The sequence below is a fragment of the Gouania willdenowi genome, chromosome 21, assembly GCF_900634775.1.
Source record: "Gouania willdenowi chromosome 21, fGouWil2.1, whole genome shotgun sequence".
Classification (NCBI taxonomy): domain Eukaryota; kingdom Metazoa; phylum Chordata; class Actinopteri; order Blenniiformes; family Gobiesocidae; genus Gouania; species Gouania willdenowi.
Genome location: NC_041064.1, coordinates 1,911,582 through 2,026,566, shown reverse-complemented (window position 1 = coordinate 2,026,566; position 114,985 = coordinate 1,911,582). Strand labels below are relative to the sequence as shown.

General features: G+C 38.0%; 5 protein-coding genes and 1 non-coding gene across 9 annotated transcripts; all 6 read left to right on the top strand.

Annotated features, from left to right (window-relative positions):
- Positions 1-6,560: 6,560 nt before the first annotated feature.
- Positions 6,561-31,552, top strand: LOC114455732 (caveolae-associated protein 2-like). The gene is made up of 2 exons (XM_028437115.1): positions 6,561-7,178; positions 30,284-31,552. Exons 1-2 carry the CDS (start codon positions 6,630-6,632, stop codon positions 31,184-31,186), a joined length of 1,452 nt encoding a protein of 483 aa, XP_028292916.1. The 5' UTR covers positions 6,561-6,629; the 3' UTR covers positions 31,187-31,552.
- Positions 31,553-39,109: 7,557 nt separating this feature from the next.
- Positions 39,110-39,191, top strand: trnas-cga (transfer RNA serine (anticodon CGA)). The gene has a single exon. It is a non-coding gene; the product is annotated as a tRNA-Ser (tRNA).
- A 348-nt stretch (positions 39,192-39,539) lies between these two features.
- On the top strand, positions 39,540-44,017 carry nabp1a (nucleic acid binding protein 1a). 2 transcript variants are annotated; one of them, XM_028436324.1, is made up of 6 exons: positions 39,540-40,481; positions 40,644-40,782; positions 41,352-41,423; positions 41,493-41,574; positions 42,277-42,328; positions 42,771-44,017. In XM_028436324.1, exons 1-6 carry the CDS (start codon positions 40,388-40,390, stop codon positions 42,968-42,970), a joined length of 639 nt encoding a protein of 212 aa, XP_028292125.1. In that variant the 5' UTR covers positions 39,540-40,387; the 3' UTR covers positions 42,971-44,017. The 2 variants fall into 2 exon arrangements, with proteins under 2 accessions (XP_028292125.1, XP_028292124.1); XM_028436323.1 differs by having other exon boundaries at positions 42,277-42,346.
- A 3,480-nt stretch (positions 44,018-47,497) lies between these two features.
- Positions 47,498-49,522, top strand: LOC114454715 (C-X-C chemokine receptor type 2-like). Of its 2 annotated transcripts, none has more exons than XM_028435372.1 (2): positions 47,498-47,615; positions 48,394-49,522. In XM_028435372.1, exon 2 carries the CDS (start codon positions 48,402-48,404, stop codon positions 49,467-49,469), a length of 1,068 nt encoding a protein of 355 aa, XP_028291173.1. In that variant the 5' UTR covers positions 47,498-47,615; positions 48,394-48,401; the 3' UTR covers positions 49,470-49,522. The 2 variants fall into 2 exon arrangements, with proteins under 2 accessions (XP_028291173.1, XP_028291172.1); XM_028435371.1 differs by having other exon boundaries at positions 47,566-47,615; positions 48,428-49,522.
- Positions 49,523-51,074: 1,552 nt separating this feature from the next.
- spegb (striated muscle enriched protein kinase b) lies at positions 51,075-94,391 on the top strand. Of its 2 annotated transcripts, none has more exons than XM_028435370.1 (41): positions 51,075-52,284; positions 63,013-63,096; positions 64,474-64,528; positions 64,604-66,117; positions 66,196-66,339; positions 67,487-67,669; positions 68,525-68,685; positions 68,750-68,838; positions 70,740-70,915; positions 71,745-72,005; positions 72,079-72,237; positions 72,363-72,552; positions 72,612-72,841; positions 72,968-73,087; positions 73,899-74,003; positions 74,074-74,280; positions 76,693-76,816; positions 76,953-77,125; positions 77,679-77,791; positions 79,080-79,248; positions 79,325-79,421; positions 79,987-80,187; positions 81,284-81,341; positions 81,428-81,505; positions 81,584-81,756; positions 81,840-81,866; positions 81,938-82,090; positions 83,667-83,709; positions 83,855-83,923; positions 84,021-86,709; positions 86,780-86,929; positions 87,295-87,411; positions 87,518-87,685; positions 87,766-87,888; positions 88,381-88,545; positions 89,716-90,466; positions 90,666-90,905; positions 90,970-91,193; positions 92,044-92,119; positions 93,605-93,754; positions 93,833-94,391. In XM_028435370.1, exons 1-41 carry the CDS (start codon positions 51,885-51,887, stop codon positions 94,086-94,088), a joined length of 10,665 nt encoding a protein of 3,554 aa, XP_028291171.1. In that variant the 5' UTR covers positions 51,075-51,884; the 3' UTR covers positions 94,089-94,391. The 2 variants fall into 2 exon arrangements, with proteins under 2 accessions (XP_028291171.1, XP_028291170.1); XM_028435369.1 differs by having other exon boundaries at positions 64,598-66,117.
- Positions 94,392-107,465: 13,074 nt separating this feature from the next.
- LOC114455310 (protein Ycf2-like) lies at positions 107,466-113,185 on the top strand. Its single transcript, XM_028436471.1, has 3 exons — positions 107,466-109,905; positions 110,796-110,897; positions 113,068-113,185. Exon 1 carries the CDS (start codon positions 107,724-107,726, stop codon positions 109,560-109,562), a length of 1,839 nt encoding a protein of 612 aa, XP_028292272.1. The 5' UTR covers positions 107,466-107,723; the 3' UTR covers positions 109,563-109,905; positions 110,796-110,897; positions 113,068-113,185.
- The last annotated feature ends 1,800 nt before the right edge of the window (positions 113,186-114,985 follow it).

Sequence of the window (114,985 nt, the reverse complement as noted above, 5' to 3'; positions counted from 1 at the left end):
AAACACACAAAATATGGAAAACAAGCACAAACGTACACACTGCCTTTGTTGTTTCCTGTGTTAATACTGAATCTGATTGGTCAGTGTCGATCATGTGACCCTCAGATCAGATACAATCACATGTTTGTGACCCTGAGGTGATGTAGCGTGTGTTGCGTTGCCAAACGTGCAAATAAATGAAGTATTTGTTTAAATTAAAGTAGAGCTGTAGCTACTGACACACGACGAGCGTTTCCTGTTCAACGGGATCAGAACGTTTATTAGAGCAGAACTGTGTGTGTGTGTGTGTGTGTGTGTGTGTGTGTGTGTGTGTGTGTGTGGTGTGTGTGTGTGTGTGTGTGTGTGTGTGTGTGTGTGTGTGTGTGTGTGTGTGTGTGTGTGTGTGTGTGTGTGTGTGTGTGTTGTGTGTGTGTGTGAGACCATCATTAAAGTCCCCATTGTGTCTCCACCACATTCCTGTATCCACATCAAACACACATTTAGATAAACAGGAGGTGTGTGTGTGTTAGTGAAGAACCCCCTCACACACACAAACACACACACACACACAGACTAGAACAAAGCTCAGTGTGTTTCATTTTTATATTCAGATCATCACTGCACTGTATCTGTTTGATTGGTCACATGATCAATATTTATGTCATCATAGAACAAAGACTAATCTGAGCATTAATACAGAAAACAACAGTTTGTGTAATTTTATGGTAATTCTGTGTATTTTTGGTGTCATTTCACATACTTTTTTATTGTTCATTTATGTGTTAGAAATTTTGTTTATGTATTTTTGCTGTGATTTTGTATATTTCTCAATTTGTGTGTTTTTGCTTTAGTTTTGTTGGTTTTTTATTGTAATTTTTTCATATTTTTCTCAAATTTTGTGTTTTTATTGTAGCGTTGGTGTGTTTTTTGGAAATATTCTGTTATTGTGTTGTTATATGTGTTAGACGTCATTTTTTGCTGCTATTTTTCAATTTAGTGTGTTTGTAGTGTAGTTTAGTGTTTTTTTTGGTATCATTTTTTATTTTGTCAATTTTGTGTTTTTCTTTTTGTTGTAGTTTTGAATGTTTTTCTCTTTTCTAAATTTTCTAATTTTGTGCATTTTTGCCATTTTCTGAATGTATTGTTATTTTGTGTTGTTAAATTTTTGCTGCAATTTGTTTTTATGTTATGTGTTATGTTATGTTTTTATTGTAGTGTGTGTTTTTGATGCTATTGTGTAATTTTGTTGTTTTGTGTGTTAGTTGTCATTTTTTGCTGCTATTTTGTATATTATTTTTCAATTTTTGTATGTTTTTCTATTAGTTTTGTGATGTTTTTGTATTATTGTGTATTTTTGTTCTTTGGTGTGTTAGAAGTCATTTTTTGCTGCTATTTTGTATATTTTTTTCAATAGTGTTTTTTTTTGTGTAGTTTTGAGTGTTTTTTTTTTTTTTTTTGTCATTTAAATTTTCTCATTTCGTGCATTTTTGTCATTTTCTGAATTTTTTTTGTCATTTTCTGAATTTCAATTTGTCATTTTGTTTTGCCTGTTCCTGGATTGTTTTATGTCTTTAGTTACTAGTTTTGTGTTTTCTTTTCTGCTTGTAGGTTAAATTGTGCGTTTGCTCTTTGCTTTGTAATGAGGGAATTTCCCCTTTGTGGGATTAACTAGATCTAATCTAATCTAATCTAATCTAATAAATGCTAGTTATAGTTCTCAGTAGTTTTAAGTACAAGATGCGTCAACTTTTCTTCTATTTCTGATATTTATTTATCATTAATAATAATATAAATCATGCAGAGAATAAACAAAGGTGGTGATCAACAAATTTCAAACAGCGTGGAACAACAAGCTCAGTGTGTGTGTTAGACCCCGCCCCCTTTATGGGCGTGGCTGATTTTAAAAAATGCATTCACTCACATGAATGGAGTTGTTTCACAAAAGAAGTAAAAAAGCAACATTTGAATAGTAGAAATAATGCACACGTCCCTTCATGTCATAGTAATCTAATAAACTGGTTCTACGAGGAACACACACACACACACACACACACACAGTGTAACCTGCTGCAGCATGTTTTAGTGAAATCACTTTCTCCACAGAGAGTTTCTACACATTCATGACACATGAAGTCCTGACCTCTGACCTTCTCCAGAACTGCTGAGTGGACAGTTCTTCAGTAAAAGTATTACAGTAGTTTATTAAACTACTCCAGGTTTGATATAAATGATATAATTACCTCCTCGTCAGTGATTATATCTAATCTGACGGTCACATGATCAACATTCAAGTCAGAATTAGAATAACGACCAATCAGAGCATTAACACAGGAAATAATTCAGAGTTTTAATGTATTTTTGTTGTCTATAAGTATTTTTGTAGTCATCTTGTGTATCTTTCAAGTCACTGTAAATTTTTGTTGTAACTTTTTGTGCTTTGTTTACTTTTAAAGTCAACTTTGGAGTTTTTTTGAGTAATTTTTGTAGTGATCTTGTGTGTCTTTGGAGTCACTGTGTGTAGTTTTCTTTTTGTTTTGTGTAGTTTTCTTCCAATCATTTTGTGTATATTTGTAGTCGTTTCAATCTCACAGCGAGACCAGGTAATATTAATTTCCCGGTAGTGGGCGTGCTCATAATCGATCTCAGTACGAGGTAAACTCAGACCGTGACACGAGGGAATGAAGAGGAAGAAGGAAAAACAGCAAAGGAAGAACGACAGGATGGGAGTGGGATTTTCTCTGGAAAGTCGAGAGTTCCGGAACGTGAAATGGAAAGTTGTCCTTTTATGTCAACAGAAAAAAAAAAAAGAAGTCGTGACTCTGTGAAGACACAAAGGTTGTTGGTTTGAATCTGTCTTCAAAACTCTAATCTTAATGGTTATAAATAATAATGCAAGAATATTAAAATAATAATCACAAACAAAGCCAATTTTTATCTGACACCTAAACTTATATTATTGAAGTTGTTTTGTAAACTTTTATGTCATTTTTGTCCATTACAGTGATTGTTTTCTGTAATTCTGTCTGTTTTATTGGAATTTTGTGTATTTTTTTCACTTATTTTGTAAATATTTTTTGTTTCTTAAAGGCATTTTTTTTTGTAGTTTTGTGCATTTTAGTCTATTTTCTGTCATTTTGTTTTTTTGTGTATTTTTGGAGTTGCTTTGTATATTTCTGTGTTTTCTGTAATTTTGCATGTTTCCTAATGACATTTTGCGTATTTTTATACTTGTTTTGTATATATTTTGTGTTTTCTGTAATTTGGTATATCTTTTAAAGGCATTTTGCTTATTCTTGTAGTTGTTTTGTGCATTTTTGTGTGTTTTCTGTCATTTTGTATGTTTTATAATTGCATTTTGTGTATTTTATTGTAGCTTTATATATATATTAGAGTATATTTTGTCTATGTCAGTTATAGTGTTGATATTGTTATGTCATTTTTGAGTAGTTTTGTGTGTTCTGTGAGTACTTTTGTATATTTGTGCTGTGTTTTTGTGTATTTTAGTACATTTATGTTGCGTTTTTACCCCTGGGTCGTTAGTTGCCCAACATGGGCCAGATACCACAGCACATGTTCAAAGGTCTGCTGGGGTGTTGATGGGACTTTTAGGATCATTAATGTAATGGATGTGGCACATCCCTGATAAACAGGCATAATTAGTGAACATCAGAAGGATAGACTGAGCTGTGATTGTGTGGAATAGAATAAAAGATTTACAGTAACGACCACAAAGAAGCAGATTGATGAGAATGAGGCAGAACGCCAGGGAACGCATGACATCACTGTTCAAACTGGGATTTCCACTTTTCCATCTGCTGTGACATGACAGGTCAAAAACAAGAGGAGGGGGGGGCACATCCAGGACACACACACACACACACACACACAATCAGTAGAAAACAGAGGCTGTGCTAAACTTTTTTGTCATCTCTCATTTTGATTGACAGGCTCATAAAAATACCATCGTAATCTATTTTTACTCTCACTTTATTTTTAAAAATTGTTATATTTGACATATTCAATGCAATTTGTTTTTCATATTGAACAGGGATCCCCAAATTATTTTCAATGAAGGGCCAAAAAGTATTCACGGTGGGGGGGCCACAGGCCAAAACATGTATAAATAAATATGTATGCTATTGCTAACGCTAGGCTAATGTTAATGCTAATGCTAGGCTAATGCTAATGATAAGTTAATGCTAACATTAGGCTAATGCTAACGCGAAGCTAATGTGATTGATAGGTTAATGCTAATGTTAGGTTAATGCTAGGCTAATGCTAAGCTAATGCTATTGCTAGGTTAATGCTAGGCTAATGTTGATGCTAAACGAATGTGAATACTAGGCTAATGCTAACACTAGGCTAATGCTAAGTAAATGTGATTGATAGGTTAATGCTAATGCTAGGCTAATGTTATTGCTAGGTTAATGTTAATGCTAGGCTAATGTTGACGTTAAGCTAATGCTGATGCTAGGCTGATGCTAGGCTAATGCTAATACTAGGTTAATGTTAATGCTAGGTTCATGTTAATGCTAAGCTAATATGATTGCTAGGCTAATGCTAATGTTTGCGCTAGGCTAATGGTAATGTTAGGCTATTGCTAATACTAGGCCAACGTTAATGTTAATGCTTGGGTAATGTTAGCGCTAGGCCATTGCTAACGTTAGGCTAATGCTAACGAAACATAAATATGCATGAAATTAAGTATGCCAATAACTAAACTGTGCAATATAAACACTTTGACATTCAAGGCATAAAATTATGAAACATCTAAATATCTTCAAAGACATTTAGTGCGATATAAATTTAACAAAATGGAACATAACGCTAAGAAATGTCTGGGTCTCCTCTTCTGTCCACACGTACCACGTCATGTTTTCTCAGAGAGAAATGGTCATGTGACCAGGTATGTATTTGTTATGAAAGTGTTTCCATTGTGCTTTTGTGACATATTTCAATGTCGAAACGTCTTAAATTTGTCCTTATGAAAGCGTAAAAACTTTTTTGTGATATTTGAGTTTTTTCTAAATGTGGGCGTTTCCATTACCAGTTTTATTGCGCTGTTTAGATTTTGCACAATTCCGAGGATAATGTAAACGTGACGACTGTCGTAAATTGTTTTTTATGACCAATTCTGTGGGTGAAATACGATATGCCTTGAGAGTTTTATTTTGAAAATAAACCAGATGTTTTATTCTGTGTCTGTGCACCACTTCCTGTGGCACATAAGCTTGTCTTTGCTGAAATTATACGTCGTTGCTTTGACGTCCATCAAAACAGAAGCTCTGTGTATGTGTTGGAGGCTGTGGACTGATGGAGTGGTTACTCAGCAGTGATGGAGCACATACACAGGAGGAGGAAATGAAACACTGACTTTAACGGAAACGTATCAGTTTTGTTGCTTTAAAAAAGTGTAAAAAAGTAAACTCCATTGGCGTAGCTGGTGTAATAATAAAAATAATGTTATCAAACTCGGTAGGTGTCGTCAATGTGACATTTCAACGCCGCAATAAAGCAGGTCATTATACGAAAAGCAGACAGTCAACGCAACATTAAAATGCTAAGTTTAACGTTAAGATGAACTTATTGTAAAATATTTTGTGGATTTTTATGTTTCTTTTTGTTTGGTGTATTTTTCTGTAATGTATTTTTATCTTTCTGTTGTCTTTTTGTATAATTAATGTTTTTGTTGCCATTGTAGTGTGATTCTGGAGCCATTTTGTGTACTTTGAGTCATTGTCATGTTTTTGTTGTTGTTTGGTGTATTTTCCTGTAATGTATGTATTTATGAAATATTAAATAACCATGAAATAAGTAACTTTTAGCAGTACAAAATCATTTTTAATATTAACCTTTTTTAAACCCAAAGTGTGACACAGTGACGTCATGACCCGGAACAGGAAGTAGCGTGCTCAAATACCGCGCTCATTACCGGGAGGGAGCTGTAATCTTAAAATTAAAATGAACGTTTTGCAACACCAAATTACTCCAAAATAAAGGACGCACGCGCTCGCTGTATTTGGAAGCCCTTGACAAAGTTTCAGGTCGAACAGATATCGCATCGGGGAGATATTTGCTCCACAAACAAACACACACACACAGAACATTCTTGCTTTTAAATATAGATTTATAGATAGAAGATTGTGCTTCTGGTTTGGTTTTTGTTCGCACCATCCACCATGTTAAATTTCTTTTACTATTTTTAAACTGTACTTGACGAAAAAAAACATTTTCTGATTCTGTAGAAATGACAGAATCAGGTTTTTAGTCAAAAACGGTCAACGAAGGAAAATATTAGGTTAAGGAAACCCTGAGTATTCAGATTGTACTTGTTTTTGTCTCACACACACACACACACACACACAGCTGTGGTCGTAGTAAACAACTGTACCCTCCACTCATATTCAGTCATGCTCACAGTGGAATGAATGACCCGCGTACACACGAACCATAGACTGTAAAACGAACACGCGCACTATCTGTGAACTGTCAGTAGGGCGAAGCCAGGTAACCATAGTAACCCGGCCCCTCCCTTTCGCTTCCAGGGGAGGTGTTTTTGAAGTGTGTGTTGGGGCGTGGAGGCTGTAGAAACACTAGGAACCAGTAGAACTTTTCCAGTCAGTCCAGTGTCAGCAGCAGCTCGTGCAGACATGGAGGAAGACCCGACCCACACCGAACCTGGACCCGGACCTGAGTCCGAGGGCAGCACGCACACCCTCCCGCAGGGCACGGAGGTGCAGTTCATCCCCAGCTTCAGCCCGTCTTCCGCCCCGGCCTCCCCCACCCCCACCGGTACCCTGTCCCGCCTGGGGCTCAAGCTGCCCGGCAGCCCGACCGCCGCGGCCCCGGGCAGCCCCGCGGACCGCGGCCAGGTGAGCGCCATCACGGTGGTGGCCCTGCTGGACCAGCTCGTGCACATGCTGGAGTCGGTGCAGGACAACCAGCAGCGCATGGAGCACAGACAGGCCGAGCTCGAGGGCGCCGTACGGCTCGTGCAGGGCGACGTCAGCCGCCTGTCCAAGGCGCATGCGTGCACCTCCAACAACGTGGGGAAGCTGCTCGAGCGTTCCCGCAAGGTGAGCGGGAACCTGAAGGAGGTGCGTGAGCGTCTGGACAAGCAGGGCGTGCAGGTGAAGAGGCTGGAGAACAACCACAGTCACCTGTTGAAGAGGAACCACTTCAAAGTGATCATCTTCCAGGTGAGAACACACCTGTAGGGCGGTGACGTCACACCTGTAGGGCGGTGACGTCAAACTTACATGTTCACTGTCATCATCTCCAACTTAACCAAGTGGCCCCTCTATCTCACCTGTACAGCTTTGCATCCTGGGAAATGTAGGAGGAAGTGGTTTATTGATAAGGGTGTACAGAGGTGAGACCCTGTTCAAACACAGCTCAGAGGGTCGTTAGGAAATATTCTACAAAGCTGCTTCAGGAATATACAAAAAATACATTAACAAACATAAACAAATACAGTAAACGTGCAAAAGATTTACAAAACAATTACAAAAATACACAAAATGCCATTATAAAACCTAGATAAACAACAGAAAACACAAAAAACCAAGAAAACGACTGGAAACACACAAAAAATACAAAACTATTACAAAAAGACACAAAACACACACATTTACAGAAAACTGACTTGTGAAAGTTTACAAAAATACACCAATGAGTACATGTTCAAACACAACTCAGACACGTTTAGCGTTTTTAGCAACTTTCTGCAAAGACTCTTCAGGAATGTTGGACACATTGTAAACCTGGTGGACCACAGACCCCCCCCCAGGACCACGATTGGACACCACCTTGCCTTCCATATACACCCATTAGGAGGCTGTTGTAGCACACACACACACACACACACACACACACGCACACACACACACACACACACACTCTCTACTGTGCACGCAAAGATTGGGCGTGACATCAAACCTGTACCTTTCTTTCTTTCTTTCTTTCTTTCTTTCTTTCTCACAAAAACTTTAAGCTTTATTCAGGTTTTTATTTTTTCACTACACCTGCCCTTTCAAAATAAAGTTCTGTGACGATGCACAGCTTCGGGTTTTCGATCACTTAAAGTTAATTTTAAGCAAACGTGGCATTGGTATTTGCATTTGTGTTTGACTAAAGCAGGGTGTGTGTGTGTGTGTGTGTGTGTGTGTGTGTGTGTGTGTGTGTGTGTGTGTGTGTGTGTGTGTGTGTGTGTGTGTGTGTGTGTGTGTGTGTGTGTGTGTGTGTGTGTGTGTGTGTGTGTTTGCACACTTATGCACTAGCTCAGTTGGCTTTGACACGTGATGTGAGCGAGCGGCGCCTTGTTTTTCACCTTAAACTAGTTCAACAGGGACTGATTCAAAGACATGAGGCCACAATACTGAACGCAGCCCTGCTATTTAGGAGCCCAGGTGATAGAAATGGTCACACACACACATCTGTAGGACTCGTGTGTGTGTGAGTGTGAGAGGAGAAAATCAGGGTGTGTCTGGGAATGAATCAGTAGTAGATAATACAGGAGACGCTGACCTCAGATCTGTTTACACCCCACAGTCATTACAACAAATGAGGGCCTGCCTACCTAACTATGGGATGTTCAACTAGGAATGACACACACACGCACACATTGGGGCGTATCTTCTTCACTCTGACACAGAAAGAGTCCATGTTTCATGATACCAGGCTGAATTTGACTTGAAAATTTGCGGGAAAACAAACCCAAACAGGAAGTTTGAGTGGAGAGGAAAGAGGAGAGTCATGGAGCAATTTGTGGTGTTATTTTGGTGTCATTTTGTATGTTTCTTTTGTGTGTTTTTGTAATTGTTTTGTAAGTATATTTTTTGTGTTTTGTGTCATTTTATATTTTTTTTTGTGTGTATTTTTGTAGTTGTTTTGTGTGTTTTTTGTATTTTTGGACATTTCCTATTGTTTTTTTATTTTTAGGTGTTTTGTATATTTAGGGCCCGAGCAACAACGTTCCGTAGGACCGTATTGTAATGCGCCTCATTTTTATTATTCTTCTTCTTGCAGAAAAGTGATGTCATGTTTGAGGGCCTAAACACATTCAAAAACACATGAAAATTTGAAAGCATATTAATTTAGGACTGGAGAAAATTTTGATATTTTGGGGGAAATGCACATGTGAATGTCAAAATGACTCAATAGGGGGCTAATACAATTAGTGTCACGTACAGCTACAAAATTATGTAGAATTCTGACATCAATGTAGAGGTAGAACTGATGACATCATCACTGTAGAGCTATGACTCTAACAGAATTTGTAAAGCATTTATTATTACCTCCGCCAACATATACAGTGATGATGTCATCAGTTAGAACATTAGAACATTGGAACTTTGGTTCTACCTGGCTAATCACTGCACTCCGGAGCCACCTGCGTGCCAGAGCCAGTCACTGGAGAGCCCACCTCCACGCCCCGCCCATTTTGGAACATACGGTGATGATGTCATCAGTTAGAAATAATTTAATGGTATCATTGCAGTCCAAACCTAATCTACAGGCTTGTTTGTTTTGGAGAATCGTTAGGCCACGCCTTAAAATGTTCAAAAATTCATGTTTTTTCTCTGGTCCTCCTGGGCACCTTTAGCTCTAGAAACATGATATTTAACTCATTTGTAGCCTCAAGCCTTGTGATTCTCTAATAAAAACAATATAATCTAATATTCCAAAATGGGTGGGGCGTGGGGTTGTGCTCTCCAGTGATTGGATTAGAACATTGGAACATAGAGATGACATCACTGCAGAGGTAGGACTGATGACATCATCACTGTATGTTCTAAAATGGGTGGGGCGTGTAGGTGGGCTCTCCAGGGATTGGCTCTGGTGCGCACGTGGCTAAGGAGTGCAGTGATTAGCCACCTATTGGTAAAAGGAAATCATAGACATTATATTTGCACAGAACATTGCACGAAAGTTTGTGATATAATCCTTAAAAATGGTCAGCTACGTCTCAACACTAACATTTCTGCCACACCCCGACATGCTACACACCTCAACGTGCTCCACGTCCCAACATGTGTCTGGTTGTGAGGGCCCGTTAATCACTGCTTGCAGCTTTAATTACTTTGTGTTTTCTGTCATTTTGTATGTTTCTTTATTGTATTTTGTGTATTTTTGTAGTTGTTTTGTATACTTTTAGTGTTGTTTTCTGTAATTTTTTGGTATGTATTTGTAAATGTGTGGTGAAAAAAACCCAAAACAGTAAGTTTGAGTGGCTGGGATTAAGGCAAGAGTCGTGGATGACTTTGTGGTGTGTGAGTCCGACTGAGTGTGTGTGTGTGTATCCAGGTGGGGAGGAGAAGGGGGGGTTATTGTTGACACAGTGGGAGCCACTGAGAGCTCTTAACTGCTGCTCTTATCTGGTTTCCAGGTACTGAGTCTCTGTTGTTCAGGTGAAACAGGTGTTGAGTTCCTTCCTCTACGTGCCAAACGAACCCTGCCTGGGATCTGTTTGATTAAGCCCCGCCCCTCCCTCCTGCAGCTTTAAGTATCAGACAGGAGTGTCTTCTGTTTTTTCTTCTTCTTCTTGTTTTGAAGATAATAAAGTCTTTGGTGCTTTTCTTTCTGTTCGTACAGAAGCGTGCATCTTATTTCTCTCAGGTGTAACTGAAGCTAAGGGCGTAGCGTTAGCTAACGGGTGTAACAATGCTAGGTATGGCCTCGAGGGCGTGAGTGTGTAACGTGTGCGTGCATGCAGTGTGCACGCTCCTGCTGTGCAGGGGTTGAGTTAGTGCACGGTGAGGGTGCCCGTGGGGGATTGGGTAATAAAAGATGGAAGCACAGCTATTAGCTTGAGTTAGCTCTCCTGCTTTAGCTTTACTGTGTAAGCTAAGCTCTACAGTGTTGATAATAAAAATATACATTTTTCTTCTTATAACAGACTGGTTAGCATGCATTAGCTCTCCTGTGTGGGCCTGCGTTAGCTCTCTTGTTGTAAGCCCGCATTATTTTTATTTATTTTTTATTCATTCATTTATTCTTTATTGTCACATGCATAATAAAAATATACACTTTTGTCATTCGACTGATTAGCATGCGTTAGCTCTCCTGTTTTAGCATGCGTTAGCTCTCCTGTTTTAGCATGCGTTAGCTCTCCTGTTTTAGCATGCGTTAGCTCTCCTGTTTTAGCATGCGTTAGCCCTCCTGTTTTAGCATGCGTTAGCTCTCCTGTTTTAGCATGCGTTAGCTCTCCTGTGTGGCACTCACTCACTTTTTGTTTTCACTTTCTTTCATATTGTTGTGTAACCTGTTTTTTCCCACACCTCTTTCTCTCTATTGTTTTCATTAACTCCACTCCACATTGGGCTACAGTAGCTCCGCCCTCTTTGTGGTTTGCTATGCCATGCTAACACAAACTGGTGTCCCTGTGTGTGTGTGTGTGCTGAGGTGAAGCTAGTGTGTGCTGGAGTGAGGGCTGATGGGTAATCGTCCGTATTTGCACGATGACAGGATTTTGTCCAAAAAAGACAGGATTGTCCTTCCTGTTCCTAACGACGACTAATGAGGGCTTAATTGTGGCGGCTACGGGACTTTGTTTGTTTTTGCGCACCAATGGTTTTCCTGTATCTGCCCCCCCCCCACACACACACACACACACACACACACACGTGAGAGTCCATCAAGTGTACGGTCACTGCTCACAGCCACAGGCTGTTGGAACGTCAATAATCACGTTTGCATTGTCACATAAGGAGCAGTTTATTTAAGGATGTAATTTCCTGTCGCTGTAGACATCATTTCCTCTCACAGCGAATACAAACAATCTAATTGGTTGAATTTCAGGAGGTTTAAAAGCCACTAAAGTCATTTAAACTGGGAAAAGATGATGAAAAGGAAACAAAATGTATAAAGTGACCCTGAAACATAAGGCAAAGCTAGCTTAATTAATCAGATCCTCCTGTTTTTACAAGTTTGGCCCAAATTCTTTGAAATGTACTTATTAATAGCTCTACGTCTAATAAAACGCAATATTATGCATCATATTCATTCAATTGCCCTAAAAATTGGACTACTTTACAGTTTTAGAGTCTGTGTTCCTCCATCTTGAAATCACGTGATTGATGACGTCACACGGCTCCACTGCCTGTAAACATCCCATTGTTTTCTATTGGAGTGAAACATTCAGCCTGATTTGTGCTGAATGTTTGTGCAACTTGTGCTACTTATGGTTGCTCTAATAAACCAGAAAAAGGATATAAACCTTTGTTTACAGAAAGATGATTAAAAACAGTTGTGACCCAAAAGTTTCAACTCATAGACGATGAACCGGAGAAGAAGAGTTCTCCTAAGGGACCTTTACGCTCCTTTAAACAGTGGGGCGTCAAACTCATTTTTGTTCAGGGGCCAAATATTGACCAGTTTGAACCTCAAGCTGGTCGCACATTTTAGGTTAGGGAAAAATGAAAGTCTTTAACATCATTGTTCCCTAGTTTTCAATGTCAGTTCAATTCACTTCAAAATTTCTTGAATTTGTTACCAATTATTGTGTAACATAGGAATTATTTGTGAGAAATTGCAAGAATTGAGTTCTTTCCACAATTTGCAATAAAACATTACTGCGTTAATGTGATATAAACTGAAAACCCCTAAAAATAATGTGGAGTTGGTGAATTTGAGATATTTACAACTGGATTATTTAGTAATTTACACAATAATTCATGTTTTCCCTGTCATTTTTATTTTCTCCTGCGGGCTGAATTAGATGCTCTAAAGGTCCGGATTTCCCCTAGTCTTGAGTTTGACACGTGTTCTATAGTGGATGAAGTTAGTGAGTAATCAAGGACATTCTTTGGGTGGGAGCTACTAAATGATCTAAAAAATCTACTAAATGATCTAAAAAAACTACTAAATGATCTAAAAAATCTACTAAATGATCTAAAATCTATTAAATGATCTAAAAAAACTACTAAATGATCTAAAAAATTTACTAAATGATCTAAAAATCTGCTAAATGATCTAAAAAAACTACTAAATGATCTAAAAAATCTACTAAATGATCTAAAAAAACTACTAAATGATCTAAAAAATTTACTAAATGATCTAAAAATCTGCTAAATGATCTAAAAAAAAAACTACTAAATGATCTAAAAAAAAAAACTACTAAATGATCTAAAAAAAACTACTAAATGATCTAAAAAATCTACTAAATGATCTAAAAATCTACTAAATGATCTAAAATCTACTAAATGATCTAAAAATCTACTAAATGATCTAAAAAATCTGCTAAATGATCTAAAAAAAAACTACTAAATGATCTAAAAAAAACTACTAAATGAACTAAAAAATCTACTAAATGATCTAAAAAAACTACTAAATGATATAAAAATCTACTAAATGATCTAAAATCTATTAAATGATCTAAAAAAACTACTAAATGATCTAAAAATCTACTAAATGATCTAAAAAATCTACTAAATGATCTAAAAAAACTACTAAATGATCTAAAAAAACTACTAAATGATCTAAAAAATCTACTAAATGATCTAAAAAAACTACTAAATGATCTAAAAAAACTACTAAATGATCTAAAAAAAAAACTACTAAATGATCTAAAAAAAACTACTAAATGATCTTAAAAAACTACTAAATGATCTAAAAAATCTACTAAGTGATCTAAAAAAAAAAACTACTAAATGATCTAAAAAACTGCTAAATGATCTAAAAAAACTGCTAAATGATCTAAAAAAAACTGCTAAATGATCTAAAAAAAACTGCTAAATGATCTAAAAAAAAACTACTAAATGATCTAAAAAAAAACTACTAAATGATCTAAAAAAAAACTACTAAATGATCTAAAAAAAAACTACTAAATGATCTAAAAAGAACTACTAAATGATCTAAAAAAAACTGCTAAATGATCTAAAAAACTACTAAATGATCTAAAAAAAAACTACTAAATGATCTAAAAAAAACTACTAAATGATCTAAAAAAAACTGCTAAATGATCTAAAAAAAAACTACTAAATGATCTAAAAAAAAACAACTACTAAATGATCTAAAAAAAAAACTACTAAATGATCTAAAAAAAAAAACTACTAAATGATCTAAAAAAAACTGCTAAATGATCTAAAAAAAACTACTAAATGATCTAAATGATCAATAAATCAGGCTGAATGTTTCACGCCAATAGAAAACAATGGGATGTTTACAGGCAGTGGGGCCGTGTGACATCATCAATCACATGATTTCAAGATGGAGGAACACAGGCTATAACACTGTAAAGTAGACCTATTTTTGAAAGGTAATTACATGAATATGGTGCATAATAATGTGTTTTCTTAGACATAGATCTACTAATAAGGACATTTAAAAAAATTTAGACTAAATTTGTAAATCTAGTGGAGGATCCATTTAAGTCCTTGTTGTTGTTTTTGTTTTCCTGCCAAACCTTTTGAATAAAAACACACAAATGAAGGTTGTGGGACTGGATCAGTGCAGCAGGAAGTAGAAGTGGATGAGAAACGTAAGCTAAGCCATGTCAGGCCCCGCCCAACGCTCCTCAACCACTGAGACTAATCTGAACCAAGGAAATCATAGTTATTTCTGCCCGATCGGATTAATCTAACTCGCCTTGTGCACGCACACGTCTTAAGCTCGACTCAAACATAACTCGTTGCTGGTTGAACGTTCACATGCTTTCTGACAGGTCGTAGCAGGCTGGTTAGCTTCAGGCTAATGCTGAGCTCTACTTTCATTTGGAAGCAGATACGTTACATAATGTAGCATAGAGACACGCTCATTTTACCATCGCTACATTTCAGAAAGAGTTGTTTAAACTAACCCAGAACACAGTTAAATATTTTACAACTTTGTGTTCTATTGTTTAGCTACTGTTTGTTTAGTTTAGTTACTTTTTATTTCAAGGCATTAATGAATAATCCATTATAAGTTGTGTTAAAACAGTTACATCTTTTACTTATGGTAATAAAGGTGTGTACACACACTCACTGAAGGTACACATTCAGCTTTTTAAATACATTATGAAACCAAAGTTGATTTAGACACCAATAATGTGTCATTTATGTCTAAAATATCCACTGGTATGAAATGAATATATAGTTACAGATCAATATAAAAGGCTGAGTATATGACTACATTTCAAACTGCCCCATAAATAATGTGATTATTTAACTTCTCCCTCATTAAGTTTGTCAAAAGCATTTCTCAAAAAGTTAAAGTTACCTTGTTTATATTACATTCAATTTAGGGATCGTGAACAGAATGACATTTCGTACCCGAGTTCCCGGTTGAATCCTTGAAAAAATATAAGAAAAATGAAATTACTAAATTAAATGGAGAGAAACACATACGTGCAGAATAAGTGCAGGAAGTTTAGTTACAAAGATACTAAAATGGAAAATCCCATCATACAAAAAATTAAAAAAAAACAACCACAACAAAGCATAATAATAATAATAATGTTTTTGAACAACAGCCAAACTGATGCCGATTCAAACCAAGTTTGAAAAATACAGAATAGTTTTATTTATTCGTTTTAATTCTACAAAACAAAGTGACTTTTAGCTCCATCTACGGCAGAGGAGACATATTACTATTCTCTATGTTGTGTGTCAAACTTCAGGCCCCGGGGACCAAATCCGGCCCTTCAAAGCGTCCGATTTGGCCCTTAGAAGGAAGTAAAAATGCCAGAGAAAACATGAATCATTGTGTTTATTAATTACCAAATATTTCAGTTGTAAATTCTCCAAGTTTTTCCAAAATCCTGCAATTTTTCTCGAATTATCCCACAAAATTTCCCCAAATTAAATAAAAACTGGTCAAAAAAATAAATTGAAAGACATTTAGGTATGTGTCACTTATTGATTGGATATTGTTGAGTACTCATTTAGAAGTAGAAGTGCAAACTTGGGCACATTAATGTTTTCCAGCCTAAAAACCTGTGGCCCACTTGTGATCAAACTGCTTCGTATTTGGCCCCCCTTCAACTAAAATGAGTTTGACACCCCTGCTGTCTACGGGAAAGCAAATTTTGATCAGGAATGATAAATGTTTTGTTTTTTTAATTAATTTCCCTTATGTATGTTCATTCCTTTGATACTCCAACCTTAAAAAAGCAAACCTTAAAGACGTGAGAATGTTCTTCTCCTGTTTAAACATAGCTATTAGCTTAGTGCTAGTTGTGCTGTTTTCTCGAATGCTACATTCAGGTTAGACCAGTCTGATCAACTGTTTCAGTCCCTGAGGCTAAAGGCAGGTCACAACCACTGCCTCTTTTTACTGAAATACCAGTTTAAACTGCTTTGATCATTACATATTACACAGGGATATGGGAGAGTTTTATAAATCATTGCCACCACTGGACTCCCCCTCTACTATTACACCTGATAGATGACTCCGCCCACAGTGATTTACAGTGTAGTTGTTTGTGTAACATCATCCTTTACCAGAACTAACCAGGAATATTTATGGGTTTTAACTTATCCATCATGGACTCTATTCTCCCATGTGCGTAGATCCAAAAAGCCGCACAGCGGTGATATTTCTGGCTGTATGCTATTCTCACCCTGTACTTCAGTCAGTCTCTGAGCGCCTTCATCCCAGTTATGCAATGTGGGTGGAGCAGCCCTGAAATGTGGGTGTTCCCATTCAAATCTGGCTTTACACGCATTCTCTGGTGTGCGTAAGTCCTTTTCCTCTCACGTTCTTCTAACCCTGGAATAAGTGCAGCGTCCCCATAAGGTGAAACATTATATTAAACTAGAAATATGGACTTAGTTACATTTGAAGCCACATGGACTCGTGCAGCAGCAGCTGTGATAACTCAGCTGCTGCTGTGTGATTAATTAAAACTGTGACAGACACAGACTTCTGTCCACGTTGGTCACAGTGATTCAACTATTTTCATACTATGTCCAACATAAAGTCACAGTTTGATCCACTACAGAGTGAAACATGCTGTCATATGCAGATGAGGATGGAACACAAACTGTTCCCACACATATTTTAATGAGGCTCAGCTCAGGTCACTTTAAACTATTTATATGTAAAACTGTGATTATGGAAGTTAATAATTCTGTTTCACTGTAAACATTCCTCTGTATTAAAGCAGGACGCTCTGTGGACGCGTTATTACATCACATCTCCATCATTTAACTCAGTTACGCTTTACAGTGATGATGATGATGATGATTATGATCAAGGAAAGAGATTTTAACTGTGACTCAGTCACACTGCAATAATCTGATCAATGATCTGATCAAATCAACCCGTTATATTGTTTATCAATCAAGGCGTTTCAAATTAAAAGTGAACTTTATCATTTTCACGATATTCAATGACATTTACAAGCGTTGGTAAAACTCCATGTTCCGTGATTTCTAGACGGCCCAAAAATGACTTCACCGCCTCTTTTCCTTGAGCCCACCTTCATTTACAGACTACGTGGTTTTGCTCCACTTATGCACGGTGGGCGTGTCAACACTGGACTAGAGAATACGAGTAGGAGAGATGTGCGTGACTGCAGGCGCGCAAAAAAGTTCTTAAGTCCAGACGGGAGAATAGAGCCCTTAATGACTCTGGTGTTCATTATTATCCTCCACCACAAAGTGGAAGAGATATAGGTTTGGGCTCCGTCCATCCGTCTGAGTTAAAGGGTACAGCTTTTCTCAGAAAATGTTTACAATAGGATAACCACATTTGGTGTGTGTCTTCAGCGTATCAATCCCTTGATGGAGTTTGAAAATGAGAAGTGGGCAATTATTGCCCTTGCTCCGTTTTTCATTGCTCTGGGTGAGTTTGTGTGTTTTGCCGTAGTTGTTGGAAGTCGCCATCTTGAAAGCTCATGGCCTACTGGTCTCTACGAACTAAGTTCTTATATTTTCCCCGGAACAGTGTTTGAAGTTAGACAGAATAGAAGTAATCAGTAAAAAGAATTACATGTACTGTAGAGAAAACATGTTTTACTAACATGTATGCTTAATGTAAACAAATCCCACTCCTCACAAACTGTATAGTGCACATTTTAAAGGTGAACAAATGGTCAAATACCAGCCACTCACGACCCGATATCCATTCAGTAATAAAACTCCTCAATTTCTTCTTTTCAGATCCTTTTCCATCTTCATTTTCCCCTGAGTCAGCAGCAGCCTTCCTTTTTTGTAGTTTTGTAGTTTTTCAACACCCGATAATTATCTCCATCTCCACATATTTGTTTGTTTTTCCCAGCTAATTTTACAACTTCATTTCAGCTCCTATTGTTTGTTTTGCGCGGTTCTGTTTGTCTTCTGATACCAAACCATAACAATTACGCCAACGTTAGCACGTAGTCAATTGTTGTATGACACTTCATGACATAGTGTTCATGGGAAATGTAGGATTAGTACAACAAGCAGTGTTGCCAGATACACATTATATTTTAAAGTCTAAACACAAACAAAAACCCTCAAATTTATTGGTGGAAAAACAGCCCAATCTGGCAACAATGACCTTCTGCAGCCTGTCGATACAAACAGACACAGCAGTGGTGTTTCATTCTTCATGTTTGTTTGGGTTTTTTTCAACGGCGGATGTTGATGACTGTCTTCTTGTTCTCCTTTAGTTTGTGTTAGGGGTGGACGATACACAGACTTCACTATATGAGATGTTGAAAAGGAAAAAATATACATTATTCATCTATTTATTTATTCTTATTAGTTAATTATCAACTGGATATGAAAATAAACAGGATTATTGCCACTGACATGAGACCCTACCTGTGTGAAACTAAACACACAATGTTTAAAAATCATTCACTCAGTACTATACACCAGGGGTTCTCAACCTGGGGGTCACGAGACACTAGGTGGGGGTCGCCAGCTGTCTTCTTTTTTTTTTTGAATGACTGACTAAATGACTTTATTCACATACGTTGTAGCACAATAAAAAAAAAAAAAAAACACTCACATCCCTTTGAAACAGTGTGCTGGATCAAAAAAAACCAACAGATGCAATAAAAAAAAAATTCTGCACAACTGCGTAGTTAGCTCCCAATTTGAATTTGAATTTAATTTACACCAACATGTAAGTTAAATTAAAATTGGGAGCTAACTACGCAGTTGTGCAGACTTTTTTTCATTGCATTTATTCACATATATATATATCTCCAAAGAAGCTACCAAAAGCTTCTGCTAGGGTGCCATGACAAACAGAGAGATCCTGCTCTCTGAGCTGCTTGTCTGCTCTCTTCTAAGAAACCAGCAGTTCATTTTCTCATGACGTCACTAGCATTCTGAACCGTCCCCTCCAGGAAGTGCCTGTTGCTGGTGCCGCACCTCCACAGTGAATATAAACGCCCATTCTCTGTGGTGCTAGACTAGAGTAATGTGAGCGGCCAAAGAACATCTGTTTGGATGGTCATTGTCCTTTCTTATTCAGTCAGCACAGGGAAAAGAAACGGTCTTTGTTTTTGTACCAAACAATAATTTCTGGTAACCGAAAATGCATTTTCGACTGTGAAAGTCCTCGGAATGTGTTCAAACTTCCTAAAGAAGAGTCTACTCGCCAGAAGTGGTTGGAATGTGTCTCTGGGAGCACGTGACACACCATCTAGCATCTGTTAGTCTGTGACCGTCACTTTACAGGTGACTGCTTGGTGAACCATGGCCAGTTCCAAAGTGGATTCTCCAGTAAATCATATCTTTAAACCGGAGCGATTCCCACAATAAACCCCACTGATGGAGAGACCACCGCCTTAAGTAAAACAAACCTCTAGCCAAATGTTAGCCATACTCACTTCTTTGTCTTTATATTTGAAATACATTATCTGGAACTCTTAACAAAGTGTGGTGGTGGGCGTGGCTATTGCCCATGCTGGGGTCATGAAATGGGAGGCACTCACACGGGGAGAGGCGGTGCTCTGAGAAACCGTGCGTCTCAACTTCCGGGTTGAAAGCAAATAAGTCATATTTCTTAATAAATTAGTATTTTATTTTGCAAAATGTAAAATATTACCCATATGTGGCTGTAGTTGATTTTGGAAGGTCTTAGTACAGCATGATATACAGTAGGACCTTTAAGGAGAGAAGAAGAGCTCCGTGTACACGTAAATAAAAGCAACCAGGATCCACAGGATTCTGATGATCAGCTGTGGATCCTTTATTTACGTGCACACGGAGCTCTTCTTCTCTTATTAGTGACGTCAACAAAAGAGGAGGCTTTAACTCCGTTTGAGGATAATTATTTATTTCCAGTCTATGATGAGTCTTGAATCTTGACTGGTTTGCTGATGTTGTTGCTACAGAAAGTTTCATATTTAACATGTTTGACATATTTAACATGTTTGACATGGAGGCTCAGCTGGTAATGAGGTCGTGACCCTGAAGTTCTTCTCGTTCAGGGTCAAACTTTCTCTGTTCTCTGTCACACCCTCATCACACACAGTTCAAAACAACAAGAGAGAGAAAGAAAAACTGGGGCCGAAACAAGTCAATGTCACAGGAAATGATGTAAATAATCACTTCCTGTACATCCAGGAACAGTTGTTACATGAATAAGTTTTACCTTCAAATAAAAACAATGGTTTTCCGGTGACCTTCGACCTCTCGGTGCAGGGATAACCATGGCAACAATAACCTTATCTTATCAAACAATGGTTGTGATTCATGAAATATTGATAAAAGGAGAATAGCAACAGTCACAAGTGGAGACAGAATGTCCCGTCACTCTGACAACATTCTTCAGCTTTTCCCTCAACGCTGGATTCTTCTAAAGCACAGGTCCTCAACACGGGGGTCGGGTACCGATGATGGGTCATTTTCTGTGTTTTGGGGGTCATTTTCTGCATTTATTCTGTTGATTTTTGGAGTCATCTCGTGTATTCTGTTGTCGTTTTGTCTTTGTGTGTTGTTGTTTTGTATGTGTTTGGAATTAAGTCTTTGTTTTTAGTTTTGTGTATTTTTGTTGTTTGTGTGAGTTTGGAGTCATTTTTTGTATTTCATGTAGTTTTCTGTATTTTTCTTAAGGTTTCTCTGTGTTTTTTGTGTGGATTCTGTTAATATTTTGAATATTTTTTTTGTTTTATTTAGTGTTTGTGAATTTTTATGGTTTCTATGTTTATGTTATCTTTTTGTAGGGCTTCTCAATTAATCGAAATTTGATTACGGTTTTGATTATTACACCCAACGATTACAAAAACAACATAATCGAGAAAAAAATATTATCAAAGAATTTTTTTTTTTTGTCTTTTTTTTTTTAAAAAAAAAAAAAATGTTTTATTTACTAAATAAAACAAACCCACTTTTTCGGACATCTACAAATAATAAAGCTTGGCACACGCATGTTATTAATACTAACTTTGAGTTGTTTAATCCACGCACATGCAAGCTCCTCCCCTCCGCCCCGCCCCTCTCAAAAAAAGCACTTAATAAACAAGTGACAATTCAAATTCTCTGATATGGAACACGTTGGGTTTGATGATGAAAAATTAGAACAAAAACACGTCACGTGCAACAAGTGTTTGGTTTTGTGCAAAAGTGAACATACTTGATTTTAGTGTTTGAAGGATTTTATTTATGTTAAAAGAATATGTTTTATGTTTTTTGTACAAAAAATAAATAACTGTTTTGGTTGACAAATAATTGTTTGAATAATCGTGATTTCAATTATGACTAAAATAATCGTGATTATAATTTTTCTATAATCGAGCAGCCCTATCTTTTTGTGTAATATCTTTTAATATTTTGTATAGTTTTGTTACTTTGTGTATTTTCTAAACTTTTTTGAATTTCATGTTGTCTTCTATATTCATCTTAATGGTTTTTCTGTTTTTGGTGTCATTTTGCTTAATTTCTATAAATATCTTGAATATTTTTTTATTTTTTGTGTGGAAGGGGGACATATGTTTGAGCTCCGTCCGTCTGAGTTAAAGTGGACAACTTTTCTCAGAAACTGTTTAAGATGGGTCAACCAAATTCATCGTGTGGCTTCAGAGTATGATGGAGTTCGAAAATGAGAAGCGCACATTCACTTTATATGGAGTTATTGCCCTTGTTCTGTTTTTTTTTTTGCATTGGATGTTGATGACTACAGTACGTCTTTTTACTGTTACTTTCTCTCTTTTTGTAGTTATGTATTTAGTGTCATTTGCACATGTGAACATTTTCTTTGCTTTGGGTCACAGCTTGTTGTTTTCTGGCCCTAGAGCTGTACTAGTTGAGAACCTCAACCCAACAGTCCCTCAGGCATGAAATGAAAACATAGTTAACTGTGTGTGTGCGTGTGTGTGTGCGTGTGTGCGTTTACTACTTAGTGAACGTCTGGTCATTGATGTCATCAGCGCTAATGTTGGGTTCCTCGTGCACGTCTCCGGTGTGAGTGTACGGCAGCTCCTCAATGGCTTATTGTGTGATTATGTAAGATAATGAAGTAGTATTTTAGTTTCCCTCAGTGCAGCAGATGATAAGGGAGGGAGGGGGTGAGTGAGGGCTAAAGAATGCCCCGACTTGTTGTTGATGATTTCTGCTGAGAGGCATGAATCTGCATGGGCACGTAATTACACCCCAGGTATGTGACTTAGTTTCTGTCCACTCACACAAACACTGTATTTCTTTTGAGTTTTTATCTTTATTTTCCACTCAGAGTGGATGAGCTTTAGTTCACATCAGTAATAACACTGTCTAATGACACGGAGCAGAATCCTGGTCCCTTTCCTTCCTTCCTGTGTCCACAGATGGCCCCGTGAACCTGATGTTATGTAAGAAATGAGCCTCAGGACACGGTGTGATGGGACAGGATGAGCTCCAGTCCAAACATATGCAGATGAAGGCACACGTGAAACCAGAGCCAGAGCAGTTGGCAGCGTTTGTTTGGACGTTTCCTGAGCTTTACGTGCATTTTAAATTTGCAAGGATTCAGATTTTTTTTTTATAATCAAAGAAAACGCAGGAATTTATTCTGAAACAGAAAAAGTAATCTGAAGTGTTTTAATTTAAGATCAGGCCCCAACATGTTACGGAAATCCCCTTAATGCATGTTTTAGGACAATCTCACGCATTTTAACTCTATTTTTCCCAGAGAATGGGTGACCTGTCAAGTTTCTTGAGATGTAATATCACGTTAAGTCATTTTAATGTATTTTTGTTGATGTTTGTCTGTTTTTGGAGTTTTTTGTGTGTGATTTTGTTGTGAAGTCGCTCCAGACCGTAAGTCACATGCACAAAGATTCTGTTTTGGTTGTTTTTTTTAGCTGTTTTTGTTTTGAGGACAATAGTTTTTTGTATGTTTTTGTTCATTTGTGTGTTGAGTATTTATTTATTTTTTTGTTTTTATGGTGTGTTATGAGTTTGTCACGCCACAGAAACATGTGTCATTGACCACTGAGACACATTTGAAAGATGATAAAAATCTTTAAGTATATAAAATTAGGTATTAAAATCATGGAAAAACAGGTTTGGATGAAAACATTTATGACCGATTTAATGTGTTTAGAAGAAAATGTCAGATTTTGCTTTACACGTACTTTAATGTTTTTCTGTTTTAATTTTTTTGTGTTATTTCAGTTAATATTTTCTACATATTTTGTTATGTGTAGTTTTATTGGTAGTTTGATTCAGGAACAATCTACAAACTCCTGCTCCTCCTCACCGCTCCATGTCTGCGTATCTGTGCATTCTCTGCTTTTATTGGTCAGTTTATGCAGTAATCATGTTGCTGCTAACATGCTACACCTAAATTAATCTTTGAATATCTTCATCCTCCAGAAAAGAGACTTATATATCAGATTATATCACACATCTACTCGTCCTGAATTGAAGAGCAATGAATAATAATGTGTTCCAAACATCTTTGAAGCGTCCGCAGTAATCTCACACACTGTCACACTAGATTAACTTTGTTTTTTAGCTACGCTATTTTTCCCCGTCAACAATTGTCTGCGTCGCGCACGGCTGCACACGCTCATAAATACTGTATCGCGTCTTCTTCAATGGTTAATGAGGGGCAGGTTTTACAGCGGGGACGGTAATTAACAAAGTTCCCAGGAGAGAAGAAGAACTGAGCCGGATCAGAATGGATCAGTGCTCAAACACGCCATGACTGGTGGGGTTAAAGTGAGGAGCATGTTAGGGTTTAACGACCAGCAGCCACACGGAACGCACTTTAAATCCAACTTTAGAACTTTATTTTACACAGAACGGTTGATAAAAGTGTCTCTTTCACCACGGTTGGATTTACCGCCTCCCACGCAACGACTCTAGTGAACGTGTTTGAACTGAATCAGAAACTCTGTGACCTGCCCAGGCTTGAGCAGAACTGAGTTTAGGATCTTTCTATTCTTTATATCGAGAACCGAGGTTCTCAAACCCAGTGGTGGCCTAGTTGTTTAGGATGTGGACTTGTAATCAGAGGGTTCGACTCTCACTGTGGGATGTTGACCAAGTCCCCCCATCCTGGCTGCTCAGTGCTCCTCATGAATGAGTGATGGGCAAATGCAGAGAACAAATTTCATGTATGTACCTGTACATATATGACAAAAATTATTATTATTATTATTATTATTAATAATAATAAAGTGGGGTACACAAATTGTCAGAGGGGGTACGGGTACTAATGCTAAGCTGATGCTAATGGAAATGTTATATTGATGCTAATGTTAGGTTAATGCTAGGCTAAGGTAAGTACATGAGGTGCAGAGAAGCTGTAGTGTGTGTGTGTAGTGTGTGTATAGACATAGTGGGATAGACATAACACAGAGTTTTATCAGTATATTGCAGGTATTACAGACACGTTATTTAGGGCTCTTACAACAGGTGGAAAAAAGTCGTTTTTCAGTCCATTTGTCCAGGTTTTGATGGCCCTGTACCATGTGCCTGATGGCAGCAGCTCAAACAGGAAGTGGCCTGGGTGGTAGGAGTCCTTCAGGATGGAGTTGGCTCTCCTGAGATGAAGGTCCTCCAGTGTGGGCAGAGGGCACCCAGTGACCTTCTCAGCCATTTTGGTGACCCTCTGGAGTTCTTTCCTGTTTGCCACTGTGCAGCTGGTACAGAGGCAGTATGTGAGGATGCTCTCCATGGTGGAGAACTTTGAAGACACAAGCAGTCTCTGGCTGATGATGTTCTTCCTGAGAATTCTCAGGAAGTGGAGGCGTCGTTGTGCTTTCTTTCCCAGCTGTGTAGTGTTTTTATTCCAGGTCTTCTTCTCCTCGATGTGGACTCCCAGAAAGTGGGAGTCACTGACCCTGGGTTTCTACACAAGTCCTCCTGATGAGAATAGGATGAATGTCTGTTTTGTTTTTCCTGAAGTCTATGATGAGTTCCTTTGTTTTGGATGTGTTCAGGAGCACGTTATTGTCTCTACAGCACAGTGCAGTGGTTCTCAACCTTCTTTGGATCGTGACCCCATTTTGATACCAAGAATTTCTGGCAACATTTTTTTTGTTATGTTTTTTGAGCTCAGAATTTAGTAGATTTATATTTCACAAAAACAAAGTATAGACATACAGTTGTTTAAGGTTATGTGCTAAGAACTAAGAAATTTCAAAAATCGATTTAAATTTTTTAGAAATTTCAGGCGACCCCACATGGGGCCCAGACCCCAAGGTTGAAAAACACTAATTTAGTGGCTCCTCATTAGATTTATTTCTGTATTTTTTTTTTATCATTTCCGGTCATCTCACTACTGGGGTGGGAACAAGACTGACACTTTATTAGTTATGTTCCTCTCTCCCTCTCTCAAGTGTCCCCTGGAGTGCCACCCCTCATGGTACACGTACCCCCATTTGAAAAACACTGCTTTAAAGCATCCAATTCTTTGTCATCATACACAAAGGTGTAATACTCTCTGACAGCAGGCTGTCGTTCTGAAAGGTAATACAGTTTAATCATTCATGCACTTGTGTCAAACTCAAGGCCCGGGGGCCAAATCTGGTCCTTTGGAGCATCTAATTCAGCCCACAGGACAAAGTAAAAATGAGAAAACATGAATCATTGTGTAAATGAAACTCAACAATATTTGCATGTGTTCACACTAGTTTTCCTAGTGCTTTTAGCACATGATGTCAGTCATTTTTAAACTGTTGTAAAAACTAAACATTTTTACAAAATCCTTTAATTTTCCTTAAATAATTACATAATATTTCCCTTAGTTAAAAAGAAATTGGTCACAAAATCTAGGAAATGTAAAGTAAAGATTGTGTTGGGACTGATATCTGTCACTTATTGCTTGGATATTGTCAGTTTCTTACATATTTTATGTAAAAATAGAGGTGTAAACTAGGACACAATAATGTTGAAATTACTAGTTTTCGCTCATAAAATTTGTGGCCCACTTGAGATCAAACTGCTCCGTATTTGGCCCCTTTAAATAAAATGAGTTTGACACCCCTGGTCTAAAGGCTACCTGTGACCCGTTCTCCACTTATCTGGGTCAGCCTGGTTCAGGTTGGTGCGTAGCTGCAAGATTAGAATGTTTGTTCAGACAGAAAATACGTTCTGAGCCTGAGGAAATATCTGCGTAAGCAATGTGGACTCCACTCAGTTTGTTAGTAAATGTACAAAACTGGAGCTCTTTTCTTTTCTTTTTCTCTTTCTTTTTCTTTTTCTTTTCTTTTCTTTTCTTTTCTTTTACTTCGTCTGCATGAACTTGTTCAGATGTTGAACTTCTCTGTGGGTGTGGTCAGGCATTCAGAAAACTAAGCTAAGGATGACTGTGCAAAATGCAATGAAAGAGCAGGATTAGGATTGAACGCTAACGTTAGCTTTGTGCTACCGGTTTCTAAATCCTTTACAGAGTTTATACATTTCATTTTCTTTTCTTTTGCTTAATCTGACGTCATTACAGGCTATTAAACTTCCTGAAATTGTGCAAAACATTCTTAACACAGTTAATAATGGAGGTAAATGTCTGCGTGTTAAAAGTTTGTATGTTTCCTAAAACTAGCATTAGCCCAGTTCAGAATTAATTTTTTCTCCCTTTTTCTTTTTTCTCTTTTTCCCTTTTTTGTTTGTGTCTTTCTTCTTTTTTTCTCCTTTTTTTCTTCTAAATAACTGCATTCACTTTATTGTTATAAACCAGTCTTTTTTTCAGTAATAATATTGCTATTTACGTTTCCGAAAAACAATTCCATAAATGTCTTTTTCTGCTATCACAGAAAATCAGAGGCCCTACATTAATCGTCATTATTAATTAAAATGTTAAATATGTCCAAAGTGGAGACAGAGATGCACTGATACTGAGAAGTTTTACAGCTTTATTTTCTTAGAAACGATGGTTCCTATCTCGTGATGACAGATTTATTAGCATTAGCTGGGAGTAGCTGCTAACGGTTGCTACAGCTGCATATTTTCACTTCAATGATAAAAGCTTTTACAACAACACCTGAGGTCAGCTAACGATGAATGATGACTGTGTGAAATGTAGTGAAAGAGCAGGATTAAGATTGGAGCTAGTGAAAGCTAGCGTTAGCGCTGTGCTACAAGCTAAGCACTAGTCCCTCATTCCTTTACAGAGTTTATACATTTATATTTAGTTTCTTTTGCCTCATCAGACGTCATTACAGCCTGTTAAAGATACTTAATACGTTTAATAATGAAGTTAACTATTGTTACGTGAGATTAGACGTCCGTATGTTTGCTAAAGCTAACATTAGCTCACCTGTTTTACAGTGAAAAATATGGTGGGAATGTGTGGAATTGTTTTTAACATTTCAGTATTGGTTTAGTCTCTTTCAAATATCAAGGTGAAGTCCATCAAATCGCCTCATATATTTTTGCATGATACATTTTTGGCACTCAATTAACAAAGGTTTCCACATTTGGTACAGTAATTATGTGCATAAAAAAGAAAAGAAAAAACAACAAAGAATCAACAGGATCCCATTAAATAAAATGATTTAAAAAGGGTCACAAAATTAGAATGTACACATATATATATATATATATATATATATATATATATATATATACACACATGCCCATAGATATATGCAAGTATAGATAAAATAAACAAAATGTATGAAGTAAATTGAAAGTAAATAAATAAAATACACAATTAAATGAAACATGCAGCACAGCAATATTTCAAATTGAAATGAATAAATGCAATTTGAAATATATAATTGAAATAAATAAATACATGAATAAAATCAAAGTTGGGAGAGGTCAGATGGTAAACAACATAAACGACAACAAAACATACCAATGTGTGCCAAGTTACAAAATATTACAATCACCTCATATTTTGTAATAACCACCTGTTACGTAGACAAATTGCATGTAAATGTTTCCATTTCTGCTTGGAACAAATCTATTATAGATATAGTATTAACAATATATTTTTAGATATAGTAGTAACAATAACTTCATTTCTGAAGAGAATTCAATAATTACCGTCTCGTAGGACTTTCTCTAACGTCGTTATTAATTAAATTGTTAACGTATGTCCAAAGTGGAGAGATACACAGATACTGAGAAGTTTCACAGCCTGTTTCTGAGAAACGATGGTTCCGATTTATTAGCATTAGCTGCTAACGGTAGCTACAGCTGCATATTTTCACTTTAATGATGGAAGCTTTTAAAACAACACCTGACGTCAGGTTTGTGAACTGGTGCGAATGCGGTGGAATTGTGTGGGAGGAAGAGGAGGAAGAGGAGGACTTCTCTGGAACATCTGGTCCAGCCGGTCCTCCACCATAACAATGACAGCGCCAGAACCATCCGCTGCACATTTCTAAAGTGTGGTGTTGCTTTTAGAGCTGCTTTGAATTCTTTGGTTCAGTGATGCTGTAATAGTTGTTTTGTCAGAGAAAGAAAGAACTAGTGTTTACAATCACTGTGAGTGACGGGAACTTCCTGTTGACGTGGTTACAGATAGAAATCAAACACTAGTTTAGATTGGTGACCTCCTCTACCATTACTGTTTAAAATGAAAAACTGTATTTGTATCTTTTACTGAGTGAAGAATGTGTTTGGATTTATTGTGGTTTTTCTCTGCTTTTATGCTCATTTATTTAGTTTACGGTTATCTGGGAAATTCAGCCTTCTTTCGTTTATTTCCTTTTTTATTTTTTCTCTTTTTTTCTTCCCTTTTTTTTCTTTCTTTCTTTTCTTGACTTCATCTGCTGTTCTTCTTGTTTTCCCCACTTCATTAACTTTTCTCGCAGATGGACATCCATGCGGTGTTTCTTAGTAAATCTTCTGCAACGGGTGAACAAGTAACTCATGCTTTGCATTTTTTTGTGAACCCAGTTTATTTAATAAATCAGGCTGTACGTGTGGAAAAAGAAAATCAATAAACACTAATAATAATGATTTATTCCTTCACTATCGCTAACACTAAAAAGATGAACGTTGCTTTCACAGATGTGTTGTGTACTGCACATGTGTAACATTTCATTGTATCCAGCTCTGGCTCAGGTTTCCTGAAGTGTTTGGACTTGAATATTTCACGGAGGACGTTTGTTTGTGGACATTTCAGAGGTTTAGTGAAGCACGTCCACGACTGAAGCTTCTTATTCACTCTTTGATCTGTGAACGTATGAGGGTTGGAAGCAGCTTCACCTTAAGTTGATTACATCTGACATAGTGCTGTATGATATCTAACTGTTATACAGTATGTACAGTTCTACACATATGTAGTTAACAATTGTTAAAATATATAAAATAATCAAGCTTTCCCACATTTTACCATTTAAAAAAAAAAAAAAAAAAAAAATCTAGGGGTATATTGACACAAAAAAGCCTCAGACGCCCACATCATACATTTTAAAACCTATATTTTCATTGAGTAAGAAGCCTAACAAGGTAATCAATAGATATGAAATAAATTAGATGATAGATATCTGTTTTTAGTGTGTTTTACAGCTGATTTAGGACCCGTTAGCATTAGAGATGCTAACAGAATGCTAACAGAAGAGGGTTAACTTTTATTACGTTATTTATTAAAGGCTCAGTAATTGTGGTTAAATGTAATTGAGAATGTAATTGTAATTGACTTTCCTAGTATAAAAAAATAATCGTAATCTAAAAAATGTTGGTCACATTAATCATAATTGAGTTGTAATTGAACATGGATAATTGAAAATGTAATTGTTACTGAAAAATGTAATTGATCCCAACTCTGGCTGCCTCCATCCGCCATGTTTTCTCTGACCACGCCCCAAAGCATTATGGGACTTGTAGTTGACTCTGAAACAGTCGCTACAGCCAACTCAAAACTTGTTTTTTAGCACAACGGCTCATTATTCTATATCGTGACATAATCACGACATTATCGAGGCTCTTGTAATACCGCTGTATCGTGATATCGTCAATACCGTGATATTCCTACATCTGACATATCTTTCCGTTTGTTTTTTCAGGAGGACAATGAGATTCCAACCACCGTGTCCGTCAAAGACTCCCTGAAGACTCCTCAACCCTCCCAGTACGATGCTGAGTCCACTCGACCTCTTCCTTCCATCGCAGGGTCCGTGGACGGGTCTAGAACCATCGAGGAGGGTCTGCACACCATCAGCCTGTCCTCAGACGACGACGGCAGCATGGCCACCACACACCGAGAAGACGAGGAGATGTTCGAAAGCTACGTGGCTGCGGCTGGCTCCTCCCGCACCTTCGAGAGGAGAGCCGACAAGTTCAAGCGCAACAGCCTGAAGAAGGTGGACAGCCTGAAGAAGGCCTTCTCACGCCAGAGCATCGAGAAGAAGGTCAACCAGATCACCACCAAGATAGTCCCCCCCGAGAAACGAGAGAAGATTAAGAAGAGCCTCACCCCCAACCACTCCAAGAGCCCCACCACCAAGTCATCCTCCTTCAAGGTGTCGCCCATGACCTTCAATGTGAAGAAGGGCAGAGAAGGAGAGGTTCCTCAGGAGATGAGCTCACCTGTAGAAGGAGCCCATGTGGAGATCGTTCCTCTGGGAAACACTGACGGAGAGTTTCCACTGGCTGAGGTTCACACTGAAGGTGTAGAGCAGCAGGTGAACGAGGTCCAGGAGATGCTGAGCACTTCATCCCCAGAGAGCATCCAGGCAGTGGTGGAGATAAAGGAATGTTCCCCCAAGAGTGAGTGTGAGATGAACGGAGACAGCTTGGCTGGCCTGGCCGTTCCAGAGCACGATGAAGACATCGAGGAAGAGGAGGAAGAGGAAGAAGAGGAAGAAGAAGAGCAGAAAGAAGATCAAGGGGAGAAAGTCAAAAGTCCTGTTGAAACCACGGCTGACGTCCAGGTGGCTACAACTATATCTGTGGAGCAAGTGTCATAATGTGGTCCTAGTTTGAGCCTCCAACCAGGTTTTGTTCTTCTGGACACCAGCAGACTCTCATTAGCCTCTAGATACCAGTACCAGTACACACTGGTACCTCCAATAGATACCAGTACACACTAGATATACCAGTACCAGTACACACTGGTACCTCCAATAGATACCAGTACACACTAGATATACCAGTACACACTAGATATACCAGTACACACTAGATATACCAGTACCAGTACACACTGGTACCTCCAATAGATACCAGTACACACTAGATATACCAGTACACACTAGATATACCAGTACACACTAGATATACCAGTACCAGTACACACTAGATATACCAGTACACACTAGATATACCAGTACACACTAGATATACCACTACCAGTACACACTGGTACCTCCAATAGATACCAGTACACACTAGATATACCAGTACACACTAGATATACCAGTACCAGTACATACTGGTACCTCCAATAGATACCAGTACACACTAGATATACCAGTACACACTAGATATACCAGTACCAGTACACACTGGTACCTCTTGAGCCCAGTTTTTCAAAAGAAATTAGCTCAGATTCTGGATAATGAATTGGATCAAACCTTGAAAATGGGTTTTACATAATCCACGTGTCGAACTCATGGCCCGGGGGCCAAATCCGGCCCTTAGGAGCATCCAATTCGGCCCGCAGTAGAAAATGGAAAATGACAGAGAAAATATGAATCATTGTGTAAATAAAACAACAGTATTTGCAGGTGCTTATATCACATGATTGCAGTCATTAAACTGTTCTTGTTCTTGTGAAATCCTTATGTCTACGTAGAAGTGTAAACTACAGCACATTAATGGTTAAATTACTTGTTTTCCAGCATAAAATCTGTGGCCCAGTTTAGATCAAACTGCTCTGTATTTGGCCCCTGAAATAAAATGAGTTTGACACTCCTGGATTACGTGGTCATGGGTAGCAAAAAAAAAAAAAGTTACCAAATCCAGATCAATTTTAACCGGATTAAACTTTTTGAAAAACCAGGACCTTTAGACCCCATTGTGTACTGGTATCTCCTTTAGACCTCAGTGTGTACTGGTATCTCCTTTAGACCCCAGTGTGCACTGGTATCTCCTATAGACCCCAGTGTGCACTGGTATCTTCTATAGACCCCAGTGTGTACTGGTATCTCCTATAGACCCCAGTGTGTACTGGTATCTCCTATAGACCCCAGTGTGTACTGGTATCTCCTATAGACCCCAGTGTGTACTGGTATCTTCTATAGACCCCAGCGTGTACTGGTTGTTTGGTATTCACTGAGTGCCGTGGCCTCCTGAACCCTGTAGTGATGTTTCTATCCTTCATTCTGGATCACATCTCCAAGGCTCGGCACCAAACATCTCCCTCCTGCTGTCCGTGTCTGGCCCCCGAACCGCTGTTCATCCCAGAGACTAATTGCTTTCTTTTTTCTTTCAGGGGGGGGGGGGCGGGTCTGGAAACACTAGTAAATCTTTGGCTCCAGTGCATGGTCTGGTTAGGTAGGGTGGTATAGTGGGTTGCCAGGTTATGCAAGAGTTGGAATGGGGAGTTTGTGCATTTTCACTGAGAAAGTTCTGGGTTCTTTTTAGGTTTCTGAACTAATGCAAAGCTTCTGTAGTTTAAACAGCTACTTTTTCTACCACAGAACCTTAATGTACAATGAATTACAAAGATTACAATCAATTTGTACCTTTTAAACTAACTTTTCTATCACGAAAAAAGCTCCCAGGGCAATTTTTAATTAGCTTTAGCTACTAGCGTCACGTTAAGACGACTATAGAAGTAACACCAAGACATTTACTGTTTCATTAAACTGTTCTTCGGGAAATTTACTTTGATCTCCTGAAGTATTTCGACCCTCAACTGTCAGTCTTTTTCAGAGGCGTCTGCTGATTGCTTTGGTGTGTTTTTGACTCCCGCATGATAATTCCAGCAAGTTATTTTTGTCTTCTTTTTGAATAATATATTAATTTTCATTTATTCAGACGACATTTTTTCAAGAAATTTGCTTTGATCTCCTGACATGTTTCGACTGTCAACTGGCAGTCTTCTACAGAGGCATCTGCTGATTGCTTCAATGTTTCCTTGACTTCCGCATAGTAATTCCTCTTACTACTGGAATAACATATTATACAAAAAGAACCATTACTAGTACGCAGAAGTTGAGGACCCATCAAAGAGATCAGCAGACGCCTTTGAGGAAGACTGGTAGTTAGCGTCATGTTAGACGACTATGGAAGTGACTCACAGCGTTTCCTACTGACCTCAAACACCACAACGTTTACTGTTTCATTTATTCAGACAACTTTTTTCAGGAAATTCACTTTGATCTCCTGACATATTTCAACTGTCAGTCTTCTTCAGAGGTGTCTGCTGATTGCTTTGATGTGTCCTTGACTGCCGCATAGTAATTCCAGCAAGTTAATTTTGTCTTTTTTTTGATATGTTACGATTTCATTTATTCAGACGACTTTGCTTTGATCTCCTGATAGGTTTCGACTGTCAACTGCCAGTCTTCTTCAGAGGCATCTGCTGATCACTTCAATGTTTCCTTGATTTCTGCGTAGTGTTTCCTCCTACTACTGGAATTACGTATTATTCAAAAAGAAGACAAAAAAAAAAACTATTACTCTGCAGAAGTCAAGGCCACATCAAAGCGATCAGCAGACGCCTTTGAGGAAGACTGACAGTCGAAACATGTCAGGAGATCAAGGACATTTTCCTGAAAAACTGTTTTCTGAATAAATGAAAGCTTAATCATATTACGTTTACTGTTGTTAGAACTCCAAAGTGCCTTTTATGTCATTTTTTTAACTTAATGTTGATGTATTTTAACATTTAATCAGATGTTTACCTGATTATTGTGATTTCAGCTTTGCTTCACTTTGTTTCAAAGTTTAATTCCAGCTACACTGAATGAATTAAGACGCTCTAAAATCATGGCCTAGGGAAAGACGTGTCACTTTGTTTTCTCTGTGCGTAACAACAACAACACTATTTAAAGGCTCCACTAATGATAATAATAATAATAAAGAGCCTTTACTTCTTTGAATTTGACAGGAAATTGGATTTGTTTATTTTTTTTAAACTTACTGTATTATTATTGTTGGGTGTTTTTATGGAAGCCCATTCACACCATTAAAAAACCCAAGAAAACAACTAAGAACAGTGCAAAAAATACATATATAAATAAATTATTAAGTCATAATTCTGAGATAGTACCTGATAATTTTGACTTAGTATCTCATAATTTTGAGACAGTATCTGATAGTCGTGATTTAGTATCTGATAATTATGACTTAGTATCTCGTAATTATGAGATTCTATCTCATAATTCATGTCTTAAAATTCTGACTTAGTATCTGATAATTATGACTTCTCATAATTATGTGATCTATCTGATAGTTGTGAGTTAGTATCTAATAATTATGACTTAGTATCTCATTATAAAATAGAATCTGATAATTATGACATGGTATCTCATCATTCTTAATTCATAATTATGAGATAGCATCTCACAAGTCAATATTTTACTATTATTATTTAGCTGTTCCTACTTGTTGTTTTCTATGTGTTTTTTTAACTGGCCTTAATGGGCTTCCATAGTTTTTAGGCTTTTGTAAAGGTTTAATTTAAGGTAAATGACGTTTACTCACTGGTTTTTTCTTTTTTTTTTTTACTCCAGGACATAAATACTAAGTTGTCACATCCCTTTAAATGCAGAGGGTTTTTCACAGATAAGAGTGATTGTAACACATGCCTGAGATGCTTTTTCTGGACTGGAATTCCTTCCATCTGTCACTGAGTTAACACTAAAATATAAACTAAAGTATATACGAGGAGGAGGATGTGTTTAAAACATCATCGTTCTTTAGTCATGTGACGTTATCCTACGAAGTGAAGTTTACTGAGGTGGGCAGGAATGTTTGAGATGTTGACAGAATATCTTGGCTCACATTCCGAGCTCTGGTGGGAGGGTTTAGAACCTGCGTTAGACTCCGCCTCTACTCTACGTTTGTCTCACAGCTCGTGACAGAATGAGATCCGTGAGGCGTTCCTGGCATTTTGTGGGATTTGAAAATAAAACCTCAAACACTTTAATTTATGCAAGAAATCCCCTTTAAGTGGAGTTTGGGATAAAAGTGCCTTAAAACAACATCTGTGTTGTTTTTATCAACTTCTGAAAGATTGGTTTGAGACCAGCCAATAAAACGCTGGTATTTTTTTTAACAATCACATAGGATTATATTTAAGTTCTATATTTTTTTTGCAAAATTTAGACAAAGTAGACATTTTAGTTTGTATTTTAGCTAAAGAGTGCAAAAACAAGTCCTAATGTAGGGAGTTCACATTATATTTGTTGGGTTTAATTCTGAAATAAAGTGTAAATCATGTCATTCTGACAGATTTTACTTTTACTGTTGATTTATTTCAAGCCCTGGTTTTTAAAGTGTCTCTGACTTTAATGTTCATTACATGTGATGTAACTTTAAAAAAACCTTTTCACTTCATTTTCGTTCTGTAAATGATTCACTTTAAAAGAATTACACATGGAACATGTCTGTAAGAGTATCTAAACTTATGTTGCTCATATTTCTGTATGCAGATGTTTAAAAAAAACCAATAAAAATACATGTGTGTTTTTCTGGAAAGTCGTGTTTTTATTGAACCACACACACACACACACACACACACACATTAACAGTGTTATCGTTTACTCTGAATCTCTTTAAAATATAAAATAAGCCTTTTAATAACACTGTATTTGTGCTTTTATTTTGTCAATGATAATTAAAGTTAATATGGGTAACATCAGCTAGAATTAACAATTAACCCTATATTTTGTGCCTGTGTCGTAAAAAAACAGCTACATTTTTATATTATTACATGATAATCATATTTTGAAAATGTCAATGATTATAATCTGGTGTCAGAGTGAAGTAAACTTTTTTATAAAATATATATATAATATTAAGAAAAAGTGTAACGGATGTGAAAATTATTCTCTAAAGTTTGGCTAATCAAAACTAGCTTGTTAGCTCTTTGTTTACATTAAACAAACACATTTTCTGTGGCGTAATAAAGACTTTTAATGTGTTTTGTATTTTTAAAAAGTTGTTAATCTAATGAAGAGATTCTTAAATAGGTTTAATTATCACAGGAGACGTAGAGAACTTTGAATCAAGTTGAAGCATTTTTCTGTGAAACCGTTACATTGTCCACTGTGGGAAATGTCATGAAATTATATATATATATATATAGTAGTAGTTATGGTAGTAGCTGTAATAGTTATAGTAATAGTGATAGTAGTAGTAGTAACAGTAATAGTTAATAGTACTTGTGGTAGCAGTTATAGTTGTAGTAATAGTTATAGTACTAGTGGTAGCAGTTATAGTTGTAGTAGTAATAGTTATAGTACTAGTGGTAGTGGTAGTAGTTATAGTAATAGTAGTAATAGTTATAGTAGTAGTAGTAGTAATAGTACTAGTAGTAGTAGTAGTGGTAGTAGTTATAGTAGTAGTAGTAATAGTTATAGTACTAGTGGTAGTAGTTATAGTAGTAGTAGTAATAGTTATAGTACTAGTGGTAGTAGTTATAGTAGTAGTAGTAATAGTAATAGTTATAGTACTAGTGGTAGTAGTTATAGTAGTAGTAGTAGTAGTAGTAGTAATAGTAATAGTTATAGTACTAGTGGTAGTAGTTATAGTAGTAGTAGTAGTAGTAGTAGTAATAGTAATAGTTATAGTACTAGTGGTAGTAGTTATAGTAGTAGTAATAGTAGTAGTAGTAATAAGAATAGTTATAGTACTTGTGGTAGTAGTTATAGTAGTAGTAGTAGTAGTCATAGTAATAGTTATAGTACTTGTGGTAGTAGTTATAGTTGTAGTAGTAATAGTTATAGTTATAGTACTAGTGGTATTGGTAGTAGTTATAGTAATAGTAGTAATAGTTATAGTAGTAGTAATAGTACTAGTAGTAGTTGTAGTGGTAGTAGTTATAGTAGTAATAAGAATAGTTATGGTACTTGTGGTTGTAGTTATAGTAGTAGTAGTAATAGTAATAGTTAAAGTACTTGTGGTAGTAGTTATAGTAGTAGTAATAGTAGTAGTAGTAATAAGAATAGTTATGGTACTTGTGGTAGTAGTTATAGTAGTAGTAGTAATAGTAATAGTTATAGTACTTGTGGTAGTAGTTATAGTAGTAGTAATAGTAGTAGTAGTGGTAGTAATAGTAATAGTTATAGTACTTGTGGTAGTAGTTATAGTAGTAGTAGTAGTAGTAATAGTAGTAATAGTAGTAGTAGTAGTAGTAGTAATAGTAATAGTTATAGTACTTGTGGTAGTAGTTATAGTAGTAGTAATAGTAGTAGTAGTAGTAGTAGTAGTAATAGTTATAGTACTTGTGGTAGTAGTTATAGTAGTAGTAGTAATAGTAATAGTTATAGTACTTGTGGTAGTAGTTATAGTAGTAGTAGTAGTAGTAATAGTAGTAGTAGTAATAGTAATAGTTATAGTACTTGTGGTAGTAGTTATAGTAGTAGTAGTAATAGTAATAGTTATAGTACTTGTGGTAGTAGTTATAGTAGTAGTAGTAGTAGTAATAGTAGTAGTAGTAATAGTAATAGTTATAGTACTTGTGGTAGTAGTTATAGTAGTAGTAGTAATAGTAATAGTTATAGTACTTGTGGTAGTAGTTATAGTAGTAATAGTAGTTATAGTAGTAGTAGTAATAGTAATAGTTACAGTACTTGTGGTAATAGTTATAGTAGTAGTAGTAATAATAGTAGTAGTAGTAATAGTAGTAGTAGTAGTAATAGTAATAGTTATAGTACTTGTGGTAGTAGTTATAGTAGTAGTAGTAGTAGTAATAGTAATAGTTATAGTACTTGTGGTAGTAGTTATAGTAGTAGTAATAGTAGTAGTAGTAGTAGTAATAGTAATAGTTATAGTACTTGTGGTAATAGTTATAGTAGTAGTACACAGACACACAGACCTTTCTTGCTTTTATAGATAGATGATGAAGAGCAGACATTAGCTGTGTTTCTACGTTCAGGTCATGCACTGTAAGTTTTTTTACCTCTAAACAGAAAAGCCTGATTTACTTTAATTGTTTTTTTTTTTCTTTTGTTTTGTTTTTGTTTGCTTTTTTTTAATATTTGCATTAAAACTTGGAAAGTTCATACAGAGTTAAAAGTCTAAATAATTTAGGTTTATTTGATAACAATCATTAGGACATTTAACAAAAATATGAAAAAAAAAGTTTTTTCTATTAAAAATAAAATATTGTATTGCCAACCCAACATGTTGTAACATATCGTATCGTGAGCTCAGTGTCGCGTTTCACCCTACTATGTGATGGTTGCCTTATGATGAGGTAATGTGGTTGTATTACCGCTAGAGGGCACCACATGATGGGTTTTACTTGTGTATGTAATATAATACTGAGGTTTAATTCACTAAGGTCAGGGGCGTTAAACTCATGTTAGTTCAGGGGCCAAATACAGAGCACTTTGATCTAAAGAGGGCCATAGATTTTATGCTGGAAAACGAGTAATTTCAACATTATTGTGCCATAGTTTACACTTCTGCATATGCATAAAATACAAAATATGTAAGAAACCGACAATATCCAAGCAGTGTGTGACAAAAGTGACAAAATTCAGGGATTTTGTAAGAATTTTGAGTTTTTCCATTAGTCGAACATTAAAAATGACCACCAGAAAAACTAGTGTGAGCACCTTTTACGTTTCATTCACACGATGATTCATGAGTTTGACACGTGACTTATGGGTTACGGCAGTTCCCGACCTCGTTTGGGTTGCGACCCAGAAACGTTTTTTTTTCTCCCAGAATATGATTAATATAAATACAAATGAAACCATTGCTGACGTCATGTCACGGTGGCCGAGAGGTTAAGGCGTTGGACTCGAAATCCAATGGGGTTTCCCCGCACAGGTTCGAATCCTGTTCGTGACGTTTTCATTTTTTTTTTAAAATTATAACTATTGACAACATAAGAAATATTGTTAGGTTTGTTAAAAACACATACAAATAAAAAATAATACGTTTCGTCTTTCACTTCTTTTGATTTTTTTCATTTTTTGGAAATGGCTTCCGTTTTGATGAAACCAACGGCAGATGTTCTATTTCCTGAATACGTTTGGTTTGAATTTTAAACGTTGCATGATAAATCACTGCCAGTATATTAGCTTGGATGTGCTAAAAAACAAAAACAAAATACTATTCAATGCTAAAGATTAAGACGCTTTCACGCTTCCAGACCCCCCTCCTCTGTGAACGCAGTGGAACAGTCCGGTTATTACTTAACGGCCAAGCGCAGCGAGATGATGACGTACTCACACATTGGGGCTTAAAATGCAGATAGAGGCTGTTATGAAAGTGCCAACTAGTTTTATTTAGGAATAAACATTGAGGACTTTTATTAGTTCAGGCTCGTGTTATTAAAAGGGGACGGTGGTTATTATTAATAACACAGTAGCCGCCTTGTAGCCAAACAGTTAGCCAGAGTACAAGCTAACGATGCTAGTAGTTGTTCACATCTAACAGTGGCACACAAAGGAAAGGCTGTGATAGCTCCAAAGTATGTCTTAGTCTTCCTCACATATGGATAAATAGATAGATATATATATATATATATAGAGAGAGAGAGAGACCGCGTTATATTCAACAGACTGGGCGGCCGAACAACGCATTCTGCCATCGGGTGCTTCACTGTATTCATCCGCCACTTTAGCTTTAGCTCTTTCTGCGATGCCAACACATTTACGGCGTTTATGGGGAGAGTTCATGTGTGTTCTCTGAAGGGTGAGGGGGCGACTATGGCAGTGTTGGTGAAACAGACAGTCCAGATGTTAAAAGGAGGAAGATAACCACGATTTGGAAGCAGATCTAGCTTTTCCATATTAGCCTGTTAGCTCTGAAGGACGAGCTATCTTAGCTAGTGCTACTAATAATAACATTTCCACGGCGTCTGTAAGCTTGTAGCCAAGTACAGTAGAGCGTGGTTATGTGTTTGTTGTGATAAAGTGCATAAAAACACAGGAGTGCAGTTTGAGTCACACACGAAGGCTAGGTGGCTAAGTTAAAGCTAGCCGGCGCTAGCTAACAGGCTGTACGCAGAGGAAACTACAACCACCAATAGCCGTTCAGCGATGGCAGCTCCATCCAACGAGAACCTGTTTCTGATAAAGGACGTGAAGCCGGGCTCGAAAAATTTAAACATAGTTTTCATCGTCTTGGAAATCGGTAAGTAGCTCTGGATCATCACGAGACACCGCAACGGCTAGCGTACTGTGTCTTAAAGGGACAGGCTCGGTTTATTTAATGTGGGCTAAACACGGGATGATGAGGGTTCTCTGTGTGTGTGTGTGTGTGTGTGTGTGTGTGTGTGTGTGTGTGTTCGATCAGGACGAGTGACAAAGACCAAGGATGGCCACGAGGTGCGCTCGTGTAAAGTCGCAGATAAGAGCGGAAGTATCGCGATATCTGTGTGGGACGAACTGGGAAGTCTGATCCAGACTGGAGACATTATTAAACTGACCAGAGGGTGAGACGAACACGCATCATAACTAACGCATCACCAGGATAAAGATGCTGAAAATTACTCGTTTCTATTGTAATTTCCTCCGAAAATTATAAACTTTGTCAAACTCGAGGCCCGGGGGCCAAATCCGGCCCTCTGGAGAACCCAGTTAGGCCTTCAGGAAGAATTAGAAATGATCCTCAACCCCAACACATACACAGATTTAATGAAACTCCAAAATATTTGCAAAACTCACAGTTTTCGCCTTCTTGGTATCAAATGATGGCAGTTGTTTTTAATCTCAAATTGTGGGGGGAATTTTTTAAAATCTATTTTTTTAAATCCGCCAATTTTTAGGCCGGGCTACCAGACTCAAAACGCCACTCACTTTGTTGTTGTTGTTGTTGTGTACACTGGTTAAAATAGCTACTGCTGTTATTCGTGAACAGATCGTATTAATGAAAACACAATTTGGGTCATTTATTATTCAATTTATTTCTGAGTTTTAAAAAATGCAGCTATGTTCTGATAATGAAACAGCATTTTTGTTAATCCACGTGTGTTTAGTAATGAGCAGTTTAATGTGATTCCAGCTATGCGTCCATATGGAAAGGATGTCTGACTCTGTACACTGGGAGAGGAGGAGATTTACAGAAGATTGGAGAGTGAGTTTGACCTTTGAACTACTGTATCTGTGCTAATAATAGGTCCTAATAAATATCATGTGTGTTTAGGTTCTGCATGGTCTACTCAGAGGTTCCAAACTTCAGTGAACCAAACCCTGATCTGCTCACACAAGGAAACCAAAACAAACCTGTAAGTGATTGTTTAACACAGAGGTGGTTCTCAACCTTGGTACAGGGAGGGCGTCGCCAGATGCCTTCAAGAAACTAAGAATGTAATTTTGTGAACAATTTGAGCCCATTTTTGCTTATTTTTTATTCTTTTTCTACAACTACATCAAACTCACCATATTTTAACATATTTTCATCACTTTTTCTTGCTATATTTTTGCTCCTTTTAATGTATTTTTGCTACATTTCTCCCATTTCTGACACTTCTCCATCACATTTCAATGTCTTTTCTGCACATTTTTCAATTTTCAGCACTTATAAACTCTTTACACCACTTTTTCCACCTTATGTCACATATGTTGACCCATTATTGTCACTTTTTACCTTTTTTCACCATATTTTATGATCATTTTTGTCAAGTTAATTGCATTCACTATTTGTTATGTCCAGTTTAAACTCATTTTTCCTACATTTTTAAATTCCATTTCTTACAATTTCCAATTTTTGTGATTTTTGGTCACTTTGAACCCATTTTATTAGTGATTAAAACCATGATTTCCATCTTTAAGATGACTATTATAATAATAATAAACGTTCCTGGATAACAGTGGATATTATTCAGATGAATAAATAAATGTGGTTATCACAGATTCATAGAACAATGGACCATCATTTTACTGACTTCATGGATGCCTTGTGTCCAACTATTTTCCTCTGTCTACAGGGTAAACCAGACCAGAACCAGAGGGGAAACTCTCCCCCCAACCAGAACTCAGGTACACCTGCCCCCCCAGGTCAGTAGAGCAGCAGCAGCCAAACTGAACCAGTCGTGTTCAACAGTGACCGTCTAATCATTTACTGTAATATATTTATTATTCATGGCATGATTTCATGTCAGTATGAATAATTTACAGACGTATTAACAGCTTTTCATTTAGAAAACATCATAAAAGACAGTAATGTGCATAACTATAGAACACCCAGTGTTGTCATTTAGAAGTCTACAGATCAGTTTACAAAAATATAAATAAAACGACCGCAAAATATAAATAAAACGACTGCAAAATATTATACAAATGACAAAAATATACAAAAACACAGAAAAAAAATAGAAAACAAGGACAAAAATACACACGATTGTAAAAAGAGGTGAAAAATGATTATAAATATCTATCAGTATGATCAGTAAAACTATTGATATATCTCCCCCCCACTCAGGTAACGGCTCCATGACGCCGTTCTCCAACAACAACAACCCTCCCCCTGGAAGCTCCAGGGACTACGGCGGCGCGGGCAGAGCTAACGGCCGTTCCCCTGGTAACGGAGGACTTCCTGTTTCTGCCACTGGGGCTCCGCCCACCACCAAGTCTTCGGTTACCATTAGCAACGGGAGGGACCCACGTCGTGCAAAGAGATGAAAGGAGGGTGTTGAGGCTGGTGCATTGTGGGAGAAAAGTGTTTAGATGGGTTTAGGTGGACCAATCAAACACTGAGCTGGAGGTGGGTGGGGGGAGGGGTTAGGGGGAACGTCACGGTTGGTGGAGGCGTGGGAACCATGTCCAACCCTTGATGCACTTTGTTCTTCTTTTAACTTCTGCCTCTCGTCCTGATGTGGTTTTTTGCTCTTTTTTATTATTATTGTTGGAAAAGCCTTAAATTCTCTTCGTCTGGAGCTAAAAACACGAGTAAAGCGACGTGTGATGAAGATGAAGACGTGTTCAGTGTCTGTTCACAGTGTGACGATAAAAACACATCAATTCTGGATTAAATTTAGTCAAACGATCAACACGCGTGTGCTTTTCTAACGTGTCAGTGTTGGGCTCAATTATAAATAATCATTAATTAGTATCACGTTATTAAATTATATTTTAACTGTTGTGACCATAATTTAATTGTAATTAAGTTCAGGAAACTGACTTTGTAATTGCAAAACTAATTTACAATTTAATTAAAAGCAAATCTAGAAAACCATGTTACAATTGTCTTACTAGGGCTGGGCAATATATTTAGATTCAAGATGTATTTAGTTTCCTATTTTGGTGATATTGAAAATTATATTATGGATATATATTTGTATTTATAGCTTTTTTTTTTGCTGTAAAACACTTGTTTTAGGAGTCGATGTTTTCACTACTTCAGCATAAAAAGCTCAGTTTGATGAATTTCTGAGTGTGTTTTACAGAACTCACTCACACGTGCTGTCCCTGAGAGGAGAAACAAACTAAAGTGGCACATATTGATCAACTATTTCATAATTGTGGCATTTTGCATCAGTAAATTTAACCTAGAATGATTTTTCTGCTCAGACTTTATTTGAAATAAAATGATTTAGATTTATATCATGTGTCCACATTTGGAGGGAAAATAGAGTTTTGGTTCATATTTTTCAGCTCTACGTCATATCAACTTTTCCCACCACCTGTCACTTCTCTCGAATCATTTTACATTAAAAAAAAAAAAAAAAATGAATTTATAAAAAATAACTAATTCTATAGAAACAGTCATTTACAATTTAATTAAACAAACCTGGAGAACCATGTTACAGTTTACATCTGTGATTAAAGCTCAGACAACCACCAAAGAATATATGAATACCAATATTTTTAATTGATTAGGAAGCCTGACAAGGTAACCAATAGATGAGAAACTAATTCAATGATAGATAATATTTATTAGTTTATTTTACAGCTGATTTATGAGTCAAAACTGACCCGTTAGCATTAGAGATGCTAACAGGAAGCTAACACAAGACGGAGGTTACATTTTTTGGATTTAATTCATTACAGGATCAGTAATTGTAATTGAACTTTAGAATTTGAGAACATAATTGTAATTGAGTTGAAATTGAACATGGATAATTGAAGATGTAATTGACCCCAACCCTGGTGTGTGTTTGAGAACTGGTCAGATATGAACATCAATAAAGTGTGTGTGTGTGTGTGAGCAAAGGCGTAGAAATGAACGTCATCAGTTGTTGTAAATGTTCTCTGATTACAACACAAGTTTCTTCACTTCCTTTGTTGCACCAAGCACCTGAACACACCGTGTCCCCTTCATGTACCCCACACACACACACACTATACACGTCAGAGGTGTAAAGATACAGATACTGATATATCTACTCAAGTAGAATTACTGTAAGTTATTCATAAAAGTAACTCAAACCCCCCATGTTTATATTGGTAATAAATCTTGGTACGTGTCCCTTGCACACATTGCAGACTTTTATTTTCCACAAAGGCATCTGTAAAAAATAAAAGGTTTGTCAAAATGTATTTTTATTTTTTTAAATAAAATAAAACCAATGATTTAAATGTAACAATTAAATAAAATGCCCAGGCTGTGTGTATCAACATAATAGATTAAAAACCACAACCTGAACTCAATAAAATGGTTTATTTTAACATTTTTTCTTCAACTACATTAAACTCACCATAATTTAACATTTTCATCACTTTTTCTTGCCATATTTTTTCTCCTTTTCATGTATTTTTGCTACATTTCTGACACTTCTACATCACATTTTAATGACTTTTCTACACAGTTTTTCCACTTCCCAGACATGTTCAGCTCTTATAAACCATTTCTACCACTTTTACACCTAATGTCACATATGTTGACCCATTATTGTTACTTTTAACTCGGGATTGCACGATTATGGCCAAAATGATCATCACAATTATCTTGAACAGTATTGTAATCACGATTATGAATCATGTTAGGAAAAGAAAAAAAATCTGTTATGTTTACGGTTTACAGTGCAAAATTAAGCTTTAAATAAGAATTGAACTCAAAAATATATTTTAAATTAACCCAAATATATTAAAATGTACCAAATGCTAACAAAATAAATGCATAATTAATACAGTGTGCAGAGCTTATTCTAATGTACACCTAATGTCACATATGTTGACCGATTATTGTCACTTATAACCTCTTCACCATATATATATATACTCATATATATATATATATATTTACCAGTTGAACCACATTCACCATTTATAATGGCCATTAATTGCAAGTTTAAACTCATTTTTTAATTCCATTACCCACAAATTGCAACTTTGAACTCATTTTATTTTTGATTAAAACCAGGATTTCCATCTTTAAAATGACTATAATAATAATAATAATAATAATAATAATAATAATAATAATAATAATAATAATAATAATAATAATAATAAACTTCCTGGATAACAGTGGATATTATTCAGATGAATAAATAAATGTGACTTTGCGGACTTTATGGTTGGGCGTGGTCTAATGGGCGTGGTCTAATCCTTCCTGTTTGTTCCACAGCTGTTTCCATTCATTGTGATTCCTCAGCTCTGCAGAAACATCTGGATCAGAGAAAGTGGATTTTAGTTAAATGTGTTTAGTTCAGAAAAGTTTAGGGAGACTTTAATATTTGATAAAATGATGTTTTCTGTCCTCCATCATGAAAGTAAGTCCAACATGTGCACTTTAATCACCTTTATTATAAGTTCAATGTGTGCCTAAGTTTTCCCACGTTACATTTAAAATATGTCTGAGTTTATATAGTTTTCACCCATTGAAAGTGAAGAAAAACTAGTTTTTAATCTGCTGGAAACTTGAAAAGTAGAATACACAAAAACAACTATTTAGATGATACTTTTAAATCAATTATAACATTTAAAAAAAAAAAATTTGCATTCAATCATTTTCACAGTTTTATATAAAAACCATGAATGTACAAGTTTAAATGATAATTATTAAAATGATAAATATGACTATGCGATCATTAAAAGTGTTTCTCTTTTTGTTAATAAATACAAACTCAGTAAATTAGAGGAATAAACAACCAAAAAAATACACACACACACACACACACACACACACACACACACACACACACACACAAGCTGAGCCGGTGAAACTACTTGTGACCCACTTTGGAGTTGAGAAAAATCCCACAGACATGAATTTCTGTATTGTGTGTGTGTGTGTGTGTGTGTGTGTATTTAAATGTGTGCCATTAATCTTAGTTAATGCTGAGTCACTCTTTACTGTCACAGGTTGTTTTGGTGGTTTTTCTGCTTGTGACACTGGGTCTGATCACATGATCAAAGCTGCAGGAAATGTGATGGAGACGCTCGTGTGTCGACCAATGATTCTCATCATGTGTTTGTAGCTCAGCAACTTCCTCTGTGTCAGTGACAGTGGTTTGATGTCGTTTCATTAAAAAAGTAGGAATAATTCCTTTAAACTGGTAAATAATGGGCATAAGAATGGTGAATGTGGTTAAATTGGTGGAAAAAAATAATCATGAAATGTGGTGAAAAGAGGTTAAAAGTGACAATAATGGGTCAACATATGTGACATTAGGTGTAAAAGTGGTAGAAATGGTTTATTAGTGCTGAACATGTCTGGAAAGTGGAAAAAAAATGTACAGAAAAGTCATTGAAATGTGATGAAGTGTCAGAAATGGGAGAAATGTAGCAAAAATACATTAAAAGGAGCAAAAATATGGTGATATGATGACAATAGGTTCAAATATGGTGAGTTTGATGGAGGTTCAGAAAAAAGTATGAAAAATAAGCAAAAATTGGTTCAAATTTGTTAAACAAAATATTCTTATTTCTTTGAAGGTACCTTGCGACCCCCTCCCAGTGTCTCACCACCACAAATGGGGTCCTGACCCCAAGGTTGAGAACCCCTGATGCAGAGTGTGACCTCTGGATGGTATTCTGAGAGAAAACTCATGTTTTAGGTTTTTTATGTTCAGTTTCACTCTGTGTGTGTGTGACACAATGACTCACACACACACACACACACACACACACACACACACACACACACACACACACACACACGGGCGTGCACAAACAAAAAGTGTGTTTTAATAACATCCTCCTTTAGCCAATGAGAAGTCAGGGACTGAGCCAATGTTGGACGTGTGAAGCAAACAGGAAAAAGGTGAAGTGATGATGATGATGATGATGGAGAAACTCTGAGTGAGTTTGTGTCTTTGTCTCATGACACAACTACACAACAACACATGAAGCTTCAGGAGAAACAAGAACAACACAGTGAACGGTGAGTCTTTAACCTTCATGAAAAACAACAGTTTTACAATCAAATGTAATGAATATACTGTATATATATATATCTACATGACTTAAAAACATCTCATTTAAAGGATTTTTACACATGTATTTTTTGTACTTCTTGGTCATTTTAAGTATTTTACTGTTGTTTTGTGTGTGTTTTAAAAATAATTTGATGTAATTAATGTCATTTTTTGCTTCATTTTGTGTTGGTTTTCTTTCCATCTTTTTGTGTTTTTCAATGTTTTTTTAATTGTTTTTTACATTTTGTGTATTTTATTACGGCTTTGTTGTTTTGGGCTTCTTTGTGTACATTTTGAGTATTTTGCTGTAATTATGTGTATGTGTCTATGTTTTTTTGTTTTTTGAATGTTATTTCATGAAATTTGTGTGTTTTTAACATTTCGTGTGTTTTGTTATAGTTTTGTGTGTTTTGGGGATATTTTGTGTATTTTTCGGTCATTTTGAGTATTTTATTCTATTTAGTCATTTAGTGTATTTTAATTGTCTTTTAGAGTATTTTATATTTATGTAATTTTGTTATGGTTGTGTGTTTGGTGGAATTGTGTGTTTTTTTTTTATCATTTTGAGTATTTTACTGTCATATTGTGTGTTCTGTTGTCGTTTTGTGTTTTTAGTCATCTTGTGTATTTATGAAACCATCTGACAGTGAATAGTAGTAATAGAATAATAGTACTGATTTTAGCGTTTAGCGTTAGCACGTCCTGTGTTTTTCCCTCCCACTGAGTTTTTGTTTAAATCCACAGATCCAAACATGTCGGCGTTTGTCCACAACTTCAGTTTCATTTACGATGAACTGAACTTCACCTACAACGAGTCTGAGTACTTCATAAACCCGGACACACAGCCCTGTGATGTCCACACCCTCCCCGATGCCGTCACCGTGGCCATGGCCGTCTTCTACGTGTTGATATTTCTCCTGGCGGTCCCTGGGAACCTGGTGGTGGGGCTGGTCATCGGCTTTAGCAAACAGGCGCTGCCCCCATCCGACCTCTACCTACTTCACCTTGCTGCGGCTGACCTCCTGCTGGCTGTCACCCTCCCGTTCTGGGCCACGTCCGTCACCCAGGGCTGGGTGTTCGGTGACTTCATGTGTAAAACCATCACCATCCTGCAAGAGTTAAGCTTCTACTCTAGCATCCTCTTCCTCACCTGCATCAGCGTGGACCGCTACATGGTCATCGTCAGGGCGATGGAGGCGCGGAAAGCTAACCGCCGGGTGCTGAGCTGGGGCGTGTGCGCTGCAGTGTGGACCGTGGGATGCGTTCTGTCCCTACCCGGGTTCTTCAACTCTGCCTTTATCTCTTTTAACTCCACCCGCATCGAATGCGCGGAGAAGTACGAACCCAGCAGCGCCAACGAGTGGCGCCTCACCACCAGGTTGTTCCGCCACCTGTTGGGCTTCCTCGTCCCATTGGCCGTCATGATGCTTTGCTACGGGGTCACCATCCGCCGCCTCCTGCACATCCGGGGGGGCTACCAGCGGCAGCGGGCCATGAGGGTGATCGTATTGGTGGTGGCAGCGTTCCTTCTCTGCTGGAGTCCGTACCACGTGGCGGTGATGGCCGACACCGTCTACCGGGCCAAGCTGGTGCCCTACCGGTGTCCGGCCCGCATGGCCGTGGACAAGGCCATGTTCGCCACCCAAAGCCTGGGCCTACTGCACAGCTGTGTCAACCCCGTGCTCTACGCCTTTGTGGGAGAGAAGTTCAGGAAGCGGCTCCTGCAGATCATGACAAAGGCAGGACTCGTGGAGAGGGCGACGACGTCGAGGAGCAGCCGCTCATCGCTGTCGTCAGAGATTACATCTGCATTCATGTGACAAAACGCACGGAAGCATCTTTAAGTTAAGGTTTCATTTATTCTTTGATCTCCTGACATGTATCGACTGTCAACTGCCAGTCTTCTTCAGAGGCGTCTGCTGATCGCTTTGATGTTTCCTTCACTTCCGCATGCTAATTCCAGGAATTTCTTTTTAAATAATGTGTTAAGGTTTCATTTATTCAGATGTTTCTCAGGAAATTTATGATAAATCCATCAAGGACTTGCTGGAATTATCACCCTGAAGTCGAGGAAACGTCAACATCAAACTTCCAGTCTTCTTCAGAGGTGTCTGCCGATTGCTTTGATGTGTCCTTGACTTTCCTGTGATCATTGTTATTTTTTTCTTCTTTTTGAATAATTTGGAAACATTTTATTTATTCAGACAACTGTGTTTTAGGAAATTTGTGATAATTCTAGCAAGTTCTTGCGGAAGTTAAGGAAACATCAAAGCGATCAGCAGCCAGAAGACTGGCACTGTCTAAACATGTCAGGGTAAAATTTTTTGTCTTCTTTTTGAAGGTTTCATTTATTCAGACAACTTTTTTCCAAGAGGTTTACTTTGATCTTCTGACATGTTTTGACTGTCAACTGCCAGTCTTCTTCAGAGACGTCTGCTGATTGCTTTGATGTGTCCTCGACTCCAGTGTGAAATTTTTCAGCAAGTTCCTTCCGTTTTCTTTTGGTTAATATGTTAAGGTTTCATTTATTCAGACAACTTTTTTGCAGGAAATACGTGATAATTCCAGCACGTTTTGTTGCGGAAGTCAGGGATACGTCAAAGCAATCAGCAAAGGCCTCTGAAGAAGACAGAAGATCAAAGTACATTTCTTTTTGTAGTCTTTTTAAATAATATGTTAAGGTTTCATTTATTCAGACCACTTTTTTTTTTGGGAAATTTACATGTTTTGATTGTCAACTGCCAGTCTTCTTCAGAGGTGTCTGCTGATCGCTTTGATGTGTCCTTGACTTCCATGAATTTCCTAAAAAAAAATGTTGTCTGAATAATTGAAACGTTAACATATTACTAAAAAAGAACAATCTGGAATTATTACGCTGAAGTCAAGGTCACATCAAAGTGATTAACAAATGCCTTTGAAGAAGACTGGCAGTTCGGCAGTTGAAACATATCAGGAGATCAAAGTACATTTCCTTGAAAAATTGCCTGAAAAAATGAAACCTTAACATATTAAAATAAACAGTTAGGAAGCAGCGGAAAGAAAAGATGTATTTACGCATTGAAATGATGATGTAACCTCAAATATGATCAAAAGTGTTTCCTCTTCCTGTAAATAATAATGTATATATTAGTGCTATCTTACGGGGTCGTTAGTATTGGCATTACTCTTGTGTGACCATAATGAGGTTAAATACAAATAAATGTATCTTTGTTTGGAGAAGCAGAAGAGTCAACTTTAATTATTGCCTTACACGCACACACACACACACACACACTGAACCAACAAACTAAACATCAGTGGTGTAGGAGCTGCTCAGCTGCTGTGTGTGATTATCTCACATGTTCGACTGACCCGAGCATGGCTAAAAATGACGAAGCAGGGGAGGGGGTGGGGGGTGCGTGGGCAGACGGATCACCGTGCAGCTGTCATTGTGACCGTCATTTCAACGCAGGCGGGCCAAGGTAGCGAGTGATCTGGAGAAGTTGGTGAGAAGGTGAGAGCAGATTCAAACCGATTGCTAAGGAAGCATCAACGTTCTGGTCAATGGAAGAATCGTGGATAGTGTCAGAAGTTCTGGGAGAAGGTTCCAGATGATTAAAACAGAAGAACTGAACAGAAGAGAGAGAAGATCTGAGTCCGGAGAGCCGCTAATGCAACATGATCCACCGGGTCCTGCCCTAAAAATACCTTTGGGCCAGAGTGGAAGCTTTCTCTGCTGCATGGATATCTAAGCACATTATTTGTTTCCTATGACTGGAGAAGATTCCAGATGATTAAAAAGAAGTTCTGAATAGAAGAAAGAAGATCAAAGTCTGGAGAGTTGCTATTACAATATGTTCTACTGGCTTCTGCCCTAAAAATACCTTTGGGCCAAGGTGGACGCTTTCTCCGTTGCGTGGTTATCCAAGTACGATATTTGTTTGCTACTTGAAACTTCAAGAAGTTCGAGTCTGGAGAAGGTTCCAGATGATTAAAAAGAACTGAAAAGAAGAAAGAGAAGATCTGGGTCTGGAGAGTTGCTAATACAACATGATCCACAGGGTCCTTCCCTAAAATTACTTGTGGGCCAAAGTGGAAGCTTTCTCCGTTGCGTGAATATCCAAGTACAATATTTGTTTGCTACTTGGAATTTGATTATTAATAAAAAGAGGAATAGATGAGTGAGCCATGCTGATTCCATCTACATGTAAACGTTGCTCATAGTCTTCATCGTCTAAACGAGTTTTGATTCCATCATGAGAAAAGCAGAGGTTCAAATGAGCCTAAAGAAAGGGCCGGATGAAGCAATGGCATCGAGTCCTGTCGTCTCCCCGAAACGACCCAAAGCCACCCAGGACTCCCAAGGGCCCGGACTCCCCGGCACGTGTCCGCCCGCGTTCATCCGAAAAATGAGAAACGCCGCGGTGGGAACGGGCTGCGACATTCGCCTGAAGGTGACGGTGGCCGGAGACCCTCAGCCTTCTCTGTACTGGTACCACAACGAGGACCTGCTCAACATGGAGAACCAGGAGTACGGGGGCTTGTGGATTAGGGATTGCAAACCCAGCGACGCCGGTCTGTACACGTGCATCGCCAACAATCACCTGGGGGAGGCCCGGAGCAGCGCCGTGCTGGCCGTGCTGGACCTGGGAGAAGGTAACGCACACGAAACCACAACCTCAGCAACTGTTCATCATTGGAGAAGTGTTTGTATACGTTTAAGAAATATATAACCAAACAAATACTGAGAATTAATCCATTTCCCAAAATTCTGCCCCCTGCTGGCAAGATTTGGAAAAGAAAAAATAGGTCAAATGCAACGTTTTTGTTGATACTAGAGAAAAAGAAACGAAAGGAAAATTCAGAGATGCTTTTCTGAAACATATTTCTACAGATCCAACAAAAACTAGCATCACCCTTCCCCTTTTTTTTACCCGACATAACCCTACTACATCTTTTATTTTATTTTCCTCCTTAATTTACAAATTTCTGTTTTGTTTTATGTATTTCTTATTTTATTTGCATTTATGTACTTATTACTTAGCAATGTAAATAATGTAATAATTTGTATATACATTTAAAATTTAAGAAAAAAAGGGAAAACAGCTCAAAATAACTATATAATCATCCTAGCGATATATCTAGAAATGCATAGATATAGAAAGGTAGATAGGCCGGCCATCTTACTACAGACTAACCACACTCAGAAACCAACTTCTGTGCATGTAAATAAACAATAGCACCATGACATTAGAGAACTATTGTTTCACATTTAACTGTATGCTGAACTTGAATCATACCAGTTATATTTACATCATTAGAGTCAAATATATTTATTTAGTGTAACAAAAAAAGCATCAAAGGAAGTGATCACCTAAAAAAAAATAAGCTTTCACGAGTTTATGTAAACCATATGTACTATATATCTACAATCTAGGTAAACATCACTGCTTATAATATATACAGTAAATATGTCACAATAGTCATGTGAATATTACTACTACACATGTCTTTCACTTTCTAACAAGCAGCACATTTATTTTATACAGTATATATGTTTGTGTAGTTATATTAAATATATACATTTATTTAAGCTAATTATGCTCCAGTTTTCTGTCAGATACAATAAAAGTTTTTTCTGATAAAATCTTCATTTTAAATTTACCTGTAGAGATTATTAATAATATTAAACAAACCAGTCGTTGAAGAGTTCCTGTGTGTTTGGTAATCATGACTCGTCACTTTGTTCTGTAGTAGGAACGTGTAGGTGGGCTTCACTAAGGCCTTTGATCATATCTACTGTAAATGTCTGTGTATAGATGCTGAACTGCTCTGAACAAACATCACTCAGACGACAATAGATCAGAATGATTTCAGATTAAAGAGCATTTTGTGTTTGTGATTGATTGTCTCTGGTTCCTCACCCTGTGATTGATCAGTGTGAACTCTATCTATATTATATATGTCTCTGTCTATAGGTATCTATCTATCTATAGGTATATATCTATCTATCTATAGGTATCTATCTATCTATCTATAGGTATCTATCTATCTATCTATCTATCTATCTATCTATCTATCTATCTATCTATCTATCTATCTATCTATCTATCTATAGGTATCTATCTATCTATAGGTATCTATCTATCTATAGGTATCTATCTATCTATCTATCTATCTATCTATCTATAGGTATCTATCTATCTATCTATCTATAGGTATCTATCTATCTATCTATAGGTATCTATCTATCTATAGGTATCTATCTATCTATAGGTATCTATCTATCTATCTATCTATAGGTATCTATCTATCTATCTATCTATAGGTATCTATCTATCTATCTATAGGTATCTATCTATCTATCTATCTATAGGTATCTATCTATCTATCTATCTATAGGTATCTATCTATCTATCTATAGGTATCTATCTATCTATCTATCTATAGGTATCTATCTATCTATCTATCTATCTATCTATAGGTATCTATCTATCTATCTATCTATAGGTATCTATCTATCTATCTATCTATAGGTATCTATCTATCTATCTATCTATAGGTATCTATCTATCTATCTATCTATAGGTATCTATCTATCTATCTATCTATAGGTATCTATCTATCTATCTATCTATAGGTATCTATCTATCTATCTATCTATCTATCTATCTATCTATCTATCTATCTATAGGTATCTATCTATCTATCTATCTATCTATAGGTATCTATCTATCTATCTATCTATAGGTATCTATCTATCTATCTATCTATAGGTATCTATCTATCTATCTATCTATAGGTATCTATCTATCTATCTATCTATCTATAGGTATCTATCTATCTATCTATAGGTATCTATCTATCTATCTATCTATCTATAGGTATCTATCTATCTATCTATCTATCTATAGGTATCTATCTATCTATCTATAGGTATCTATCTATCTATCTATCTATAGGTATCTATCTATCTATTTATAGGTATCTATCTATCTATCTATCTATCTATAGGTATCTATCTATCTATCTATAGGTATCTATCTATCTATCTATCTATCTATAGGTATCTATCTATCTATCTATAGGTATCTATCTATCTCTCTATAGGTATCTATCTATCTATCTATTTATAGGTATCTATCTCTCTCTCTATCTATCTATCTATAGGTATCTGTCTATAGGTATCTATCTATCTATCTATAGGTATCTATCTATCTATCTATAGGTATCTGTCTATAGGTATCTATCTATCTATCTATCTATCTATCTATCTATCTATCTATCTATCGGTATCTATCTGTCAATCTATAACTATCTGTCTATATATATATATATATGTATATATATGTACGTATATCAGAGATGGGTGACGTTTATCATGTCGGGGCCTAAAAAGTGTGATTGTTGGCTCAACATTTACAATAATGACCATCTGAGCATTAACAACCAACACATTGTTGTTGTTTTGTGTGTTTATGTTGATAGTTTATGTTTATGTAGTCATTCTGTATGTTTATGTTGGCCTTTTTGTATTCTTTATTTTGCTGTTTTGTACATTTGCTTTGATATTTAGTCACTTTGTGTATTTTTTGTTTTTTTTGTATTTTGTGGATTTTTATTGTTAATTTCTTGTGTGCGCAGGAGAAAGTATAAATAATAAACTAATGCAGTTGTAAATATCTCAGTTCCTTTAAAATACATAAATTCAATGAAAAGCTGCAGTATTTGTAGAGCTCAGTTTTCTCCCAGGCTTTTTTAATCTCATATTGTTGGAAGAACTCGCTAATTCTTTAAAATCTAATTTAACACACAATGAAGATTGTTTAATACAGGGGTTCTCAACCTTGGTTTGGGGTCGTGAGACACTGGGAGGGAATCATCTGATGCCTTCAAGAAACTAAGAATATTTTTTTTAACAATTTGAGCCGATTTTTGCTTATTTTTACTATTTTTCTACAACTACACCAAACTTGCCATATTTTTACCTATTTTCATCACTTTTTCTTGCCATATTTTTACTTCTTTTAATGCATTTTTGCTACATTTCTCCCATTTTTAACACTTTATCACATTTCAATGTCTTTTCTGCACATTTTTTCCACTTTTTCAGCACTTATAAACACTTTCCACCACTTTTACACCTAATGTCACATATGTTGACCCATTATTGTCACTTTTAACCTCTTTTAACCATATTTTATGACTTATTTTTGCCAATTTAACCACTATTACCAGTTCTCATGCACATTATTTGCCAGTTTAAACTAATTGTACCAATACAATATTGAGACTTTGAACCCTTTTTACCTCTTTTTCTGTCTGTTTTTATCCACTCTAATTTGTGACTTTTAACCAATTTCTTTGGATTTTAAAATCCCATTTCACCACTTTTTCCACCATTTTTTTGCCACTTTGAACCCATTTTATTAGTGATTAAAACCAGGATTTCCATCTTTAAGATGACTATAATAATAATAATAATAATAATAATAATAATAATAAACGTTCCTGGATAACAGTGGATATTATTCAGATGAATAAATAAATGTGGTTATCACAGATTCATAGAACAATGGACCATCATTTTGCTGACTATGGACTTTCCTAAAATGATAAATAACTGCATTATTTGTTGATTTTCAATTTTCAATTCATTTCAATTCTTTATTTATATCGTGCAAATTACAACAGTCATCTCAATGCGCTTACCAAAATATAAAGTTCATAGTAGCAGTTAAATTATTTTTTTTTGGGGGGGGGCACATGTCTGATTCAGGGTATGAGATTGTGCTGTACATGATGTAATTATGCCTTTACTTGAATTATTGCTAAAATTATCTTTGTATTCATTCATGAGGTTTGTTAACATAGCAGCTTGTGAGATTCATGCTAGTGGTCTTAGCATGGTTAGCTTTTTGCTACCTGTTTCTTTTACGTCCAGGTATAGAATAATCTCCCTACGTTCACCCCAGCTGTTCAATCACTCAATGATCCAACTCACACTATTCTCTCTTTCTCTCTCTCAGTCTTTGAAAATGTCTCCCTGTACCTCCGTACGCTCCTTGTACTCCTGCTCCCTCTGGTTATTTATACAGAGGAATGTGCCAGGCCTTAGATTTTTGTGATGTTAGCAGGCCAGCGTCTCTCTCCTGTTACAGAAGAAGACATCACTGATAATTTTAGCGCAGCTTTGCTAGCTAGCGACCATATACTCCAATGAAAGGGCCAAATTTAAACTAACACATGCTAATTACGCTAGCAAACATGCAGCGCATTACCTCAAGAGTTTTATGCATCGTGTACAACATGAGTCTTCGATGCTAGTTTATTGATGTTATTGATGTGAGAAGTTAGTGTTGTGTTGGACTTAGCAGCTAAATGAAAGATGCTAGCTAACAGTTAATGTGTGTATGCACATTTGCAGTTACATTATTTTTAACTCTCAGAAGTACAAACACCATTCAGTTACTTGTGTCTCACATGGTTGTTAACTGTAAAATGCTGTGTCATGCTAACTGATAGTTGCTAAGTTGCTCCACCCTCTTTTTTAAGAGCAGATTTATCCTTATTGAAAAGGTTTCAATGCTCAAAAATCATAAAATGTAATAAAATGTTTGCAATATTAGCTAACGACCTCAGATTTTTGTGATGTTAGCAGGCCAGCATCTCTCTCCTGTTTCAGAAGAAGACATCACTGGTAATTTTAGCGCAGCTTTGCTAGCTAGCGACCATATACTCCAATGAAAGGGCCAAGTTTAAACTCACATAAGCTAATTGTGCCAACAAACGAGTAGCGCGTTACCTCAAGTTTTAAGTATCATGTACAACATGAGTCTTCAATGATAGTTTATTGATGTGGGAAGTTTTTGGTTTTGGATGTATCTAAGCTAGCAAAATGAAAGCTTCCACTAGCTAACAGTTATTTAATGTGTGCATGCACATTTGTAGTTACATTTTTATTTTTGTTATTTTTTAACTCAATAGTACAAACACCAGTCAGTTATTTTTGACTGTGTCTCACATGACTGTTAGCTGTAAAATGCTGTGTCATGCTAACTGATAGTTGCTCATTTTGTCCAGGAAGAGATTTTTCTTAAATATTTTTTGAAAAGGTTTCAATACCCAAAAAGCAGAAAATGTAGCACATTCTTCTGCAGTATTAGCAAATGGCTAGCTTTAGCTAACTGTAGGCAGCTAAAGCTACGCTGAAATGCTAACGGCTAAAGCTTGAGGAATTCTTTGACTGGAGCTGGAATTCTAGACGTCACTGAGTGTGACTGTGGCAACTTTCCAGAACATTTGAAGCTTGTTCATGGACTGGTTCTCCTCTTCCTCCTCCTCGCTCTTCATCACGAGTGAACAGGTGTAACTACCGGTGCTGGAAATCCCCTACACCACCATGTTGTTTCTAAAGCACATCAACAAATCACTTTATTTAGTAGTAGGCACCATCCCATTCCTGAGATATTGTTTTAAAATGCAATGTATTAATAGGATTTACTAGAATATCAATTGGGATTAATGGAAAATATTGTTTTTTATAACCTGACTATTGCTAATTTTAGCCTCTGCCTTAGCATTGCGACCAATTCAAGCAACTTCATATATATATATATATATATATATATATATATATATATATATTCAACAAATGTTACAGTTTTTATGCATTTTCTTTAAATTTTGATGCGATGGGGAGGCAACAGGAAAGTATGGGAACCATTGAGCTTGATGAGGAGAAGCTGTAAAATCAGGTCCAGTTCAAATGAAATACAGTATATATTGTAAATATACAAATAATGTAAACCAAGCAGTTGTATTTGAACTCCGTGTGTGTGTGTGTGTGTGTGTGTGTGTGTGTGTGTGTGTGTGTGTGTGTGTGTGTGTGTGTGTGCGTGTGCGCAGCTGCCAAGGAAACAAGACGGGAGTGATTACATAATAACATGGGAGCCCAGTGTGAAACGTGTAGGTATGAGAACGTTTGGATGGTTTTAATAATAAACCATCAGCACAGGTGTGACTTTCCTGCTTGTGTACAGTGAGAGCAATGGTGGTGGTGTAGCACACACACACACACACACACACACACACACACACACACCAGAGTGAAGCCCAGACAGATGGAAAGAAAAGGAAAGGATGAGAATCCTCCTTCACTCCCACTGCTTTTTCTCTGCACTGCCTGTGTGGTGGAACACAGCGGGGGAAGATGCTCGCACTGTCGCTGGCTATTGTGTGGACAGGGGGTGGTTTGTGTGTGCATGTGTGTGTGTGGGGGGGTATGATGATATGCATTCAGCAGACATTTCCACCTGCAGATGGAAGTCTGTGCTCCGAGCGGTTCTTCTGCGACTGTAGTTGTATCACAGATTAAGTGCCTTTCACTTCTTTTTATCTAGCATGTGATTGAAGGGGGGCAGATACCTGTATTTTAGCTGTTACTCTGTATATTTGTGACAAGTTGCCAGTTTGGGTGTACAGTCATGGCCAGGAACCCCCGTTTGTATCGGGGAATACCCTTCTTCTTCTTCCTCTTCTTCTTCTTCTTCTGCAAAGTGTGACCGAGAGTGGCAAACAAAGGAAACAAGGCAAGTGCTTCTTCTTCTTCTTCTTCTTCTTCTGTTTCTTCTTCTTCTATTTCTTTTTCTTTTCCATTCTGTCATCCAGCACTGCTTTAACATTCAGTGCCAGTGTGAGTGTGAGTGTTTCCCTGGTGCAGACTTACATAAAAAGAAAGGCACCAGTGTGTGTTAGTGGGAAGAAGAAGAAGAAGAAGAAACCAGGCTGATCTCAGACACACCCTCAGAAAACTTTCAGCAGCTCATCATCGATGCCTCAACACAGCACAGAGTTGTTTTAAAGACTTTGGGCTGTTGTCATGTATAGCAGACGACATTGTGACATGAGTTGATTTAAAGGAACTCTTTCAAAATAAAAGAAGCTGAGGGCTTGTTTGAATCAAAACGACTCATTAGAGTTGGCTTTGTGTTGGACTTTTAATCAGTTTGGATTTAATGTGACATAATGGTTTCCACAGCTGTGAAGTAGATGTTTATGTTCAACATAAGGCTGTGACTCTAATGCGTTAATTGCGATTAATTAATTACAGAAAAATAACAGTTAATCGTTAAGCGGAACCTTTCTCATTTCCAGAGTTCCTGGTATACCATAATACTGAAACAGGAGAACCAGAGAAGAAGTTGTTGTTTCGTGGGCGTTAATTTTAGTTTAAAAAAAAAAAAAACATCTGATGAAAAACGAAAGCCCAGTTGTGTGAAAATTTTTAGTTTGTGGATCAGCAGAGATCTGCTAGCCTCAGCTAGCACTTCATTGCTAACATGTAGCAGCTAGCACTTCATTGCTAACATGTAGCAGCTAGTACCTCAATGCTAACATGTAGCAGCTAGTACCTCAATGCTAACATGTAGCAGCTAGTACCTCAGTGCTAACATGTAGCAGCTAGCACCTCAATGCTAACATGTAGCAGCTAGCAGGGACAACGGTCCTATATTGAGAATTAAAAAACCTTATACAAAAAGTAGAAATATTTTTATATTTTTCAGTATCAATATTATTAATAATATTATTCTTGTTGTTTGTGGGCCTAAAGTATTTCTAAAATCTAACCTGAATTATTTATTTATTAGGTTTTTAGCTTATTTTTATTTTATTTTTTTAACAATTATGAATTCAATACCTAAAAAAGAATTCAAATACCTTATTTTGATTAAAGATTTTTTTTTTATTATTGTTTTATATAAAATATTTTATTGTTAAACATAAATTGTTCATAAAATCTGTTCAGAATTTTTTTTATTTATCACCAAATGTTTTATTGGTTTACAAAATAATTAATATTTACAACAATGACATCTACTCAACGATACATATTATTTTCTTTGATGTCTACAGTGGAGCGCACATACTCTACACAACAATGTCAGGAAGTTTGCTTTGTCCCAAAACAACAAGTATGCGAAGTCCGCGCTTACGCATTCCACAAGTCCGTTCTTCACGTACAGAGTATGTTTACTTAGATTTAAGAAGCAGACAGTGTCTCCAATCCACACTGACACTCAGACAGGGTTCAGAACCAATAATAAACCCATGAGTGACAAATGAACAAAGTCAGTGATAAATGATTGTAGTGACAGTCGACCTCTCTGTGGTAGAGGATGTGGGCGGGGCTAGAAGTGCTGCTACAGAATAAGTGATGTTTTTTATTTTAATAAAAAACACATTTGTTTTAGAAAGTTTACAAAAAATCCAGAAAAGTATTAATATACAGTATCTTAGTTAAATGTAAGTTAGTCCTTTGTGAACAATGGAATCATAATATTCTTTATTGATGTTACACATTATGTTAGCACTCAGTGATGGACATAATAAACACTATTTAGTTGTTTTCATTGATTCAGTCAGATACCAATATACATTTACATGTCAAATATTAAGTCATTATCTTAGATTAATTAATTAATTACAAAGTCTCTGATTAATTAGATTAATTTTTTCAATTGATTCCCACCACGAGTTCAAAACCATAATAACAGTGAATAAATGTGATTATATCTGATCTTAGGGTTACATGATCAACATTCATGTCATCATTTAGAATAATGGCTCCTCATCTAGACTCATTAAAACTTCCCTAAAAACACGTGTTTGTTTTATAAGATGTATTTGGTGTAGTTGTCTGAGTGGATGTGTTCTAGAGCAGTTTTTTAATTCCGTGTTCAGTAAAGCTTCTTTTCATCTCTGAGGCTTTTTTAAAAGCCTTTTCTTTTTTCTCCCAAACATTATTCCACCTACTATGCTGTGAACACCTCATGAGAGCTGCTAGGTGGCAGTGACTCAATGCTTTCTATTTTCAATCCTTCCAATGAATTTTCTCTCAGTGTGAAAAGAAGAAACATTTCTATCAGATGGTACGAGTGCAACGTTTTGTCCAGGTTTAAAGAACACTACGTGGCATTAGAATACACTTCTATTTATAATTGTTTAACTTGTCACATGGAAAACGGTTGGAGCTTTAATTTGATGTTGCTTATATCAAACATATAGTTATGCTTTACTAGTACTACTGTATGTACTCAATTTAGTTTTTCTAGTGCACAAGTACCCTTCCATTCAGATTTCTCAGCAATCTAGTGCAGTATAGAGTAGAAAGTAATTTAACTTTGTGAGTTATTAATATTTGTGTATATATTATTATTATATTATTATATATTATATTGGTCCATATACTTAAATTCCATTAAAATCAATCAATCAATTTTCTTTAACCCATCCCTATTTACCAGTAAAGCCAAAAATGAAGTCAATAAGAATTTTCACCGCATGATATTTCATAAAATGTTCATCGGGCAAAGTTTATGCATTAATATTATGATGGTAATAAATATAGATGTACTTTGAAATCTTATACAGGACTATAATAAAACTAAAATAGGTGGGAAAATAGATTTAGAGTATGGTAATTTGACAGATTTGGCCAAACAGTTGCACCAAATGATATTTGGAATAATACATTAGCAATTAACATTTAAATAAATAAGCAAATGAAAAAATTGAGTGCATATATCTTAAGTTACGACATATTTGGTGTCTTCTTATACATTCAACCTTTTTTAACTAAAATACATGCAGTTGAACGGAGTATTTACGTCTCACATTATTGACCCCACTAGGACTTCAAATAAGCATTATATGCTAATGAGGGGGTGGGGAAAAGGCTTTCAAAAACATTAAAACCAATCATGGAGCTAGATTTGGTTCTAATCCCTCCTACTTCATTAGCATTAGGTCAACTAATGAACTTTTCTCATGTGCTAATAAACCAAGTACACTGAGTACTGCTAATTTTAATTTGAGCATTAGTAGAACTTAACTATGCTTGATATCACTGCCCTTCAAAATTAAATGGAAATATACATGAAATGAAGACAAATAGGAGTTAATTTCTCTTCGTAGTTGTTTTTGTGTGTTACTGCCACATTTGTATCCCTTATTCTTTATCCCAGTCATCATTAGGAGAGAGATTATTGGTAATGTTTCTCAAAAACCATTTACAGTTACATTCAAAGTTATTGCTTTTTCTTTCTTTCCTTTTTTTAAACTAGGAGAGTTAATAGCGTTGTTTTTTTCTAGCAACCATCGTCACAGAGCCAGTAGAATAGTAGAGGGTTATCTACCTGTTCCTATAGTAACAGTGAGCTCTCTTAGCATCTCTTCAGCTGCGTCGAGGGAAACTCCAGTTTTTAATCAATGCAGAATAAGGATCAGGAAAAGACCCTCACTAGAGGCCGTCGTTTCATCGTCTCTCTCCTTTTATTCTACGTCAAATTCTTCACTGATGGTGGTTTTTTCCCCTCTATTCAGACTCTGAAAGCACAGAAGATGAAGGCGATCAATTTGAAACCCAAGAAGATGTTGGAGTTGTTGAGGACCAGGATGTTCATACAGGTACAGGTAGTCGCCACATGTCCAACTTCTGTGCTTTTCCTGGAAATATTCAACGTAGCCCAACAGATATGTAGCAATATAAGGCTAGAAGAAAGCATGACAATGTGAACATGGTTTTTTTTTAGTATGCCAAATTTATTTTTAATGGGGTCCACGCTGGCAATTTGGTAAAACAAAGGTTCCCACTCAAAATCAAGAAATTCAAGATGGCCGCCAATCCGTATTGCGAATTTCAATCTTACCGTAACTTCAGTAGAAACATGATCTTTGTGGCAAAATGTAGGTTTTTGGGGACATGGACTGTCATGAATAAGCTTAAAATACTGTACATTGCATCTAGAGCAACATACAAGATGGCCACCACAACGCTTTACACATGGAAAGGGTAAAATTGTGATTTAATTCCAGTAAAGTAATCTTGTGACAAAGATTACTTTTAAAGAGGGAATGATTTAACTTAAATCCCCATCAAAACATGAAATATGTATATTTTATTTCTTAAGAAGATTATATTCATTGTGATCCTGGTTCATGCATTAGCATTCATCTGATCATGTGTTTATTTTTTCAGCACTTGTCAACTTGTAAAATGATTAAACTCAAACTTTTTTGGTAAATATCTGATTATTTAAATGAACGTAACAAAAGTTTCAATTCTTTGGCCATCTGGCGGCCATCTTGGATTTCTTGATTTTGAGTGGGAACCATTGGTTTTCCATCGTGGATCCCATTAATCACAGATTCAGCATACTCAAAAACCCCACGTAAGTGGACGTAAGTTCATGTTTTCTTGCAGAAGTGAACATGTGTTTGACATATCTGCTGGATTAATGTGGATTTCTTTGTCCTTGTTTTATTTCTGACTAAGACCTTAGCGCATGCATCCTTAAATACTTAACTAAGGGTAATGGTGTAGGATGGTAACGAAGGGTGTCGCGGACGCTCTTTACTGGAAGAACACTCATGTCCTTGTTGAAACAAAACAATTTTCTGAAGAAGTTAGGAAGTCTTTAACTGTTTGCCAGCCATGTTATGTCCATCACGGGCCAGTTGTTTTAAATTTTGAGGAATTTTACTCCTGGGAATCACTAGAAATATCTGCTTCACCTTCTCCGTCGAGAAAGCTACTGCTAATGCTAATCACTGGCCCTGAATCAACACGTCTACATCACACCAGGCCAAACATGGCTGCCCCATTGGTTGGATTTCAACTTCTAGGAATAAAAGTGTTCAGAAACGTACTTTTAAAGTGTTAATTAAATGAATATGAATGTCTTTGGTTCATTGGTAATAAATGTTTGTCTGTAGACACAAACATTTGTCTTGTTTTATGAGTTAATGGTTTTCTGTTTGTCCCATTTGTAAAATGAAATATAGTGATGGCCAAATGTGCAGAAGACAATGACAGAGTCCATGAAGATCAAACCAACAGGTAATCAAAGCTTCAACATAATTAAAATATCACAGACAGTGTTTCTTTGACTGTTTATTATGTTTTCAGTTTCAGATTCCAGTCGGAATCCCCCACACCAGTCCTCCCACCACCATCTCCAAGACTAGTGAAGCGTCTGTCCACCTCTCCAATGCCAAGTCGCTCTGGTTCGACCACTCCCATCAGCTTAAGGAAGAAAATCATTAGTCCCGTCGATTACCAGGACACGGTGCCCGGAGAGTTTGAAGAAAAGGTCAAACAACCAAAATCTACATCCAACGGCAACGCCCAAGACTCCCGACCCCAGACTCCTTTGAGCGAGTACTCCCGTAAAGAACTCAACCCTAGACCATCACCAAAGCTCACAAGGGCGAGCTCGAAGGTTTTTGAGAAGGTCCGAGGTTTAGAGGAACGCAGACGAAGTCTGGATATCCCCGAGGGCTCCATCTCAGGACGATCCTGGGCAGGGTTCAATCGTGCTGGATCGGTAGATTCAGATGACGGGGGAAGTCGTTTGGGCATTTCCAGAGAAAGTTCAAGGGAAGATCTCCGCGAGGCTCTGAAGGAGGACGCTGCTGAGCGGAGAACCATGTTCAGACAGAGAGCTGCTTCACTAGAGGACAAACCGCGATACTCCCAGAAGGTGCAAGACATTGAGAACAAGTTCACAGAGGAGCTCCAACGCATTAAGAAACTCGTTGGAAAACCTCACCTCAAGAAATCCTTTTCAACAGAACAGCTCACCCTCAGGGGCCGGCAGCGTCAGCCTCTCCGAAAGATTGAACCTATTCCTCCACAAGTTCTCCAAAAGCTCCAGGAGAGAGAACGTGTCCAGTCGGCGAAGGAGGAAAGAGAAAAGGAGCTTTTACAGAAAGAACAGTCGAAAACTGAACACGATAAGACGGTGAATATGACTTCAACCACGGTAACGGTGAGTGGATTTGGAGAACTCTCAGGCCCACCAGAGTCCATGCAGTTATCCGACCTTCCAGGGCAACGGTCGGTGAGAGAGCTAAGCCGAGTTAGTCCTGTAACAGAGATCATCCAGAGATCATCATCACCGGCCTTACATTTACAACAAAGAGACATGTCTCCCAGCAGAAATATGGCAGAGATTACATTACGAAAAGTGGAACGAAGACCCCCCAGTCCCCTTGTACAAAGAGTATCTCGGATGCAAGAAACCCAGCACAAACCAGACTCACATATTCACACACAAATACGACAGGACGAGACGTCGGGGAGAAAGACGTCCATCGAGGCCGTAGTGAGAAGAATCGAAAGCAGACCAGAGAGTCCCCTAGTGCAGAAAAGGTCCACCATTCTGCATGATCTCCCTCCACAATCACTGCAAACGCCCGTGAGCGTGACACCAACGACCCCCCCAGATGATAAAATGGAAGTGGAGCAACCCAAACCCATCGCTAACATCAAGGTGCCGGAGATTATTATTGAGGAGGAAAAAATGGACGAGGAAGTTCCTGAGCGAGCGACTGAGCCTCAGACGTCAACGGCCGGATTTAAAGATGGACAAAAACAGAAGCGCAAAGGGCGGAGCCGTCGTCCTCGACCCATGTCTCCTGAGTTTGGTCAGAGATTCTAATATTTTACCCCATGTTCAGTTCAGATGAGCACATGCTCATCCCCTCGTTTTCTACATTTCATAGATTCCTCTGATGATTCCTACGTGTCTGCGGGGGAGGACCCCATGGAGGCGCCGGTGTTTGAGTTTCCTCTGCAGGATACGACAGCAGTAGCTGGTGAAGATGTTCTTCTGAAAAGTATTATTGCTGGTACACCAATCCCAGAAGGTACACATACTTATTTAACATTAAATGCTAATCTAGCATTATATGGACAACATTTTCATTAGGGGCACATTAGGGAAAAATATGTCTGGGCCAGATACTATTTAAAGATGTTTTCTCTCATCTGGGAATCTTTGTATTACATGAAACTGAAAACCATTTGTATTGTGAGTTTTTGGTGGGTTCTTTGTGTGTTTTCAACAGTAATTGTACATGTTTTCTTGTTGTTTGTGTGTTTATGTGGTCGTTTTTTGTGTTTTTGTCATTGCTTTGTGTATTTTTTGTCTTTTTTTGTGTTGTGTTGGCCATTATTTTGTGTTTTTGTGAATTTTTTGTCACTTTGTTTAATAGATCATCATTTTATATATTTTACATGCTGTTTTCAGTCATTTTATGGGATTGTTCCTTATTTTGTGTAATAATGTCATTATTTTATGTTGCTTTGTTAAGTTTCGGCATCATTTTATGTATTTTTTTCTCATTGTTAATGTGTTTATTTTTGTCAATTTGTTTAATTGGTCATCTTTGTAGGTATTTTACTTGCTGTTTATTGAAACAATGTGGTGTTTTTGTGAGTTTTTTCATAATTTTGTATATATTTTGTCACTTTGTTCATTTCATGTATTTTTCTTCTCGTGTCGTTTTTGGAGTTATTTTTGTCTCCTTCACGTCTGTCTCGTAGTTACAGTATGTGTACTTTTGTGGTCATTTTGTGTGATTTTTACACATATTGCTTAATAAAGTAGAAAAATCGTAGCTTTCTACTTCCACTAGTTTTTTTTTTGTAATGCAGGTTCGATTGACGATTTTCAGCACTTTTCCTTTTTTTTTTCCACTCCGCTACCATCAACCGTATCCATGGAAACCCCCAGAACAACATTTAGATTTTAAATTTTTTAATGAAAGACATTAGGTATTAGAACAGGAACCACTGAGTTGTCGTTCAGTGTGTGATGGCTGTATGTGACCACCTTTCATGTTGTCCACTCCACTCCGTTACCACTAAAACCCCTTCATCATTCAACTCCACATTAACTGAGCTACTGCACCCTTTACATTCCATGATTTCCAACGTCCCAAATGGGCCCCTAAGGAAAGCTTTTGTCCATATGTTCATTGTTTTTATAACCGTGTGTTCTTCTGTCTTCAGTCACCTGGACTAGAGACAACGCTGAAATCACCACAAGTGACAGATACACAGTGAAAGTGGAGGGAGAGTGCCACAGCTTGCTTATCAAATCTGCCAAATCCAGTGACGGAGGACAGTTCAGTGTGACAGCTGTAAATCAGATGGGCCGAGCCTCCAGCAGCGCGACTCTCACTGTCAGAGCAGGTCAGTATGATCAGATATCAATACGACTTCTAATATGTGATAATAATCAATAACTCACTCTATTGGTGACTTTATAAAGCTCCCTCTGACACTTGGTTTATTTTCATCATCAGCATTGTTTCAGTCGACTTCCCCTCGTCATTATCTCTCTGTGCAAACCGTGTGTGCCATAAATTCCAGCAGAATAACCTCACTTATAGTTACCATAGCAACTCGGGCAAATCCAAACCTATAAATTGCCTGTTGAGGCGTACTGACTCCACTTACTGTGAAAACACTGTTGTTAGGATTTACCAATATGTTAGGTATAGATTTGTCTTTATTATTCAACAAAAAACCTTTTTGATCAAAAAAAAGTTTACTTCAATCAAAAATACAATTTTCAATCAAAGAAAAAAAGTGATCAAATGTAAAATATTTATAATTATATTTAGACTCAAATAATTGCATTTGAACGCTTTTTTTTATTAAATTTTTTTTTTTAATATTGAAACATTTTTATTTTTTGATTGAATAATAAAGACACAAATGTACTACCCATAATATCCACACCCCCCAAAATAAAAAAAAAATAAAAAAATAACTTAAATAAATAAAAATAAAAACTTTTAATAAAAAAAAATAAACTTCAATCAAAAATATATATCAATCAAATGCAAAAAAAAAAAAAAAAAATTGAGACCCAAATAATTGCATTTGAACACTTTTTTTAAAAATGTAATTTATTTTTTTTATTTTTATTTTTTAAATTTAATTAAATTTTTTTTATTTTTTGGAATGAATAATAAAGACACAAAAAAATGAGGTGAATTGTATTTTAGACAAAATGGTTTAAAATGGACGTTATTGTTCCAGAGTCAGTGCAGGAGCAGCGGGGGAACCTGGTCGTTCCAATGGACGTCAGCAGCCCCATCACATCAGATGAAGAATACCTCAGTCCTCTGGAGGAGGTCGTGGACTTTGGAGAGTCCAGAAGAGCCATGGACACGCGTTTCAGACAGCCCCCCTCATTCCTGGTGAGATTAGGGTCTGAGGAATGATTATTATTGGCTGATTGTAACTTTGATTAAATCCTAACAGGCGACGATCAGTGATCAAGTTGTCATCGAAGGACAGGAAGTCACCATGTCTGTACGTGTCAGTGGACAACCCAAGCCTATGCTCTATTGGTAGGTTCCCCTCAGTCCGTCACTGCATGCTTTAGGTTCAGCGTCTGCATAAGTAATGTTTTTTTTATTTATTATTTATTTATTCCGTTTATTTCCGACATGGTTACATTCACTTTTTTTTTTTTTACATTTTTTTTTTTTTTTTTTTTTTTTTTTTCATGCCGAAAAAGGAGACGAGAGAAGCAGTTTGCTTATCTGGGTCCCGTCCCCTGTTTTACCATCGCAAATTTACATGGGTTTACATGTCTCTCTGGTCAAACATTCTTGAGTTGTTCTGAACAGTCCTTTTTTGTGTATTCTCATCTGTAGTCAGTGTTGTCCTCCTCCTCTCTATCGTTGTTCGTGTTGGCCTTGTTCCCTGCCAGACGTTGTTAGCATTCCTCCAGTTCAAGAATAGTTCCTCTTTCGAAGGTGTTTGGAAGGTTTTTCCCTTTTCATCCATAATGTCACCACTCGGGAATGTCTCTTTTGGACACACAAGTTTGCAGCTTGTTTTGTCTCTACATCAAGGTTAATCCAGCTGTTGTTAGTTCTATTGGCAGTGTTGTATTTTCCACTGTTAGATTTAACTTGTATAAACACATTATTATATCTTAGTTCATAAGCAAGGTAGTAATTTCATTGTACAGGAAAACGTGTTTCTAACTGCACATATGACAATAAACACTTTGAATTTAAATTTAATGTAATCCTTAATCACCCCACCACCTAGCAATTGAAATGAATAAATGACAGACCTTTTTTACTCTTGGTTTCCACCTTTAATTCAGTCTCCGTAAAATAATCACAGTCTGAGTTTTGTTTCCAGTGTTTATATAGATCTGGGTCCATATCCATGATTACCATCAGTAATGTTGTTGTTTAGGTGGATCCTTCGTATTTTCCCAAGTCTTCCATCGTTTTGATGAGGATTGGTTTTCCGTTCTCTTCTCCCAGTGGTGTGATGTAAATCCTGCAGTTTCTTGTCCACGTCTTTAGAATCTTTCCTCCTTTTTTTATTTGGCGTGCCTTCCATGCGATGCTTGCATTTTTTTTGTCAGGTTTTCATTAATAAAAACCTTCGTTTCCTTCAGCTTCTCTTCCTTGCTTCAGTAGTTCTCCTTTGAATTTCATATTCGTGAAGGTTATTTTTGCAGCTCTGTTATCATTTTTGTTTGGCAGGAGATGGCAGGAGTTGATGTTGTCAGGGTTCAGGACAATGTCCTTCGACTCCAGGTAGTCAATGACCTGTTGTTCAATCGATTTTGTTTCTTCGTCACTCGCGTAACTCCTGGGTTTTATCTTTAGGCCTGTGATGATGACATCTTTCTCTCTTTCCTTTTGTTCCAGCTGTTCAACCCTGGCGTTCAACAATTTTATCTGTTCAGCATTTCTTTCATTCTTTTCTTTCAGTACCTTTGCTTCGCTTTGTAGGTTTTCCAGTGAGTTTTCCAGCATCTTTTCCAACAACTTTATCTCGGCAGATAGGTTTTGTAGACCCTCGTGTATCATCTCCTTGACCTCTTACAAACCCGAATTGGGGTCTGAAGGGCCTCCCTGCGGTTTTTTCACCATTTTCCTTCAGTCTTGGGCTCAATTTTTCAGGCTGTTCAGCTGTAGCCAAGGTCGTGTTATTGGAGCGAATGAAAACACGTCTGCTCTCTCCAAAGACCAGCGATTTGATAACTGACTGTTTATTGGAGAAGGTAGAAAAACACCACATCGCTATTTAACACATGGATGTTCAACAAATGAGCTCCAATGGTAATAATGTCTAAAGGGATCCTTCACTGTTTTTTAATAATGGGGCCTAAAATCTTCTAAATGTACTCATTAGTAGATCTATGTCTAACAAAACACAATATTTTTACAACGTAAAACGTAATAATGTGGCATTATGTTATTATCTGTGTTTGTTGTAGGCTGAGGGACAGAGTCACAGTGAAGACGGATCCACGTCACGTCGTTCATGAGACGGAAGACGGAACGTTTGAAATGAAAATCAAGAGCGCCAACAGATCGGACTCTGGGATCTACACGTGTAGGATCATCAACGAGTACGGAACCAAGCAGTGTGACGGAAAACTGGTGGTGAAAGGTACGCTTTGATATTTATTAATTATGTATTTGTGTCATTATCATCCTTTGTGATGAGGTCCAAAGACAAAAATGTGATAAATTACTTACTGACATTGTTAGCTTTCCTGTTGTTCTCCATAAACAGGCACCGCAGACACTTTTTAGTAGAAATCAATCCAAACAAAGAGCACAACGTGGACAAAATTAATTGTTATTTGAGCAAAGTTTGAGGCTCATATAGGGTTTGTTTCCCTTATGTAGACCATGTGTCTGGAAGAGGCTGGGGTGATGAAAAAGTGCATAAACATGCTCTGAAAGTGATAAATGAAGTATTATTGTTCATTCATTTATTAAGTTTTGAACAATTTATAAAATTCTGGTGAAATAATGGTGAGGAAAAGCAGAGTTACTGTAAGAAACTTTGATCATAACGGACCACAAACGTGACTGTATCTGATCTGAGGGTCACATGATCAATAACATTCATGTTAGCATTAGAATAATGATCAATCCGAGCATTAACATGGGTTTGTGTGTTTTTGTAGTCGTCACGTATTTTTCTTGTTTTTTTTTCTTGTCTTACCTTTTACTATTTATTTGTACTTTTCTATGTTTTTTGGAGTCATTTTGTGTAATCTTGGTTTGCGTTTGTGGACTTTTTTGTTGTTTTGTGTGTTTTTGGAGGCATTTGTGTATTTTTAGAGTCATTTTGTATATTTCTGCTTTGCTTTAGTGTTGCGTTGTGTGTTTTTGGAATTATTTTGTGTATTCTTGCTTTGTCTTTGTGTACTTTTCTGTTGTTTTGTGTGTTTTTAGAGTCATTTTGTGTGTTTTTTTTTCATACCCAGCACCACTGGTGGAGCCCGGCCTCACCGTGGTCCGTCCGGTCCGGGACATCACAGCCAAGGCCGGGGAGACGGTTCTGTTTGAGTGTCACGTTGTTGGACCCAAAGACACAGACGTGGACTGGTTGGCCGATGGAAAACTGATCCAACCTGCTCTACTCAACTGTAAGATGCACTTTGATGGCAGGAAGTGTCGCCTGCTGCTCAACTCTGTGCACGAGGACGACAGCGGGACGTACGTGTGCAAACTGAGCACGGCTAAAGGTAGGAGACTAATCGTGATGTGGCTAACAGCCTTTAGCTTTGTGATATATAAGGAAGTGTTTGTCTGTTGCAGAGGAAGTGACATCATGTGGTAAACTGAGGGTCATTCCCTCGTTTGAACCACTCTTCACTCGGAAGTTGGATGTTCTGGAGGTGATTGAAGGACGAAACGCTCGCTTTGATTGTAAAGTCAGTGGAACGCCCCCTCCCAAAGTCATCTGGAGTCATTTTGGTATAAAACAATGTTTACATCTAGACCAGCAATAACCAGCTCTACTTCTTCTTCTTCTACTACTTGTTGTTGTTGTTGTTCTTCTTCTTCTTTACAATTAAGGAACACTACATTCTGTTTTTCAGACCACGCCCTGATGGAGAGTGAAGACGTGCGTATAATCCAGGAAGGCGGTCGTCACTCTCTTATCATCTCACATGTGACCAACGAGGACGAGGGTTTCTACACCGTTATCGCTCGTAACCTCCACGGTGAGGCGGAGACCTCAGCTGAGCTCTACATCCAGGAGCCACGCCCAGCCATCTCCTCACAGATGTAAGCCTGATGTCATCGCCATGGTTGCCACTGGTCCTTCATCTCTGAATCCCTCGTAGGGCCAAACTAGAGAAGATGCCGTCCATCCCAGAGGAGCCAGAGGTCCCAGAGAACGAGGTGGAGAGGTTCACCATGCCTGACTTCATCAAACCTCTTTATGACCTGGACGTGATCGAGGGAAAAGAGGCAGTGCTAAAGTGCAAAGTGGCTGGTTTGCCTTACCCGACCATCGCCTGGTTCCACAACGGGAAGAGGATCGAGAGCACTGAGGACAGGAAGATGACGCAGTGTGAGTGTGTGGTTGTGGAATATGTTGGAGATCCTAGTCCTGAACTAAGATCTCCAACATCATCATCTTTCCTACTTCCTCACCCTGTTCTCTAAAAGTTCCATATCGTCTCTCCTTCTCTTTCAGTCCGTGACGTCCACAGCTTATTAATCCGCTCAGTGTGCCACGCCCACGGCGGCGTCTACAAGAGCGTCATCTCCAATAAAGTCGGCAAGGCCACCTGCTACGCTCACCTCTATGTTACAGGTAACACTAACCTGCAGATCCTTTAGGAGGACATGTTTTTAATTTCTTTAATTTGTAAAAAAAAAAATAATATCAATGATATTTTTTTAATTCAATTTTTAATTTAAAATTTTAGATATTTTAATTAATTTTTTTTAAATTTTGAATTTTTATATTTTAAATTTCATACATTTTAAAATTAAAATTACTTTAAACATTTTCAAATGTAAATTTTCAAATTTCTTTAATTGAAATTTCCTAAATTTTTTAATTGAAATTTTTTCATTTTTAATTTTAAAATTAAAAATGTATTAGTTTTTAATTTTTTTAAAATCTTTTCATATTTTTATTTATTTAAATTTTAAATTTAAATTTAAATTTTCAGACCAATTCTGCCATAGAATTACAAATACCGCTCTGTGCTTCGCGCCGGGCGGAGGTAATACATTTTCAATAATACTGTCCAACTAACCATCATACATTATAATACATAGATTTGTTCTGTAGTTTGTTCATCTGATCCACATCGATTTAGATAGTTGGCGAGTTGAATTTGATTAGCTGTTAGCCCGTTAGCTAAACATGTAAGAAACTGGGAACAACAATCTTTACATTTCGTACGTGACTCAAACACATCATAAACACTACAACTTACAGACGTTACTTTAGCAACAGAATGGAGGTTCGTGAGATATTTCTAGAATCATATTTTGACAGGAAATGAGCCATATTTACAGGTCAGGGCAGGAAACCTAAACAGTTTATAGATATTACTTTTCATAGGAAATATCTTTGGGCTGATAATATCTAAAAACTCTTTTCTGGTCCTCAGACATCCTCCCAGACCCTCCAGACGGGACCCCAGTAATAGAATCCATCACTGGTAAAACCATCACCCTGAGCTGGAAGAAGCCCAGGAGACTGGACCCTGCTATTGGTTCGTTAGCGTGGAGACCAGAACCTGAACTGGTCCTGACCCACTGGTGCTGATGGTGTTGTCCTTTCAGACCCCAGCTCCCTGATGTACGCCATCCAACAGCAGGCGTTAGGATCCATCCAGTGGACCATCATTGCCTCAGGCCTGAAGGAAACCACGTACACCATCAGAACCCTCTGTAAGGGGGTCCACTACACCTTCAGGGTCCTCACCATCACCTCCAAGGCCTTCAGCAAACCCTCAGCTCCTACTGAGCATGTGCAGCTAAAGGACAGAGGCAGGCATCCAACCGTACATCCAATTATATATCCAAGCATATATACCAGACATCCAACCAAATATACCATTCATCCATCTATATACCATACCTCCATCCATTTACTGTATACCATACATCCAACCATATATACTATACATCCAACCATATATACCATACATCCAACCAAATATACCATTCATCCATCTATATACCATTCATCCATCTATATACCATACATCCATCCATATACTGTATACCATACATCCAACCATATATACCATACATCCAACCATATATACTGTATACCATACATCCAACCATATATACCATACATCCAACCATATATACCATACATCCAACCATATATACCATACATCCATCCATATACTGTATACCATACATCCAACCATATATACCAGACATCCAACCATATATACTGTATACCATACATCCAATCATATATACCATACATCCAACCATATATACCAGACATCAACCATATATACTGTATACCATACATCCAACCATATATACTGTATACCATACATCCAATCATATATACCATACATCCAACCATATAAACCATACATCCATCCAAATACTGTATACCATACATCCAACCATATACACCATACATCCATCCATATACTGTATTCCATACATCCAACCATATATACCATACATCCATCCATATACTGTATACCATACATCCAACCATATATACCATACATCCATCCATATACTGTATACCACACATCCAACCATATATACCATACATCCATCCATATACTGTATACCATACATCCAACCATATATACCATACATCCATCCATATACTGTATACCATACATCCAACCATATATACCAGACATCCAACCATATATACTGTATACCATACATCCAATCATATATACCATACATCCAACCATATATACCAGACATCAACCATATATACTGTATACCATACATCCAACCATATATACTGTATACCATACATCCAATCATATATACCATACATCCAACCATATATACCATACATCCATCCATATACTGTATACCATACATCCAACCATATAAACCATACATCCATCCAAATACTGTATACCATACATCCAACCATATATACCATACATCCAACCATATACACCATACATCCATCCATATACTGTATACCATACATCCAACCATATATACCATACATCCAACCATATATACCATACATCCATCCATATACTGTATACCATACATCCATCCATATACTGTATACCATACATCCAACCATATATACCATACATCCATCCATATACTGTATACCACACATCCAACCATATACACCATACATCCAACCATATATACTGTATACCATACATCCAACCATATATACCATACATCCAACCATATATACTGTATACCATACATCCATCCATATACTGTATACCACACATCCAACCATATATACCATACATCCATCCATATACTGTATACCATACATCCATCCATATACTGTATACCATACATCCAACCATATATACCAGACATCCAACCATATATACCATACATCCAACCAAATATACCATTCATCCATCTATATACCATACATCCATCCATATATACCATACATCCAACCATATATACTGTATACCATACATCCATCCATATACTGTATACCACACATCCAACCATATATACCATACATCCAACCAAATATACCATACATCCATCCATATACTGTATACCATACATCCAACCATATATACCATACATCCATCCATATACTGTATACCATACATCCAACCATATATACCATACATCCATCCATATACTGTATACCATACATACAACCATCACCTCAAAGGCCATCTGCAAACCCTCAGCCCCTACTGAGCATGTGCAGCTGCACAATAGAGACAGACATTCAACCGTACACACAACCTACATCCAACCATCAGACCATACATCCAGCCACACATCCAACCATTACCTCCAAGGCCTTCAGCAAACCCTCAGCACCAGCACTGACTGAGCATGTGCAGCTCCACGACAGAGGCAATACATCCAACCACACAGCCATCATCCATCTGTTTGTTTCTAACATCCATTCCTCCATCTGTCTGTGTACATCCATCCATCATCCAACCGTCCATTCAACCAACTATTAACCCATCTATGTATGCAACAATCAATTCATGCATACATCTATGCATTTATCCATCCTTCCTTCCATCAGTGAATGCATCCATCCATACATCATCTGTTTGTCTGTTTTCATCCATCCAGCTATACAACCATCTATCCTATGCATCCATCCATCCATCCATCATCCATCTGTCTGTGTCCATCCATTGATTCAATGAATGCATCCATCCATCCATCCATCCATCCATCCATCCATCATCTAAATCACTAATCTGAGTGTATTTCTACCTCCAGGTCCATATCTACAGGAGGCTCCAGTGATTGTGGACAAACCAGATGTTGTCTATGTGATAGAGAACCAGTCGGTGACTATAGTCGTTACCCTGAATCACGTTAATGCAACGGTCGTATGGAAGAGGTGATGATTCTTGTTTGTCTTTGTGGTGCTGTGTTCTCACAGTTGTTTAGTCTGAGTGTAACGTGTTTTGTTCTTAGTCTGAATATAAAGTATGTTCCAGTGAGGTCGTACAGTAAGTGTAGCTGTGTGTCTCCAGGAGGGGGGCCGTCCTGGCCAACAAACCCGGCCTGTACGAGATGACGATGCCAGACGACGACCAGCACACGCTGAAACTGTTCAAAGTGAAAAGCGCCGACGCAGCAGAAATGGAGTTTGTGGCATCCAACAGTTACGGCAGTGACAGCTGTTCATTCACTGTGGAGTTAGCAGGTATAGGTGACCAATCAGCTTTAACCCTACTATTCTCCTCAAATATCTGACCCCAGCGATATTTGCCTCCAGAAAATGATTTTAGAAAAATGTTGGCCAAGGTTTAGTGTCAGACACTTTGTTTATTTGTTGAATCCATAAATAAGCCTTTGATAATGAAATCTTGATTTGTTCTCTAGCGCCAACATCAGGACAAACTTTTACATTATCTTAAATATTTTTCATCTTAATCATCTCAAATTTACTGACATCATTAATGAGCACTAGAGTAGAAACCCTATTGGTTGTGGTGATCATATGACCTTTGACCTTTCCTATTGATTGATGTTGATGACCCCCCCCCCCCTTCCTGTCATAAACATATTTATTTACGTATTTTTATCTCCTTTCATGTGACATATTTGGGGTTGTTCACTATAAATTCCTTTGTCTCAGACATATCCTCCTCTGTCACTTTCACTGTGAAAGAGCTGTTCCAAAATGAGGATATTGTCTCTCCCTAATGGGAGGTTTAACAATGGTCATAGACATCCCTTTGACTCTGACTCTTTAGCTCCGCCCACATTTGAGACCATAATGGAGGACATTGACGTCTGCTCGGGAGAAAGTCCTCGCTTTGCTGTGGTGGTGGAAGGAAAACCCGTCCCTGACATTCTGTGGTTTAAGGTGATTAAGGTTCATTTACAAAAGTCATTTTAGTTTAGGGGCCAAATACGGAGCAGTTTAATCTCAAGTGGGCCACAGATTTTATGCATGAAAACGAGTAATTTCAACATTATTATGCCCTAGTTTACACTTCTACGTATACATAAAATACTAAATATGTAGGAAATGACCATATCCAAACAGTAAGTGACAGATATCAGTCCCAGCAGGATCTACACTTTACATTTTCTAGATTTTGTGACCAATTTCTTTTTAATTAAGGGAAATATTTGTATGTATACATGTATTACGATGCATCAAACCCCACATTAAAAATATATATGTATTTTTAATATCTTTCTGTACCCAATCTAAATTTGTTCCAATACCAAAAAAAAGATAACCAGGCAAAATATTTTCCAATTCTATCAGTGTTTCTGGGGTCCACCAAGCCTGTGAAAAAACAAAACAAAACAAAGACCAATAATAACAGAAAATATGCATTATTTAGCTTTTTTCCTGAAGACCATACAGTAAGAAAACAGAAATTACAAAAAACTGCTAGATTATCAGTTCATCGTGTTAATTGTGTAAATGTGTCAATAGTGTCAAAATACATCATTTATTCCAGCAAAAAATTACACTAATGCTATATTAAATATTTAAATGTAGAATTTGTTCATAATGGGACACATGAAAAAGTTTCAATCTTGACGTGGACCCCATAAATCAAAAGTCATTTACCAAATATTTTGTAAGGCTTCTTATTCTGGTCATTGGGACATAATTAGAATAGGAACAGATTAATTTTAAAACTGCGTATGATGTACCCTAATATGTATATACAGATGTATATCTATACGTATGAGTGCAGATATGTGGATGTATAAATAAGTAGCTCATAGATAAATTTGTTTATAATGGTTATAAGAGGGGTAGGATTAAATAAATCAGACTTCTTCCTACTCCTTTTTTTAAATGTGTAAATATATGTATTTTTTTTACATTGTTTTGGAAATGAACTTGTTTGTGACATTACTTTTATTTTACATGTATTGTTTTTGTTTTTGCATGTTCAAAAATATATAAATCAAATCAAATATTATGTAATTTTGAGTTTTTTCAACTGTTAAATGTAAAAAAAAAAATGATGCGATAAAAGCACAGAGAAAACTGTGAGCACCTGCAAATATTGAGTTTCATTCACACATTGATTTATGTTTTCTTTGGGTCAAATTGGATGGTCCTTGAGTTTGACACGTGCTTTACAAAGTTAAAGTGTGAATAATTCAACTCTGTTTCCTTTCAGAACGACACCCTGCTGTCAGAGAGCAGTCATTACACCTTTGTGTACGATGATAATGAATGTTCCCTGGTGGTTCTCAACGCTTGTCCTGATGATTCTGGGGTGTACACGTGTACAGCGAGGAATCTGGCCGGGTCAGTGTCGTGTAAGGCTGAGCTGACCATTCATGAAGGTGAGAAATGGGACAGAAAAGCCTCTTACATTTAATAAAAATAAAAAAATACTTCAACAAAGAAATCAATCTGCAGCCAAACGCAAAGTGGAGCCAATGGACGATGAGGAGACGATTATGAGGAAGATGCGCCGACTGTCGGACTTCTACGACGTCCACAAGGAGATTGGAAGGTAGACCTTTAAACCATGAAAGAGTTTTTCTGTTTGAATGATTTTAAATATGTTTTTAGTAAACAAAAAATTCAAAAAGGTGAATTACAACAGCAGAAATAAACCATTGATATGATCCACTCAACGTACATGTGTGAAAAGAAATAGGAAGAACTGTAAATGTATTTAATCACTACAGGTTTGACTTTTTTAAGTACAACTAAAAATACAATTAATTACCAATATATCATTAAACAATCTACATATTTACACTGTAGTTCATAAATCATCAAAACAGAAAAAAACAACAAAAAACTACTGTTGATTAATGATCAGATTAATTCCTGTACCTTGTGAAAGTAATTTATTTAAACCTGTTTTTAAAATGAAATATGTTTGGACATTGTTTTAGCTCCTCCCTCATTCTGTTGCATAATTTTACTCCACAAATAGACGTACAAAAAGCTTTTAAAGTTGATCGAACACCTTAAATTTAACTTTACAATCTAACTTTGTTTGATCCTAATGTTTGTTCCTCGGTTCCTGCGATTGATGAAGATGAACTTTGTGGTGATTTCCCCCCCAGAGGAGCGTTTTCCTTTGTCAAACGTGTGACCCAGAAAGCAGGAAAAAGGGAATTTGCAGCAAAGTTTATTTCCGCTCGAGCCAAGAAGAAGGTGTCTGCTCTCAGGGAGATGGAGCTGCTGTCTGCTCTGGACCACGAGAGGATCCTTTACTTCCATGATGCCTTTGAGAAGAAGAACTCAGTGGTCATCGTCACTGAAATGTATCTTTTATGAACAATTTGTGATATTTAATTACAGGACTCTCTTCTGGTCAGTTCTAAACAGGCCAGATACCATAGCACACTGATAGCATTCACCAAGGCCTCTGCCTGATGTAAGTTTTTTTTGGTGTCATTTGGTCAAAAATCCATAATTATCTTTGAGCATATTGTAATTAAAAGTGTCCTGAGTGGACAGTGAATCTCATCTCCTTCCCCTGGTCCTGTAAAATTAGTTTCTACTCCATGCTGAAATGGGTCAAAAGGCCATTCTCCGTGTTGATGGTCTGTACATCTATCTATCTATACATTTATCTATCTATCTATACATCTATCTATACATCTATCTATACATCTATCTATCTATCTATACATCTGTCTGTCTATCTATCTATACATATATATATATATATATATATCTATACATCTATCTATACATCTATCTATACATCTATCTATACATATATCTATCTATCTATACATCTATCTGTCTGTATCTATCTATACATATATCAATCTATCTATACATATATCAATCTATCTATACATCTATCTGTCTGTCTATCTATCTATACATATATCTATCTATCTATACATCTATCTGTCTGTCTATCTATCTATACATATATCTATCTATCTATCTATACATCTATCTGTCTGTCTATAGATACATCTATCTATACATCTATCTATACATCTAGCTATACATCTATCTATACATCTATCTATACATATATCTATCTATACATCTATCTGTCTGTCTATCTATCTATACATCTATCTATACATATATCAATCTATCTATACATCTATCTGTCTGTCTATCTATCTGTACATATATCTATCTATCTATAGTATCTGTCTGTCTGTCTGTCTGTCTGTCTGTATCTCATTCATTAAAACTGCCACAACAGTGACAACAACATGATGAGATCACTGTACTCATAGTTGAACAGAAGTGATGCAATGAATCACATCTTTATGCAAATTTTTACATATTTCTTATCATTACATCAAGTATGTATGTGTAAGAAATGAGCGTTTATTGCATAATACAGAAGGAGTGTTGAAAAAAAACACCTTAACGGATGTTTCAAAGATGCCATGAGGAGATGCTCGACAGATTCACTCGCAAGTCTGTCGTTCTGGAGTCTGATGTAAGTCCTGCGTCACATTAAACATGGAATAAAAAGAAGTATTCTCCAAGTACACAGTAAACAAACATGTGTTTTGGACTCATTAGGTCTGCTCGTGTATTCGCCAAGTGCTCGAAGGAGTGGATTATCTTCATCACCTAGATATCATACACCTGGACATTAAGGTAGGTAGACCCACATGGAATCATAAATCACGTGAAATGAAAGAAATTAATAGTAACGCCTTCTGTTACGTGTTTCAGCCTGAAAACATCCTGATGGCCGACCCCCACAGCGATCAACTACGACTCTGTGACTTTGGCAACGCAGTGAGGATCACGCCCGATGAAGCTCAGTACTGCAAATATGGAACGCCCGAGTTTGTTGCACCGGAGATTGTCAACCAAACGCCGGTTTCCAAAGCAACGGATATATGGTAGATATAGTCACTGGTTTCCAGCATGTTGCACCAGTCCCACATCATGTCCTCTTACATTCCCCTTTTAAATCTTTCTTTAGGCCCATTGGAGTCATGGCCTACCTGTGGTGAGTTCTTTGTGAAGCTTGATACAATCTTCATCCTGGAAAAACTTTAACCCGTCGCTCCTTTTTCTCAGTTTGACGGGAATCTCTCCGTTTGCTGGAGAGAACGACCGCAGCTCGGTTCTGAACATCAGGAACTACAACGTGGCCTTTGAGGAGAACATGTTCTCTGACCTTTGCAAAGAGGCTAAAGGCTTCATCATAAAGCTGCTGGTGGCAGACAGGCTGTGAGTATCAGCTCTCTATACTGAATATATATCAGGGAAATACCGTCTTTGTCTGTTTGATAATATATGTCATTTATATTTAATGATGATTCTATATTAAAAACTCAACTTCACATCAAAACCTCATTTTCTTTGTTCCACTGACAACGTTTTGTTTGTCATCAGATGTTGATGTTGAATATTTATCTGACAAATGATCTTATTTTTTAAATCACAGTGCCAATGTGGGATGATGATTGATGATTTATTAAAGTGTCGTGCACGTACATGCCCAAACACAAACAACAAACAGGTCTACAGGCCGGTTTCACAAACAAAAACAATGATAAAGAGCATCCAACCACAAACATCCTGCACAAAACTTCTCAGACTGGATACAAAACATGTTTCTTTTTTTCCCACGTGTTACAAATAAAACAGACAAAAGCAAAAGTCTCTTTTTTATACAAACTTGTAATTTTCCCCTCAGGCATCCAAAAAACATCTGGGTTAGACAAATATACACGTTCAAATAAAACATTTTGTAAATCAAAATAAAGTGAACAATACAGGACAATATGAGACCACCCTCCACCACATCCAGATCACACAGGGTACAGATTGGCTCCTCCTTTGAGCCGGCCCACCTCCACTACCAGGGGTAATGTACCAGTCTTCAGTTGGGCACAGAGGGACCACTGCTTTCTACGTAGATTCAAGTGTATATATGGTTCTGTTTGAAACTCCTTTTTAAAGGGAATATAATCTAAACTTTGGTTTTGTGCACATGTCATATTTCCATTGTTTTTGGAAATCTAGAATCATCTTCAGTTTTAACAAATTTTAACTATACTGTCATTTATTTCCATAAACATAACTTAAATCATCATTTGAGAATATTATGGTCATTTCTTTAGTCCAGGGATAATTCTTTGAGCAGTCCCATATGAAAATGTTTTGGTGAGCCTGTGCTCAGGGAGCTGGATGAGACGGTTCCTCAACCGCAACATTTTTACCGTCTGTTTTATGAGGCATGGGTCCCATCCCATGTCACGTGGGAAATTGTCTATCGTCATTTAATTGGTCAAAAATAATTCAGACAGCAATGATTTGATGTCGATGTGTGCAATGTGTTTAAATACCCACCCTGGCCATCGAGGGGCAGTAGGTAGCACAATAATATTTCATTACAAATAAGGAAAATGCTGCCCTTTAGCTCCTCCCCTGCAGCTCTGAGAACCAATCAGAGTCTCCCTGACTATCAAGTGCACCATCATGCTCATTTTCTCTCATTCAACACAAGTGATGAACATTTAAAAGAAGGAAATCCTTCTTTTTGTAGCATGTTGCATGGAAGAGTGAAGTGTGCAGGTGAACACAGAATCTTTGACAGCAATGATGCACAAAATTAGTTAAAAGTCAAGTTTAAGCATCTGAAAAAAGTGAATAAAAAACTGAGAAAATGTGCATGTCTAAAAATATTTAAAAGACTAATTTTGCCTCTGAAGTTTGATGTATTTATGTAGCATTTTGAGGGAATTTTGAATCACAGATAAACAGTTATTTTTGTTAATATTTGCTATTCATGCTATTTCAGGAGACCTGATACTCAGGAATGTCTCAGACACCCATGGTTCAAGGTAAGACCCAACCATTGGCTGGAAACCGTTATGATGCCTCTAACGTTTAATATCTTATGTCTAAAATGTCTAAAGTGTTATAAAGTCAACAATGCCCAACTGTCATTTATTTAGTTTATTTCAAATATATCATCTTGTTTTACAGACACTTAGTAAGGGAAAGAACATAAGCACAGAGCCTTTAAAGAAGTTTGTATCCCGCAGAAAATGGCAGGTAAAGTAACATTTCGTGCAGCATTGTTTACCAAAGTAGCACACACTGGTAAAGGTCACATTTGAGTATTAACGGCAACACATTTCCTCTCTCTCAGCGTTCTCTAATCAGCTACAAATCAAAAATGGTAATGAGGTCCATACCCGAGCTGTTAAATGACTCTTCCAGTCACATCTCCATTGCTGTTCCCAGACACCTAAAAGAAGGCTCCCCTGTGCCGTCTTCATCTTCTGATTCTGATGAGGACATTGATGAACTGCCTTTTATTCCAATGCCTCTCAACATGGACTTCTCTGAATCAAGGATGTCTTTAAATGAAATTCAAACCAATGAGGAGGAAATAGGAAAACCAAATGGGAAAAGTAAGTGGTCTGAGTCTTCTACCCAAGCTCAGGAGGCAGTGGAATGTGATGCTAAAGAAATGGATGAGGGCGTAGAAGTGGCCGGTACATTCAGGAAGAGGTCATCTCAAGACAACGACAAGGGTTCCTCAGATGATGAGACACCCGCTGAGCTGCCTCAGAAGACACAACGGATGAGAAAACCGTTGAGAAGAGGTTCAAGCATGGAGTCAGACAAACCTGAAGGGGCTCGACGCAGAGGAGAGCTTAGACGAGGTGGATCCGCCGACAGTGCATTGCTGCTCCGGATCACTCCAGAGGAAGGAGCTGAAGAAGGAAGTCCGGAGGACGACAGAAGAGTCCTGAAGAAAGCCGTGTCCCTGGAACTACCGAGAAGAAGCGCCAGTCCAGGAACTGCTAAGATGAGCCAAGAGGACTATGCTCTCAAACTAGAGCTGATGAGACAACGGCTGCTTCGTGGTGGTTCAGTGGACAACAAGATGAGTGGACTACGAGGACCACTACTGGAAACATTGGGAATGAGTGATGAGAAACGGGCCATATCCTCTGATCGCTACGCTCGTACTGCTCGCCTCGGCCCACCCCCACTAATCAGAGCGGCATCCAGTGATTTTCCACGGGATGAAGTACCTAAACCTAAGGTTTTGCGCAAAAGTACTTCCTTCAGTCAGGGGGACTCAGAACCCATAACGCTGCACCGTCGATCAGGAGCTCCCTTAGAAATTCCAGTGGCTCAGGTAGAGGAGAGAAAGCTGAAGGAAGCGATGTCTATGTCGTCTTTAACAGAACAACTGAAGCTGGAATCTCGTCCAGTGACTCCCAGGGATCCTTCGCCAAAACCTCCAACGCCAGAGTCCGTTATTCAAGATAGTCCAACCAAAGCAGAGAGTGAGGAGTCGTTGATGGAGCGAGAGACCAGAGTGGATGAGGTGGCAAGTGAGAAAATTGACGGGTTGATTACAGACAGTAACTTTGATGAAAGGTCTAGCACGAGTGGTTTCTCAGAAAAGGACATGAGTATTTCAGAGGAGCCAATCATTGAATCAGAGTGCAGAGTTCCCACACCCCCTGCTGTGATCCAATCCTCTGAACCAGAAGAAACATGTCAGAGCGAAGAGATGGAACAGAAAACCGAGGAAGAAAAAAGTGGAAGTATAAAAGGACAAGAGGAAAATGTGGAGATTGATCAAGAACGTGAAGCCGATATTCCACAAGAAGTGAAAGAAACCACGCCTTCTTCAACCCCTGAGATAAACATCACCACAAATTCAGTCATAGTCAGACCAAGTGAGGAGCATTCATTTTCTACAGAAACTGTCCCAGCCATCATCCAGCCCTCGCCCCCAACAAGGGTCGTACTTCCAGATGGTAGGACCTCAGCCTACGCCAGTATTATGCAGACCATCATGGTTCCTTCTATACAATCTCCAAGTGATGCCCACATAGGGCCGTCTAGTCCCATTGTTGCTCCATCTTCATTATTAGCTGAAACATCTACACCTGGGACTGCTTTAACTGATGCACCTGGTCCCTCCAAACCTGTCCCCCTGTCAACCACTGTGCACCCCGCTGTATATGCCAGAGTAGCTTCACCAGAGACCATCACAAAAGAGCCGAGTCCACCAAAGACTGTTGCACATTCCTCACCTCAACAGGAGCTCACAGCTGGAGGCGAATTTGAGGATATTACCTCAGAAGAAATCTTTGAGAGTCGCTTTAAAAAACGTGAGTCTTCTCTCACCAGAAGCCTGAAGTTCCTGACAAGGTCAAAGAATGAGGACAAATCACCAGCTCTGGCTTCAGATTCAATGGAAACCGGTGAAGAGATATATAGGCCTGGTCCTATCGGTGCACCATTAGAATTAGCATCCAGAAGACTAGAAGAGAAGTCAAAATCAGTTCAGGATCTTCGTGAAGCACAAAAGGACCAAGGGTTTATGAGAAGACTCTCATTGCGCTTGAAGAGAACTCCATCAGCTGAGCGCAAAGAAGAAGAGGCAAAAGAAGAGGATTTATCAGTGCCGAGGCGTAGACTTTCCTGGACTCTTGGTCGGAAAGGTTCCCAAGAAAGGAAAGAAGTGGAGATGATGCGGATGGACGGTGCAGGGGATAGAGTTATGGAACCCGATGAGAAGGATCTTAAGAAACCAAATGAATCGCCGGTGTTGGCAATGCGCAGAAAGATTGAATCAACTGTGGCGGGAATCTCCACAAGAATCCGCAGCTACTCAGAGGAGAGGAGAGCAGTGGAAGACAAGGAAACAAAACGGACACCCATTCTCTCCATGCTTCGTCGTTCGACATCGGAAAACCGTGGTGTGAAAATTGCTGTTCCTCAGAATCAACTGGCATCTCAGAGCCACAATGGCGCTTCATCGGAGTCCCTGGACTCCATGTCCAGCCAGAAATCAGACGCATCAAAGGGTAATGGAGAAATAGGAATGACTTATCAGCAATGAGGAGCTTTGTAAACGGTTTTGTTGTGTTTTCACAGGTGTGGAAGCTGACCGTAGATCTCGGTGGGATCGGTGGGGCCTGACCAGAGGAAGGCGGGATAAGACGGTATCACAGCCAGACATACCATCAGCCATCTCTAGAGAAAACAGTTCCCTTCGTTCACGCCAGTACTCTAAACTTGCTTCAGGTAGGACGTCCTGAACACGTAACCGAGCAGTTTGATATTGTTCTGTGCTAAAGTTAAATCAAGGAGTTCCTCATAGAAAGGTTGGAGTTCAAAGGTAGGTCTGTTGGTTGCTTAGCCTAGTGGTTCTCAGCCATTTCTGCCCACGGCCCTGAAAATAAAGGTCCTAGAAACAGACATGATCATTGAAGAACAGTCATGTGGAGACAGGGCCATATATTTATATACATATATAATATATGTGACATTAGGTGATAAAAGTGGTGGAAAGACTTTATAATTCTAGAAATACTAATTAGTTAAACACAAATTCTTGCTTGTTACTTGATGCATGTACATTACAGCTGTTCTAACTGCTGTGGCTACAGATTTCCCTCCAGTGTTTCATATCAAGCTGAGGGATCACGTCCTGCTGGAGGGAGATCCAGTGACTCTGAGCTGTTTGCCAGCAGGAAGTCCACATCCACACATCACCTGGATCAAAGGTAAGAAACATGCCTGGCACAGAACCATGACCAGAAGCAAGTATTTCATGAAGGATGATGTATTCTTCTGTTGGATCCTGCTCTGTTGACGTCTATTATTTCTCAGATAAGAAGCCGCTGGACATCGATGCCAGGATGAATATGATTGCCTGCCCCGATGGTCGACAGCTGCTGATGATCATGCAGACCACCAAGAAAGATGCCGGAGTGTACGAATGCGTGGCTACAAACCCACTAGCCTCCATGTCCAGCTCGTGCACCATATCCCTCGCACGTAAGGTCCAAGAAGTCACATTTTCAGTTTAAATACATACATTTTCCTTCAAATGCGTGACATTAAATGTCTTTTTAAAGGTTTGCCCAATCGACCCGGGACCCCTGAGATCCCACAGAAGTACAACAACACAGCGCTGGTGGTGTGGAGGCCCTCTGACTTTGTGGCCCCTTGTACATATTCTCTGGAGAGGAGAGCAGAGGGTCAGTGCTTCAGTCTGTAGATAAATATTATCTCTTTCATCAGGTTGGTCTGTGGGAACGGTAAATGGACTTGACCTGATTGGGAATGGGCCATACCTGAGTGGAAACATGAGGGAGCTAATCAGTCACAACCCAAACACACTGACATCACTGGGAGGTGGAGACACGAGCAGAAGTACCTGAAAACACAAAGACAAGCGTTAACACAAGAGAACATATTTGAAAAGACTCACAGAAAAACTAAAAGAGGACCACAAGGCTAAACATCATCAAAACTAAACAGAACCTCAGACAAAGGATTAAACACGTGTGAATTGTGGATCTATTTGTGATTATTTTTTTGACAAATCTCTCTCCATAATTAGTGCCTGATTCTATTTACTTTTTTAAAGTTTGGAAACTTCTACTGTTTCAGATGATAATTCTGCGTGTTCAGGTGAGTCCTGTTATTAAGATGAAATCATCTTATCGTTGACGTCCTCCTGTGTTCAGGTGAGAGTAACTGGCTGATCGTGGCCACTGGAGTGGCCGACTGTTACTATAATGTGACGGAGCTGCCTGCAGGGGGCGCCTTCAGGTTCAGAGTGGCGTGCGTCAACAAAGCTGGTCAGGGGCCCTACAGCAACTTATCAAAGGTCATGACCTTAGAACCATCAGGTATGTACTTTATTCAGTAGAAAGCTTTTAAAGACATCTTAGAACTCAACAATGTGGTCAGAGTTTGGTTAGGTCAGTCAGTGTGACGTACGGTTTAGGGTTTATATGAAATGTATAGATGATACAATATCACTGTTTCCTCGGATGTCGAAGGCTGCATTCACACCGATGACGTTACTCTCGGGTCACACAGAATAACAGTCATCCATCCAGAGGTGACAAGTAACTAAGTACAAATATTTTGTTACTGTACTTAAGTAGTTTTTCCTGGTATCTGTACTTCACTTCAGTATTCATTTTTTTTGGTGACTTTTAACTTTTACTCCTTAGTTTCTTTGAACAAATATCTGTACTTTCAACTCCTTACATTTGAAAAAAGGAACTTGTTTTTAAGACCTTTGAAGATGACTTCACGACTTAAAAAGATGCAAAATTTTGTATTTTTCTTTTAGGCAGGGCCCTTAGTTTTATGGTTAACATTTCAAAGTTTTTAAAAATGTTAAACTCGGGGTCAAATTGGGCATTTGCACTTTTTTTTTCTTGAAATAATATTTTTTACAAATGTTATTTATTATAAGTGCTACATTCTTTAGGTGTTCAAAGGTAACAGATTTAACTTGTTTTCATGTACCATTTTTTTTTCAAGTTCTTCAAAAAATTAAATATAGAAAATTTGCTGCTTTAAAAACCTGTATTATTATTATTGAAGGGACATTTTACTTTTTACTTGTTTACTTAAATACATTTAGTAGCATGTACTTTTTTACTTTTACTCAAATAAGGGAGCAACTTCAATACTTTTACTTATACCAGAGTCATTTTTTATTCAGGTATCGATACTTTTACTCGAGTACTGAAGACTAGTACTTTAGACAAGTCTGAACATATCTGATCCACTTGGTCTAGAACTCAACAAATGTGTTTTTCTGAAGGGGAAGAAGAAGGTAAATGTCATTTCTTAACTCTAGCCACTCATGTACTGTCGGTGGGTCAGGGAGTAACAAACATCTTGTGATTACCTTCTTACCAGCAATTATCAAAATACCAAATAAGTATTTATCAGAAGTAAATATGTTTTAATTAAATTAATTAAGGCAGAACTTTCTGCTTTCAGACTCAACAATGGCCTCTCTGTTATCATACTGTGATTTTCTTTGTATTTCTTGTCAGAACCCATTAAATCAAGTTCCACGGTGGTGGTGAAGACTGTTCCTGCCACCTCCCCACCTCCACCTGTGGTGATGATGTCATCCATGAAAGTAGCTCCCATTAAACCAGCTCCAAGTAAAGCCACGCCCATTTCCAGTGCCCAACCCGTCCCTCCCTCCCCCCCTACTCAGATTATTCAACCTGCCCCTCCAGTCACCGTTAAGGTTGGCTTGAGTCCAACTCCAGTTACCCAACCATCGGTTACCATAACCACTGCTGACCAAGCTCCGGTCCACACATCAGCAGCTGTTCCAACCAAGGCCAAGACTTCCATTAGCATAAGCGTTAGCAAACCCCAAGCTAAAGTATCACTTCCTCCTCTGATCCCACCCAAACCACGGAGTCCTGCGCTGACAATCCCCCACACCCCCAACCAACCTCCATCTCCTGGACCTCCACCTGCGCATATGTTAGGAAAACCTATTTCGTCCATTCCGATGTACGCCCCAGCGTTGACCGCTCGCGCCACTCCACCCTCTCAGTCTGCGCCCATCTCCCCAGTCACTCCTGCCCCCTCACCGGTGGTGGTTGTGCAGAGTGTGACCCCAGTTTTACACGGAGGGGACAGCCGTGGCCCCATGTCGGGGCGAATCACGCCGTCGGGGCGGATCACCCCGTCAGGACGACGAACACCGCTGGGAAAGCCTGGAGAGGGGTCTTTACGGCAAGGGGTGCCACAGAAACCATATACGTTCATGGATGAGAAAGCCAGGTAGAAGAAGAAAGAACATGTTTTAGTATTAAGACACTTTCATTTTCATTTATTTTCATTCTGTTATGGTAAAAAAATTTCACAAGGAATATTCAACTTCATTCCATGTCCAGAAAGGAGCAGGAGAAGAAATACATCTTATATTACAACTTTGATTGACATTAAATGTGGAATTTCTCTGTTTTTCCTGAATCAACAGGGGTCGTTTCGGCGTAATTCGAGAGTGTCGAGAAAACGCCACGGGTAACATCTTCATGGCTAAGATCGTTCCCTATGAGATGGACAGTAAACAGGCCGTGCTGCAGGAATACGACATCCTCAAGTCTCTCCATCACGAGCGGATCATGGCTCTGCACGAGGCGTACGTCACACCACGCTACCTGGTTCTTATCTCTGAGTTCTGCAGTGGGAAGGAGCTGCTCTACAGCCTCATCGACAGGTGAGATTAACGCGATCTAAAGACTTCCTCATCTTATCTCATCCTCCTCTCTGGTGGTTCCCAGGTTTCGTTACTCCGAGGACGATGTGGTGACGTACATCGTGCAGATCCTCCAGGGTCTGGACTACCTCCACACACGACGCATTCTCCACCTCGACATAAAGCCAGAGAACGTGGTCGTCACCCATATGAACGTCATCAAGATCATTGACTTTGGCAGCGCGCAGACCTTTAACCCACTCTTCCTCAAGCAGTTCAGTCCTCCCATCGGAACGCTGGAGTACATGTGTAAGAGATGCTAGCACCGCTAACCCTAACCATGCTCCACCTGTGGTAACTAACCTTTGTCTTGCTGGTGACTTTGTTCAAAGCCTTTATAAATTCATCAAACATTCCCGTTGTGACCCCTTGTAGATATTCTCTGGAGAAGAGAGTGGAGGGTCAGCGCTTCAGTCTGTAGCTAATTATTAGCTCTTTTTTCATGCATTCATTTACTGTGAGGTGGAGAGTCAAGGGTTGGGTTTAAATCATTCAACTTTGTAATCTTTTTCTTTTCTCATTTCTGTTTCATTTTCTTTTGCTGTTAGGATGACTTTACTGGTTACTCAACATCTCCAAATCATACCAAACATGCTAAAAACATGGTTGATAAAGTCAACTACTGTTATTCATTTTATATTTATATAATTTTGGGTGATTTAGGGAAAACAGAAGAGCTACGCTGAAATCACACAAAATGACGTCAATAGTAAAAATGACATGCTGCACTTGCTCGTTTTACAGGAAAAATACCACAGAAATGTGTGATATTGCCCTAAAACATGCAAGTAAGGATTCATTTTGTGTCATATAAATATTTCCATTTAATTTTGCACAAAATCCCACCAACTGGCAAATCATTCTCAAGTTTATCATGAATTCCCGTGCAGTGTGATTACATAGTATGAGATTTTAAAGAAGGTTATGAGCAAAAATTGACAATTTCATCCGTTTCCTACACTTGTTAGACATTCACTCACCCAAAGAATAGTGTGTGTCCAAAAACATTTTTATTTTTTTAATATGTTGTAATAAATGTGAAACAAAGAAAAGCATGTCATTGGATAATGAAGTCTAATGTATGTTCTGTTCTTTGTAGCTCCAGAGATGGTGAAGGGGGACGTTGTTGGTCCTCCTGCTGACATCTGGAGCGTTGGAGTTGTGGCTTTCATCATGTGAGTCCTCAGAATATATTAAAGCGCTTTCAGTCTGATATAGGTTACTGCATCAGGACCTACGCTGTAGGTGCAACGTCAACGTGACGCCTACTGTACTTCTGCGTTGAGGGAACGCATGGCTATGCGATTGGCCGCCATGCCGCTAGAGGGTGTGGCTGTGTGAGGTTTCAGCCCTTGTTTATCTTCCAGTCACAGTAAACAATGTTTTATGTTTTTTAAGCATATTGCTTAATATGCCATTTCTTTCTGGATTATTCCTTTCCTACCGAACCATGTGTGTATTGTTTGACACAAACATGAAAACAACAGTTTCAAAACGTGCACTTTATTCTTCAATATGAACATTTGCCACATGCAAACAAAGTAGAAAAGTGTATCCAGCCAAATTAATAAAACACTGGCACTTTTTGTCTGTCTTGGTTCCCTCTTCCACTCAAACTGTCAACTCTCGCATTGCTCTATAAAAAATTGAAACATGGCGGTGGTGACTGGAAAAGGCAACGACCGGGGTTGAGGTTTGGGGTGGACCAACCTCAGTCCTTATGGACCATTTCGCCTTTACATGCAGTCACAATTTTTGGGAGGCGCAGGTAGTATTACGGCATAGGGGTTCACGTCGATGCAGAGAGCTACGTGTAGCTTTTTGCCTACTTTATTGATGTATTGTACAGTTATGGGAACTCACAACATCTACATCCATCGTCTGAATTTGACACAATTCCCCACAGAATAAAGGCTAAGATTTAGATACAATGTTAAGGAGCCAACTGGAGTGGTGCACAATATAACATTAAAAGCGGGCACACACTGGTGATTTGGGGTCCATTTTGTCCCAATTTTTCATGTGTGCGTCTATTTTTGGGATTGGGCCGAGTCTGGGATAAATCATGGTGTAGAATACATGATGTAGAATACATGATGTAGTATACATGATGTAGTACTGTATACATCGAGTCACGAGAAGCGATTAACACCTCACAGCCAGCTCCCGATCAGCAATCGTATGGTCGTAAGAAAATCAAACGTGTTTGAAATCCTGGTCGCTCCTCGTGAGAGTATCACTCTTGAAGCAGTGACACGGACCGTCTTACCTCAAACTCTCACACTGCACATGCGCGAACACCGTAGGACCGCTGTAGAAGCTCTTTTTGCTGAGGTTCGCAAGTGTTTATTGACTTCCGGGTTCTTCTTCTTCTTCTGTTTTAATGTGACGGTTCAGAGTTCTTCTTCTTCTACTGATTTTTATGTTGCATTTCCCGGAACAAGACCACAACGTGTCGTGTATGGATGTACAGTGTGAGCAGTCAGATCATGTCACAGTGTCGGTCCATACAGTGTGAGAACATGAATCGTGAGCTGTGAACATTCAGACTCTGCAATTGAGTCGCACAGTTTGAGCTGCAGCTGAGTACAATGATTGAAAAAAATCGCACAGTGTCTACCTGCCTTAGGAAGTAAGATCTATTCTGTTCGATCGTCCAGGTTGAGTGGAAGGTCACCGTTTCTAGAAGTTGAACCTCAGGAGACTGAAGCCCGGATCCAGGCAGCAAAGTTCGACCTCTCCAAACTCTACCAGAATGTGTCCCAAAGTGCCTCTCTGTTCCTGAAGAAGATTCTCTGTAGCTACCCTTGGTAAGATGGAGCCCTCGCCCTGGTGTGGTGTAAATGTACAACGTGGCAGCAGATGTTGACTGTGGTTTTGTTCTTCAGGGCTCGACCCTCCATCAAGGACTGCTACAGTAACTCATGGCTTCAGGACGCCTACCTGATGCGCCTCCGCAGGCAAACCCTCACCTTTACCACCTCCCATCTCAAGGAGTTCCTGGCTGAGCAGCAGCGCAAACGAGCCTTGGTGGCCACCAAGCACAAGGTTCTTCTGCGGTCCTACCAGAGCTCGCCACAATCCCCCACCAGCCCGACACCACCAACTGTGCCAACTACACCCACCACCCCCGTCTCCCCCTAGACGGGGACTTCAGTGAACCTTGGTTAGAGCTGATTAGAGGCTAATAAACACTTTGGTTGGTCAGAGGTCTGATCAGAATGAACCGATGGAACCAGCACAAACTGCAGCGAGTCCTTCAGGAACCGTTCCCTTTATTTGTGTGAGAAGCTGTCCTGGCTTTAGTAGCCCTCGTTAAATGCCTGTTCCTTTTTTCTCACTTCTCACAGGAATGTCATACAAAGTGTTAAGCTACTCCAGAAGAAGAAGAAGAGAGGATATGCAAACTGTGGGCCCTGAGAATAAACACATGTAGAATTATTACAACTGTACAGGTACATTTTATTGAAACACCTACCCAATGCTTCATTTCAAAGAACTTAAACTTGCCGCCTCACTGCAAGAAGGTCCTGGGTTCTAGCCCTGGGCTGGGCACTTGGGTCCTTTCTGTGTGGAGTTTGCATGTTCTCCCTGTGGTGTGTGGGTTTCCTCTGGCTTCTTCCCACAATCTAAAAACATGACTGTTAGGTTGGTTGGAGTCTCTAAATTGCCCGTAGGAGTGAATGTGAGTGTGAGTGGTTGCTTGTCTGTGTGTTGCCCTGCGATGGACTGGCGCCCTGTCCGGGGTGTACCCCCACAACTCTGAAAAACAGGAACAAGTAGGTCGGAAAAGGATGGATGGATAAACTTTAAATTCACAAAGCACCTGCAGTACCTTCACATGGGCTTTAGGGGGACACACACCTCCACCTTTGTAGTAGAAGAGTAGTAGCTTATGTTGCTCTGGTTTAATGCTGCGTTCGATTGCACTCAGAACCTGGATAAATCTCACAGAATGAATCAGAAAAGTGCAATAAAACAACCCTTGAGCTCGGGATGCCGACTCAGGAATTTGGGCAGCTCGAGTTGATCAGAAAGACGTCTAAGCAAAATGGAAACGCACACCATGAGAGGTAAACAGTCACATTCTCCTCAACTTCTACTTTTATGTGTCATCTAATTTGGCGTTTTTGTTACTAAAAGTGTGGCATTTCCAATCCCACTCTCTACCATCTCTGTGTCAGTATTAATGCTCGTATATGCATTTTGTCTACGTTCAATGCAGAATTCCCCTCGCTGGTGCGTTCAAGTCATACCTACAGTATAGGACGTTTCTCTCTCTCTTTGACCCTAAAGTAGCTAACACATATTTCCAGCAGTTTTTGCACCTCGAAAAATATCAGAACAAACATCAACGTACTGTGGCCTGTCATGTTTTCTGAACAAAATACATCTGGGGCATCTGTGGTAAAGTGGGAAAGTGGATTGTCCAAAAACCAAAGAATTGGGGGTTCGAATTCTGCTCTTTCCAAGTTGTTGTTGTTGTGTCCTTGGGCAAGGCACTTTACCCACATTGCCTCATATGAATGGGTACGAATTGCGCATGTTGGTGGTTGTCAGAGGGGCCGAAGGCGCCAAATGCAACTTACCACCACCGGTATGATTGACGTGAATGAATAACAGTTTCTGTAACGCGCTTTGAGTCTCCTTGAAAAAAGAATTATATAAATCCAACCATTATTCTTCTTATAATTATTATTTACCTCTATTTTCAGATTCCGAGTGCAATCGAACGCAGCATAAGTCCAGTAAAGATAAAAAGCATTATATTAAACACCCCAGCACTTAGAATAGGTCCTGACCTGGCAACCCACCAAACTTCACCGTAGAGCGAATAAATGAAGTTTTTTGCAGAAACATTAGTTTCACCACAGCAGTGTAAACACTCTGAAAGGGCTTTAGATTCACACGCACACGTCTCAGCCAAACCACTTCCACACTCTGACTCTGCTTCTCTGAAGGTGTGCACACTTATCCGACACCTTTTCATTCAGTTTCCTTTCGTCACGGGAAATCAGGAACTTCTGAGAGACGTCATGCTTACATAGAGATTTTCTTGCTTACGATTAAAGACGATTGCATCAAACGCTGAAACTCAAGTTGGTTTTTATATGCACACGAGCCAACATACCTTGTTCATATTTCTAACCGTATGCTAATGCTAATGCTTCACGGGTACCGCCTTTTTCTGCAGTGTTTGTTTGGTTCGTCGGTTTTTCTATGCAGCAGAAATGTTTCCTAAAGTCTTTTTAAATACAAGGTTCAGCATGAGGATGCGACGTCTGAGAACCTTTTTCCCGTTTAGTGCAATATACACCGTACCAGCTCTGTTTACACTTTGTAATCAGATTACAGAGCTTTGAAAACATGCCGACGTGTCGAGTTCTGCTGTGGAATGTTTGTTACCTGGATATGATTTTCTAAATCGTGTGTGTGTGTGTGTGTGTGTGTGTGTGTGTGTGTGTGTGTGTGTGTGTGTGTGTGTGTGTGTGTGTGTGTGTGTGTGTGTGTGTGTGTGTGTGTGTGTGTGTGTGTGTGTGTGTGTGTGTGTGTGTGTGTGTGTGTGTGTGTGTGTGTGTGTGTGTGGCGCAGTGTTTATCAGTGTGTTCGGTGCTGCTTCTGCTTTTTATTCCATGGGGTCCATGAGTCGCACATGGATGGAAACGGCATGAAAAGGTGTTTAGGTCGACAATAATAAAGAGGACTTGGCAATTTATGAAGACGCTTTGTTGTTTCTGATGAACTGAAACCATCTGACCTTTAATATGTAGATTATTTTTGTGCAGAAAAGATGAAGAAAATGTGTGGGTTTATGTTCATATGCATGCTTTACTCCTGCAGGATTTCCAGGTTCTCCTTCTTTGCAGAGAGTTAAAGCATTAAAAAGTGCTATTTTCTAGTTTTCTTTTGTTTTATTGGCAAAATATTTACAAAAAAGTCCAGAAACGTTCTGGATAAAAGACTATTACATATCTTATAGCAAAACGAGAAAGTAAAAAGGGTTTGAGGATGAATAAAGCTCAGATTATATGCAGTGTAATATATACATATATATATAGAGAGAGAGCTTTCTTTTCTTTTAAATAAGACGAAAAAATGGTTTTAAAAACAATATTTGGTCATTGGTTTGCAACAGTGAATATGAAACTTGTCCATAATTATAAGAAGGTTGATTACAAATATTTAGTCTGAGTTTAATCTCTCACTTATCGACAAACCAAACATTTTACAGAATGATGAAATAAATATATAAAGAAAAGAAGAAAAATGCCAGTGATACAAAATACAGGAATTAATGAATACATATTTCAGATGAAAAGGTTGAATAAATGTAAGTAGTCAATAGTTTTTACAGCTTTGGGGTTTAATGAAGGCTGAATATATTGTGTGTATTGTTGAAACTCTAATAAGAATAGTTTAAATGTTGGTTTTTTGGAAGTAAATTAATATTTATGATACAGAAGTTTGCTATGATGATCAACAAACGTTGTAGAATCCTAACAATTCATTCATACGCACAAGAGAGAAGCTAATCAGCATCTACGATTGTACAATATTCCCCAAGAAGTCACTGTGTGGGAGCATTATCAGTTTATGAGTTTATTGTCCTGGTTACAACCCACTGATGACGTCACAGATCCAGTACTCATTTGGGTCAGCAGGTGGCAGTAAATAACAAACTGTAGTGAAACAGAAGATTAAAGCTGATATCTGGAGTTTCTGAGAAACGTCTCGATGTCCCGCCCTAAACAGCTCCACTTCCTCCCACTGCCTCTGCCAATCAACTAGAAGCCACGCCTCTACTTTTCTGCACGCTTATCGTGAAACATAACAAGGTCACATTGATATAGATCTATAGGTCAGATTAGAGTCAAAATCATATTTACATGTTTGTAGTGGAAGCCTATTGGCTGGGTGCACTCAACGATAGTTTCCATTTGTATAGGGGTCTATAGGACGAAGGAGGGGCTTATATACATTAATGTATATGAATGACCACCAGTAGTAGACTATAGTAAAAGAATAGTTAGGTTTTTTTTTTTTTTGGTTTTTTTTTGCATTTCAAAATAATCATACTGTTGTACATAAACACAGATTTCTCGGCTTTAAACAACACTGAGGAACTTCCAGGAAAAGGTCTTGAGCTTTTATTTTGAAAGGGGGTTACTAACAGTGAGATACAGGATTGGACTGATGCTAAAACTGATTAGATTATCAGAATAAAATAATTTTTTGTTGCTGTAGTCTGTGTAATGTGTTGCAGGTGAGAAGTGGGCGGAGCTTAGACCACTCCCACTGATAGAGCTAATAGAGAACACCTGAGGAGGTGGAACAGTGGCTCCTCTTCTTCTCTGGCACGTGTTTGAAAAAGAAAAACATGATAATGTAAAAGTGTAATGCTCTATTTTGACAGTTTTTTAGTCATCCACCAGGTGGCAGCACTAGCCTCTTCATTCAGGAGAAAAAGTGATCAGGAAAGAAAAGTTGATGGAGTGAGAAAAGGTGAGAGAAAGTTTATTTTGTGTTATTTTAAAAAAAAATATGTTAAGGTTGAATTTATTTAGACAATTTTTTCACGAAGTGTACTTTAATATTTACTTTAATCCCCCAACGTGTTACGACTGCCAACTGTCAGTCTTCCTCAGAGGCATCTACTGATTGATTTAATGTTTTGCTTCAGCTTTTAATTAAATGTAATTTAATTTGTCTTCATTTTTAACAGATAAAATGATCACAGATAATAGTTCTTTAATAGCTTTTATTACTGATTGCTTTTGACGCAATCAGTAGTTGCCTCTGAGGAAGACTGACAGTCGAAACATGTCAGGAGATTAACGTACATTTCAAAATACATTTCCTGAAAAAAGTTGTCTGAATAAATGAAACCTCAACGTATCCTTTTCTTCCCAGTGATTGGTTTCCACTCAGTTCCTTTACTATGTTTTTCAACCTTGGGGTCCTGACCCCAAATGGGGTCAACAGAAAATAATTTCTAAATTAAAATTAAATTAAATTAAAACACCACACAATCTCAAACAACTGCATTCTGTACTTTCACTTTCTCAGATATAAACCTATAATTGAAGTAAAATGCAGGTGCACTAATCCTAACTACACATTCCACAATATAACAAATAAAAAATGTCTTTAGGGTCGCCAGAAGGTTGGAACCACTGCTTTACTCGCTGATTAACGCCACGCCATTATCGTGATCGACCTGATCGACCTTAAACAATCAATATTTTTAGACACACGGGTGTGAAAATCTGACCTGACCTCTGACCCTAGACCTGTGACCATGGGCATGAATCCACCTGTTGGTTGGTGAGACAGTGTCATGTGTCCGTGCACTAATGATTCCAGCGTGTGATATTATTAGCAGCAGCAGGCTGAGGTCAGCCTTGTTTGGGCTGAAACGTGCCGCCTCTGAGAAATGCTGTGAGATCGTTATCAGGATGTGAAGAGGAGAGAATTCCTCCTCACATTCCTTTAAAAGTGCACCTCAGACCTGAAATAAAACATAAAACGCACAAACAAAGTGACGTGCAACAAAGGAAAACCAGTGTTTCACGCACCAATCAGGTGGTTCCTCCATCCACGGCCTGATAACAACAGGAATCCACCACAGCTTTTTCTTTCTGTAGCGTCTACTTTAAATTTAGCATAAATTAGCACCAGTTTCAATCATGCTTGTGTCATGTAAGACATTACGCTGATGTCATGTTACAAGTTTTATTTTTAGCCACAATTCCAGCACCATCGATGGTTTGGTTTGAACTAAGGCTGGGACTTTAACGCTTTACATTCATTATTTAAAGACAAATAACGCACTAAAAAATATTTATTTTGCACTCCAAACAGTGTGGAACCTTTCTCATTTCACAAGTCGTTGCTGTGTTTAAATAAAAACACTGGATAGAAAACTAAAGAACAGTTGTGTGAAAATTGTTAGAGAAAGAGTTTGTGGATCAGTGGAGCTCTGCTAGCCTCAGCTAGCACCTCAATGCTAAACATATTGCAGCTAGCACCTCATTGAGCTGCCCATAGCTGCTCCATGTTTAGCATCGAGACGTTAGCTGCTACATGTTTAGCATTGAGGTGCTAGCTGCTACATGTTTAGCATTGAGGTGTTAGCTTCTACATGTTTAGCATTGAGGTATTAGCTGCTAAATGTTTAGCATTGAGGTGCTAGCTGCTACATGTTTAGCATTGGGGTGTTAGCTGCTAAATGTTTAGCATTGAGGTGTTAGCTGCTACATCTTTAGCATTGAGGTGTTAGCTGCTACATGTTTAGCATTGAGGTGTTAGCTGCTAAATGTTTAGCATTGAGGTGTTAGCTGCTACATGTTTAGCATTGAGGTGTTAGCTGCTACATGTTTAGCATTGAGATGCTAGTTGAGGCTAGCAGAGTGCTCCGCACCACCTCATCTTCCCTCTCGCACCACCTCGTCCTCATGGGAGGTCCTGGTCCTGTCTATAGGTCTCTCTGGTCTCTGTAGAACCTCTCCCTCCAGAGTCCCCCGTGCACCTCATCCTCCAGCAGTGCCTGATAAACCACTGTGTGTCTTTATGCATTGTGAGCGTGTTTCTTTTTATAACAGCTACAGGTGTTGTAGCCAATTAATCAGCAGTTTTGCACAATGATCATGTGATTTCAATTACAATTATTATTATTATTATTATTATTATTATTATTATTATTATTATTATTATTAATAATATAAAACTGTATTTGTAGGCGTGTACACGTCACCCTGGGCGTCAGTATCATTTTTTCCTCCTTTGTTTTTGCGACTACATCCTTCATATATGATATGTGTTGTGAAATGTACAATGTTCGATTAATTCACATAAATGTATTAATTTCACAGAGCTGTCATTAATTTCATCCTTCTCCTGTTGGGGGCGGAGTTTCTCATTTTTCATGATTGTGTTTGTACGGTAGTGTCAGAGCTGAGGTGTAGATGGAAAAATGATCTCACCAGGTTTGTTTTTTAATAAAAATCACAAATGTTGTTTCTGTTAGTTATAAATATCTGCACTGACACAAACACTATCATCTCTCATAATTTCATTAAGCATTTTATGAATGTTTTCTTTGATGTTTATGCACAATTTATGCATAATCAATGTAATCTGTTCATTAGACAGTTTGTTTTAAATGAACGTTTTTGACATTCCACCTAGACTTTATACAACGTACTGTGCCATTTCTTTCTTTCAAAGATGACTAAAGATAGGAATCGTTCTCTTACTGGAAAATGTTTAGTTTCTCTGACACATTGGATGTTATTGACACAAACACTGACCTCATTAAAATGTATTTTATTTTTTTTATCCAGGTTAGCCACACCATGTGTTGTTCTCACGCACGTTATTTTTGAAATGGTGTTCTTTAATAATAATAATAAAAATAACCTAGTTTGATCTTTATACATGTATTTTTAATTGCATGGGAGAAATGCACCCCCCCCACCGACCGCCAAAAAAAAATAAAAAATTTACCTGTACTCTGAGTGCATTATTTTTACAGTAGATTTATTCTGATGAAACCTTTTCATTCATTTCTAGGGTTTTCTTCCCACCATTATTAGGGCTGGTTTTCCTCCTCCTGTGATGTTTGCTGAACTGACTCATTATGCAACATTCTGGGAATATTGGAGCCTCAAAGAAGGAGCTCGAATATCAGAGGTTCAGTGATGTTACATAACATCTGCAGCAGAACATGGAGCGTCTGAGAAACAGGTTCTTATTTAGCATTTGGAAACGTTCTGCAGCAGAGGATTGAGTTCATGCTGATGACCAGGAAGCTTTGGCCATGACATGATGTCGTTGAGCTTAATGCACTTCAACCCTCTCTACACTCATTAAACACACACACACACACACACACACACACACACACACACACACACACACACACTATGCTCATCAAACCTCACCATTAACGTCTGTCAGCAGCAGCTCGTGGGGGTTATTTTAAGCACTGGGGGGTGTAATATTAGAGGAGTGGGTACTGGGACGGTTAATGAGCAGCTCCACGCCTCACCTGCCCTGTTCCCTCACACAGACCTGGTACACCCCAGTCCTAACGATGGCCCCCAGGGGCCCGGCCCACTTTGACCTCATGTTTAATGGAGCCCAGCTGAAATAGTCTGAATATATAGGTCAAACTGAAACTGGGCCAAAGTAATGGTGGAAGGTGACGACGACTTGTTTAGAGTCAACAATAATAATGTAAAAATAAAGTGCTTCAACACTTAATAATACTGCTTCACAGCTGAGAATAGTGAGTATAAATACACCAAGGATTAATAAGCTTGGAATGGAAAGTGGCCTCACGCATGTGGTTTATATTAACGGACCATTAATTATATTATTGTATTATATATGGGTCTCTTCATGTCATTACAACACATTTTCAGGATTTCTGGACAATTAAGTATAAGTTCTTATTTATCTTCCATTGTCAGCGTCTAATATCTCAGGAACTACAGCACATAGGAAAGTGATGATGTAATGGTGGGAAAGAAAACTCCTGAAATGAATGAAAAGATACGATGGATCACTGATGTCATCACACGTCACAGGATCTTTGTTCACGAAAACATTTTAGACGACAACGTTGGAAGTGTTCTGATCGTCTAAAGAAGGAACACAAAGATAATCAGTCTGTTTTTATTCTGATCTGGTCCTGATTTTGTTCCCAAATTAAATAAAAATTAGTTACAAAATCAAGAACATTTAAAGTGAAGATCGTGCAGGGACTGATCTGTCAGTTATTGTTACATATTGAGTCATTTCAACAAATCTTCAGGACATCCCACACACTTTGGTCTCAAAAAATTCTGAAATTTTTACCAATTGTTCCATAATTATTCAATATTCACACTGTAAATTTTTAGTTTGATAAGATGAATAATTTTTGAGATATGGATAATTTAGTGAGGGGGTGTGTCCTTATTTTTCTTCCATGTTCATCTTCTAATATATCAGTAACTCCATCACATAGAAAGGTAAATATGGTATAGTAATAAGCTCCACCCACTCTCTGCTATACATCCTATCTGGTGGACATGTCAGTTCCTCTAAATAGTCACACAGTCAGTGTGTGTTTGGGTCTGGAACATGTAAAACTAGTTTTTAGGGCGGGGCTACCGGTAATCACTACTCCTCTGTTATTCATGAACGAATGGAACTGAAATTTGGTAGCTACAGTATAATCTATGGATGTGTACGAACTGACACTAGGAGCCCAATTTTTGATTTGGGGCCCAGGGACGCACACACACGCACACACACGCACACAGAAGAAAAATACATCAACAAGTAGGTTGCACCCAAGGGCCCCAAAAAAAAAAAAACGATTTCTCATTTGTTTGTGAGTCAAATATTGCAACAGTTGGTGTTACCGAATCTTTGACACGTACCATTGTATAAATGGGGCCCATTACTCCGTATGTGCCACGAGGGAACCAGAGACTGAATTCTAGGGAATGTAGTACGTGTGATTCGACGCGGAGACGTTCTGCGGACCCGGCCGTAATTCATCCAACCTTAATGCGTCTTCTTCATTTTTATTTTGGACCCAACATTGGGTTATTTTACCACTAGCGGATGTTGAAAATCCTTTACTTGAGGCCAATATAGCTTGGCTCTGTGTCTAAAAATCATTTATTGTTTTTTTTTTTTTTTTTTTTTAATAGTAACAAAAAAATAAAAACCATTGATTAATCCTTGAGGATCAATCATGTATATTTGCAGTATTTGTGTTTTCTAAACTTTTCCTCCACGTGTTTTCCGTTCAGTCTCTGTTACCGTCTAAATCCACATTTGCATCAAAAGCCTGCAGCTGAGGGCCCCGTGCTGGCCCCCCGTGTTGAGGATCAGATGTAGTCTGGTCTGAGCGGCGTGCTAAAGCTGGTGCTGACAGCTCTGACCACCCATCAGGCTCCAGATCATTAGTCACACCTCCTTTTCTCTGAAAACTCTGCTCTCATAACTGAAGCCACGTGCTGCTGCTTGTACTTGTTTCACCACTTTCCATCTTTGTCATTTGATGTCACATGATTTCTACTTTACAGGATCTAATACCCACGTTAGATCTTTGTTGTAGTTTTTTTTTACAAATCTGATGTTAAGCATGCACTGAAATCTTCCAAATCTAGCCTTTGTATGGGAAGTCCAGGTAGAAGATCACCAAATAATACAGCTGATTAGCTGTTCCTCTGAGCACAAACTGTATTTGTGCACAAGCAAACATTAAGAGTGTTTCTGCTGAATGAATAATATGAATCAATGACCAAAACCCTGATTAAACTAGGCTTTATAAAAAGGATTCACTGATCGATTGGCACAAATGACTCCAAAAACACAAAAAAGGAATGAAAATAATAATAATAATTAGAATAAAAATCCACAAATCTACACCATACCAGAAAAAGACAGAAAACAATAAAAAAGAGCAAAACAATGGGAAGTAAAAGCAGAAGATCACCAAATATGACAGCTTAAAGATGTAATTTAAAAAAATAGGATCAATTAATGGAAACAAATAATGCAAATAATGGTCGTGACAAATGGTGAATGTGGTTAAATTGGCAAAAATAAGCATGAAATCTGATGAAAAGAGATTAAAAGTGACAATAATGGATCAACATATGTGACATTAGGTGTAAAAGTGGTAGAAAGGGTTTATAAGTGATGAACATGTCTGGAAAGTGGAAAAAATGTGCAGAAAGAAATTACAGTAATGTAGCAAAAATATGTAAGAAAAAGTTTGGTGTATTTGCAAAAAAAAAAAGGGTCAAAATAAGCAAAAATGGGCTCAAATTGTTCAGAAAAATATTCTTAGTTTCTTAAGAAAATCTGATGACCCTCTCCCAGTGTCTCACAACCCCAAATGGGGTCATGACCCCAAGGTTGAGAACCCCTGGACTAAAGCCAATTGAACTGAAACTTTTCATTTATAGTTGAGATAAGTTAAAACACATTGGTACTGTTTACGGGTATTGTTCATTGTTTTACAATAAAAAATAAGATTAGAACATTTAAGGTGTTTAGTGTCAGTTAGAAAAAATAAAAAATAGGAATAGATCGTCAGAAAACGTGTCATCATGCATGTTGTGGTTAGCGTCACTCGCTCCCACTGGTGACATTTCAAGAACGAGCAAAGTATCGAAATATTGATACAAAGAAATTATTTAAAAATAAATAGACAATTACAAATTAAAAACGCATTAACACCTCTTCGCTTCTCAACAATCAAATGCAATTTATAGACGTTTCTGTCTGTTCAGTCCAAACCGTTTCTGTTCCACACGTCCTAATCTGATTACCTGTGATGTGAAGTGTTCACACACAGTGATGTAATGTCTTCCAACCTCTAAAATAACCAAAGTGGAAGCTCAACACAGCAGGGGCGGCGCCGGCGCAACAGCTGGAGCGAAGCGCGGATCGGATTCACTAAAACTAGCGGCGGTGCTAACGCTAGCGTCACGAAGACCACTGATGACACGCAACAAGTTGTTTTATCTGATTTAATTAGATTTTTAATTCGAACATGAACACAACAGCAGTTTATTTACCACAATGAGAAAATGAAATAATTATAATAATAATTAGAAAATAATAAATCAAACAAAGCAAAAACAGAACAAATGGTTACAAAAAAAAGAAAGTACAAACTTATGACGCTAACCCTTGTAATATCTACACTATATTTTATTCCTATGCATATGATCTTCTTATACTATACACCTGTTTACACTATAATAATACATATATATATGTATATATATATACATATATATATATATATACACACATAATTCATTGATATATAGCTATATAATTATACATTAATCTGTCCAAACATACATAAGTATATACACACCTATTTACATTTGTTTTCCCATTAACACTTGTGCTTCGAGAAGATAAACTTTATGTGTTGATATTTAAATTGTTGTAATTATTTCCTCACACGAACTGTTCCACAACCTGGTAACGCTCACTGACACAAAAGCTTTTTTGTCGTCCGTGCGTTCTGAAAGTTCATTTTGTCTCAGCTTTTTCAATAAATAGATTCTGAATATTTTTTGGGAGAAGTATTTTTTTTTTGGACATTAAATCCTATTTGACTCGATTGAAAAGTAAAAATTTCTGCCAATGTGAGTAATTGTGATTAATTGAACAGTGGCTCATTGTGGTCCAAACATCCTGTATTATAACGTTTTGCTCATTTTGAAGTAAAACTAATGCTTGTAATTTTATTTTGTAGGTATTTTACCAAACTTCTGCACAGCCAACGTTGTTTTTTGGGCTAAATCTGGTCTGAACCTTGATTGTCGTTGACATTCAGTTAATATTGGACTGTCTAACGTAGTCCAATTTTAGTCCTTATTTAAGAGTTGAAATTTGTTTTTTTTACCATCAAAATTGGTCCAAATTTAGCCCCAATATAGTCGTTGAAATTTAGAAATTTAGTTGTTATTGGATCGTCCAACTTAGTCTAGATTCAGCACATTTGGTCCAAGTGTGGCTCAATAAACAGTCATTGGAAAAAGTACTTCTCATTTGGGGCAATTTCAATCCTTTTTTGGAGCAAATTTGGACCAAATAAGCCAAAAAAAAAAAAAATGTGATGAAAAGATATTGTAACAACTTCAAACATAACAGCCCACAAACATAAACCAAAAATATAAAATCTGATTATGAAACAAGTTGACGACAAAGGTTCCCACAATTATGTATTACATTTTGGGAAGGTAAGATATAACACTTTTAATTAGTTTAATTAATTAACTTAATAAATTCATAGTACTACGACCAGAAAAAGACTCTACCAAATATTGACGTTGTTTAGACGTTCAGCAATAACGTATTTTCAAGCATATTTTGCTGAGTGGGCAGTATGTGAGCAATGGTAATACCATTGTTCAGTTAAGATAATTATGATGATCTGATTATGTTTAACAGGGATCGACCAATAAAGAACAATAAGGAGAAGTGGTGGTTATGAGGTAAACAAAGAGCTGATGGACTCTATATTTGTGCTTTACTTGTAGAGTACGAAGCACTAAGTCCATCTCTCACTCTTCCTCTGGATATCATCTTTCTCCCCCCCCCTCCCGCTCATCCTCCTTTGAGCGAACCATATGTCCAGCCTTGATTGGCAGCCGTTTGACGCCTCAAACACATGTTGGCTTGGCTCGAGGCTTTGCATGTTTACAGGAGCGTCGCTTCTCGTGGACGGGGAACAAACGACAGTGGTTGAAAAGCGCTGGGTGTCCAGTCATCAATCTGGGGGGGAGAGAATGGACTCGTGAAAGGCGTGTTTCTTTGCAGTTATGTGACCAATCGTGTTCTTGGAAAACAAAACGGTAGTTTGAAGACGGGGCGTTCGAAACATTCTCGGGTGTTGGTTTCAGATTTATGCCTGACTTCAGCCTTTTATAGTGATTTGATCTTCCAGCAGATATTTGTCACGTCTCTCCAAGTCCCCAAAATAAAGTGCTTGGTCTTCGGCAAAGGTGGGGGTCATATCGTTGAGTCGAGCACTAGGCTCAGCTCTGCTTGTGACAACATGCTGATCCCTTCCTGGGAGGGCTGCAGTCTCACTGGCTCCCCCACCCCTACCCTCTCCTGCCCCTCCCTGTGAATACCCTTACTCAATGGACTTTGCAGATTTTGCCAGACAGTGGCGTTGAAGCACGCAGGAATAAGAAGTGCATGGAGAGAAGTTTTTGACCCCAACAGCACGAGTGAAACCTCCAGATGTACTTGGAGAACAATGATAAGAAACCCACCTCAGAGGACGAGGAGCCGCCCACTCACGCCATGGTTGCTGATCAATGCCAGATGCAAGAATCAGCTGCAGTTGTACCCAGCCTGAAAGACTTGATGGCCTACGCCGAGCCCACGGACCCCTCTTTGCTTTGTGTGCAGTGCAACCCAGCAACAACGGAAACCTGCATACTTTGTGATGGAGACACGGAGCGTTCAGTTTTTGAGTCCAACCAAAGCCTCGCTGAGTGTGACAATTTGGGGTTAAGCCATCCATTCGACAAACGTGCTCGACACGCCGTGTGTTTTAAGCCGTGCAATTCCCACGAGCAGCGTGCTAATCATAGCTTAGCTTCTGAGTGCTGTTGCACAGGACATCTTCATTTATTTCAGAGATGCCAGTGGTCCGACCAGCAGCAGCAGCAGCAGCAGCCACCCGACCAGATGGAGGTCATCGGACAGTCTGGGGACTCGGACTTTATCCCAGACTGCTCCAACAACTTTGATTACAAGCCGTGTGAGTGCTCGGACTCTGAGGCCGACGCATCGACGGAGGACTCTGAGATGTCTGGCTTCACACGTCGCCTCTCTGACCCAACGGACTCGTTGGAATGCTGCGTGTACGAAGAAGTGAACGGTGTCGCTGAAAGCTCCAGTGAGGACGACGTGGATGAAAGCTGCAACAATGAAGAAGAAGAAGAAGAAGAAGAAGAAGAAGAAGAAGAAGAAGAAGAAGAAGAAGAAGAAGAAGAAGAAAAGCTGGAGAGTGAAGAGAGAGAGACTCTGAGTGTTTATTTTGAGGAGACAGAAGAAGATCTTTACTCTGAAACGGACTCCCCCGGAGATGACGGTGTGGACGTGAGTAAAGACTGCAGTGATTTCTGTGACAACGATGACGAGGACTCTGGACTGAGTCAGGAGTCGGAACCCAGTCAGGACTCTGTAGCTCTGGACCAGTGCGACTCTGAAATCAGCTCTGAATTCTACGCGGAGGAAGACGATTCCTCCGAGTGCTCCTCAGGGGACGCCAAACCCTTTCAGTCTTTAAACCCTGAGGGAGATCTGCCTCCTGAGGTTTGCTGCAGGTCCTCGGGGGAATCGGAGGAAGGTTTGGGTGACGATCCAATAGAGTGGGACTCGTTTGAGGATGAAGCCGTGAACCAAAGTCACAAGGACTTGAAGGAGACGGCAGTAGGTGATGTCGTTGTCGAGGACTACTTTGGTCTTTTCGACAGGGCTGAATATTATGAGATGCTCTTTCCTCCAAAGAGACGTTACATCTCCTGTTTTGACGGCGGAGACATCGACGGCCACCTGTGTGTTGAAAAGATTGAGGCTCTTGAAACTGCAAATGAGGGCGAGTCACGTTGTTCTGAAGAACAATCAGAATTATATCTAGCAGAAGCCGCGGTCGATGATGATGCACAGAATACAGAAGGAGAAGAAGATGATGAGGAGGAGGACTTCTGCACTTTTGATGAGCGTGCTTCAGATGTTTGTGACGAACTCACAGAGAACATGTGTGCTCTGTGTGCAGAAGAAATCCACGTTGATGCGTATGAAGAATCTCTGAGTGATGAATCTCTAGAGGATGAATTACAGACCCCGAGCCCTGATAATGACGCAGAGGAGGCTGAAGAAGACGACATCTCTGATGGGTTCTCAGAAATGGAGCTGTACTGGTCCCTGGTCCTCACTGGAGAAGCAAACGCTGAGCCTTGGCAGCCAGAGGTCGAAGACTACTATAGATATCACATTTCAGGCATCCAGGCGTCTGTGGAGCAGGCGCTAAACGAATTACTCTGGAAAAACATGTCAGAAGTACAGTGAAGATGTTGGCGAGGACTCCTTTCAGAATGACCTTTCACCCCTGAGTGAAAACAGAGCCCCAGGTTTCGCTAACAAACCCAATAATTCTGAAATCATTGAAGTGATCGACCCGAGTGGCTCTTGCAGAGGAGGATGAATGCATCCAAGGAGTGTCTGGAGGAATAATAAAGCCTCCCACGGACATTATTCACAGCGTTTGCTCAGAAAGTGGAAAAACTGAAGGAAAGGAGTCGTCAGCCGATGATGAAGACGACTACGAACAAACAGAGATTCAGAGGAAGAGCAGAGCGACGATGACTATGAGCCCTGTGATTGTGAATACTGCATCCCACCAACAGAGCAGGTGATGGCTTTCAAAAGCACAGAAAAGGATGGAAAGATAAATGTAATGTCAACAAAAACACACAAAGGACCAAAAAACCAACAAAAATAATGACAATGATAAAGAAAAGGATCCAAAAACATAAAAAGAAGTGAAAAAAAACCCCCACAAAATTATGACAGATACACAAATGTCTTCAAAAACACAAAAAAACCTTCATAAGGACCAAAAAAAAAAAAAAAAACAGAAATGATCAAAAGAGCAGAAAAAATTACAAACGAACAAAACAAACGTACAAAAAAATGCAGAGACATAACATATACAAAATACCAGAAAAAATACCAGAAAAATAACACAAAGGACTAAAAAAATCAGCAACCAAACACTCATAACAAAAATTCACAAATCCACCAAAGATCTACAAAAATGGACTCCAACAAAAACCTTTGTTTGTTCCTGTGTTACGCTTCAGAGTGGTCATTATCTAATGCTAACAGAATTTGATAACTTGGCCCTTGGCTCAGATTACACTGAAACCTCTCTGCTTCTTTGTATCCTGAAGCTAGCTTGTAGCTATGCTAGTAGCTATGCTAGCATGTCTAGAATCTCAGAGTAGATATAGATGTATGTCTGGTATCTGTGTCATAGTGATACTCGGTAGCATCAACAAGCCTGTGGTTCAGCACCTGTTGAAGGATGGAACCATCAACTCTCCGTTAGCGTAGCAATGTTAGCATCCAAGGTTTCCTGTAAGCCTCCGCTGAAAGACGACCATAACAAACACAAACAAACACACACATACACACACTCAAAGATGCTTGTTTCCTTAGGGAGTGTGTAGCTTAGCTCGTAGCCTGTGCTAGCTAGCTAGCTGCACATGGTTCAGTCCTTAACAACGTGTTTGTTTTCAGGTGCAAACAGAACCGATGCTCCCACCGCTACCGCCCAATGAGGAAGGAAAGATCTGTGTCGCCATTGATTTGGATGAAACACTAGTGCACAGTTCATTTACGGTGAGTTTTTGACCTTTGTCACACAAACACACACTTTGTGTTGTAATCACACACACTGCTACACACACTCCACGACTAACCAGAATCAGAAAATACTTGATTAAACCCTGAGAGGTTATTAGAGCGGCAAAAACGGCTTTAGCTCAGTGGTTCACAGGAGTGAAGAGTGGCCTCCAAATTACTCTACACACACACACACACACACACACACACACACACACACACACACACACACAATGCTTAAAAGAAATGCACAAAAATAAACAAAACTGCAACAAAAATACACAAAACAACACAAAAATAGAGAGTAACAACCAAGAAATACATAGAATGACAACAGGAATACACAAATGGGTTCCAATACACACAACACAACAAAGAAAAACCTCACAATTAAAGAGTGAATACACAAAGGCAGAAAAATAAACCAAGGCAACAACAAGGAATACAACAAATGACTTCCAAAACACAAAATGCTTTAGAAATACACAAAAATACACTTAAGTGGAACAAAAACACACAAAACAACAAAATACACAAAACAACAAAAACACACAAAACAACAAAAATACACAATAACAACAGAAGAATACATAGAATTACAACATTAATACACAAAATGACTCCCAAAATAACACAAAATGGTTTTAAAAAATGCACAAAAATATACAAAATGAATTGGAACCAATACAGAAAAAACAACAAAAATACACAATGACAGAAAAATACACAGAATACACAAAATGACTCCAAAAAGACACAGAGTGGTTTAAAAGATACATACAAATGTACAAAAATTGCAACAAAAACACAACATAACAAAAATAACAATAAAAGCAATACATAGAATGACAACAAAATACACAAAATTGTTTCCAATACACACAAAATAACATAAATACAACAAAGAAGACAGAAAAATAAACCAAGCAACAACAAGAATACAACAAATTACAATGGAAAACCCTTTGTTCTTTGGTATTTATTCTAAATGATGATTTTTATGGCCCTTGGATCATATTTTTGTGGCCCTGTTGTTATAAAGTTGACCCACTCTGAGAATAGTTCACAGTAAACTAACGTACGTATGTTCTTTGTCTTTCTATAACATCAGTGAAGCCACATGTGACCATATACGGTGATATTACAGTCAGGGCTAGTTCATGTGATGAATGTCATCGTCCGTCTCAGGCCCAGGACGTTAACGATGATGTCACCTGATCTGAAACATGGTCAGACGCCCCACGCCGTGATTTAACACGCGTGAAAAAGACCGTTTTACTTTGACACAGTTTACCAAAATAAGGACGAGATTTAGGAGACGACAGTAAATGTGTGGGTAAAATGTCAAAATTTAGTAATATCTACTTTGAGCCACTGTTACCCTTTTTTTTTCTTTTTTAATTTTTTCTTTGCTGTTTTTTATTTAATATTTCATTTATTTCGTCTGTGCAGATTTCCCCTTTGTGGGACTAATAATGTTATCTTTATCTTTGATTCAGATTTCTGTTTTTTTTTTTTTTTTTTGGTGATTTTTGGTCCTTTTGTGTGTTTTTTGTTATTTCTGAAACTTTTTGTGAACGTTTGGTATAATGAAGTGTGTTTTTTTGCCATTTTGTTCATTTTTTATGTCCTTTTGGGTGATTTTCTTTAAGTGTTTAACACGTATTCCCAAAAAGATTTATAGTCGGAACTTTTCTTAATGGGTCGGACGCGCGAGAGGGTGAAAGTAGGTCACTGTGTTGAATTGAAATAGGCATGGACTATATAATATGTATATATATATATATATATATATATATATATATATATATATATATATATATATATATATATATATATATATATATATATATATATGCATGGATGAGAGTTGTTTGTCAGTTTAATCACTTCTTTAAGTGAGACGGAAAGACTCAATGTCATTTTTTATTACCGACACTTCTGTGCACATTGGAATCCATAAATATAAACCACTGTGTCATGAAGTTTAAGTACTCGTGTAGCGATGTAGGCCACGGCGCTCCCCGTATATAGACCAACATGTGAGACGAGTTTTCTAAAGTGAGAACGACTTAAATCATAGAATTTTATGAGCTCTGTCACTCAGTGTAACGTCAGTGTCTGCAGAGCTCCATTTAAAGATGTTTTCCTTTTGTTTCCTCCACAGCCAATGAGCAACGCTGACTTTATCATTCCACTGGAGATCGATGGGACGGTTCATCAGGTAAGAGTTTACAGAGACTCAAACCTTAAAGGGATCCTCCACTAGTTTTACACATGTGTCCTAAAACCTTTTAAATTATGAATAGATCTATGTCTAACAAAACACATTATGTAACATTCATTTAATTAACTTTTAAAAATAGGACTACTTTACAGTTTTAGAGCCTGTGTTCCTCCATCTTGAAATCACGTGATTGATGATGTCACAGGGCCCCACTTCCTGTAAACATCCCATTGTTTTCTATTGGAGTGAAACATTCAGCCTGATTTTTAGATCATTTAGTAGATTTAAAACTCTAAAACTGTAAAGTAGTCCTGTTTTTAAAAGACTATTAAATGAATATGGTGCATAATTATGTGTTTCGTTAGACGTCTATTAATAAAATTTACTAATAAAAGCAAGAAAGGTCTGTGTGTGCGCGTGTGTGTGCGTGTGTGTGCGTGTGCGTGTGTGTGCGTGTGTGTGTGTGTGTATGCGTGTGTGTGTGTGTGTGTGTGTGTGTGTGTGTGTGTGTGTGCGTGTGTGCGTGTGTGCGTGTGTGCGTGTGTGTGTGTGTGTGCGTGTGTGTGCGTGTGTGTGTGGAGCGAATATCTCCCAGACGTGATGCCTGTTTGACCTGAAACTTTGTCAATAACTTCCAAATACCACGAGTGTGTGCATCCATTATTTCCGTTATTTCTGAGTAATTTGGTGTTGCAAAATGTTTAAAACACACACACACACACAGTATTTATAATGAAAATATACTAAATGAGTAAAATAAAACAAAAATAACCAATATTTATACAAAAAATACACAAAATGACTCCAGAATCACACGACAATGGCAACAAAAAACAATAATTATACAAAAAATGCACAAAAACACAACAGAGAGATACACAAATACACATAATGACTCAAAAAAGATACATTACAGAAAAATACACCAAACGAAAAAAATTATAAAAATGAGTAAACAAAACAAACACATTTATCATGTTCATGTCTCATAGAATTAAACCAGATAAATCACACACGCTATTTTATTTTACACCTACAAATAAACCCTTTATAACACTACAGAGTACAGTATGTACACCTCTATGTACATCTAACCTTCAAACACATACTCATTTAGCCATAATTAACATCTCGACTTAAGCTCCTCCCACTATATGAATACATACCTCTGATGGGCACTGTACTAGTGTATCTAATAATAAGAACATTTGGAGGATTAAATATGTAAAAACAGTAGAGGATGACTTTAAAACAAACCTGACACACACTGAAAACACCACTAATACCAAGTTCATTCTTCTCTTACAAACCAACGTCTCATTCTGACTCGTTGGAATGTGTTAAACCTGAACACAGAAGCTCACTTTACAGTATATATCTGGACTATTTTCAATAAATAATCAATCATTTTCTCCTGCTTGTTTCAAAGTTAAATGAGTCTCATTCTTTTTGATTTCTTTGTTTCTTTGTGTCATCGTGTATTTTGAAAACAGATTTTATGAAGGTGTGGGGAAGACCTGATCTACGTTGATAGATCTATGAATGCAGAGCTGTCGTTATGTTGTGTGTGTCACAGTAATAACCACAACGTGTCGTGTCCTACTGCCCGACCTTAAAGAGTTAGTGACCTGTAATCCTCACATTTAAGATACATAAGCCCCGCCCCCTCCCTGACAGATGGCTCCGCCCACCGCTCTGTTGACGACTCCCAGCAGCAGGTTCTTATTTAGAGATTCAGACCCTCATCAATCACTGTCTGACCTACACCATGTGTTTACAAGTTTACATAGAAACCATTCACTCGTTCACTCATTGACTCATTGACTCATTAACTCATTCACTCGTTCACTCATTAACT

Excerpts from the sequence above, each read along its gene's own strand:
- spegb (XM_028435369.1), top strand. The coding sequence starts at position 51,885 with ATGAGAAAAGCAGAGGTTCAAATGAGCCTAAAGAAAGGGCCGGATGAA. Across the intron at positions 87,412-87,517 it reads ACACATCACCTGGATCAAAG|ATAAGAAGCCGCTGGACATC; the intron begins GTAAGAAACATG and ends ATTATTTCTCAG. Across the intron at positions 87,889-88,380 it reads TCTGGAGAGGAGAGCAGAGG|GTGAGAGTAACTGGCTGATC; the intron begins GTCAGTGCTTCA and ends TCCTGTGTTCAG.
- LOC114455732 (XM_028437115.1), top strand. The coding sequence starts at position 6,630 with ATGGAGGAAGACCCGACCCACACCGAACCTGGACCCGGACCTGAGTCC. Across the intron at positions 7,179-30,283 it reads TCAAAGTGATCATCTTCCAG|GAGGACAATGAGATTCCAAC; the intron begins GTGAGAACACAC and ends TTGTTTTTTCAG.
- nabp1a (XM_028436323.1), top strand. The coding sequence starts at position 40,388 with ATGGCAGCTCCATCCAACGAGAACCTGTTTCTGATAAAGGACGTGAAG. Across the intron at positions 41,424-41,492 it reads GATTTACAGAAGATTGGAGA|GTTCTGCATGGTCTACTCAG; the intron begins GTGAGTTTGACC and ends ATGTGTGTTTAG. Across the intron at positions 41,575-42,276 it reads AAGGAAACCAAAACAAACCT|GGTAAACCAGACCAGAACCA; the intron begins GTAAGTGATTGT and ends CTCTGTCTACAG.
- LOC114455310 (XM_028436471.1), top strand. The coding sequence starts at position 107,724 with ATGTACTTGGAGAACAATGATAAGAAACCCACCTCAGAGGACGAGGAG.
- LOC114454715 (XM_028435371.1), top strand. The coding sequence starts at position 47,578 with ATGAAGCTTCAGGAGAAACAAGAACAACACAGTGAACG. Across the intron at positions 47,616-48,427 it reads CAAGAACAACACAGTGAACG|TTTCATTTACGATGAACTGA; the intron begins GTGAGTCTTTAA and ends CCACAACTTCAG.